The sequence below is a fragment of the Eubalaena glacialis genome, chromosome 9 (assembly GCF_028564815.1).
Source record: "Eubalaena glacialis isolate mEubGla1 chromosome 9, mEubGla1.1.hap2.+ XY, whole genome shotgun sequence".
Lineage (NCBI taxonomy): Eukaryota > Metazoa > Chordata > Mammalia > Artiodactyla > Balaenidae > Eubalaena > Eubalaena glacialis.
The window spans coordinates 8,441,594-8,564,123 of record NC_083724.1 but is presented as its reverse complement, the minus strand read 5'-3'; the positions used below and the strand labels follow the sequence as shown (position 1 = coordinate 8,564,123).

At 54.4% G+C, this 122,530-nt stretch overlaps 6 protein-coding genes across 20 annotated transcripts; 4 read left to right on the top strand and 2 right to left on the bottom strand.

Moving 5' to 3' along the window:
* The first annotated feature begins 7,648 nt into the window (after nucleotides 1–7,648).
* On the top strand, nucleotides 7,649–11,521 carry LCN2 (lipocalin 2). 2 transcript variants are annotated; one of them, XM_061200944.1, is made up of 7 exons: nucleotides 7,649–7,831; nucleotides 8,357–8,493; nucleotides 9,727–9,806; nucleotides 10,004–10,123; nucleotides 10,359–10,460; nucleotides 11,206–11,235; nucleotides 11,340–11,521. In XM_061200944.1, the coding sequence occupies exons 1-6, from the start codon at nucleotides 7,694–7,696 to the stop codon at nucleotides 11,226–11,228; spliced, it is 600 nt and encodes a 199-aa protein (XP_061056927.1). In that variant the 5' UTR covers nucleotides 7,649–7,693; the 3' UTR covers nucleotides 11,229–11,235; nucleotides 11,340–11,521. The 2 variants fall into 2 exon arrangements, with proteins under 2 accessions (XP_061056927.1, XP_061056928.1); XM_061200945.1 differs by having other exon boundaries at nucleotides 11,303–11,521.
* A 3,468-nt stretch (nucleotides 11,522–14,989) lies between these two features.
* Nucleotides 14,990–18,918, top strand: BBLN (bublin coiled coil protein). The gene is made up of 2 exons (XM_061200942.1): nucleotides 14,990–15,179; nucleotides 18,033–18,918. The coding sequence occupies exons 1-2, from the start codon at nucleotides 15,101–15,103 to the stop codon at nucleotides 18,203–18,205; spliced, it is 252 nt and encodes an 83-aa protein (XP_061056925.1). The 5' UTR covers nucleotides 14,990–15,100; the 3' UTR covers nucleotides 18,206–18,918.
* Nucleotides 18,919–19,972: 1,054 nt separating this feature from the next.
* On the bottom strand, nucleotides 19,973–36,909 carry CIZ1 (CDKN1A interacting zinc finger protein 1). 2 transcript variants are annotated; one of them, XM_061199856.1, is made up of 17 exons: nucleotides 36,637–36,909; nucleotides 35,957–36,077; nucleotides 35,597–35,712; nucleotides 34,010–34,081; nucleotides 31,922–32,148; nucleotides 29,436–29,529; nucleotides 29,147–29,255; nucleotides 28,019–28,647; nucleotides 27,637–27,758; nucleotides 26,799–26,996; nucleotides 25,912–26,036; nucleotides 23,477–23,564; nucleotides 22,914–23,027; nucleotides 22,566–22,715; nucleotides 21,028–21,097; nucleotides 20,686–20,807; nucleotides 19,973–20,316 (listed from the first exon to the last, which is right to left on the bottom strand). In XM_061199856.1, the coding sequence occupies exons 2-17, from the start codon at nucleotides 36,070–36,072 to the stop codon at nucleotides 20,101–20,103; spliced, it is 2,568 nt and encodes an 855-aa protein (XP_061055839.1). In that variant the 5' UTR covers nucleotides 36,073–36,077; nucleotides 36,637–36,909; the 3' UTR covers nucleotides 19,973–20,100. The 2 variants fall into 2 exon arrangements, with proteins under 2 accessions (XP_061055839.1, XP_061055840.1); XM_061199857.1 differs by having other exon boundaries at nucleotides 29,436–29,514.
* An 8,607-nt stretch (nucleotides 36,910–45,516) lies between these two features.
* On the top strand, nucleotides 45,517–90,262 carry DNM1 (dynamin 1). Of its 7 annotated transcripts, none has more exons than XM_061199853.1 (22): nucleotides 45,517–45,677; nucleotides 60,753–60,826; nucleotides 61,049–61,198; nucleotides 61,571–61,774; nucleotides 62,062–62,160; nucleotides 62,264–62,424; nucleotides 63,445–63,587; nucleotides 63,721–63,856; nucleotides 64,049–64,116; nucleotides 67,038–67,176; nucleotides 72,718–72,804; nucleotides 75,302–75,372; nucleotides 75,545–75,596; nucleotides 75,802–75,813; nucleotides 78,518–78,631; nucleotides 82,427–82,536; nucleotides 83,275–83,386; nucleotides 83,851–83,862; nucleotides 84,235–84,405; nucleotides 85,498–85,739; nucleotides 86,109–86,324; nucleotides 90,202–90,262. In XM_061199853.1, the coding sequence occupies exons 1-22, from the start codon at nucleotides 45,517–45,519 to the stop codon at nucleotides 90,260–90,262; spliced, it is 2,595 nt and encodes an 864-aa protein (XP_061055836.1). The 7 variants fall into 7 exon arrangements, with proteins under 7 accessions (XP_061055836.1, XP_061055834.1, XP_061055832.1 ...); XM_061199851.1 differs by lacking the exon at nucleotides 67,038–67,176 and adding an exon at nucleotides 65,246–65,384; XM_061199849.1 differs by lacking the exons at nucleotides 67,038–67,176; nucleotides 90,202–90,262 and adding exons at nucleotides 65,246–65,384; nucleotides 89,540–89,609.
* Nucleotides 90,263–91,434: 1,172 nt separating this feature from the next.
* GOLGA2 (golgin A2) lies at nucleotides 91,435–107,809 on the bottom strand. Of its 7 annotated transcripts, none has more exons than XM_061199841.1 (27): nucleotides 107,675–107,809; nucleotides 106,246–106,368; nucleotides 105,217–105,297; nucleotides 102,236–102,352; nucleotides 101,917–101,960; nucleotides 101,752–101,815; nucleotides 101,277–101,336; nucleotides 100,992–101,072; nucleotides 100,147–100,185; nucleotides 99,810–99,872; nucleotides 99,630–99,723; nucleotides 99,424–99,530; nucleotides 98,053–98,111; nucleotides 97,609–97,750; nucleotides 96,770–96,856; nucleotides 96,555–96,662; nucleotides 96,252–96,339; nucleotides 95,418–95,755; nucleotides 95,002–95,115; nucleotides 94,043–94,267; nucleotides 93,885–93,960; nucleotides 93,584–93,675; nucleotides 93,105–93,323; nucleotides 92,912–93,014; nucleotides 92,710–92,816; nucleotides 92,486–92,636; nucleotides 91,435–92,392 (listed from the first exon to the last, which is right to left on the bottom strand). In XM_061199841.1, the coding sequence occupies exons 1-27, from the start codon at nucleotides 107,753–107,755 to the stop codon at nucleotides 92,175–92,177; spliced, it is 3,081 nt and encodes a 1,026-aa protein (XP_061055824.1). In that variant the 5' UTR covers nucleotides 107,756–107,809; the 3' UTR covers nucleotides 91,435–92,174. The 7 variants fall into 7 exon arrangements, with proteins under 7 accessions (XP_061055824.1, XP_061055825.1, XP_061055826.1 ...); XM_061199842.1 differs by having other exon boundaries at nucleotides 93,584–93,672; XM_061199843.1 differs by lacking the exon at nucleotides 100,992–101,072.
* An 88-nt stretch (nucleotides 107,810–107,897) lies between these two features.
* On the top strand, nucleotides 107,898–113,384 carry SWI5 (SWI5 homologous recombination repair protein). Its single transcript, XM_061199165.1, is given in 7 exon segments — nucleotides 107,898–107,923; nucleotides 108,079–108,096; nucleotides 108,098–108,190; nucleotides 108,517–108,565; nucleotides 110,312–110,433; nucleotides 111,240–111,334; nucleotides 113,052–113,384. Coding segments are annotated over 7 exon segments (468 nt in total). The 3' UTR covers nucleotides 113,117–113,384.
* The last annotated feature ends 9,146 nt before the right edge of the window (nucleotides 113,385–122,530 follow it).

Here is a 122,530-nt window from a genome sequence, read left to right as displayed (position 1 = left end):
TGGCAACTGTGCATCAAGCAAGTCTGTAGGCATTTTCCAATAGCATTTGCTTACTTCATGTCTCTGTCACATTTTGGTAATTTTCGAAAATATTTCAAACCCTCCACCAACAAAAAGTTTGTGACCTACTGAAGAGTCAGATGATGGTTAGTATATATATATATATATATATATATATATATATATATATATATATTTTAGCAATAAAGTGTTTTTTAAACTTAAAAAAAAAAACAAAGGACTTCCCTGGTGGCGCAGTGGTTAAGAATCCGCCTGTCAGTGCAGGGGACACAGGTTCGAGCCCTGGTCCGGGAAGATCCCACATGCCAAGGAGCACTAAGCCCATGCGCCACAACTACTGAGCCTGCGTGCCACAACTACTGAAGCCCACGTGCCTAGAGTCCATGCTCCGCAACAAGAGAAGCCACTGCAACGAGAAGCCTGCACACCGCAGTGAAGAGTAGCCCCCGCTCACCACAACTAGAGAAAGCCTGGGCACAGCAAACAAGACCCAACGCAGCCAAATAAATAAATAAATAAAAAGATGAGGCAGAGGGAGATTATGCACAAAGGAGAAGGCGTTGTGAAGATAAGCAGAGACTGGAGTGGTGGGGCCACCAGCCGGCGAGTGCCGGCAGCCATCAGAAGCTGGAAGAGGCAAGCAATGGTCCCCTGGAGGCTCCAGAGGGCATGCGGCCTGCCCACACCTTGATCTCGGCACAGTGAATTTCTGATTTTGGACTTCTGGCCTTTGGAATGTGTTATTTTAAGCCAACAAATGGTCATTTGTTTTTGTTTTTTGGCTGTGCTGCGTGGCTTGTGGGATCTCAGTTCCCCGACCAGGGATTGAACCCAGGCTGCAGCAGTGAAAGCCCACAATCCTAACCTCTAGGCCACCAGGGAACTCTCAACGGTCATTTGTTACAGAAATTTGATGATTTGGGAAATTCTCAGCCTGTCTAGACTGCAGAAAATACTAAAACTATGAAATTCACTGTTAGGAAAGCATGCTCTGGAGAGAAGGCCCAGGGTGTGTCTGGGCAGGAGACCTCTGATGTGGGGAAGAGGTGGCCCACGACTGGAAGACCCAGCAGTGTGGGCAGGTGGCTGAATCAGTCCCTTTGGGCTGTTGTAACAGAATACCATAAACTACATGGCTTATAAACAACAGAAAATTTTGTTTTGTTTTGTTTTTATTATTTACTTATTTATTTATTTATTTTTGGCTGCGTTGGGTCGCGTTGCTGTGCGCGGGCTTTCTCTAGTTGCAGCGAGTGGGGGCTACTCTTCGTTGCGGTGTGCAGGCTTCTCATTGCGGTGGCTTCTCTTGTTGTGGAGCACAGGCTCTAGGCACGCGGGCTGCAGCAGTTGTGACACACGGGCTCAGTAGCTGTGGCGCACGGGCTTAGTTGCTCCGCGGCACGTGGGATCTTCCCGGACCAGGGCTCGAACCCATGTCCCCTGCATTGGCAGGCGGATTCTTTTTTTTTTTTTTTTTTTTTTTTTTTTTTTTTAAACATCTTTATTGAAGTATAATTGCTTCACAATGGTGTGCTAGCTTCTGCTTTACAACAAAGTGAATCAGTTACACATATACATATGTTGCCATATCTCTTCCCTCTTGCATCTCCCTCCCTCCCACCCTCCCTATCCCACCCCTCTAGGTGGTCACAAAGCACCGAGCTGATCTCCCTGTGCTATGCGGCTGCTTCCCACTAGCTATCTATTTTACATTTGGTAGTGTATATATGTCCATGACACTCTCTCACCCTGTCACATCTCACCCCTCCCCCTCCCCATATCCTCAAGTCCATTCTCTAGTAGGTCTGTGTCTTTATTCCCATCTTGCCACTAGGTTCTTCATGACCTCTTTTTTTTTTTTTTCCCTTAGATTCCATATATATGTGTTAGCATACTGTATTTGTTTTTCTCTTTCTGACTTACTTCACTCTGTATGACAGACTGTAACTCCATCCACCTCATTACAAACACCTCCATTTCATTTCTTTTTATGGCTGAGTAATATTCCATTGTATATATGTGCCACATCTTCTTTATCCATTCATCCGATGATGGACACCTAGGTTGCTTCCATGTCCTGGCTATTGTAAACAGAGCTGCAATGAATATTTTGGTACATGACTCTTTCTGAATTATGGTTTTCTCAGGGTATATGCCCAGTAGTGGGATTGCTGGGTCATATGGTAGTTCTATTTTTAGTTTTTTAAGGAACCTCCATACTGTTCTCCATAGTGGCTGTATCAATTTACATTCCCACCAACAGTGCAAGAGTGTTCCCTTTTCTCCACACCCTCTCCAGCATTTATTGTTTCTAGATTTTTTGATGATGGCCATTCTGACTGGTGTGAGATGATACCTCATTGTAGTTTTGATTTGCATTTCTCTAATGATTAATGATGTTGAGCATTCTTTCATGTGTCTGTTGGCAATCTGTATCTCTTCTTTGGAGAAATGTCTATTTAGGTCTTCTGCCCATTTTTGGATTGGGTTGTTTGTTTTTTTGTTATTGAGCTGCATGAGCTGCTTGTAAATCTTGGAGATTAATCCTTTGTCCGTTGCTTCATTTGCAAATATTTTCTCCCATTCTGAGGGTTGTCTTTTGGTCTTGTTTATGGTTTCCTTTGCTGTGCAAAAGCTTTTAAGTTTCATTAGGTCCCATTTGTTTATTTGTGTTTTTATTTCCATTTCTCTAGGACCTGGGTCAAAAAGGATCTTGCTGTGACTTATGTCATACAGTGTTCTGCCTATGTTTTCCTCTAAGAGTTTGATAGTGTCTGGCCTTACACTTAGGTCTTTAATCCATTTTGAGTTTATTTTTGTGTATGGTGTTAGGGAGTGTTCTAATTTCATACTTTTACATGTACCTGTCCAGTTTTCCCAGCACCACTTATTGAAGAGGCTGTCTTTTCTCCACTGTATATGCTTGCCTCCTTTATCAAAGATAAGGTGACCATATGTGCGTGGGCTTATCTCTGGGCTTTCTATCCTGTTCCATTGATCTATATTTCTGTTTTTGTGCCAGTACCAAACTGTCTTGATTACTGTAGCTTTGTAATATAGTCTGAAGTCAGGGAGCCTGATTCCTCCAGCTCCATTTTTCGTTCTCAAGATTGCTTTGGCTATTCGGGGTCTTTTGCGTTTCCATACCGGATTCTTAACTACTGTGCCACCAGGGAAGTCCGCGGCTGCCTTTCTAAGCTTTGCCACAGGTAGGCTTTCTGGTAGGTGGAAAGGGCAGGAACCAGGAGATCCTCGAGTGACCCCTGGCTGAGAGCTGAGCGATGGGGGTTGAAAAGCTGCTTCTGGAAACTTGAGACTCAAAAGCCAAATCTCTGGAGGAGCAGGCACCTCACACTGAACAGTCCTTCCTTCTTCTGGGCGTTTGGACCCGCAGTGGCCAAGGAGGGCCAAGAGTTGCTGTCGCCACAACTGGCCTCCTGGGGGCATCTTGCCTGTAGCCTGCTCCCAGGTGTCGCCCTGGCTCCCAGGTGTCGCCCTGGCTCCCAGGAGTCGCCCTGGCTCCCAGGAGCCTAGTTGCCCCTGCCCCGGGGACCTCCTGCTCAGCCCTTCAAGCAGGGGAGAGAGGGGTGCTTTTGCCCCAAACATCCCAGGCTGGGCTGAACACTGCTCCCAAGCTTCCAGAAACAAGTCCAGGGGGTTAGAGTGGATTCCTGAGATACAAAAACTGTCAGAGAGCATTTGACTGCCTTCCTGATTGGATTAGACCAGGGATGAGGCCTGGGTCCTTCCATGGGAGGTCAGGCCACTGCAGTCCCTGGGGAGCTTCTCCTCTGGGGCCTGTGGAGGGGGAGAGCACCTGCCAGAACAGATTCAGAGCAGCCACAGTTCTCCTGGCTTCTTGCCACAGAGAGAGCCACGTGTGGATGGTTTTTAAGTTCCTGCCGTTGCTAAAGAGACCCAGAGCAGGACTTGGAAGGTCCAGCCCTGGCTTCTCCCAAGAGGGGCCTGGCCCCAAGACTCCTGTGTGGCTTGTTGCAGCCTGTGGCTTGTTGTGGCCTCACTCAGGACATCTGCAGCTCCTAGAGAGACAGTGGAGAAAGCCGGCAGGGGTGGCCTGTAAGACCAGCCCAGGGGCCACAGTGGAAACAAAGAGAGGGACCAAGGGGAGTCAAACAAGCACCTGGGGTGCCCCACATGGTGCCACGAGCGCAGTGCAGAACTTTCTGAAGCCCTGGAGTCCAGGAACTGCTCCCAGCTCTGGGCAGTGTGAACCTGTGAGTGCCTTGCTTGGCCGGGGGCCCAGGCCCAGTGGGAGGGGGCTGGGCGAGGAACGAGGCCTCCAGGGTCCTGTCCTTGGAGTCGGCCCAAGTCTAAACAGGAGGTCTACACCACGGTCCTCACCCAACCCTCCTAGTACCTAGTTCTGCAGCTTGTGCGAGGTGGGTGTGCGTGTAGAGCTGACCCTTCCCCGAAGCCCAGCTGGACTCTGAAGAGGGTGGGCAGAGCTTTTCACCTTTATCCCCAGCCCACCCTGCAGGACCCTTCCCTTCCTAAGGCAGACAGCAGCAAGCACCCTCGGCTGATCCCCTGCCGCCCAGCCCCACACAGCCCCAAACCCACCTCTTGTTGGCCGGGATTGGCCTGACCTCTGCTCCAGCCAAGGCCAGAACCATCCTTGGACCCCCCCGAGGTATGGCTGGGACACGGCACACTGCTGAGACTCAAATCCCTGGACAGGCCTCGTCCCCTTCACTCCTCTCTCGGCTCCTGGACCAGACCAATCTCCAGGGCTGGGCCAGGAGAGAAAGCAGAAGGCAGTCAGGTGAGGAAGGGGTGATGAGATGGCTGTCACCGGGTGTGTCAGCTGAGGCCAAGACCACACGGAGATAAGGACAGAGAGATAGACAAGGCCAGTGGGTCTGAGACAGGCCTGGAGCCAGCACAGAGAGAATGGGCCCTGCGTGGGTGTGATCAGAAACTCAGAGGTGACTTCCTGTAGAGACCCCCCTGTGTGTGCACCAGCTGCATGGCCTCGCAGGGTCTGCCCGCAGCGCTCTTTACAGACGGGGAGACTGACGGAGTGTGTGTGTGGGGTGGACAGAGATTTGCAAGCACCCGGAGGCATCAGGGCTCCGACAGGGGCCCCTGAGCTGGGTAGCTGGGCCGTCTCCCCTCCTGCACCTGGCCCTGGTTTTCACGTGCTGCAGGCCCGGCCCAAACGCCCCTCCCCAATTCATACCAGGGGAGCACTGGCCACTCTGACTTTATTTTATTTTATTTTATTATTTTATTTTATATTATTTTTGGCCACACTGAGCAGCTTGCGGGATCTTACTTCCCGGACCAGGAATCGAACCTGGGCCCACAGCAGTGAAAGCGCCAAGTCTTAACCACTGGACCGCCAGGGAATTCCCTCACCCTGACTTTTTATTTTTTTTGAGATCGCTCAATGTGAGCAAAAATGTGAACAGGTCTTCATATTTATTGCTCATCAACATCAATGGGAAATCTTAAAAGACGGAAGAGAGCAGGCCACTCCTCCTATCTCATTCAGTTAGTGTTTTTCTTAGGACCCATTCCTTTTTGTTTTTCAGAGTAACCCTGACTTTTTTTTTTTTTTTTTGGCTGCATTGGGTCTTCGTTGCTGTGCACAGGCTTTCTCTAGTTGCAGCGAGCAGGGGCTACTCTTTGTTGCCGTGTGCGGGTTTCTCATTGCGGTGGCTTCTCTTGTTGCGGAGCACGGGCTCTAGACGCGTGGGCTTCACTAGTTGTGGCACGTGGGCTCAGTAGTTGTGGCTCGCGGGCTCTAGAGTGCAGGCTCAGTAGTTGTGGCGCACGGGCTTAGTTGCTCCGCGGCATGTGGGATCTTCCCGGACCAGGGCTCGAACCCGTGCCCCCTGCCTTGGCAGGCGGATTCTTAACCACTGTGCCACCAGGGAAGTCCCAACCCTGACTTTTAGAATCTAGAATATTCCCTGCAGTGGCTCCTTGGTGATCCAGGGTACTGTCCCTCTCCTACTTAAAATTCTTTGAGCCTCCATCCATGAGTTTCCCCGACGTCTAGGAGTCACCACAGACTCGAGGGTACCTTTTAAGGTCAAAGAGAATAGCAGGGGTAGAGGCCCTGGGGCTGCAAGCAGGGATGAAAGGGGTGGGGTGGGGGTGGCCACGGGCGCCTGCAGAGGGCACAGCCTTCGGTGGCAACATCCCCGAAGAGGCTTTGCTCATCTCTACTTCCTGTGCTTTCATCACCCGGACAGGCCGGCAGGGCAGGGCCTGAGAGGGCAGGGGTCCTGTGGGGGCCTCTCTGCCTCAGTAGGATGTGTCCTACCCACCAGCTCAAGACCCCTCCAAAGCCCCTCCCCTCAGGGCTCGGCACCCCAGAGCCTAGGCTGGGGAAGCTGATTCCCAAGCAGCAGGCAGGCAGAGCCAGTGAGGTCCCTGTCAGTCTCATGCGAGGCCAGCAGATCCTCAGTTCAGCCGCAGATCAGGCATCCAGACAGCCTTGGCCCTCATGGTAAGCTATCCGGGAGACACTGCCCAGGGCCTGGGACCCACCATTGCCTCCCAAGGACGGCCAGGCTCCCAGTGAGGAAACCGCATCCCTCCAAGTACAAAGCTGGGATCAGCCATGGCAGGGACACTTCTGGGGTCCCAGGCCCAGGGCACTGGGCTCCAAGGCTGTGGCCAGAGACAGCAGATGGCCTCAAGGACCTCTCAAAGACAAGGCCAAGTCCCTGCATTCCCTGTGCCCCAAAGCACTTGGTGTCCAGAGCAGCTGGGTGGATAGCCCACCTTCAGGCCCCAGCCCCCAGCGCCCCTCACCCGGCACAGATGCATGCCCCGCGCTGCCCCCCACCAGCATGGCGCTGGGACCGCAACACCTGCTCTCTGCTTTGCCAAGTGTCCACGCGTGGGGCTCTAGTGCCCAGCGTGGGGTCTCATCCCCTGGGCCCACAGCAGGGACCAAGTCCTTTAGGGGTTGGCTAAGGTCCGAGGCATGGAGGAGGGGAGGGGCCCACTCAAGGAAGGAGCTCTTCCTTCAGCCTCTGGCCTGGTGTGCGGCCCCTGGGAGGGCCAGGATCTGGGCTCCGAGAGCTCAGGGCACACACCACACTCTGTCCTTCCTGGTCAGAAATGTTCACTCTCAGCTGCCCCACCCTCCCCTGTCCCTTCTGAGAACCAGGCCACAGCACAGAGGCTGCCAGGGTGAGCAATTGTCTGTGTTCCTCGGATGTGGGAAGGGAGTCTCACCACACATTCCCACCCTGGGCTGGGGCTGCGCAGGGGCTCCTGAAAGCCAGAGATGACAGCTTGTCCTGATCGGGGACCACCGACCATATACAGAGCCAACCAGAATGAAGGGAAGGGGCACAGAGAGAGTGGAGGGAGCCCTTGTGCCTGCCAGACGTGCAGAGCTCTGGGCAATGTCCCCTCCCCACCTTCTGTCCCTGGTCTTCTGCCAGGGGCCTTCTGACCCGGTCTTGCACAATCCTGACCAGTGGGGAAAGGGGCAGAAACCTTGCCAGGTGTTTCAGCAGGAGTGCTGGCATTTGCCTCACCCTTCCTGGATTTGGCAAAATATGAATCACTCCGCCCTGGGATGGGCCATGAGTCAGGTGGACCATAAATAGGGTTGCCTATGCAGCCTCCTCACTCACCTCCTCCTTCAGCTGCTGTAGGGAGCACCAGCCTCCTCAGCCCTGAAACCATGCCCCTAGGTCTCCTGTGGCTGGGCCTCAGCCTGCTGGGGCCCCTGCACACCCAAGCCCAGGATTCCACCCCCAACCTGATCCCGGCCCCACCTCTGTTCAGGGTCCCGCTGCAGCCCAACTTCCAGGCTGACCAGGTAAGGGAGAGCTGCAGGGGGTGCCCAGGGAAGAGTGCGAGCAGAGGGGAAGAGAGGTGAAGGGTCCTAGCAAACTTGTAAAGGCAGGACACCCAGGCTTCAGCTTAGCCTGCCCTGGGTCCCCCGATGGAAGCCACGCTCCATTGTCCCACACCGACCCCGACCTTGCTGGCAAGAGAATCACCTGGGCAGACCTTCCCAGGTCCAGTCTCTCTCCCATAATTGCTGTAGTCCATGCGTGGTGGGAACACCTTCAGTCCCTCTGCATGAGGAGGAAACTGAGGCACAGGGAGGCCAGCTGGCCACCCTGCCCAGGGTCGCCCCTTCCTTGCCATCCTCAGGGCTCCCTCCTGGCCTGGCTGCCTCCAGCTCCCACTGGCTTCATCAGTGCAGGAAATGAATGCCCAGTCCCAGGCTCTGCTGCTTAGTTACAGGGGCTCCTGGTTCAGGGCCTGCAGGGACAGAGCAGTGGGGGGGGGGGCCCAAGGGTCGTTTGTGGGCTCTGCCTATTAGAGCCCCCTGTAGTTCCAGGGGAAGTGGTACATCGTAGGCTTGGCAGGGAATGCACTTAAGAAGGAAGAACAAGGCCAGCTTAAGATGTACGCCACCACCTACGAGCTGAAAGAAGATCGCAGCTACAACATCACCTCCACCCTGCTCAGGTGAGAGCTGCCACCTCCTTGGGGAAAGTGGGGGAGACCTGAGGGGCTGCTTGAGGGTCTAGCAGCAGACTGACGTCACAGTCAAGGGCTGACCGAAGGTGACAGTCACTCATTCCTCTGCTCAGCACTGGATTCAGATACTTGTTCATTTCTTCCTTCATTAGATCAGCATTTATTGGTCACTTCAGAGCAGACACACAGAGAGTGCTGGGGATGGACACAGTCATCAGAAAACAAGACAGAGAGAGCAGGGGTGTCCTGGATGGGGAGGAGGGTCCCTGAATCCAGCCTGGAACCCTCCCCCAGGGTTGCATCAAGGGCTTACAGGGAGGTAACCTCTGGAACTGGGCCTTGAACGAGCCACCCTGCCTCAGAAGGAGTCACGAGGCGTCCACGGCAGGGGCTGGTGACTCTTGAGTCAGAGAGAAACACTCCTTCAGGAAGCAGCCATCGTACAGCTGCCCTGAGCAGCAGCTGATGAGTGGCTTGGCAGGGGGGCAGCCCTCACACTGCCAGGGGCCTCAGACACCAGCACAGAAGCGATCTGGTGAGGAGTGGGTCTGAACAGGGTCCCTCTGGGGGGTGGCGGAGAGAGAAATGGTAGGGTGCCAAGGATCGCCCAGCCCCTATGAGTTTCTGGCTCTGGCACCCAGGGGGATTGAGGCTGGAGCATCTGTGGAGCAAGAAGCAGAAGAAGGATGGGTTTGGGGAGATCAGCTCTGGAATACCAGGAGACAGGGTGGGACTCAGGTCAGGGTTGGCCCAGGAGCTAGAGCAGTCCTTGGCAGGGAGCAGACTGGAAGCTAGGAGGGTGAATCCCCCAGGAGAGGCTACAGACAGGGAAGCAGCAGAGGGTAGATAGGAGCAGGGGCTAAATGCCTGGGGTTGGGGGTAGGGGGACAGTGTGCAGGGAAGCCCACCGAGGGGAGACAGCCCTGAAAAGGAAGGGACCGTGGGTGCTGGAGGGAGGGTCTGAGCAGGGTCAGATGTCCCAGGGCAGACCAGGCAGGGACAGACAGGGGTAGGCTCAGAGGGGAAGACCCAGGCCCATCTCAGCTGGGTGGGGTAGGGACCGCCTGCTGTGGTGGGGATGGACTGTCTTGGGCTGGGCCAGGCCAGGGGCATCAGAATCCCACCCCCTCCAGCTACAGCCCTGGCCCCCACCTCATCCAGCCCAAGGAGTCCAAGCCTGTGTCCCCTCCGGTCTCACTCACCCATCTCTCCCTCCCACAGGGACAAGCGCTGTGACCACTGGATCAGAACTTTTGTCCCAAGTTCCCAGCCCGGCCAGTTCACCCTGGGCAATATTAAGGGTGAGTCCTGAATGAGGTGGGCCCTGGGGTTGGGCTTCTGGGGGGGGCAGGGTCCTCCAGGAAGGGGCGCAGACCTCCCTGCCCCTCCACACAGATGCTGTTCTGTGGGAGAAGCCCCCTGCAGATGGGCCGGGGAGAAAGGAACGGCTCCCTCCTCCCAGCCTGGGCAGGCTGACCCCTCGCCGTCCTCCCCACAGGCTTCCCCGGGGTGCAGAGCTATACCGTGCGAGTGGCGACTACCAACTACAACCAGTTTGCCATAGTGTACTTCAAGAAGGTTTACAAGAACCAGGAGTACTTCAAGACCACCCTTTACGGTGGGTCTTCCCCACCACCTCGGGGACCCGGCGCCTGGTCACACTGTCGGCGGAGAGGCCCACCCCCCCCCAGCCCCCCAGATCCTCTCCAGTGTCAGTTCTCAGTCCCTGTGGGCGGCCAGGGAGGGAGGTCCTTCTGCAGACCCTCCATGAGGAAGGGATCAGAGGCCTTGTTCACGCATTCAACGATATTTATGGAGTACTTGCCGGCCACTCACTGGCCATCTGGCCACAGGGAGGACCAAGGAGCTGACCCCTCAGCTGAAGGAGAACTTCATCCACTTCGCCAAATCCCTGGGCCTCACCGATGAGTACATCCTCTTCCCTGTCCCAATCGGTAATGGCCAGCTGGGGAGAGGAAAAGGGGATGTGGGGACTATCCAGGCCTGATGCTGCCCCACCAGGGAAAGCGGGGGAGGAGGGGCTCGGTCCTCTACTCCAGTCACTGGAGCCCCTGGGAGCCACTTTGGGTTCAGGAAGACCCTGCCCCACCCAAGGATCCGTGGGGCACCCAGGGATCTGGGCCCCAAGTGTTCCTCCCTGACAGATGAGAATTTCAGGCCCAGGTCCAAATTTCCCCAGTCTCCCTGCCCCAGGCCACTTCCCCTACACCCCAGGCCCTACCATCCTAGACCACTTCCTCTCACACCCCCTTGTCCGGGGCCACTTTCCCCCTCGCCTTGAGGCCTGCTCACCACTGACTTGAAAAGTGCCCTTGTCTTCAGGTGGCCTGGACTGGGCAGGGGGCTCCAGCTAGGCCACTCAGGGAGCCACTGGCTCCCCAAAGCTGAAGGGCTGCCAGGGTCAGCAGGTAAACAGGCAGGAGGCCTGGGTGCCCGAGCAGATGTGTGGCTGGGCCTCACCTGCCTCCTCTGGAGAACGGGAGTCCCCCAGGTCTGCTCGTCCTCAGGCCCTTCTCCCAATCCCCTGCCCCAGCCCCCCAGCCCTGAAGGGAACCCCCAGATATGCCTTTGCTGGGCCAGGCTGGGGCCTGGGGTGCTCAGGGGCAGTGCAGGGGTCCCAGTGGGCAGGGGTCATACACACACACACCTGCCCATTCTGACAGACTCTCTCCCCCACAGACCAGTGCATCGATGACCAGTGAGGGTGCAGTGAGTATGGCTGGGGAGGGGGCTGATGGGAGCCAGGGTGCAGGCCTGCCTTTGCCCCCCCGCCCAGGACTGCTGTTGTCTCTACTTCCCCGTCTCCCTCTCAGGTGCCTCCTGTCTCTCTGCTCCCATCACCCTCCTGTCAGCCTTTGCCCGGCTTGGTGCCCAGCTGTCCCCGCCAGCCCAGACACCAGTGACAGGAGAGAGTCCAGAGACCCTTCTCATGGCACTGCCCACCAGCTGCTCTCCGGAGCCCCACCTTGCCTGCTAAATAAACACATGTCCCGGTCCCCAGTCTGTGCTCCTTGACCCCTGGGCCGCCTGGGAGGAGGACAGGCAAAGGGTGGGCTCACATTAGCATCACTCCTGGACCACCCTGTGGTCCTCAGCAAGTGATGGCGGCCACAGAACCCATGGCCAGCTTTGGCTGGACACTTTCTAGCTCTCCACCCACCCCCACCGCACCCCCCGGCCTGTCCCTGCCTTCGAGGGATGCCTGGTCCAACAGAAACACTGATGGGGCCACACCTCATTCCCACACTCGATCACCTGCAGTAGGTGCCACAGCAGAGGCCCAGCCAGGGCCGGGGAGCTGGACGGGGGCTGCGAGGGCTGAGGTGCTGCCACCCCCAACTCACCAGGACTCCTGTGGATGCTGGAAGACAGCAGCCAGGGCAGGAGGGGTGCACAGTGGGTGGGGCAGAGGCATGCCCAGCTTGAGGGTCGCCAGGGGTGGTCCCCTGCCCCTATGTCAACCGCCCCGCCCAGCCCCCTGTCGGCCCAGGGCTCACTCTCTTGCTCCCACAGTGTCCATGCTGACCCCATCCAGCATCTCGTCCTCACGCACACCTCGCCTCTATGATGACCTCCAGACCACCAGGGGCAGAACCGGGGGTGGCAGGGAGGGGAATACGCTACCAGGAGTTCAGATTCCAGGAGACTCGAGGGCTCCAGACCTGTACCCACCGCTTGGCTGGGCCCAACAAGCCCTTGTTCACCCACAGGCCGCAGCTGGAGCCCCTCCCTGTCTGCACCACACACAGGAACCCCCTCCCTGGCCTCTTCTTCCACTGCAAGGTCAGAGGTCAGAGAGGGTGGGGTTCTGAAGAAACCCAGGCTTCTCCACCCACAAACTTGCACACCTACCCGTTCACCCTTGGCTGGGGGAAGGGGAGATACTGGAGCTGTGATAATCCTGGATAATCTCTCTATCTCAAAGTCTCAATGTAATCGTGTCTGCAAAGGCCCCTTTCCCAAATAAGGTACCATTCACTGGTCCCAAGGACTAGGACCCAGATATCTTTGGAGACTGTTATTCAGCCTTCCACACTGGGCTTGCAGAGGGAGTGATGGCAGGGCTCGTGAGATGAGGAGTGAGAGGTGAACAGGGACGCCAGAGGCAGGGTAGCACCAAAGCACTCCCCCTCCCCCCATCAGGGCTGGCTGGGGTAGTGGCTGTTTTGTCCTGTGGGCTGCTATGTGGACCTTGACCACAGGAGTGGGGTGGGCAGAGTCCAGGTTCGCTTTGGCTCCTTGGAGTAGAGAAGGGGCCAGGCAGGCAGGGGCCTCACCACCCGTGCCACCCAGCTCTCCATCCTCCCACCCTCACTCAGCCACTTGGGGGATGAGGCTTTGGCCGGGCTCTCCTCTCCTCTCCTCCCGCCTGCCTCCCTCTGCCCACACCGCTAGCCCCAGGCCCCGGGCACACGCTCAGGCCCAGGAGAAAGGCCACTCCTTGAATGCTATGGTGGGGTCCTGCTGGGGGCTGTGCAGCATGCTGCAGACCCTGCCCAGTTCTCCGTGGAGTCTGGCTTTCAACAGGACAAGCTAAGTGACTCCCCTGCCTGGTCCCCACAATGGGACGGGCACCGCGGGGTCGGGGAGGGGGTACTCTCTGGGGCTGCGTTGTCTCCTTGGGAAAGAGAGGAGCTGAGCGGGGTCAACACTTGGCAGAGGTGTGAGCAGGGTTGAGAAAGAAGGAGGGCTGGGCACCCGCCTTTGGCTGATCAGTGAGAGGCCCTCCCTGAGACCCTGGCATTTCACTAAGACAGAAGAGCCCTGTGTCCTCTGACGGAAGCAGAAACACCTGTGTCTGTGCAGCACACAAGTGCGCAGAGACATGGCAGAAACACAGGTCACATATGTGGCCATGCTGACACAATCCAAACACGTTTATCCCTACAAGCATAGGACACCCAAAGAAAAGCACAGGCACATGTTTTCTCCCAGTTATGAAATCACACCTGAGATCACAGGACCCCACAGACAAGAGGAGAAACACAAAGACTCCCAGGCACACAGGGACGGGCAACAGACCCTCAGAGAGACATACAGGTTCTCAGAAACATGCCGAGGCACGTACAGATACACACCACACAGACATAGCAGTTGGATTGGAGCGCTCATGCGTGCAGCCTGCATAGGGATGCCTGATACACGTGTCCACCCATCAGAGCGCCCGGCTACACCCAGGCGCACTCCCATCACCCTCCCGAAGCCAAAGACTCATCCCTCTCCAGGAATGGCCCAGGTGCTGTCTGCCACTTGTTCCATCCATGGGCCTAGTACCTTTTTTTTTTTGGCAGAAAATTTCAACTTTATTTGGCCAATGTGTCCAGTTCCAGGTAGTGGGAAGAAATAATAGAAATATTGTGGTAGCCCCAGGTGGTGGGAAGTAAGTGGATGCCTGGCTGGAGGAGGGCAGCTGGGGGGATGGGAGGAAGGGTACCCACCCATTATAGTCAAGGAGGGTCAGCTGACCTGGGTGAGGGGTTTTCACTGCAATTCTTCCTGCACTGGTTCAGCGTGGGCCTCGCCGCCACTCAACCTGCTTCAAGGAGAAGGCGGGGCTGCCGTTATCCAGATGTCAGTGGTGGCTCACGTTCCTCAGTGAAACGGTAAGGCAGCTCCTGGGACAGAGAGGATCCCTTGTCATCATCGGGGAACATAGCACGGTCTGACCGCCACCCAGGGATGGCCTGCTCTCGGGAACTACCAGTGTGAGACCAGCACCAGGCTGCAGCAGCCATGTGGCCTCCTAGCAGCTACAGCTACAGGAGTCCCAGTAAGTGAGCCCCTCTCCCCTGGATATGGGCCTCACTCAGCTGTATCCCTGGCCAAGATCACACCTCTGGTTCCAGCTCAGGAGCGACACTTTCCGGCTAGGTAACTTTGGGCAGGGCCCCCTTTCCCAGCTGGTAAAAAGGGTGGGGTATGATGGCAGCTGGGCCAACTATCCCGAAGCCTTCCTTGACTAACAGCCACAAGCTGCACTCTGCTGACGGTGACTCTCAAGTAGGCTGTGAACGGATATCTTCCCTACACATTGGGGGTCTTAGAAACAACTCGTCTCAGATTTCGCCCATGCAGAGGCGCCGGCTAGCTTACCCGCAGGTCCCCAGCAGCAGGACGGGGCAGAGTGCGGGGGGTCCCAGGCTGCCCTGCCCTTGTGCCGGGTTGCACGACCTGAGGGCCGAGCCCCCGCCGCCTAAGATTCTCAGGGGGTATCCCTTGGTGGTCCAACCCGGCCGCCGGGAGAGGGGCGGGCCCGGGGACCGGCCGAAGTGGGCGGAGCTCGACTGTGAGCCAAGGTGTGGGCGGGGCTCGAGTGTGGGGGCGGAGTCTTGCGGAGAGGCGGGGGCGCGGTTCTGGCGGCGGGGCGGGGCGCGGCGGGGCGGGGCGGAGCTCTGGCCGCCGGGCTCCGCCTTGGGGGCGGGGTCCCAGCCTACGGGGCGCGTTCCGCCGCGGGGTTCCGCCCTTCCGGCCCCGAGTTCCATCCACCGCCTCCCGCTTCCGCCCCGCGCCGGTTGTCGGCGCGACCGTCGCCGCGTTCCGTCGTCGCTCTGCCCTTGCGGCGCCCGAGCCCGCAATGTCGGGCCCCAACGGGGACCTGGGCATGCCGGTGGAGGCGGGCGCGGAAGGCGAGGACGACGGCTTCGGGGAAGCAGGTGACCCAGGGGGGCTGCTGAAACGACTTTGCTTTCTCCGGGGTGCCCTCTTGGGAAGGGGAGTCGGGGCCGGGATAGGGACCGGGAAGGAACCGCAGAGCCCTCCCATCCCCCCGCCCCAGGGTGGTTCCGGAGCAGCAAGCGCCCTCCGGGGGTTTGGGACGAGCACCTGCGAGCGGGTCCCTGGAAACCGCAGCCTTCGAGAACTGTGGGCGACAGGCCCCGTTTTACAGATAGGGAAACTGAGGCCGCTTCAGGTCACTCGCCCTTTGGGATTGGGATTTGCTCTAGACACTTCTTTCAGCCCCTGGGGAGATGGAGACTCCTAAGGGGCCGGGGCCGGGGCCGGGAGTGGACCGTCTTGGCTTGGCAGGAGGGGCTATCTGGGTGGGCGTGCCGCCCTGCTGAGTCAGCAACCCCAGGCACCTTTGCTGGTGTGGCCTGGAGCCCTGGCGAATGTGACTTGCTTACAAAGCAGCCTGTTGCCTACACAGCACTGCAGGGGGTGGGGGTAGGGGGGGAAGGAGAGAGAACCATCAGCTCCCTTCTCCCCTTCTGGAGCCTCAGTTTCCCCATCTGTAAAATAAGAACAATGGTTAGTGTCTCCCGCATTGAGATGTATCAGGATTAAATGACAAAGTGAATGGAAAATAGTAGGCTCCAAGCATGCAAGTTTTCTGTAAGTGGTTATTATTCCCTTTAGTGTAATAAAGATTAGTTTATTAACTTAGAGGGCAGGACTTAGTAAATGTGGGGTAAGTATGGAGTCTGCTTTTGGTTTTGTTTTGGGTAACAGCTTTATTGAGCTATAATTCACACACTGTACAATTTACCCATTTAAACTGTACGATTCAGTGGGTTTTAGGATATTCACAGAGTTGTGCAACCATCACTACAATAGTTTTAGAACACTTCATCACTCAAGGTCTGCATTTAATAAAGAGGTAGAGTAAGTGGGGTAAGTGGTGGGCTGCCCGGTTTGCCTGGGGCACTGCTGGTGAACAGCGGCCAGGTGTGGTAATCACGCTGGCAGCTGTACTGGGGGCATCTGGAAGGGCCTCCCAAGAGTCACACTGAGTGGAAGTTGGCAGATTCACAGGACTTAGGGCATTGAGGAGGAGGGTGTTCCCGATGGAAGGCAAAGACTTGGAACCGGAACCGGGAGGTACCCGTGACACTTGACGCAGACAAAGCCTAGCCCCAGTAGCAGAGAGAGCCGCCTCCCCCATCCTTCTCCCCACTTGTGTCTCTTGACCGGAATGTGAAATGTTGATAATCGCGACCATCTACTAAGTGCTTGCTGTGGCCAGACCCTGAGTTCTTGATATATGTATTTGAATCTTCACAATAACCCAGTTCTTGTTCCCTTTTTCCAGAAAGGCATAGTAACTTGCTGGGATGGGGCAGAGCTGGGACTGAAACCCAAGTGCCCCTGCTCCCCAAGTCTGAATCTTGGCTCTGCCACCAACCAGCTGGAGGACCCTAGGCAGGTCTCTTCCTTCTTGGGCCTCGGTTTCCCCATTTGTACCACAAGGGAGTTGGACTCCAGGATCCAGCAGAGGCTTTCCAGGACTCTGTCCTCTGTGAGTTAGGACAACTCTGGGCAATGGGTACCCTTCCCCCAGAATGCAGACACATTTGTACCCTTATCCCAGACACTCTCCTCTAGCCCTGGTCATTTCCACACACCGCCAGCCGCTTCCCCTTTGTCCCAAGCTGGCAGCTGAGTGTATCTGAGTCATGGGCTGGCTCAGAACTGGGTCCCGCAGTGGGCACAGGCCCAGACCTTGGGTCCTAGGGGACACTGTGTGGCTGAGAGAGGCAGGTCAGGAGTGTCTGTGGAGGAGGGAGTGATGGTTTCTGGTGGAGACCAGGGAAGGATTCTTGGAAGAGGAGGCATTTGGAGCTGGTCCTTGAGCGGCTGAGGCATTCTGGGTGGCAGGGACAGTTGAGGAAAGGCAGAAAGGCTGGAAAGTCAGGCTTCATTCATTCATCCATTCATTCATTCAACAGATGCTTACTGTGTGACACTGAGGGCACTGGGGAAACAGCAGTGAACACAAGACCATTCCACCTCTCACACAGCGCTCACTATAGTCTGGTGGGGAAGACAGACTAGCACACAGTCACAGCAGCCGAGCCGGAGGTGGGGGCCGTGGAGGTGTGAGAGGGCAAGGGGATCAGGAATAGAGGCCCGATCAGGCTGGGGCATGGAAGGGCTCCCTGTGGCAACATCCACGCTGACACTTGAAGGATGAGTGGGGCTCATCCAGGAGGAGAGGAGGGAAGGAAGACAGAAGGAGGACACAGCACATTCCAGGCAGAGGCCACAGCATGTTCAAGGGGCCTGAGGTGGGCAAAGGCAGGTGTGAGAGAGGAAAGGAAAAGGCAGGGGAGGTGGGGCTAGAGAAGGGAGCAGGGCCTTGGAGTCTGCTAGGAGCTAGGGCAGGGGGAGCCAGAAAGGGCTGGAGAGTAGGGCCTGCCTGGGGACAGAGGCCTTGATTGCCTGGCTCAGGAGCATGGGCTCTGGCCTCTAGGCAGCTGATGCAGGAAGTAGAGAGGAGACCTGGCACCTGGCAGGAATTCCCAGGCAGGAGACTGTCTGGCTAACCTCCCTGTGACCAACCTAACCCTAGAAAAAGCTGGTACACTAAGGTACTTCTCCAAAGCCTTTCCTCTTTTGATATCCACCCATTTTCCAGTTGGTGACAGTGAGGCTCAGGAAGGAGTAGGGACTTGCCCAAAGCTCTTTAGAGGCAGGCTGGGGGACAGTGGCGGGGGGTGGTGGGGCGGGGTGTGCCTGTGATCCCTGAGGAGATATGGGACCTTGACTCTCTTTCCCCTTCCTCCCAGAATATGCTGCCATCAACTCCATGTTGGACCAGATCAACTCCTGTCTGGACCACCTGGAGGAGAAGAATGATCACCTCCACGCCCGCCTCCAGGAGCTGCTTGAATCCAACAGGCAGACGCGCCTTGAGTTCCAGCAGCAGCTCGGGGAGGCCCCCAGCGATGCCAGCCCCTAGGCTCTGGGAGCCCCCGGCCAGGCTCTGGCCTGAGCACTCACCACCTGGCTTAGATACCTTCTCAAGGGCTGGCCTACAGATCTTCTGGGGGGCGGGGGGTGGTGTCTGCTGGCCTAGGCCACTCTTCTGGTACTTCCCTTGGCATACCTAGGCCTGCCCCACCTCCCGGCATCCCCTCCTCAGGGCTTCCTCCCCACTGCTGGCCAGGTGTGGGCCAGCGACCCACCCACCTTGCCTGCCTGCCCAACTCCTGGACGCTCCCCACGCTGCCCAGGCCTTGAGCGTCCACATTAAACTGGTCTCCAACACCACTGCGCCTCCTCTCTCCTCTGTATCCTGGGATGAGGACCCCAGTGGCCGCCAGAGGTAAACAGGGCAGTGGAGGCGTCCCAGGCATAGATCACACACTGGCTCATAGGCCTGGTGGTGGGGCTGGGCTTCTTGGCCTTCTTGTATTTCTGAACACAGAGGTGCAGGTGAGGTCAGGGCTTCCTCCCCACCGGGTGTGCTCCTGGCCAGCGGCTGCTTCCCCAGCCCAGCTGAGACAGCATCAGCCATGCTGTGTGACCCTGTGTGATGTGCTCAGCTTCTCTGGGTTCTAGGGCCTTTCACTAAGACAACCAACACCAAGACATGCTGTGCAATATGTACAAAATAGATAACTAATAAGAACCTGCTGTATAAAAAAAATAAAATAAAATGCAAAAAAAAGACATGCTGTGCAACCTTGGGTTCCACCCTCTTTCTCCGGGCCTCAGTCTCTCCAGCTGGCCAATAATAGGGCTGGTCTGGTTATCTTGTCTCTAAGGGTCTTTCCAAATGGGGAAGTGGAACTAAAGAGCCAGCTCAGCCTGGGCCCCATTCACTAATGATTCATCATAAGGTCTCCTGACAAGAAGGGTGGGGTCCCCGCTAATGAACATGAACTTGGAACCAGAGGGCCTGAGCAGCGAGGGCCCCCACTCCTGCACTTCAACTTCTGTAGGGTCCAGCTGGGAGAGGCCAGGACAGGGGTCCAGAGTTCAGGCTCAGGGTCAAATCCTGGCCACTCACCAGATATATGACCTTCAGCAGGCACTTGACCTTGCTAGGCCTCAGTTTCTTCATCTGGGATAATGTGGGGATATTTTGGGGATAACAACAAGACCTACCTCCTAGGGACATTGTGAAGATTAAGTGAGATCTTACTTGAAGGTAGTACTTTCCTAGCCTGGATACATTATTAAGAGAGAAACTTGGACTTCCCTCGTGGCACAGTGGTTAAGAATCCGCCTGCCAAGGCAGGGGACAGGGGTTCAAGCCCTGGTCCGGGAAGATCCCACATGCTGCAAAGCAACGAAGCCCACGAGCCACAACTACTGAGCCTGCAGTCTAGAGCCCATGAGCCACAACCACTGAGCCTGCATACCACAACTACTGAAGCCCGCGCGCCTAGAGCCCCTGCTCCACAAGAGAAGCCACCACAATGAGAAGCCCGCGCACTGCAACGAAGAGTAGCCCCTGCTCACCGCAACTAGAGAAAGCCCGCGCACAGCAATGAAGACCCAACACAGCCAAAAATAAATAAAAATAAATAAATAAATAAAAAGAGGGAAACTGAGGCTCAGGAGGTGAAACATCTTGTAATCCCAGAGTCCCTGGTTAGGGAGCCTGTCTTCAGCTTTCCAGTTCTGCCACCACGCTACCCGCAGGGGCTGGGCGCTGACTGAGAGCTAGCTGGGGGCCCCCTTTCCCTGTTCACCCAGACGGAAGTGCTGGTGGGGACTGTACAGCCAAACTACCTTCTTTTATTGGATTTTGAGTAAAAACACCACCACGTCACAATCTCCACACAGACTCCTAAAAAGCGTAGCAGATCTGGACCCAGACGGGGCAGCTGTGAGCCGCTCCCTCCATCAGGTTTTGAGGCGGCTTGAGCGCCGGGGTAGTGGGTGCTGAGCGGGTTGGGCTGTCACCTTGCTGGGGGTTTTGGCTGTGTCCTGGGTGCTGGGCTGCGTGGGTGTGCGGCCGCCGGAGGTGAACAGAGCAGTCAGGGCGTTCCGGGCGTTGATTGCACACCGGCGGCTCACGGGCCTGGTGGCGGGGCTGGGGTTCTTGGCCTTCTTATATTTCTGGACACAGAGAGTGCAGGTGAGGCCAGGCTTCCTCCCCACCTGGTGTGCTCCTGGCCAGAGGCTGTTTCCCCAGCCCAGTTGAGACAGCGTCAGACATGCTGTGTGACCCTGTGTGATGTGCTCAGCCTCTCTGGGCCAGAGCTCTACAGCTAACAGCCCAGCCCTCAGCACCCACCAGAACAACTGCAGAAAGACATTGGCCCCAACGTGGCTCTGATTCCCTTTGTGGGCAGAGCCTCTCACTGGGGGCTGTACCCAGGGGCTGAGGCCAAGCACAGGAGGGAGGTGGCCACTGGCTGTCCCCGTCAGCTAGGACACAGTCTGACTCCCTGGGCAGGGCAGAGCCAGGCAGGGGGCCTGACTCACCTGCAGGTTCTCAAAGTGGGCCAGGGACTTGCAGTGGGAGAGCTGCGCCCCTGAGTTGCTGTGGTAGAATTTGTGGCAGATGCGGCAGATGTAGCCCATCACGGGCACCAGGAAGTCCACACCTGTGGGACAGCAGGGTCTGTGCACTCACATGCCTCACCAGCCAGGTGTCCCCCCTCCTCTAGGGGCCCATTTGCCCCCCCCCCCCTCCAGATGGGAAAAGAAAAGAGGACAAGGGGACAGGCTGCCTGGCCAGGATGCTGTGGCTGGGGTCTGGGGGGTCGCCTGGAGGCAACCTGAGGGCCGCAGCTCCTGCAGGTGGGGTCAGGGCTGGGGTCTTACCGTATGCCGTGTTGGGGCTGTAGGTCTCCGAGCCTTTCCACTCCTCTATGGATATATCTCTGGATCTCACCTGGAAACACACAGGTGTGGGCCTCCATTGGTTCTGGCTTCCCCTAGCCTCCTCCCAGACGCAGGCGGGGACTGGAACCCCCCCTTGATTTCCAGGAGGTTGTGGGTGGCATGCTCTGAGCCTTTGCACATGCTGATCCTGCCCCCGAGTGCCTTTCCCAATCTATACTTTCCAGGTTCAGCTCAATCAGCCCCCTCCTCCAGGAAGCCCTCCTGCTCCCACACTGGCCATAATCCATGCCAGGTATGCCCAACACATCACACGTGTCATTTCGCTGAATCCTCATAACAACTTTCTATGGTTTGCCCATTTTACATAAGAGGAAACTGAGGCCCAGGCATATTAACTCACTTGCCCAGGGTCATACAGCAGGTTTATGGAGGTGCAGGGTAGTGAGCCCTGGTGAGCCCCCAGCCCTGGTTACACTCTGCCATGAGCCCCCCGCCAGCTCCCTAATGCTGCAGCAACCACAGTCTTAGGGGGTAGGTTTCAAGTGATCAAGGATCCCTTGTCTCACTGGCTGGACATGAGCCCCTTCCAGACAAGGCCATGCCTAGCAGTGCCTTGCAAACAAATCTGGCTTTTTAAGAATAACGACCACCCCCTGGGCTGTGACCCTTCCTTACAGTCTGAGTTGGGACTATCTAAGCAGAGGAACAGGCTTATAGAGGCCAAGGGGCTTGCCCAGGGTCATGCCACTGCTGACCGCTGAGTAGCAAAGCTGGCAACTCCCCCAACCTGCTTAGGGCTGGAGGCCACCCACGCAACCCTCCATCCACAGCCCCGCTGTGCACCACCCCCTTTGGCTGCCCCCTCACCACCCTGGACTGTAACAGACAAGCTCTGTGAGGACAGGGGCCAGGACTTCATCCCCAAGTACCCCTGGTATCCAGCACCAGGGCCTGGCCCAGAATAGATGCTCTGGAAACACCTGTTAAACTGAAAAGCTCCTCCAGCTCCTCGCTCATGGGAAGCAGCAGAGCTGGGGTATTTTGAGCACGGGCTCTGCAGTCTCGCCTCCTGGCATCCAGGTGGGTGAGATTCTGCCAGGCAAGTGCTTGGTACACGCGTGGCATATAGTAAGTGCTCAAAAAATGTTGACTGCTCTCGCCATCATCCTCATCATCATCTTTCACTGACTTTTCCTGTATGCACCACATAGCTCCCCTCTCCATGCCTTTATGATGCTGTTCTCTTGCCCTAGGATGCCCTTTCTCTTCCACAAGTAAAAATTTCAGCCAGGCTTTGAAGACCTTGCATATTTCACCTGCCACCCTATAGGCGTCATGATGTATATTTACATATCGTCATATTGAATAGAGTTCCTATTGATACTAAATCGTGGCAGGCCTTAGTGCCCAAAGATGCCAGCACAGTGCCTCCTGGCCCCTGGGAGGTGGGGTGAGGTCTCTCCTGGGCTGGGAGTCCAGCCTCCAGCCTCCGTTCCACACCACCTCCCCCCAAGCACCTGCTTGCAGAATTCCTCCTCAACCTCGATCTCTTCTTCATCATCATCGTCCTCCTCCTCTTCTTCATCGCCCTCAAAGCAGCCCACGGCGTCCACCGTGATGAAGTGGTCCTCATCTTGGCTGGCAATCTCCTTCTCGAGCATCTTCAGCTTCCCAGGGAGTGGGTGAAGGCTCAAGTCAGCTCTGGGCAGCAAGGGTGCGACATCGCATCCACCCCACACCCCAGAGAACTCCAGTCCCTCCGGACCTGCTATGAATTTGGACTGGAATACACCTCAACTTGCTGTGTGGCCTTGGCCAAGACTCTACTTCTCTGGGCCCATGTCCTCTGAGGGAGCTGGGGTTACCTCCTTGGCTTTGTCCTTATGCCCCTGGGACTTCACATGTTCCACAAACTTGCGGGGGGTCTTGAAGTAGCGGTTGCAAACAGTGCAGAAAGGCCGCAGGGATTGTTTGGCGATCTGGGGACAGGAAGGCAGGCCAAGTGGGCGGCGGGCAGCATCCCCAGGTGCAGCCAGGCAGGGCCCAGCGAGACCTCGCCTCCCACTTGCAGGCCCACCACTTCTGTAATCAGCTGGCTGTGCTTCACAGAACACAGGCAAACACATCCCGTCCCTGTGCTATAACGTAGGATGACAGATGGTAACAGAGACAGGACCGTCGGAAGACAGGGAGAGAGGGCAGGCGCCTGAGGACCCCATGAGCCCCGAGGCTGAATGCAGGGTAAGATGGTGCCTTGCCCACATTGGACAGATGGGGAAACTGAAGCCCAAAGAGGAAACATGACTGACTCGTCATGAGTTACGGCCACGCAGTGACAAAGACTGACGTTTACTTTCTGCTCCCAACCTGGGCTCCCTCCTTCCCAGCCCTGGGCTTGGGCGCCTTCGCAGCAGGTGGGCCCTCGTACCTTGTGGTCCTGCGTCCTCCGGTGCTGGATCAGGTCCCCCATGTAGTAGAGCTGGCAGGTGTTGCACCAGCGCCTGGGTGGAGGCTCTCTGAATGATGACAATCAAAACAAGTACAGTGTGACACCGTATTCTTGTTGGAAAGACAGCAGCTCTTCCAGACGCTCCATAAATGGAATGCAATTCCAACAGAATCGTTTTTTTGGAAACTTAACAAAATGGTCCTGAGGCTCATCTGGAAGAATACTTAAATAGGAATAAGAGAGAAAACTTGGGGGGAAATGAGATTTAGAAGCATCTGGGATACCAGGAGGCCACCAGGACGGTGACAGAACTGAGGATATCTGGCCTTGAGAACACCTCTTATCCTTCAGTTTAGATATCCTCTCTTTCCCAGAGCTGTTCTTGCCCCTCCCCCCATTTCTGGACCTGTCCCAATCCCAGTTAGCCAGGCCCCCCTCTGGGACCCCAAAGTGCCACTGCTACAGCATTTTCCACGATGGATTGGGAGGACCTGATCCCTTCTCTGCCCCCACTGGACTGCGAGCTCTGGGAAGCCAGGACACCACCCCAGCATCCCCGGGGCCTGGCATGGGATCAGCGCAGAGTTTCTGACTGTGTCAGAAGGACACACAGCCTATCGGAAGGACTGCCACATTCTGTACAGGGCCAAGTCAAGATTCAAGGGCAGACGTCATCAGAAGACAGTGTAATCAGAATCCCCTCCACCTGAAGCTTGTTTATAGCTTGGGCTACATTCCTGCAGTTTTCTTCTGTCACAAGATCTTTTCTTTTTTTTAATTAATTAATTAATTAGTTTCTTTAATTTTTTTGGCTGTGTTGGGTCTTCGTTGCTGCATGCGGGCTTTCTCCAGTTGCGGCGAGCGGGGGCTACTCTTCGTTGCAGTGCGCGGGCTTCTCATTGCAGTGGCTTCTCTTGTTGCGAAGCATGGGCTCTAGGGGCGCAGGCTTCAGTAGTTGTGGCACGTGGGCTCAGTAGTTGTGGCGCACGGGCTTAGTTGCTCTGCGGCATGTGGGATCTTCCCAGGCCGGGGTTCAAACCCGTGTTCCTTGCATTGGCAGGCAGATTCTTAACTACTGCACTACCAGGGAAGCCCAAGATCTATTTTTATATTGAATATAATCAAACTCATTCTGCAAATGCTATTTTGGATCCTGTTGTAACTTGACATTGCATCACACAAATGTTTCCACATTATCAGAAATTCCCTAGAATTAGTTCTACCACCAAGAACTAATTCCCTAGAATTAGTTCTACCACCAAGTAGATAAGACTTAAACTGATCTGACTAATCCCCTAGTTTTGGATAGATCATTTCCAACTAAATTTTTTCACCATTGCATTAACTCTGCAAGGAACAACTCTGTGAGTCACCTTTCTCCTGTCTTTATGATGATTTGGCCTAAGTATAACTCCTAGGTCAGCAAGCAAAGGGAGCCTTAAGGCTGGAGAACATCCTACAAAGCCACAGGGAAGCTCTTCTCTTAGTGAGAACTGGCTAACAGAGACACAGAAGCCTTTGGAGAGAGCGCTCCCCGTCACTCAGGAGATGCAAGCTGAGGCTACCCGAGGGCCCTTCCTGTCCCCTCTCCCCATGCAGGGAGCTTCAAGCTGTGACCCTCTATAAATGCTCATGGCACAGTCCCTGACCATTGACCCAAGGCTTATCCAGCCTCTGAAAGGGTCTGATTTGGCCTCCACAGGACTTGTTTCATCTTGTTTTAATTTTGAACTAGCTGTTAACATTTTGAAATTGGGAGATTCACATACAAATCTAGGTTTCTAGATGCCTCTGAAAAACCAGGAGGTCTGGAGCTGAGTGGCAGCTGTCCTGTGAGACACAGCCCATATCCCCCAGGGTGTCCTGAGCCAGCACCATCCTGTTTCTTTCACTGATGATGCCTCCCAGCCCCTGCAGGCCTCAGTGATTGCCCACAGAGCACCCCAAGAGCCAGTCCCAGACTCTGGGGGGGCTGACATTTCTGATGGACCAAGCCCCCACGACAAAGAAAGGGGGTGACCCAGGGAAGCTCTAACCTCAAGCCACAAGATGAGCAGATCCTGACCTTCAGGCCCCTGTGGTTGGGGTCAGCACATATGCCAGGGAAGCAGGGGTCTGGGCCACAACCCACTTCCCTCCCACATAGATGGTCACACTGTCCTGCCTGGATGTAACCTTAAGAGACTGTCTAGCTCATGAGTTCCTGCATTACACACCTCATGAGGCCATTTTACAGATAAGGAAAACTGAGGTCCAAGGCCACACAGTTAGTGGTGTGACGAGGTGTCTCGGGGAGGGCAATGCTTAACCCAAAGGCAGACCTTGTGGATGGTAGATTCAGGGCCCCTCTCTGCCGGGGCTGGCTTGCGAGACCGCCTACCCCCCCTACAGCGGCTCTGAGATCCCCCACTCACTCGTCCTCTCGCTCCAGGACGTCCCGGGGCACAGGCAGCAGGGACAGGAGGCAGGCTTGGCTCATGTGCTGGATCTCTCCGAGCCGCTGCTGGTGCTGGGCCCCCGACATGTGGTCCTGGAACTCCTGCAGCAGGCGGGAGGGAGGAAGGGGCGTGAGGAGTGAGCCCCAGAACGGTGGGCAAGAGTGGGGCCCGGGGAAGAGGTCTCCAACCTTAGCTTCATGGTCACCCCACCTCCGCTGGGAGGCCGTTTCTCTTACAACGCTGTGTGGGCCAGAGAAGGATGGTGAACGGAGGCACGGAGTGAGTACACGCCAGCCAGAGCCTCTGCTCCCCCTGGAGACTGTGAGCGCCTCCAAGGCGAGGAGCAGTCTGATCAAATTCCAGGTCCCCATGACTGTGCTCAGGGGAGGCACAGAGGGACGAAGGTAAAAATAGCGATAGTAATAATCATACCAGTATGATGCTGTTATTAATGCTGCACTCGCTCTGGGCCGGGCCTGGGGCTTATGACTTCAATGTCAAGTCGCTGAATCCCCAGAACCTCTCAGTGAGGTGGGTTCTATTTTTTTTTTCTAGAGGTGGGTTCTAAATGTTTCCTCCTCTGACACATGCGGAAACCGAGGCACAAAGGGTGGAATTCACCTTCCGAAATCCACACGGCCAGTCAGGGCTGATTTGAACCAGCTCCACCCAACTCGAAAATCCTGCCCCCTTGGCTGGTCAGGAAATGTTTTGTGAGCAAATGTACAGCTGCTGGGGGTGGGGCTTGAGGGCCCCAGAGGCCACAAAGGCAGCCATGGGAAGGGCAGGCTAGGCATCACATACAGACCCCAAACCCTCTGCTCGCCCACGTGACCTCCCCACCCACCCGCTGGGGGCGGTACCTGCTGGCTGCTGCAGCCGGCCTTGCAGATGTAGCAGAAGAACTGAAGGGCCTGCTTAGAGGGCGTGCTGGCCGCCGCAGGGGTGGCAGAGGTAGAGTCGCCGGACCAGGGTCCAGGTGTGAGGGGTACGGTGCTAAAGGCCCGGCTGTCACTGCTCTGCAGGATGGTGACCTTCAGGGAGCCCCCGGCACCCCACACCTACACCGGGAGCAGGAGCAGAGCTACCACCAGCTGGGCGCTTACAGTGGGCCAGCCCCATGTTAAACATCTAGGAGCCCTCCTGACAGCCCACTTTACAGGTGGGGAAACTGAGGCTCTGAGCTGTTAGGTGATTGCCCAAGCTCGCTCAGCCAGGAAGCACCACAGTCAGGATTCAAACCCAGGTCCGCCTCACTCTAAAGTCTCCGCACCCCACCCCTCACATGACAGATGGAGATGCATGAAGAAGGGAGGGGGTTTGGCCAGAAGGCAGGGCTGGGCCCCCGAGCCCCAGGCACAGGCTTCCACGCTGTGCTCTCTCCACTGGAGCGACGTTACCTGTGGGGGGCTCTGGGGGCTCTAGTGTCGGGGTGAGCCGGCTGGAAGGGACCCTTATCACTAAAAGTACCTCCAGATCATCACAGCAAAGGCATGTGAAGGCACCACATGAGAGTTTGCTGAACCACTGTCACTGAACCACTGTCAAACCCAGTCTGGTCTGCCCACGAACCCAGGTGGAGGGCTGCTGCCACATTTCACAGCAGGGGAAACCCGAGGGGGCGCTGAGGGGGTCTGAGGCAGAAGGAGGCCCTCCCACCACTGGGTGCACCATGTGGTCCTCATCAGCATCTCTACCCACCCCCAGCATCTCTCTTGCTCTTTTTTCACATTCTCCCACATCCAGGCCACTGGTCAACTCTTCCTGGCTCTCCTCCAGGCCAACCTGGGCGCCCACTGGCTCCGGCGAGGCCTCCTCCAGGCCTGAAATGACAGATGTGCTCTGCTTCCCCAGGGTCCATCTCCCACCTGGGCCCCGAGGGACCCAGGCCCAAGAGCCGCCTTCTCTGCCCACATCCAGGACCTTGAAGCCTCCAGTGCAGACGGCCCCGAACCCTAGATCCAGGCCCAACCCTCAGTCCCAGGCAGCACCCAGTCAGGGTTGGACAGCGCCAGGGTAGGACTGAAGGGTTCAGGCAGAGCTGTCCCATCACCAGGCCGGCTGGGAGCCACTGCTCACTTACCTGCTCCAGCTTCCACCATATCGGGCGGCGTCTCCAGCACTGCAGAGTGAACCGGAACTGGGGCTTTCTCCAGTGCCAGCGCCGACACCTGTGGCTGAGTCTGAGGCTGTCTCTGGTTTGGGTCCAGTGGCTGCACTGGCAACTGCACTGGAGGTTGCTCCAGTGGCAGCTCCAGCGGCTGGACCCTCGGCTGTGCTTCTATCTGGACCTGTGGATACGTCTGCGTCTGTGCCTGCTTCTGCAGCGGTGGCTGCACCTGCCTTGGGGACTGTGAATGTGCCTGTGGCTGCACCTGTTTCTGTGGCTCTGCCTCCTTCTGCAGCTGCAGCTGCTCCTGTTGCGGTACTAAGTGCTCTGGAGAGGTCTGTGTCTGTGCCTGCTTCTGCAGCTTTGGCTGCACCTGGGCCTTCAATGGTAGCATCTGTGGCTGAGTCTGTGGCTGAGTCTGTGGCTGCACCTGGGCTTGGATCTGCAGAACTCGTGGCTGAAATCGTGGCAGCACTCGAGCTTCCAGTGGCTCAGGCAGCAGCTCGGTTGTCTGTGTCTGCTTTGGTGCCATCAACCTGGCCTGTGGCTGGACCTTTGCCTGTAGCTGCCCTGGGGTCCCCTTCTCTGTGGGCTCCTCTGAGCTAGGAAGGATCAAAAGAAGATCAAATTTAATTGGCCCCAGGGGCTCCCAAGAAAGGCCATGACCTAGGCTCCAGTCCTAGCTATGCCACGTACAAAGCTAGGGATTTGGACAAGCCCCCTCGGCTCTCTGGGTCCCAGTTTCACCTAAATAAATTGGATCACTTGCTCCCACCTCCCACAACTTGCTAATATGTATCCGAGGTCCTGTAAGCCTGCCTACCCTCTGCCACTCTCTGAGGTTCCAGAGTCACATCTTCACCCCTCCAAGCTGGCCACCTCACCTGCCTCCAGGTGGTTCAGTCACAGTGAAGATGCCAGAGTCTGTCTGGCTGAGGGCCTTCCCAGGTAAGGTGAAGAATTAGGTCTGACATTCCTCCAAGCCAGAAACCAAGGCCCTTTCCTTGAAGGATCTCACCCCACCTACCCCCTACCCTCTGCCTTTGCAGGAATCAGGGTACAGGGTACCTGGGCCCCGGGCAGGTTTTCAGCATCAGTTACCTCTTTGACCTTTTAGCTGGTGGCTCAGATGCCGCACAAGACTCAGACTCAGGTGCTGCAGTGCGTTTCTCCTTAGTGATGCCATCTGGGCAGTGGGGAGATTCTTGGTCTGGAATGGAGGGCAGGTGAATGACTGCCGTGCCGGATATAGCACGTACGAGCTCCAGGAGATGGGGCCTGGGCTCACCCCCCCACCCACCCTGCAAGATCCCTGCCTCCACGACCACCCCTGCACCCCACTGCCCTAACCCGCGTCCCCTCTGAAGGGCCAGTAACCTCCCTCCCTCACCTTCAGGTGTGTCTGTTCGGGGCTCTGCGGCTTCCTCAGACCCCTCTGGGGGGTCCGACTTGTCCTCCACAGGCATCGTCTGAGAAGAAGAATCCTGCTTCCTTTCAGAAACCATTTATGGTACGTGCCACCCACCCCAGTAAATACTCCCTTGCCCAAGAGCGGCTGCAACACGTCCCCCAGGGGATGACGGGGCCTGGCCCCAGAGAAGATCCTAAACACCCCAGGAATTCTGTCCAGGGGGTTCCATCTAGCTGTCTGCCAGTTAAGGAAATGCAGGTTTGGGGGATGCAATGCCTTCACGTGGTCCACGGTGCTGCCTCCTGATTCCCCACCCCGTTCTCCACAAAGCAGCCAGAAGGATCCTTCTCTCTCTCTTTTTTTTTTTGTTGGTCATGCCACTTGGCTTGCGGGATCTTAGCTCCCGGACCAGGGATCGAACCCAGGCCAAGGCAGTGAGAGCGCAGAGTCCTAACCACTGGACCACCAGGGAATTCCTGAGGGACCCTTCTCAAACCTGATCATGTCTCTCATCTCTGTCAGGCTGCAACCCTCCCGTGATTTCCCGTAGCCCTGGATGACTCCTTCCTTACCCCAAGCCTGAAACTACCCACCCTCCCCACCCCCCTGCACAATCTGGCCCCTACCCCATGCCCACCCCTCCAGCCTCAGCTCTCCCCACGCTCCCCCTCCCCCTCTCTATGTCCACACTGGCCTTCTCTCTGTTTCCCCAAAGCCCCAGGCCTTCTCCCAGAGCCTCAAAGGCACTTCTCGCAGGAAGCCTTCCTAACCCATAGTACAGGCCCCCAGGGGCCCCCGGCTTCCTTTCTGTGGCACTTTTCATAGTCATAATTCATTGGCTGGAGCATTATTTGCATTAAGGTCTCACCACTACCACCACCCCCTCCCCAGCCCAAGATCTCCAGGAGAGCATCTCCAGATGCCTTCTCTGCACCAGTGAGTCCTCCGCAGGACTTAACAGACATTTGTGAAATGAACACACAGCTCCACATGGTTCCAGGGCACCCCAGGAAGCCTCAGGAATCCACATGCAGCTTCCCTCCCTCCTACTAAGCCCGAGGAACCAGGGCTGAGTAGAAACATGCACCACATCAGGACTCCACACCCTTCAGAAACTACCCAGCTCTCACCCTGCACGACATGGGCACTGGCCTGCGAGTCCAGGAGGGCTGGACTCTGGGTCTGTCGTGACAGCTGTGCAGTCCAGGGCAACCTCCACCCCACTGCCTCGGTTTTCCCATATGTAAAATGGGGGCAAGGAGGTAAAAACTAGGCCAGACTGTGTTAGGACAAGCCTGACCGTAAAGTCAGAGGCCGCCTGGACCCCTCTCTGGAGGGAAATGCCTCACCACCGGATGTGGGCTGGCGCCAGAGCAGCCAGAAAAGGAGGGTGTTCCATCCCTCCACCGCCGGATGCTCTCAGGAGTGTGGTGTGTGTGAGGAGCTGCCAGGGCGTTCAGGGACAGGACAGACTCAGGGAGGATATTATTCCCTTTGAAAATCTCTCTGAGTCTTCCTGCTTTTGTCAGGGAAAGGCCTGTAGAGGCTCAGAACCTTCAGCTGGCAACAGTGTAGAGTTTAGGATTTTATACCATTGTTTTACCCCCAATCACTTTTATTTTACTTCTATGTATGGCAGTTAATTTAGCCTTTTTTTTTTTTTTTTTTAATTTCAGACAGTGATATAATGTTTCCTTTTTAACTAAATGTAACAGAGAAGCAGCTACTTCATTTAAAGCTGTGCTATCCCAGACAGTAGCTACTAGCCACATGTGCCTGGCTTTTGAGCCCTGGAAATGCTGGAAGTCGAATTGAGACGTAAGCATAAAATATACACCGGATTTTAAAGACTTAGTACAAAAAAAAAAAAAAAAGGAATGTAAAATGCAGTGTTCATTTTTTATATTGATTACAGGTTGAAATGATAATTTTTTAAATATATTAAGTTGAATAAAATATGCGAGTAAAATTAATTTCACCTGTTTCTTTTTACTTTGTTACTGTGATTACTAGAAAATTTTAAATTACATGTATGGCTCACATTTTATTTCCACTGGGCAGCGCTGATTTAAAGAAAATTGGTAGAATACACCTAAAATGAATACAATGTTATATGTCAGTTACATCTCAGTTTTTTCAAAAAGAGAGAAATATTAGTAAATAATATTAGTAATATTAGTAAATAATATAAATAGTAATTAAAAAGGGAATAAATAATAGTACTGGTGGTGTCTGGATATAGCAAAAATCACATCGGGGTTCAGGAATATTTAAAGTTTGGGAAACACTAAGCAAGTCTAACTCCTGCCCCCTTCCCCATTTTACAGATGAGGAAACTGACGTACAAAGAGGGGTATGACCTGCCCAAAGGCCAATGTGAGCCAGAGAGGGCAGAGCTGGGCTGATCCCCAGATACACCCTCTCCCATTCCCATCCTCGCCTGCTCCAGTCCAGATACCACTCACCTTGCGATTGGGGGTTGTAGAGGAGGTCCGGGCCTGTTTCTGGGTGTTCCTCCCTGAAAGGTTGAGCTGGGAGGGGTTTATGGGGACCCCAACAGGAGGAGGGCCCAGCAGGGACTGCCGAGTGGCCTGCGGAAAGAACTGCTGTAGATTTGGGGTGGCCAGCTGCGGGGATGTGAGGCTGGGAGCTGTCAGGTTTGGGGTTGCCAGGTTGTAGCCACGGAGGTTACCTGTGTGTGAAAAGAGGGGAGAAGAGGGATTACAACTGTGGTTGGGTGGTAGAGGCTAGGGTCAGGGGTCAGTCCCCCAAAGCATCATCACAGTTAACTTCCAAGGGGACCCTCCCCACCCAAGGGCAGCCAGAGGGGAGAGATGAGAGCCGAAGACGCAGTCCCACCTGGAGCACTGGTGGAGAGGGGGCTTTACGGCTAGCGTTTTCTGCTCCAGCTGCAGAGGGAAGGGGGCCTTTTCCCACCCCAAATGCCTCCCTGGTCAGTGGCTTAAGCACCCCCAGCAACTCCGCTCACCCTCAGGCATGCTTTAGTGTACACCTTAAGGTATGTGAAAGATTCAGCACAGGACCCAAAGGGAGGACCAGCAAGATGACTGGTCCCTGGAATAAGACGACACTCTCCTACCAATAGCAGCTACCCTTCATCAAAAGTTTCCTGGGAAGCAGGCACTTGCTAAGCACTTTCTATGCATGGCCTCAGTCACCCCGCCCAGCCACCATCAGAGTAAGTATTATCCTCTCTACTGATGACAAAATAGAGACACAAAGCGAAGGAGTGGCTTGTCCAGGGTCTCTGGGAGTGGCACTGCTGTCCACAGCTGGCTACCGGAGAGGATTCTGGGGGTCTTCCTGACTCCTCCCTCTCTTTACCCTCCCCCATCCAAGCCAACACCAAATTCTATTAACACTGACTCCTACTCCTCTTCTCAGTCTAGCCTGACCCCCCTTCAAATCTCCACTCCTACCACCCCCCTTCCTCCAAAGCCACTTCATCCCCTGTGTGAATTTCAGCCACAGTTTTTGCACTGGAGAGCAGCAAACAGTGATCTTTCTAAAACCACATTCTGACTTCGCCCCTCCCCCTGCCTAAACCCTTCCATAGCTCCCTGATACTCAGGAACGAAGCCCATTCCTCACCGTGCGAGGTCCAGTCCTGCGCTCCTCCCCGACCTCCTTTCTCGCAATTCTCCCCACACGTGTGCCCACTTTATTCCAGCTACATGCTCCCATGCATCCCTCAAACAAGCCTGGTCTCTGCCTGCCTCTGGGCCTTTGCACATGCTGTTTCTTCTGTCTGGACTGTTCTACATCCCAATCATCCTTCATTCCTCCCTTTAGGTGATTCTCCTTTGGGAGGCCTTCCCAGACCCTCTCTGCATCCCCAGAGGCCCCAGCTTCCCTGTTCTAGGACCACCTGCACAATTTCCTTGTCTGCTTCCCATTGCCCACCACCTAACCACCCTGGGAACTCCTTAAGGGCAGGTACCTCATCTGACTCAGAGGTCCAGCACTGGGAAGTGTGTGACCCAATAAAGGACAGTTTAAATCCCTGACCCAGTGCTGGGATGGGAGGCACAGGGGTTAAGGGCATGCATGGGTCAGATGTGCTGGGAGAACTGGTTCAAATGCAGACTCCACAGTACAAGATCTGTGACCTTGAGCAAATCAGTTTCCCCTTCTTAGCCTCAGTTCCCTCATCTGTAAAATGGGGATAGTAATAGTGCTTGACTCACAATGTTTTATGAGGATTCAGTGAGATATACAAGTGTGCCTGGTATTTACTAAGGGTTTAATTAACATTAACTTAAAACAAATACATATACACATATGTGCAGAGAGAACGCTAACCAGGTCTTAAAAACAGTAAGATAAAAGGTGGCACACTCTAAAAGAAAAATAGACAAAGCACATGGACAAGTCACAAAAAGAATTACAAATGTTTAACAGACAAATATAAAATATTCAACCGCACTAGCACTCCAAGAAATATAAACTAAAACATTAATGATATAGCTTTTGCCAAGCAAATTAGTAGATTCGATGTATATATACATATATATATATAAAGAGTATAATACCCAATGTTGCCGTGGACATGGTGAGACCGGCACTGTCATACGTGGCTGGTGGCATTGCAAACTGGTCCAGTCCTTTGGGAAAGCAATTTGGCAATACTTATCAAGAGCCATAAAATATCCATCCCCTCTGACCCAGTCATTCTACTTTTGGGAATCCATTCTAAGAAAATATTCTCAAACATGATATTCATTCCATTATTTAAAGCAAAAAAAAACAAAAAAAGAAAAGAAAAGAAGTAGAAGAAAACAGCTGAGAAAGTTTACGGACACAAGGGCACACACCTCCAGTAGAATATTAAACAGCTGTTCAAAAACAATCTTTACAGAGACTTTCAAATCATTTGGTAAATGATCATACCACTATACTCAGTGAAAAAGAAACAAGATACAGCCTTTCACTTATATCAATAACCACAATCATATACAAGTCCTCAAGTTTGTGCCTAGAAAAAAAGGGGAGGAAATACACCAACACTTTAAAGGGTGTTTTTTTCTTTAGGAGTGAATCTGCATATGACAATTTGGGTTTTCTTATACTCTTTTAAAAATATTTCTTTCACTCTTCTTTGAAGAGTATGACTTTTAAAATGAGTAAGAAAAAGTAAAAAAAAATATATACATTGTGGGTCCCTGTGTGTGGTTTTATCTCTCTACCCATCCATCTATCATTTATAAGCCGCTCTCAGGACCATCCACACCCATGTGGCCCCAGGAGGGCTGAAGAGTGATGACCATCACATCTTCTGACCTGACTGCATACCCTGCTGGGAGGCAGGATAGCCTGGTGTCTCAGAACACAGCTCTGTAGTAAGACCACAAATCAACACCTGGGCCTCAGTTTCTTCATCTGTAAAATGGGATCATGAGTGTATCTCCCCTTAGGGTTGTCAGCAGAGTCAAGGAATTGGGTTTGTCAGGGCCTCAGCACAGTGCCCAGCCCTGAGGAACCAGCCAGCAAGCCACAGCTACCGTGCGGGAGAGGCTGGGTCTGAAGATGAGCTGGCACCACGTCTCTGGACCCCCGGATTACTCCTGCAGGGGCTAATGTATCGGGAGCAGCTTCTTGTAAGGAAGAGATGAAAGACTGCTCTCCACATGGGGAAACTCAGGTAAGGACACAGGCTTAATGCAGAGGGCTAGAGACACCCACTCAGAGACCCAGGGGGTCAGGAGGCCCAGGCCTATGTCTAGCTCAGCCACTGCTGATGCTACGTGAGCCAGGGCAAATGACTTCCCTTCTCTGGACCTCGGCATCCTCAACTGTCAAACAGGATGCAAAGGAGGGTGGTCAAAATAGATCTTGCCATCCATCATATCATCTAATCTGAATGTCAGCAAACTGTGCCGAGTAGCACCCACAGAGCTAACACCATGGCCAAGGGTGCACCTCTGTGATCAGACAGACCTGCATTCAGCTGAGCAACTTAGGGACTTCCACCTCCTGGAGCTTCAGTGTCCTCATCTGTAAACCAGGACGCTGACACAGCTCCCTCTCAGGGTTACTGTGTGGATTTGATGAGATTCAGTGCCGTGGGGCTGCTGGGGAGCTCCCGCTAAGATGGAGCGAGACAGGGCCTGCAGTCATACCTTGTAACTGCTGCAGAAGCAAAGCTCTCTGCAGCACAGAGCCGTTGAGGAGGGAGGCTGAGTTGGTGCCCTGGAGATTCAGGAGCTGCTGCTGTGGCTGCTGCTGGGGGAGCCCCCTGTGTGTTGAGATTGGTGTCAGAGGGCTCTGGGGAGAGTCAAACCCTCCATCTTCCCTGAGACCCCTCACCTCCATTCTCTGCCCCCCTCTACTGCAGACAGAGCATCCCCTTAGGGTGGGAACTGGTGACCTCCAGGACTCAGACAGGGATGCCCCTGAGAGAAAGGGCTGGGAGGAGGTCTCCAAGGCATGGGTCAGAGGGGCAGGTCTAGAGCCGCCCACCCCTCCAGTGGGGAGCTTACCGGCTGACGGCCATGGGCAGTGGGGCCTGCGGTGGGGACTGCTGGAGCAGCTGCTGGAGCTGCAGCAACTGCTGCTGCTGGAGCTGCTGGAGCTGCTGCTGCTGCTGGTTGAACATGGCGGCTGGGGGAAGGGAGGGAGTCAGGCCGGATCCCCGTCGCCCACCCCCAGCCGCGGCCCTCACACGCTGCCGACCGAGCTTCACAGCTACCCTCCCGGTCCTGCCCAGAGCGTGCCACGCGTGCGCCCCATCCTTTCCGTACACCTCCAATTCCACCAGCAGCAGAGTTCAACCACCCTCCCGCCAATTTCCCCCAAATCTGCCCAATAGTCCCTCCTCCAAATGCCCAACCCCGCCCTCCATCCCTCCGACTCCCTCCGCTCCGCAGCTCCAGGACGAGCGTCCGACACAAATACACCTCCCACCCCACCCTTCAGCCTTTCTCTGCGCCAATCACGTAGCGAAGCCAGCCCCTGTCCACTCACACCCCTCTGATACTCCCACCCTGTCCCTTGTGCACATGTTCTGTCAATAACATCAGCGCCGCCCCACCCCCACCTTTCCCTTTCTTCCACGAACAAAGTAGGAGGAAGGCTTCCCTCCACTCTAATCCCCCCCATTCCGCTGACCCCTTCCTCTACAGACAGAGCCAGCATTACACGTCAAAGCCGCTGTCCCCACCTGCCCACGAAGCCCTCGGCCTCCATTCAAGTGGCCCCTAAGGCTTCCGCCGTCCCCCCAGCCGCGCTCGGCCCGCGCACTTCGCCTCCCAGCGCGGCTTTGGCCGCGGGAACCACACAGCCTCCTCCCCGCACCCCCTCCGCAGTCGCGTAGCCCCCACCGGGGGGAGGGGGCGGGCCGCGCGCTCCGGATCGCGGCTCCCGGGGTCCCCGAAGCTCCCGGGGTCCCCACGACTCCGCCACGGCCTGTCCGCTCCGAAGGCCAGTCTGCGGCCGGGGCAGGGCAGCGCCCTCTGGAGGACGGGAGGTCCGGGTGCCCACGGCCGCGCCGCGAGATCCCGCCCCGCGCACCCTTCGCGCTGCAGGGGCGGCACCTGCTCACCCAGCTGCTGGGCGGCGGTGGGAATGGTTCCGAGCTGCTAGGGGACCCTGGGCAGCGCAGACCCTCTGTCCCGCGTCCTCCGCATCGGGAAGGGGCGGCTCCGAGCCCCAGGTCCGTCTGTCGCCCAGAGGGGTCTCTCGTGTGGCAGGGACATCGCGGGCGACTTTGAGGAGGACCATCCCCAGCAGACCTTGCCGCGGCCGCCACTGTCCCGCGATCCAGAGACCCCGCGTGGGGCTGGGGTGGGAGGGGGCGTGCAGCCGCCTGCTGTACATTCGGGGACCGAGACCCAGCGAGAGGACGACCGGCACAACGGGGCAGAAGAATTAGCCCTGGAAGGGGTGGGGAGATCGGTTTGAAAGTGTTTTTTTGTTTGTTTCTCCGGTTTGGCTGGGGAGCGGGTAAGGAGGGCAGAGTTTACTGGTAAAAAACGGCGCTCATCCTGCCCCTGAACGGCCCTGCCCGCAAGGACCCTTTAATTTCGACTCTGTCCCGCGTCCCGGTGCACCTCTCCTCGGTCCCCACACAAGCACTGAGCCAAACAATCCGCAGTTACTAAGAGCAATCCCCTTTGCTTTTTCTGTTGCTCAGAGCCGACCACAGCTGTAACAGCCCTAGGCAATGAGCTCACTTTGCATTAGGCGCCGACTGTGTGCCACACGGCGCACGGTGGCGCTAGGGACGCGCAGACCTAAGGTCTGCCCAGCGGAGACCCTAGTGTCAACCCATCACTGCAGTCATGTGACTGCAGTCATGTGACTTTAGCGCTGCCCTAAAGCTAGGGACCGGCTCTACTACAGCCCCGGGCGGCAGCACAGGTGCCTAACTCTGCCTGGACTTAGAGGCGCGAACGCGGCTTGGCGTGGCGGGAGGGCGGGGCGGGGTCGGGCTCAGGGGACTTTGCGCCTTTGGGTGGAAGGGAAGCCCGGACGATGCGGGCTTTGAAGGCGGGCCTGAAGAGTTGGGCTTTACCCCTGAGGGGCAGGGAGTGCTAGGGAAGAGTGTGACAGCATCATATCCGCCCAGATTAGATCACTCGGCTCTGGTGAGAACCAAGACAGAGGCAATGCGGAAGGAGGGGTGGGTTGAGTCAAGATCGCCTAGGCTTCCAACCAATAGATCTGGGTGCTAGCCTTGGAGAGGTCCGGTGTTGAATTGGGGCTCCACTGCCTTCTGGCTAGGCGACCCCGGCTGATGCAGGAGTCCTCTCTGAGCCTGTTTCTTCGTCTGTAAAATGAGTACCCCCTCACGGGGTTTGTGTGTGTGTGTGTGTCTGTGTGTGTCTGTGTCTGTGTGTCTGTGTCTGTGTCTGTGTCTGTGTATGATATTACATAATGTTTAGCACTGGCACCTGGCACAGGGGAGCTTAGCAAATTGCCAAAGTAAAAAAAAAAAAAAAACTAAAAATAATGCTCATGCTGGTGAAGGTAGGGAAGGCAGCGGTGGCTTCCTGTGTTAATTCATCTTTCTGGAAAGCAATCTGAAAATTCTCTATCAAGACTCTTGAACGTGTTCTGCCCCTTGACCTGGTCCCCACTTGTAGGAATCTAGCCCAAGAAAATAATCAGAAACAAGCCTTTTAAAAGACAGGAGGTTTTGGGGGCTTCCCTGGTGGCGCAGTGGTTGAGAATCTGCCTGCCAATGCAGGGGACACGGGTTCGAGCCCTGGTCTGGGAAGAATCCCACATGCCGCGGAGCAGCTGGGCCCGTGAGCCACAATTACTGAGCCTGCGCGTCTGGAGCCTGTGCTCCGCAACAAGAGAGGCCGCGATAGTGAGAAGCCCGCGCACCGCGATGAAGAGTGGCCCCCGCTTGCCACAACTAGAGAAAGCCCTCGCACAGAAACGAAGACCCAACACAGCCATAAAAATAAAATAAATAAATAAATAAATAAAAGACAGCAGGTTTGGGGCTTCCCTGGTGGCACAGTGGTTAAGAATCCACCTGCCAATGCAGGGGACACAGTGTCGAGCCCTGGTCCGGGAAGATACCACATGCCACGAAGCAACTAAGCCCATGTGCCACAACTACTGAGCCTGTGCTCTAGAGCCCGCAAGCCACAACTACTGAGCCCACGTGCCACAACTACTGAGGCTGCGCACCTAGAGCCCATGCTCCGCGACAGGAGAAGCCACTGCAATGAGAAGCCCGCGCACCGCAACAAAGAGTAGCCCCTGCTTGCCGCAAGTAGAGAAAGCCCGCGCGCAGCAATAAAGACCCAACGCAGCCAAAAATAAATACATTAAATAAATTTATTTTTAAAAAAGACAGCAGGTTTCTGTGATAACCTATATGAGAAAAGCATCTAGAAAAGAATGAATATATGTATATGTATAACTGAATCACTTTGCTGTATACCTGAAACTAACACAACATTATAAATCAACTATACTCCAATAAAATTAAAGTATACTTTTTTTAAAAAGCCAGCAGTTCGCTCACAGAAACATTATTTATAATAGCTGTCTGGAAAATAATCAACTTGGAGAACAGCTAAATAAATCATGGTGTCTGCCTCTCAAGGAATAGCACACAGCCTTCAGAAAGTATGTCTTCAAAGGATATTTAAACACTCATGATATGATATGAATTGAACTCAGTAGGTTACAAAAGTGCATACACATTATGACCCCAGTTTTGGAAAGAATAAATGTGTGTAGCGGGCTCATGGGTTGGGGGCTGGGGGGATTCACTTTCTCTCCTTTTTTACTAATTTGCTGTGACCAGTTGGATGACTTTATCATGGGGGGAGTGGACATTTTTTTTTTTTAATGTATACGACCTTGTGCTGCCTCCTTGAAGACCAGACTAGATTGTGGATGGAAACTCTCTGGGGACACTGTTTGGGGCTAGACTCATGTTAATTGCTTTTAATCAGTCCCTTACAGGCAAAGCCCCCCAGTGAAGTATGTTCAGAGGGAGAAGAGAGGCCCCATCTCTCTGCATCCCAAATGAAGTCTGACGATGTAGCATCACCTGGAGGCCTCATTCCTGCCTCTACTTTGAGATGCACCTTTATCATGAAATAGACTCATACTCATGTGGCTCTATGTCCAGACCTATTTGCTCCAGGAATCCACTTGTTTCTTCCCATGATGATATCACATGGTGTGATTGTTATAGTCTTGGAATATATTTTAATGCCTAACAACACAAGCCCCTGATACTGTTATGTTTTTTTTTAATTTCTTGCCAATTCCCAATCATGTAAATTTTGGGGGGTAAGTTATAGAATGATTTTTGTCAAACCTTCTCCCTTCCGCACCCATGCCAAAATCCCATCAGAACTTCGACTGGTGTTGCATGAAATGTGTTTAAGTTGGAGAAAGACAGCCAACTTTATCCCAAGTTTTTCAGTTTAAGAATGAGGTAAACATCTCCATCTATTCAAGCACTGCGTTATGTTATGGTTTTGCAGGCTTCTTGATCTAGCATCTGCGCAGTTTCTATAGTGGCTATTGTCGTTATTTTCCCAGTACACTTTCTAACCAGCTATTGATTATGGTGTCTTTATCCTGTAACCTGCTACTTCCTCCTCTTATTTCTGCCCTCAGTAATGTCATGTGCCCTTTGACAGTAGAAAGCAGCTGCTGAGTTGTCCCCATGTCCTTGGGACACCAGCTCAGAGCCCTGTACATCATGGTTGCTTGGGGAAGGTTGATTAATGAGCAAACGAATGAACGAATGACTCCAGGATGCAGTTTCCTCCTTCCATCCTCAGGTTGGTAGTCATCACAGCAGCTCTTCCCTTCTTGACATCTATGTCCATCACCGCACAGCAGCAAGTCCCATCAAGGCACCCAGCACAGCACACCAACGCAGGCTCACAGAGTATGCCCACAACCAGACGCCCAGCTCAAAAACCCCAGGAATAGTCCGTGCTTAGCGACAGCTCCCGGTCATACTAGAGCAGAGAAAAATATAAGGCCATATGGTTATCATGTGGCCTCCCCAGTATCTGTCATCCACCTGTGTCTTTACCTATTATTAAGCAGGGTGAGGGGAACAGAGAACAGAGGTGGGAGTGGCACGGTGGGCACAGCCTTGTTGCTGCCCCTACCTTCCAGAGTGACCTGGGGCAGGACCCCTCCCGACTTAGGATCTGAGTTTGGCCATCTCTGCTGGACAGGACTGGCTTGTGTGTAATACGGTCTCCCCACCGCTTACCAGGTTCAGCCACAGTGGCTGCCTTCTGTCCTCAAAGGAACTAAATTTCCCTTACAATGCTCCCCCCTCCTCTCACTCGTTACCAGGCCGATTCCTGTCCAGTCTTCCCAGCTCAATTTAAACATCACCTCTTCAGGAGGCCTTTCCTGATTGCCAGATATACCTTCAAAGCCCTCTGTCCACATGGGGAATAATTGGGTAATCTGGGGCCCCCTGGGGCCTGGGATTTCCAGAAGCTGAGCCATCCAGGGATAGAGCTGACCCCCAATCCACACCTCCAGACCTAGCTCTGTCTCTCCCCCACAAATCCTGGCTCGTTTATGATCCCTTATCCTTCCCACCAAGAGGTGACATGCTTTGCTACCTTCATGAGGCTGAAGTTTCTTCAGACAGTACAACGGTAATAATGATTATAATTATACTAATCATAGCTCTAATGATTCACTGTTTCAGGCACTGTTTTCATGTTTTACCTGAATTATTACATCACTGAATCCTCCTCACACAACCCTATGAGTTAGGTAATAGTCTTATCCCCTTTTTACAGATGCAGAAACTGAGGGCCAGGGAGGTGAACTGACTTGCCCAAGGTCATTGGGTTAGACAGTGGTAGGAGTGGGATTTGAACACCAGGCAATCTAGCTTTGGAGCTGCGCCCTTGATCCTCAGCATACAAGGGATCGAGGCTCATGTTGTTCTTCCAGGCTTATGGGGAGCCCCTCATTGTAAGATGGGGCAGTGCAAGCACAGATGCCTGGACCATCGGTGCCCCAAAGCCCCTGGGAAATCTTGGTGCCCATCCCCCAGCCACACAGAAGAGGGCACTATGTGTGCCCCAGCCTGGCCCAGATGCTTCTTCAGCAGTGACCTTGCCCCAGACATGGCCAGGTGTCTTGGCTTCACGCACCTGGTCTGCTTAGTTTGTCTTCTTCTCCCAGTGGATCCGCATTCTAGCCGGACAAGTCCTGCATCTTATTAACCTCTTCATCCCCCTATGTCTTGCTTGAGGTCTGGCATGAAGTAGCCACTGATTAATACCTGCTGAAGAATAAATGAATGAATGAATCCAAAGGGCCAGACCCTGAGCAGACTTAGTGACTAAATATAATGGCTTGACCCAGGAGCTATAGGGTCAAGGCTGCGCAATAAGGCCATTGCACAATTCAATACAATCAGCATTTATTGAGCACCTGCTGTATGCCCAACAAAAACCCCATCAGAAGGGACTAGTGTTTTATTTCATGTGCATTAAAAGTGTATAGGTTGCAAGAGCTAGTGCAGTATAGGATATAAACATAGAAGCCCTGGGTCTCACCTACCTCCATTCACATCTTCACTCCATCACTTTCTGGCTTTGTGACCTCAGCCACATTCCTCTTTGTGCCTCAGTTGCCTCATCTGTCAAGGGGAACTAATAAGAACTTCTCCCTCCTGAGGGTTGAATCTCTCAGCACACCTGGCCCAGGGGGAAATGCCCAGTGAGTGTTCCTGCTACTGACCTGCAAGCATAGGTGGTGGTTACAGCTTCAGGGGCTCCAGAGAGAATTCTCCCTCGTTAGTGCTCAAAGTAGAGGGTCAAAGCCATTTCTAAGACTCTCATTTAACTCATTGGCGTTCTGGACCCACAACTTCTCAGCACCCGGGAGAACCATCTGCGGTATCCCTCCTTCGGTCCTCACCAAGCCCTGTGGGAACAAAGACAGCGTAGACTTCAGGTTCGTTTCCTTTCTGATTCCATACCTTTGCTTATGCTGATTCCTCTGCCCAGAACATCAGCACTTCTCTATTCACACTCCCCCCAAGTGGCATTTTATCCATCCATTCTTCAAGCCCAGCACAGTCATTTTTAGCAGACCAGGGGACAAAACCAGAGCACTGCCATACAGTGGGAAATTATGCAGCCGTGAACAAGGAATGTGACCAAACTGTTCTTACGCTGAAAGACGTCAAAGACATACTGTTGCTAAAAAAGCAAGTTGCATATAATATGTATTAGAGCTCCAACTTTGATGTGCACCGGAATCTCCAGGGGCCCTTGGTTCTTGTTAAATGCAGGTTGTGATCCAGCAGGTCATGAGTGAAGCCTGAGAGTCTGCATTTCTGACAGACTCGGGGTGATGCCCAGGCTGCTGGTCTGGCATGGGTGATACAGCAGTACAGGATTTATAGTATGATCCTATTTCTATAAAAACAAAATGAAACAAAATGAATATATATGGGATAAGCCAGAGAATAAACTCTAAGCTATAAGTAGTGGTTATTTCTTGGTGGGAGAATGACCAGAAGCTTTCAAACACTGTGTAAAGTCTGATTTTTACAATAACTTTCCCTATTGTAATTAGGAAAAACAACCCAGCCATGATGGTGCTCTTCTAGGCAGACATCTGTAACCTGCACCCTCTTTCCAAATTAATGGCTCCAGTTCAGGCTTCATCTCTGCCCTCTCTGGCTCTCAGAGCATAATAATGGGCTGGTTCGGAGCAGCTGCACAGGATGTGCGTTGTGTGTGACTGATGCTCCAGCTATCTGGAAGGCTGTGATCACCAGCAGCAGTTTAATAAGGGTCTCCTAAGTGCCAGGCCAGGGCCATGCCCTTCGCAGGCATTCCCACGTTGGATAACTGAGGCTCAAAGATGTGGAGGGACCTGGATCACACAGCTCGTCTGAGACCCAGGCCTGGCTCCTGGGATGGGATCCGCTTATTCCCCTCTGCCTGCCTGGAAAATTCCTCCCCTAGATGTCCACATGAGTTGCTCCCTCACTTCCTTCAGGTCTCTGCTCAAATTTTTACCTTACCAGAGTCCTCCTCTGACCACTCTATACAAAATAGCAACACTACCCCCTCCTCCAACTTCCCCGCTTTCTTGCTTTCCAAAGCACTCATCACCATCTGACAGTCATATTTATTGGCTTATTTGTGCTTTGTCCTTCTTTTTCCACTAGACTCTAAGCCACATGTGGGTAAGGGCTTTATCCATTTCGCTCATTGCTTTATCTCTGGGGTCTAGCATAGTTCCTGGCTTAATAAATATGCATTAAATGGGTGAATGCACAACAGTCTCCAATTCACAGGCCACTGATCTCCCAGCAGTGCCCCCACTCTGTTCACAGACAGAGTGACCTGCTGATCCCCAGTAGCACAGGGTAGGCTGGCCTTCCTTTCCAGCCTTGTGGGGAGTCCAAATTAGGTTCCTTAAATGCAGAGGTGGATGGCTAGGCCTGGGGCCCCATGGTCTCTCCATGTGAAAAGGATAAACAGGGTAGGGTTGTAGGAGTCCTGGATTCAGATCCCACTGTTTTACCACCACCCTGATGGTTTGGGGAAAAGACTGTCACTCTCCAGGACAAGAAGTCCCAACTGTCCCAAGAAGGCCCTTCCAAGAGTCAGGGGCTTTGTACTTGCCGTTCATTTGGCCTGGCTGGCTCCTTCTCAACATTTAGGTCTCTTCTCAAATGTCACCTCCTCAGAGAACCCCCCTAACCTCCCAGGCTAAAGAGGACTCTGCACCCACACAGGTACCTCTCTTCACACCCCATGTTTATTTCTCCCATCACTATTAGTATAAACTATTTTCACTTTTACTGTTCCATTTATCTGTTTATTCATTTACTGTCTGTCTCCACTGTAAGATCTATGAGGGAAGATCTTGTTCTTGTTCTTGTTTACTGTTGTATCTCCAACTGTCTGTCTTGTTTACTGTTGTATCTCCAGCGCCTAGAACAGGGTCTGGCTTATAGTAGGTGCTCAGTAAATATTTGTTGAATTAATGTTCTATATCGTCTCCTTCTAGAAACAGGGAAACTGAGGCCCAAAGGCGGGAAGGGAAATGCCGGAGATAAATTAGCCACAACCTAGAGTAGAAGGCAGTGAGGGCAAGTGGAACTGAAGGTCAGGAGACTATGACCTTGGAGGAGGCCCATGTCTCCAAGCCTCAGTTTCCTCATCTGTACGATGGAGTGAGGCAGTCATGACCACTATCCGAGGGGCCTGGTACTAACGGTACCTAGTACCTAGGAGACCGTGACCATTTCCAGGAATGATATCTGCGGTGCAGCATCTGCGCTTCCCCCAGACACGGCTCGAGTGCCCCAAAAGCCGCAGAAGGAGAAAACTACAGTCCCCATAGTGCCACGGGCGGCGCCTGCGCATGGCTGCCGGCCCGGAGGGCTGCGGGCGCCCTCTAGCGGTACTCTGGCGCAGCGCTCCGCTCCGATCCCCGAGGGGCGGGGGGCTCGCGGCTCAGGCAGTCTGAGCGCGCGGCTGCCGCGGCGGAGCCAAAGCCGGGAGCCCAAGCGGCCGCCGGATCGGAGCCCGCGGGGCCAGCCGCAACCATGGGCAACCGTGGCATGGAGGATCTCATCCCGCTGGTCAACCGGCTGCAGGATGCCTTCTCCGCCATCGGCCAGAACGCGGACCTCGACCTGCCGCAGATCGCCGTGGTGGGCGGCCAGAGCGCCGGCAAGAGCTCGGTGCTCGAGAATTTCGTAGGCAGGTAGGAGCGGCGCGCCCCTGAACTCGGACTCCCCCCGCCCAGGTCCTCCGGGCCTCGCCGCCCGGCCCCGACGGCAGCCCCTGGCGCTGCACCGCGGAAGGCGCGCCCCCCGCTTCCAGCCAGAAGGAGGCGGCCCACCCCCGCCACGAGAGCCCCTCAGGGGCGCAGCGCCCCCGGCTTGTCCGCAAACGTCAAGCCAGCGGCCACGGGATCACGCCCCCCTCCTCCGCCCCATCCTTTGGGGAAGACAGCGAGACCCTGGCAAAGGGCTGTACCCCCAACCCCCCTTGGGTACTGAGGGGCCTGCATTACTCAGCTCCTCCCTTCGGTTCTGGGGGTCTCTTGAGGCGGGCAGCATCCCTGGGGCAGTGCCCCCAACCCCAGGCCCTACGGAGGACAGCTCCCTCCTCTCATGGGAATTCCCGGACCGTGGCAGGGGACCCCCCCCCCCCCCATAGCCCCTGGGAGAGGACATAGCCCCGTGGGCATCGGGGATCAGACGCAGCCTCCCCCCGTCATACACACACCTCTGCGGCTCCAGCCGCCATCCGTGCGCAGCGCGGAAGAGGGGGGCGGCGCGGGTTGCAGGATGAGGAAGAGGACGGGGTGGGGGAGAAACCGCTTCTGATCCTCTACTGAGCAGCCGGCCCCTTGCCCCGCCGCCGCCCCTGGGTGGGGGCACCTGTCAGTGTCGTTCTCCCCTTGGCCTGGCAGAGGGATTGTAATGGAGGGAGAAGGCGGCGGAGGGCAGAGATGACTAAGACAGGGAGGCAGGATGGCGGGGAGGGGGGAGCCATTTGCACAACCTAATCCCCCTCCTATCTCTGATCCCTCAAGGCGCTGGGAGGGCCGGGTGGCAAGGAGTCGGGGGCAACCACAAAGACAAAGGGTGTCCTGGGTTTAGGGAGGCAGGCAGGGTCGTGACCCCCACCCCAGGGTCCCCCAAGAAAGGGGAGGCAGAGATGGCTTTTCGAGTGCTGAGAAGGAGAGAGAGAGAGGATGGCGCTCTCAGCCCGGTGCTGGAGACCGAGTGGGGGCTGGGCAGACTGAGGGGGGGGGGGGCGGGAGAATTGACACTGACCGGCCCACTGTGTCATCTCCCTCCCTCGCCTTCTTCAGAAACCCTAGCTTTGTGCCAATGACCTTCATGGCTAAAGAAGCAAACGACATGTGGGAGAGGGAGGCAGGTAGAGGCTTCCGCCCTCAGAGGGACAGCAGTTCCGGGCGAGACATCCTGGGTCCAAGCCAGCTTCTGCTGTGAAACCTCAGGCGAGTCACTGCCCTCTCAGAGCCTCAGTTTCCCCATCTCTAATATGGACAGTTGGACCGGATGCTTGTTCCTGCCCCACAAATGACCTGGGAAGCCCAGTGTCAACCCCAGGGATGAGAGGGAAGGATCCTGCCTGGAGCTATGAATCTGGGGGGGCGGCCAGGCCCATCTGGTCAGCAGAGGGGGACGCCGTCTGTCTCCCAGGGCCGGGCTCCCAAAGAACCCCCCTCCTAGTCATGTGACCCCCCCAGAGCAGCAGAGGCACAGGCAAGAGACACACAGATGGTCCCCGTCCCTACGCCTGGCTGTCAGAGTGAGGGGGTGGGAGGACCCTGGAGACAATAAAGCCCCGGGGTCTTCGTGCTTTATATGGCACTCGTGGACATCCAGCACTCTCCAGTGTACAAACCATAGGCCTGCCTTTCATCCATTGAACATCTGCTGAACGCCTGCTCTGTGCCTGCTGCATGCCTGCTGCATGCTCTGGGCAGGGGGCACAGAGGGGAAGATGACCCCAGGTCCCATCTGCTGGGCCCTTCCCATGTGCCCCATGCCATGCAATATGGGATGGGTCACAACAGCCCCATGAGGCAGGTACCATGATGCCCATCCTGCAGGTGAGGAAACTGAGACACTGAGGTTAGAGGCCATGTCCAAGGTCACAGGGCCAGGAAGGACAGAATCTATTAGACTCCAATCTGGAGCCTGCACAGCCTCTAAGAGCCCAGCTCTGCACTGAGCAAAGGGACGTGCAGGGGCGTGGACCCCCATTTTCCCCATCTGAGTGATGGGCAGACTGACAGCTGCTGCCCTGCCTTCCTGAGACAGTGGCCATGGGGCTCCAGTGAATTCATGGGTGTAAAAGCCCCCTTTTGTAAACACGTGGGAGGGAGGTGTTGATTGTCAGTTAGGTTTGGGGCCTGCATGTGCCAGGACAGACCAGGCCCCTGCCGTTTCGGAGTTCACTGTCCAGCAGAGAGAGGTGCCAGTAAGTAGACAGCACAGCAGGCCAGCCTGGTCACAGCTGATTTCAGCAACTGTTTGCTTGTTGAGTGGTGGAGTGAGATGTGGATTCTGCCCCAGGAGGCCTGGGCCCTCTTGCAACCCAATACCCTTTGACTGTGGCCCTGCAGGAGGATGCATGGGGTGTACAGGGGCAGAGCAGGGGCCACTGGGCCTGAGGCGGAGGAGTGAGCAGGGAAGCATTACTTGATCCTCATGAAAGCTAGTGAGGAGGCCGGTGTTGGAGTGCAGTCGGGAAACTGAGGTTCACCGGGGCCCCCAGCCAGCCCTGCCTGCTCCGTCATGGGTCCCAACCTCTCTACCTAGCACTAGGTCCCCAGACCCATAAGCATGGTAACAGTGGCTCTGCCTCCTGGGGCTTCCCGGGAGTCAACCCCCCATGGAGAGGAAGTGGAAAATACAACAGAGGAAGCAGAGATTGCTCCAGGCCAGCCCGGGCTCCCGGGCAACCAGGAGGACCCTGTTGTCAGCTCTGCAATGGAGGTGACCCAAGCAGCTGCCCAGGACCCCGCTAGGACTGGTCTGGGTCTATGCTATTTCTTTGTCCCCCTTTTACAGAAGGGAAAACTGAGGCTCATTCATTGAGTCATTCAGCAGATATATGAAGAAGAAAACTGGGGAATGGGGTCAATGCTGGGAGGGAAAAGGGCCACTTTCCACAGGGAGGTCAGAGAAGGTCTCTAGAAGGTGGTGGCATCTGAGAGGAGAACTGAGGGATGAGAAACCACGTGACTATCTGGGGAGAGCATTCTAGGCGGAGGGAACAGCAAACGCAAAGGCCCTGGGGCAGTAATGAATTTGGTGTGTTTGAAGAACAGAAAGGAAGCACTGGGGCTGGTGTTTTGTGAGCAAGGCGGACACAGCATCGGGGAGTAGGCTGGGGCTAGATCTACAAGGCCCTCAGATTATGCTGAGGAGCTGGGTTTGTTTTCATTATTATCAGAAGCTTTTAAGTAATGGAGTGACTTGAGCTGATTCCAGCAAGTATGTGACTTGGGAAGGGGGGCAGGAGACAGATGAGGAGGTTGCTGCGGTGGGCAGAGGTGGCAGGGCCTGGACCAGGGCTTTAGCAGAGAGAGGAGGAGACCTGTGGGGTTCAGGATGTATTTTGGAGGAAAGTCCCACAAAACCTGCTGGTGGATGGGATGTGGAAGGCGAGGAAAGAAGAATCCAAGATGACTTCCGCACCTTTGACCCCAGGTGGTTGTTGGCGCCATTAACAGAGTAGGGAGGAGCCAGTTGCGGGGCTGGGGGTAAGATCAGGAGTTTGGTTTTGAACTCTTTGAGTCTGAGATGTCAGGTGGGCAGTGTGGTGATGCAAGTCGGAAGCTCAGGGGGAAGGCTGGCTGGAAATATAAATTTGGAAGAGATGGGATGTAAACCCGTGAGCATAGATGAGATCATCTTGGGGGTAAGTGCAGACAGAGGAGTGTGCGTGGGCCCCAGGACACCCCAGCATTTTGTGAGCAGATGTCTGGTGCCCTAGGTTTCCCTTTGTCTGCCCCCAGCTGCGTGCCCCCTCCCCACAATACCCATCCGGCGTCAAGTCTGGTGTCCTGGGATAGACTTCCAGCCTCCGACGCCCCTGGCCTTGCTCACCCAGGCATGCTGACATTTGGGCAGTGCCCACCTTCCCTCCCGTTTGGCCCCTGGGGAGGCCAAGGCCAGTGGGAGTGTGGCAGAGGGGCTGAGCGCTCAGGCTCTGGAATCAGACCTGGGTTTGTAGCTTACCTCTGCCACTTACAAGCTGGGCAACATTGGGCATGTTTCTTAAACCCTGCTCGGCTGCTACTTCCTCATCTGTAAAATGGGGATAATAATAGCACCTCCCTCATGGGATTGTGGCGAGTGTTGATGTCATACCCGTGAAGCACTCGGGGTAAGGTCTGGCACAGAGGATGCACCCATTCTGTTCCTGCCTGGGCATAGGTACCAGCTGGGAGGAGGGCCAGGGTGAGGGTGGAGGTGGGAGAATCTCCTCTAGCCAGGGTAGCGAAGGGAGCCTGGGGAGTGAGCCTCTGCCCAGAGCCCACGGGGCAGCCTGGGGGTAGTGTTTTGGGTTTCCCTGGTGACTCTGCCTACCCCTGCTCAGGCTCCCTGCCTCCTACCAATCCCCTTGCCCCTTCCTCTGCATTCGCATCCCAGCACAGACTTGTGCTGGTCTCTGGCGTCAGAGAGCCCAGCCCCTCTCTTGTTCAGCCCCAGCTCCTGCCATGGGGGACAGCCCACTCCCCACTACTAAGATCTGTCGCTTCCTCTGAACACTTCGGGCTACATCTTAGTGGTCCCATTTCCCAGGTTTGGAGACTGAGGCCAAAGATGATTAGGGGATAATTGAGACATCAAAAGTAGAAAGTCACTGACTGGAGGGGGCAGAGAGAACTGACATCTCCTTGGCACTTGCAGCGTGCCAGGCCCTAAGGATACAGCTCTGAAGAAGCCAGACCCACCCCTATTCTGGGGGAGGGGGGGCTGCGGGGGAGGGGGCTCACAGCTGAGCAGGACAGACAGACGCTACATCACACAAAGAGCTCTTTTGTTGTGTGTTGGAAAAAGGGTACCAGGAGCCTCGATTTTGAAGGGAGGGGAGTCGTCAGGGGGCCAGGGAAGGCATTTGAGCATTTAAGTCTGGGCCTGAGCAAAAATAGGACTTGGTCAGGCAAAGGAGTGAACACACTCCATGTGCAGGGTCCCACCTGAGCAAAGGCCCGAGGTGGGAGGGAGCCCAGTGGGTCTGAGAACCCGGACGAAGGGCAGTGAGGAGCAGAGGTCACAGTGAGACCAGGAGGGTCGGGGAGGCGCTGCCGGCCCTTCAGCCATCCCCACCCAGAGAGCCCGCGATGCTGCCGGGCAGCCACACCCTGCTCCCCCTCTCCCTGCTCAGAGCACGCACCTGCCACGCGCCCACAGCCAGACCCGCCAGAGGACGTCTTCCCCAAACCCCCGCCCCACCCAGTGGCCCCAAGGAGCTGGGAATGAAAGGTGACTCTGGCAGACGGCAGCTGATCCCGGCGCCAGAAGAATCGAGTTTCCCAGGCCTTGGCTGGGGTCGGAGGGTCGGAACCTGGCGGGCGGGTGAGGAGGGGCCGGGCGGGAGCTGGAGGCAGCCAGTCACGGACGTGGTGTTATCAGCCCTGGAACAAGAGCAGAAGTGGAGCCCACGTGCCGTATGTCTAAATATTCCTGTTATAAATCAAGCTAAGGAATTGCTAAATACAATACATTCTGCCCTCCCACCTTGACAAACACACCTTCAAAGCAACCTGGCAGGCTGGTGTTGAATATAGAATTTCAGACTCCTCCGAGTTCTGTGATGGGATGGGAAGCGTCTCTCTCCAGGCTGCCCTCATATTCCAGCTCCATCCCCGCCCCCAGAAAGGATCCCCCTTAGCCCCCGGGGTTGCCTCCCCGAAGCGAGGGCCGCCCCCAGTCGGGGCAGAAGCTAGAGGTAGGCTTGAGACCCCTAGGAGGGGTGCACAGGCTCCAGTTGGGCACCTTCCCTTGGTCCTTGGGAACCCCATGCTTCATGGGGAAGGTGAGGCCGGCGATCTCAACTGGGATGGGGTGCAAGGTCAGGGCCCCGATTCCCCAGGTCCAAGGGCAGCGCTGATTATTGTCTTCTTGGAACCAACAACCTGTCAGTAGGAGGAGCATCATCCCAAGTTTTCAGATGGTGAAATGGCACAGAGAGGGTAGGGGACCTGCCTGAAGTCACACAGCGGTGGAATCAGAGGCAGGACAGGAAGCAGCACAGGTCTCCTGCCTCCATGTGAATGCCCACCATCTTCACCCCAACCCATGCGCCTACATCTCCATACACCTCAGCTTCTCCTCCTCTGCTCTCTCTGGTTGTCTCTCGGGCACACTTACCCCCTCCCTGGACTGAAATCTGGCTAGGGAATATGAACTGTTTGCAGCAGTCAGCTCTAGCAACTTGGAATTACTACAGGCAACAGGAAAAAGAGGAATATTGGCCTTGGAAGGTGTTTGAGACAGTCACCTAAATGGCATCTTCCCAGTGCCCTGGCCAGAGGCCCCGGGATCAGCTCCCCCCTCCTCTCTCGTCCTCTCCATCCATTCAGTCTACAAACCCTGTGTATTCTGCCCGAGTCCACCCCCCTCTCTCTACCTTGGCCACCACCACCTTTGTCTTAGCACCTGGGGCAGCCACCTCTCTTGCCATTCTCCGTCTGACAGCACAGAACTCTCTATGGCTTCCCAATCTGATCCCCTCTGCTTGAAGCCCTCCTTAGCCCCCCTGCCCTCCAACCAGAGCCCTAGCTCCTGAGTTGGGACCCTGAGGCCTGCCTTACCCAGCCTGGCTTCCCCTCCAGCCGCTCCCTCCTGGGCCACCTGGGTATCTTGCAGTTCATGGGAAAATGGGCCATCCCTCTCTCTCACTCTCCTGAGTGCCGTTGCGTGTGCTGTTCTCTCTGCCGGTAAGGCTCTTCACCACACCTCCGTCTTCTTCCTCCACTGGCTCAACCTCCAAGTCTCACATCAGCCAACACCTTCTCCAGGATGCCTTCCCTGATCACCCTCCAGCCCATGACCTCCGTGTGTATGGTAGAGCTCAGTTTTTCCAGAATGAGGGACCACAGAGGGAGAAAGAGGCCCATGGCCTTGGGCTGAGAGCTCCCGGCAGAGGAGTTCCAACCAAGGTTACTATGAACATTTTACCTGTTTATTACTGCGTCACTCTTTTTTTTTTTTTTAAACTGTGGGTTTATTTATTTATTTATTTATTTATGGCTGTGTTGGGTCTTCGTTTCTGTGCAAGGGCTTTCTCTAGTTGCGGCAAGTGGGGGCCACTCTTCATCGCCGTGCGCGGGCCTCTCATTATTGCGGCCTCTCTTGTTGCAGAGCACAGGCTCCAGACGCGCAGGCTCAGTAATTGCGGCTCACGGGCCTAGTTACTCCGCGGCATGTGGGATCTTCCCAGACCAGGGCTCGAACCCGTGTCCCCTGCATTGGCAGGCCGGTTCTCAACCACTGCGCCACCAGGGAAGCCCCTGCGTCACTCTTTCATCACTGGTCTTAGCACAGGGAAACAAGGCCACCAAGCAGGATGGGGAGAAACATCTCAGCAGGTGAATGCAATGCTGTCTAGCACACACAGGCACCTAGCACATGACAGGCACTCAGGTGGCTCATGGCATCACCAATGGGCACTCTGTTAGATCCTTCTACAGCCAGGATCTCAAGGCATCCCCTCAACAATCCTAGGAGGGAGTTGCTGGATTGTGTCCCATTTCACTGATGAGGAAACTGAGGTTAGGAGCAGGGAAATAATTTACTGGTGGAGCTGAGATTCCTTCACAGCAAGCTGCTGGTGATAAGAAATAAGGATCCAGATGTAGCTCTGTATTGAGCGACTTGGGAAAAGTTTGTGCTGAGCTGTTAGGCAAGCAGAGCCACTACCCAAGTGTGGCTCAGAGCCCCGGGCACAAGTGGGCATGTGAGGGGCACCTGACTTCATCTCTCTGAGCCTCGGTTTCTTCCCCTTTAAGTTGGGGAAACTGGACATGCCAACCTCCCACAGCCATTCGAGAATCAAACGAGAGGATGCAGATTTCTTAAACAGCTTTATCAAGGTATAATTTACATACCATAAAATTCACCCATTTTTAGTGCACACTTCAATGATTTTTAGCATATTTACAGACTTGTGCAACCATCATCACTATCTAATTTTAGAACACTTCCATCACCCCCAAAAGAAACCTCGTGATGATGCAGATTTTAAAGCCCCCCGCAGAGTCCTTGGCCAGCAGTCAACAATGCATCAGTGTTTGCCATGACTATTATTATAAATGATAAAATGTTTACAGCGGTGAGCCCCAGGTGTTGCAGTGTTGGTTGCTTTCTATTTTTTCAACATTTTATTTATTTATTTATTTTTCTGACTCAATGGTTTGGAACAGCAATTTCTTTTTTTTTTGAATTTTTGAATTTTATTTTATTTATTTTTTATACAGCAGGTTCTTATTAGTTATCCATTTTATGCATATTAGTGTATATATGTCAATCCCAATCCCCCAATTCATCCCACCACCACCACCACCCACCCCCGCCGCTTTCCCCCCTTGGTGTCCATACGTTTGTTCTCTACATCTGTGTCTCTATTTCTGCCCTGCAAACCGGTTCATCTGTACCATTTTTCTAGGTTCCACATATATGTGTTAATTTATGATATTTGTTTTTCTCTTTCTGCCTTACTTCACTCTGTATGACAGTCTCCAGATCCATCCACGTCTCTACAAATGACCCAGTTTCGTTCCTTTTTATGGCTGAGTAATATTCCATTGTGTATATGTGCCACATCTTCTTTATCCATTCGTCTGTCGATGGGCATTTAGGTTGCTTCCATGACCTGGCTATTGTAAATAGTGCTGCTGTGAACATTGGGGTGCATGTGTCTTTTTGAATTATGGTTTTCTCAGGATATATGCCCAGTAGTGGGATTGCTGGGTCGTATGGTAGTTCTATTTTTAGTTTTTTAAGGAACCTCCATACTGTTCTCCATAGTGACTGTATCAATTTACATTCCCACCAACAGTGCAGGAGGGTTCCCTTTTCTCCACACCCTCTCCAGCATCTGTTGTTTGTAGATTTTCTGATGATGCCCATTCTAACTGGTGTGAGGTGATACCTCATTGTAGTTTTGATTTGCATTTCTCTAGTAATTAGTGATGTTGAGCAGCTTTTCATGTGCTTCTTGGCCATCTCAACATTTTATTTTGTGAAAAACATTTTTTCAATCTTATTTTAATTTTTTATTTTTAAAATTAATTTTTATTGGAGTATAGTTGATTTACAATGTTGTGTTAGTTTCTGCTGTACAGCAAAGTGAGTCAGTTATACATATACATGTATCCACTCTTTTTTTAGATTCTATTCCCATATAGGTCATTATAGAGTACTGAGTAAAGTTCCCTGTGCTATACAGTAGGTTCTTATTAGTTATCTATTTTATATATAGTAGTCGAAAGTTTTTTTAAAGGGAGAACATATGATTTTTTAAGGTATGGGCAAAAGAGAAATTGATTTTCATTTTGAAAGTATAAAGTCATCAACACTTGAAGGAAAGGAAAGAGGAAGGAAGGGAGGGAGGCAGGAAGGAAAGAAGCAAAGAAGAAAGGTAGGAAGGATGGAAGGATAAGGTGGAAGGAAAGATCACAGATTTTCTTTTTTTTAAATTAATTAATTAATTATTAACATTTTAAAATTATTTATTTATTTATTTATTTTGGCTGCGTTGGGTCTTTGTTGCCGCGCGCGGGCTTTCTCTAGTTGCGGTGAGCGGGGGCTACTCTTCGTTGTGGTGCGCGGGCTTTTCATTGCGGTGGCTTCTCTTGTTGCAGAGCATGGGCTGTAGGTGCCCGGGCTTCAGGAGTTGTGGCTCAAGGGCTCTGGAGCGCAGGCTCAGTAGTTGTGGCGCACAGGTTTAGTTGCTCCACGGCATGTGGGATCTTACTGGACCAGTGCTCGAACCCGTGTCCCCTGCATTGGCAGGCAGATTCTTAACCACTGTGCCACGAGGGAAGCCCCACAGATTTTCTTTAATGAAGAAAATGGATGTTGTGGAGAGAGCACCGGGCTTGGAGTCCAGAGCCCTGGGCACCAGTCCTACCCTGTCGCCAACTTGCACTGTGAACTTGGGCAACACTCTTCCCCTTTTTATGCCTCGGTTTCCACATCTGTGCAATGAGGGTGATGGTGGGAAAACTGTAGGAGCTTCATCAAATCATTCTTTCGGTCGACAGGGGTGTCCCGAGTGCCCGCTCAGTGCCAGGCTCCGAGATGGTGCTGGGAATACGGTGGTAAACAGGACCAACCCAGCCCCTGCTCTCAGGACATCAGAATATCAGGGGAAGCTAAGGCCAGGGCTGCCCTATAATGTTCAAACCTCAGCTGGAAATTCATGGGCTGTTCAACGAAGTGGGCCGGCCAGGGGCCTCCTGGGGCAGCAGGAACAGAGAGGGACTTGTTGCCTGGCCTCACCTCCTCCCCACTGTGTTTCTTGGCCCATCCACTCCCTCACCTCCACCCTGGATCCCTGCTTCAGAGGGCATCTTACAGCCTGCCTGGCCCCCTTGCCTTCCACTTCCAAGGCAAGGTTTGGCAGGAAATATCCTGGCCTCCGCCCACTCTTCTGGCCAGCCCCCAGGAGACCCACCTTCCAACTCCCTCCCTGCTGCATCAATTGGTGACATGGTTGTGGGAGCCCAGCCTGTGTTCTCAGATTGCTCAACAAGTTATATTTATAATCATTGCTACCATTTATTCAGGCATTAATTTATATAAGCCTCACAGAAACCCATTTTACTGATAAGGAAACTGAGGCTCAGAGAGGCCTGGTCATTTGTCCATAGCCACACAGCTCCTAAGTGGCAGCTCTGACATCCAACGCCTGGCCTGTGTGACATCAGAGCCCAGGAAACAAGAGACTTATAAGGATGACTGCCGCTGGGTACATGCCAGACCAAGCATGCTACTTTCTGCTGTTGTTTACATTCAGCAGGACCTGGAAACCAGGGTTCCAGAGCAATAGTCCCAGATCTCAGATACCAGAGTAGGGGTGGGGTCACTTCGGCCCTTTGGTGTAATTTCTCCAGGCCCCTCTGGGGTGACAGTGCCAATTCAGACAGGGAGTATGTGGTGCCTGGAGGTCGTGAGACATGTTTATTTCATCCTCCCTGTGCTTCGGGTTTGAAGGTACTTCTGCAGATGGCAAGGCAAGGCCTCCCCGGGAAACCACCATCTGTCCAGAATGAGTGGGAGGAGCTGGCCTGTCACCATCCACCCCTCCCACACGTCAATCGAGGCTGGTGGGCCCGGCACACTTTTCTCTGGGCACCTGTTCTGTCCTCCCTCAGGCTAACCAGGAGCTGGGTGGGAGGTGCAGGGGGGCTCTGGCTGGAGGCCAGATCAGGCCCGAATCCCCAGTGGGGAGGCACCAAGGTACACTTTAACAGAGGGCGTGGGGCAGTCTTTCCGGTTGAAAGGCAGGAGCTGTGGAGCCGCTCAGCCGTGCTCGCTCCTCCCAGGGTTGCCTGAGCCCCTACTGTAGCCCAGCCTGTGCCCAGCGTGGGAATCCAACAGGGAGCAAGGCGCTCAGTCTGGACATGGGAACCAGTCTGTGCTTGTCACTGCCTGTCCAGGCATGGGGCTGGAAAGCCGGCCTCCCGGTCCTGGTCCCATCTCGGCCACCTCTCCCACCTCTCCCATTGCTGTGTGGCCTCACAGCTCCCTGGCCTTCTGTGGGCCTCTGTTCCACCCTCTGGACAATGACAGGGGAGTGAGATGTTCTCTGAAAACTGCACCTCCTTGATGTCCATCGTTTCCACCCAACATTCTGTGGTCAGAATCCCAAGATCCAATTCAGTGCCTGAAGTAGGTGAGGCAGAGGGCTCTTCAGGATCTTGGATTCCTTGCTGAAATTTGGGGACCCTCCGAGGGAAGAGACTGAGGACAGGAGGACCTCCTTGACAGGTCCCTCCGGCTGCTGAGCGCCTACTATGTACCAGGCATGGGCTAAGCTCTTTCGGTGAAAGGGCTCCAAGGATCCTCCCGCAGCCGTGCGTGGTAGTATGTGATGCCCGGTTTAGATCATGTGGTTTACAGCTGAGGACCCTGAGGCCCAGAGCGTGAAGCAACTTGCCCCGGGGGCACCAGGCCGGGGAATGGCCAAGGCAGGATTCGAACCCAGGGCCTCTGCCTGGCACTGGCTCCTCATCACTGAGCCAGTGATCCTTAAACTTGACAGGAACATGAAAATCATATGGGGATCGTGTTTAAAATCCAGATTCCCTCCTCCCCTCCCCTGCCCCCCGAGATTCTAACCCAGCCTGTCTGAGGAATGTGCATTTGAACAAGCTGCCTGGGGAACTCTGACACAGACTGTGTGAGGGCCTCCCTTTGAGAACCTGGGCCAGGGCCAAGATGGGACCCCTCCCCACCTGGGCACCCTATCCCCACCCCGGCCCTGGGAGATCCTGGTCTGAGGAGGCTCTCTGCTCCCACACATGGCCCTGTGCTCTAATCTCGGCTTCCCATAAGCTGCTTGTCCTTTAAGTAGCCCTGGGAGGCAGCAACTCGGAGCAGGCTGGCACAGACCCTTGACCACCCCTCCAGCTGGGCCCTGGGCTCCCCACACCCTCTATGTGGCACCTCAGGGACCTCCGCCCCTCAGGCCTGCCAGGGCCAGGTGGGCCCATCTGTGTGAGGGGCGGAGGGGTGCTCTCAGGGAAGAGCTCCAGGGAAGGTTCATGTCTCTGCATGGGGAGGGGGCTCTCTGTGGGGAGTCCCATCCTTCCCAGCCCCTCCTGCAGTTTCCATGGCAACTACTGTTGCCATGGTACTGCTGGGTGAGGAGCTGGTGGGGAAGAAGGTAGACACCAGGCCCCCAGGCCCACCCCAGCCTCTGTGAGAACAGATGTCCTACCTCCACAGCCCTGAGGGATCCCAAGTACTAGGGGCTCACCCCTGCAAAGGCATCAGCGAATAAAGGATGGGAGAGACAGAGACAGGAAGCTCCCTCCCTGCTCGCCTCCCCCCCAGTTAATCACCTCCCTCTCTGTGCTGCCTGGTGCACCTCCATTCCAGCACATGTCACACTGCATTGCATTATCTGTTTACTTCTGTCTCTCCCACCATGCTGTGAGCTCCTCGGGGTGGGAACTGTCTGACTCATCTCCTCCGATCCCCAGGGCCCAGCACAGAGCCTGGCACAGAGCAGCTGCTCCCAAATATGTTCTAGACTGAATTTAATTGAATTACATAAAAAACCAAGTCTGGCTCCTCAGGTTTTGGGGGCAGCAGAGTTTGATGGGAAAGTTCACAGGCTCTGGAGTTCAACAGCACCAGGATTGAATCCCAGCTCTGCCATTCCTCATTGGGTGAACTTGGCCAAGTCACTTCACCTTTCTGAGCCTCAGTTGCCTCATCTGTAAAATGATCATTTCCATATGAGAGCACTTTTTGAGGACTTGGGAATTCAGTGCCCATTTATTAAGGACGTCTTGTGTGCTAAGCCTTGTGCTGAGCCATGGGATACAGCGACAGACAGAAAGATGCAAGCCCACCCTTCTGAAGCTCACAGTCTTGCACAAATGAAAAGCATTTGCCTGGCACCTAGAAATGATGGATAAATGCAGGATTTATCATTCTCCTTCCCCATAAGGTGGCTGACTCCTCCCCATTAGCCTCTGCTCTCCCCAGAGGTGGGGCAAGGTGAGAACAGGGGATGGAAGAGGCCTCCCCAGGGCCCCCAGATGAGGCCTTGAACCCAGAAACCTGGGCCTACTCTGTTGTCCTCAAACTCTCTGCCCCAAACCTGCTTTGTGAGTCCGGGTCAGGCTCTGGGCTGGGGGCAGGGGACCCATGTTCATGATCTGGCTGTGTCCCAGCCCTATAGGATCTTTTTTTTTTTTTTTTTTTTTTTTATTTTTGGCTGTGTTGGGTCTTCGTTGCTGCACGCGGGCTTTCTCTAGTTGCAGCAAGCGGGGGCTACTCTTCGTTGCGGTGCGCGGGCTTCTCATTGCAGTGGCTTCTCTTGTTGCGGAGCACGGGCTCTAGGCGCACGGGCTTCAGTAGTTGTGGCTCACGGGCTCAGTAGTTGTGGCTCGCGGGCTCTAGAGCACAGGCTCAGCAGTTGTGGCACACGGGCTTAGTTGCTCCGTGGCATGTGAGATCTTCCTGGGCCAGGGCTCGGACCCGTGTCCCCTGCATTGGCAGGTGGATTCTTAACCACTGCGCCACCTGGGAAGTCCCCCCTATAGGATCTTGAGTGTATCCTTTCCCCTCCCTGGGCCTCCATGTGCCTCTCCATGAATGAGGTGACTGGCCAGATCTCTGTGGTCCCTCAGGCTCTGGCCTGCTCCCCCCTTTCCTGAGTCCTGGGAATCCCATAACTGTGATCCCAACAGCCTGATCCCTGGAGAGGCCTCCACCCTCCTTCTTGTGCTGGCCTGGGTGGGGCCGTGGGTGGGTGGGTGGGGAGATGAGAAGAGCTGACAGGACAGAGAGAAGTGGCACCCTCAAGAGTTAGCTGAAAGGACTGCTGAGGTTGACAGTGACACAGCAGATGTCTGAGGAATAGACATCAGGTCTAGGGGCATGAGGTGACTTTGGGACGCCTCAGTCCAGTCCTTCAAAGGGAGCTGGGTCTTCAGGGAGTTGAAGGGCAGAAAGCTTTCACCAGAGAGTCAAACAGATCTGTGCCCAGGGTCTGGTAGATACTGGCTGGGCTACCTGAATGTCTCTGAGCCTCAGTTTCCTCGTCTGTAAAATGGGGATAATAACAGTGTCTTCCTCATGAGGCTATTGTGTGGAGTCCAGGAGATATTGCCCACGAAGAGCCTGGCATGCAGTAGGTAATTAAGGAGCATGAGTTCTTTTCCTTGCCTCCTCCTTCCCCCCATCCCCCTCATCCTCAACCCCAGCCAGATGGGGCCCAGGGAAGGGGAAGTGAGATGCTGCCTTTCCCCACAGCGGAAGGGGGGGGGAGGAGGTGCAACTCTGTTTCCTTGGCATCCACTCTGTGGCCACTGGACGCTTGGGCACGTGGGGTGGGGCACCTCATGCCTCCGTTTCTCCTGAGTTGAATGGCAGTGGCTGGGTTGGGGCAGGGACTTCCTGTTGGCTCAGAATTAACACAGGGCAGACCTGAGAGAGGTCTGGGGGTCAGTTTTGAGGCTCCCAGTGGCAGGACAAGTGCCCCTGGGACAGAGGGAGCCTCCTCAGACCTTGCCCCTCTTCTCACCCCCAACTCACTGCAGGGACTTCCTGCCCCGAGGATCTGGCATTGTCACCCGACGCCCCCTGGTCCTGCAGCTGGTCAATGCTACCACAGGTATGGGCTTCCCCTCTTTGGGCCTCATTCCCCGTCCGAGAACAGCGGGGATAAAAATGCGTAACAGAGAGGTGGCTTTGCGTGGGGGGAGGGAGAAGAAGGCAAATGTTTTGTGTGTGTGTATGGTGTGGGCGGGTGTCTTTTCCCAGCAGAAGATGGGACCCAGGTGGGTTCCGGCTATTATGATGCTTACTCCCCCTTGCCCCCCTCCTTCTGGGGCAGAATATGCCGAGTTCCTGCACTGCAAGGGCAAGAAATTCACCGACTTCGAGGAGGTGCGCCAGGAGATTGAGGCTGAGACCGACCGGGTGACTGGCACTAACAAGGGCATCTCTCCGGTGCCCATCAACCTCCGCGTCTACTCGCCGCACGGTGAGAAGACCTGGCCCTGGCCCCGCCCCCAGCCTCTCGGCTTCGTCTCTGAGCCCCGCCCCTTGGGAACCATCTTCTTGGCCCCGCCCCTTAGCTGGCACCTCCTCAAGGGCTTCACTCCTCCTGCAGACTCCGCCCCCACAGCGACTCCTCCTCTGCGTATCCTACCCCTAGTCCCACACTGCCACGGCTCCGCCCACCCCTGGCCACGCCTCCAACGGGCCTCCGTTTAGCCCTTCGCGTTTCCCTAACCCCACCCACCTACGGCCACACTCCCTAACAGATTCTCTCTAAGCCCGGCCCTGTTCCTTAATCCGCCCGCCCCCGGCCACGCCCCTCGCCTTGAGCCCGCCCTCTCGCCGCCCTGTCCAGTGCTGAACCTGACCTTAGTGGACCTGCCCGGAATGACCAAGGTCCCAGTGGGGGACCAACCTCCCGACATCGAGTTCCAGATCCGGGACATGCTTATGCAGTTCGTCACCAAGGAGAATTGCCTCATCTTGGCCGTGTCCCCAGCCAACTCCGACCTGGCCAACTCCGATGCCCTCAAGGTCGCCAAGGAGGTGGACCCCCAGGGTAGGTTTTCACAGGTAGCCGATGCGCAAGGCCCTGGGGGTCTATTCACAGCGTAAGGGGGAGCCGCTGGAGGGTCTAAGCGAATAGGGCTGGGATCAGATTTATGCCTTTAAAAATCATTTTGGCTACTGTGGAGAATGAATGAGGCGGGGAGAGCAGAGGCAGGCAGTGGGTAAGGGAGGGAGTGGGCTGGGAGATGGGGGGGGAGTGGGGTGGGATTGGGAGTGCCTGGGGCGCCTGTGTGAGGGCAAGTGCAGATGTAGACAACCCTCTCCTGCCACCCCCAGGTCAGCGCACCATCGGGGTCATCACTAAGCTGGACCTGATGGACGAGGGCACAGATGCCCGTGATGTTCTGGAGAACAAGCTGCTCCCGCTGCGCAGAGGTCGGCAGGCCACACACCTGACCCACCCCACTGCCCCTCCTCGTAACACTGCCCCCCCACCCCCCGCAAGGCTGGTTGCCCCTGACCCCCACCCCATCCACAGGCTACATTGGAGTGGTGAACCGGAGCCAGAAGGACATCGATGGTAAGAAAGATATCACGGCTGCCTTGGCTGCTGAACGCAAGTTCTTCCTCTCCCACCCTTCCTACCGCCACTTGGCTGACCGCATGGGCACGCCCTACCTGCAGAAGGTCCTTAACCAGGTAGGGGCTCAGGCCAGGATGAGGCCTGGGGAAACCAGCATGAGAACAGAATCATTTAAGCGTATTTTGTGAGGGTTGCCCACTGTCCCACAGTGAGGTAGCGCCAGAGCTTTGCTGACCGTTCGCTGTCTGGGGCCAGGAAGGGGAGCCCTAGGAACGCCCCAGAATGGAGAGAAGTCCAAGACCTTGTGTGGAGGGTGGCATTGACAAGGGCTTGGGCTTGGGGACTAGGATTGGAGTATGGTTGGCTAAAGACCTTTGTTCCTTCTGAAATGGGGAGAGGCTGATCTGCGGAGGGGGTGATCCCAGGGGCTTCCCTAGGATGTTTCTCCATCTGGAATGGGGCTTCCAGAATTACTGAGGGGGGTGTGTGTGTATATGTGTTGACAGTAGGAAGGCAGTGTGGCATGGGACAAAACTGGGGTCTCTGGAGGCCACATACCTGGGTTCCAGTCTCAGCTTTGTCACTCACCCACCAAGACTCTCCAGCTCTCTGAGCCTCTATTTCTGCATCTGTAAAACGGTGATAATGGTGATGAGACCTGTTTCTTAGGGTCATTCTGCAGTTCAGGGAGATACTGTGTGTGGGGACCTAACCAGAGTGAGCCTCAGAACTTGAGAATTACCTTAAGGGAGGCCTTAAACCCAAAGGGCACAAGGGGGCAGTCTTCCAGCCATCACTGCCCCTGATTCATTTCATCTGGCTCTTGTGGTGTCTAAAACTATTAAATAAGTCAAAAACAGGTAATTTCAAATAAAAATCTAGATTTCTGGCTTCTACTGAAAATGGAGTTATTGACTCATTAATTCAATTAATACACCTCTGTGAGCACCTACTGTGTGCCAGTCCCTGCCCTCAGGCAGCTTTCATTCTGGTGGGCAGGACAGCAGTGGGCAGGGCTGTGGCTCTGCACCTCACCACGTCCACATGGGCCCCAGACATCCTGGCCCCTGCCTGGTCCTGTGGGCATTCTGGGTCTGTGACCATGGCCTTAACCCTTTCCTCGCCCCCACCGCCAGCAACTGACAAACCACATCCGGGACACGCTGCCAGGGCTGCGGAACAAGCTTCAGAGCCAGCTGCTGTCCATTGAGAAGGAGGTGGAGGAGTACAAGAACTTCCGCCCTGATGACCCAGCGCGCAAGACCAAGGCTCTGCTGCAGTGAGGCCCTCCCCAACCCCTGACTCCCCATTATGGGGCTGCCCCTCCCCCCAGCCTCTCAGCACAGGGCTCTCCCAGGGCTCCCTGCACTGGGTTGCTGCTGCCCCCTCAGGTCATACCACTGTCTCCCCAGGATGGTCCAGCAATTTGCTGTAGACTTTGAGAAGCGCATTGAGGGCTCAGGGGACCAGATCGACACCTATGAACTGTCGGGGGGAGCTCGCATCAACCGGATCTTCCATGAGCGCTTCCCCTTTGAGCTGGTCAAGGTAGGCAGACCCCCCAGGGGCAGGAGGGCTCAGGACTATCCTCCCACCCACCTACCTAAGACTCTCTCATGCGTACGTGTGCTGACCCCACAAGAGGCCCTGATGCCCAGCTCTGGGAGTGAGGTGGACCCTGTTTGACCTCCCAGGTAGCAGAACAGGCCCTGACCAGCCATCTCTTTGTCTCCTACATAGATGGAGTTTGACGAGAAGGAACTCCGAAGGGAGATCAGCTATGCCATCAAGAATATACATGGCATTAGGCACGTATTGGGACCGGGGAGGGGAGCTGAACCCTGGAAGGCAGGAGGGGTCTAGTGCAGAGACAGAGGGAGTGATGGAGTGAGCCTCCCTCAGGAAGGACCAAGAGCCCTACCTAGTCCCCAGTCTCCTCAACCCCGACTTTCTGGCTCCCAGCTTGGACAGGCTCTGGATAGGGGAGGTGGATGGGAGACCCAGGCCACCCCCCTACCTGCAGCCTGCTACCCTCCTTTGCTTGTCCCTGGGAGCGGCCCGGAGGCTAGACCAGTGGGGTAGAGCCCGAGACACAGGTGGCTGGGGAAGCACCCTTCGGGCTTGGGCCCCCTGCCCATCCCCAGGGTAGGACAGCTCCCCCCGGTGCTATCCAGCGCAAAGCTGCCCAAACCACTGGGTGAGGCCTGGGGCGGAGCATCAGGTGTTAGTCTGTGAACCTTTTATGATGGGATGAGGCCTCTCAACCCTCCAGACCCGCCCACAGTCCCATTAGCCCCAAGTTGGCCCCATTCCACCCCACTTCCCTCCTCCTAGCCAACCCCAAGGCCTGTGGAGCCGGGACAAAGACTGGAAAATAGACTGTTCCTTAAAAAGCTTAGCCCTGCTCCAGGGACCCAGATCTACACTGTCCATTCAACAAGAAAATTTAAAGCACCTGCTATGTGCCAGGCAGTGAACAAGACTAAAATGTCACTGCTTTCATGCAGGTTCAATTCCAAGGTTTGGCATGGAATTTACAGACTGCATTGGCTAAGGCACAAAAAAGAAAAAAAATCTGTTTCCTAGTCTTAAAATAAAATGCTTTATTCCCAGAAAGGCTCTTAAAGAAAACCCAGTTTGACAGTTTTCAAACCATTTCTAGCCATAGAACATTTTGTATGAGCAGAATCTGAAGACAAAGCAGGACAAATGCAACAGTTATAAGCAGACCTTGTCTTGTCCTAAAGAGCTTCGATTGAAAGGCCTTCATCAGAATCCCTCCTGCCCATTTTACAGATGGGGACACTGAAGTCCAGAGAGGGGTAGTGGGAAGACCCCGAGGGCAGAGCTCAGGGGGGCGGGGCGGGGCCCTGGCCTGGTGCTCCTGGCAGGAGCCGGTCTGTGACACCATGCCCTTCTTCCGCTCCGGGCGTTCAGAACGGGGCTCTTTACCCCAGACATGGCCTTTGAGACCATTGTGAAAAAGCAGGTGAAGAAGATCCGAGAACCGTGTCTCAAGTGTGTGGACATGGTTATCTCGGAGCTAATCAGCACCGTTAGACAGTGCACCAAGAAGGTAACCAGCTGCCCGGCCAGCCCCTGCCTCTGCCCCGCCCTGCTCTGCTGCCAGGCGCTCCTTCCCCACCTCCCCCAGTGCCTCCTGGTAGCATGTACAGACCTCAGCGGGGTGGGGGAGGCAGGCCACCACAGTCCAGGAGAGGGGGACTCTCTGAGGGGGCCTCACCCAGCCCCGTCCCCCAGACCAGGGGAACCAAGGGATTAGACATTGGAAAGACAGGTATGATGGTGGTAATTTGCCCTGAGAGCCCACCAAGAGCTCCCCCAGCTCAGGAAGAAGAGGGGACCCTGAGCCCCCTCCCTGCTCTCAGAGGTGGGGTCATCTTTGGGGGCTCCAGGGAGGGGTCTTGGGGAAGTCTTGTCCCTGGAGACAGATGAAGTACAGGACCTTCTTGGGTGCTGCCCTAGGGGCCTGGACAGCCAGAGGGATTCAGAGGACCCAGGTCAAGCAGGTACCCTGACTCCCCACTGTCCTTCATCTTCCCCATCTCACGCCATCCTCACTCAGGACCCTCACTCAGGACCCTCACTCAGGACCTTCCCCGTCCCTTCCATCCACATCCAGCCTTCCAGGGACAGAGCCCCCTCTGCTATGTCATTTGAGCCTCACAGAGCCACTCAAGGAGGGCACGGCAGGGCAGGGAGGATGGCACCCATTTCACAGCAGGAAAACTGAGGCTCGGGAGATCAAGTGACTTGCCCGAGGTCATATGAGCTAGGAGGTGGCAGAGCTGTTACTTGGAGCCAAGGCTTTGGACTCCAAGTCCAGTGCTCGTTTGATTCCACCCCCAGACTCCCTTCCTTTCCCCTCCCCACTGCTGCCCTGGCCCCTCTCTATCACCATCTCCACTCTTTCTGTCTTTCCTCTTCTCTCTCTCTGTCTTTCCAAACTGAGCTCCTCCAGACTCCTTAGGAGGAGAGGCAAAGGATGCCCCTTGAGGAGAAAGGGAAGGGCAGGAGTAGAGCAGGGAGCTGGAGAATGGCGATCAGGCAGCTACACAGCAACTCCAGGAGGCATCATCTGCCCCATAGTCTATGGAAATGGAGCCCCCTGGAGTTGTGCAGTGCACAGCCTGGGCAGCTGAATGCAACAACCTTGGTGGAGAATAGGGAATGGTGCTGGGCTTTGGAGTCGGGATGAAGCGAATACAGGAGGTTCTGGGAAACCTAGAATTGAACAGAATGTGGGTGAGTGGGGTCCTGGCCTGGGTCAGCTCCTCAGCAGGACGGCATAGGAAAAGGACAAAGACGGCATAGGAAAAGAGAGAGAGGGCAGGCTCAGTGTAGCTGAAGAGTGGGGGAGAGGAGGGAGGCAAGCCCTGGGGAGAGAATATGAACTCAGTAAGTGCCCTTGGATGGGGCAGGAGCTTGGTCCCTCAGACCCCTCCCACGCCCTCAGAGCCCTGGGGGTTGCTTGGCAGCACCTGGGAGGTGCCAATCCAGGTGGCGGCAGGAGGGTCAGGTCCCACGCTCACATTGTCTTCTCTTCTCTCTCTCTTTCTCTGTGTCGGTGTCTCTCTCTCTTCCCTCGTGTCCGTGCCATCCTCCACCCCGGACCCTGGCCCTGCTTGGCTTTCACTCCCCTCCTTCTCCTCGCCCGCCCACCCCCGGCTGCTCCTCCTCCTGTTCCCCTCCTCCTCCCCGGGTGCAGGACAGGCCTCTTCACACCTGACCTCGCTTTTGAAGCCACAGTGAAAAAGCAGGTGCAGAAGCTTAAAGAGCCCAGTATCAAGTGTGTGGATATGGTAGTCAGTGAGCTCACGGCCACCATCAGAAAGTGTAGCGAAAAGGTATGATGGCCGCCCGGGAGGGGCTGGGCCTGGCCACCCCTTCCTCATGGCCAGGGCCTCCCGTGGGCAAGAACCAACTGCTGAGCAAGCCCGGAAGCCTCTCAGCCACCCAGGTGGACCCAGACGCCCAGGCCGGCCGGGGTGATTCCTGGCCCCAAGGTCTCATGCCGGCTTCTAACCCTGGGTCTACTGTACTCATGATTCCTTCAGGCCCCCACCTCTGCCAGAAGACTTTGCTCTAACCCAAGCATCCTCAATGGCCGCTTTGATGGTGATGATGATAAGGAGGTGGCCGCTGTTTATTGAGCACCTACTGTGTGCCAAGCACTAGGCTAAGTGCCTGCCCTTGTTATCTGACTTAATCCTTTTAACAACCCTAAGCAGTGAGTAGTCTTATCCCCATTTTACAGATGACAAAACTGAGTCTCAGAAAAGGAACAGCAGAGTGGGATTCAGATTTAGGGAGGCTGAGGGAAGAGATCTGGGATCAGGGCCTCCTGGGGCAGGGGAGCTATCCCAGTCCCTCAAAACCAATTTGCCTAAAAGCATATTGGGTTACTCACTTTACTGTAATCCATACATGTTTGACAGGGTCAGCCTCTTTTGAGTCATCCGTGACCTTTTAGATGGCTTTTTCCTATTTGTCTACTTTGGGGCATTTTGGGGACTTTTCGCCAGATCGTCTAAAGCAGTTCTTCCCAGGGGCCTGCATGAGCCCAGCCTCACTTGTATTTGAAAAAGCTCCCTACACTGGGAGGTGGGGGAACGTCTGCCTTAACTTCATGTTTTAAATAAGTATCGCGGTTTTCGTGGCTCATATATAATTAGTCCTGTGCGCCCCTTACACAATCCTATCTCACTTTTGCTCACTTCTGTGCCAAATGGGGATAGATTAAGCAAATTAGCATCCACTCAGTGCCTGATCCAGGTGGAATCAAATCTGGGCTGGACTCTCCATTGCATAGTATATATCATGACATCTAAATCACGGTCCCACTGCATCATGAATACTAAGCAACGCAATCTTAACTTTTGCTAAACTAAAAAACACCGAGTTTATTTTAAGCTGCCTCAAATCTCTTTACAAAAGAACACAAAATATTTCTAAATTTTTTAAAACTTTGGGTTTTCATTGTGAAAGGAATACATTCTCAATTAGAGAAAATTTGGAAAATGCCCAAGAGTGAAAAGGAGGCAACAACACTCCCTTTCCAAGAGCCACACTGAGATTTTTGTACATTTCCTGCAAATACACTCCTTTTTTAAAAAAAGGAAATTATCGGTATTGATTTTGTTCTGATCATACATGATTGTTATCAAAATATTCAAACTGCACAGAGAAAGCAAAAGTCCCTATAAGCTCACAGCCCTAGAGATAAGGACTAGGGTGTGCTAGCAGCACACCCTTCCTAACTAATTACAAATATACACCGGTTTTAACCTAAAAGGGATCCCACTGACCACACTGATCCGTGAACTCTTCTTTTTTACTCAGCAATGCAGAGTGGAATCCTTGTAGTAGCTACGTAAAGATCATGCCCTTGAACAGCTGAATTGTATTCCACTGTAGAAATATGACATGATTTATATATTCAATATCCTATTGACAGACATTTAGGTTGTTTCCACCTTTTTTTTGTTTTTCTTTTACAAACAGTGCTGCAGTGAATAGCCTTATAAATATATTTGTAGTACTTATCCTGTCATTTCTTTAGAGCAAATTTCTAGTATAGAATTCCCTAGTCAATGGATGTGAGCATTCACAGTTTTGGTAACTTCTGCAAGATTTGCTCTCCAAAGAGTTTTCACCAATTTATTCCTCCAAACTGTTTTTTTCTATACATAGGTTTATTTACTTTGTTAGGTATTTACACTGTGAATATATTAGTATTCTGCTTTTTCTCTTAATAACATACATTTTGGTGGGTGTTATTACATAGGTGTCTATGTGAACCTTTTTTTTAATAAATTTATTTATTTATTTATTTATTTATTTAATTTTTGGCTGCGTTGGGTCTTCGTTGCTGTGCGCAGGCTTTCTCTAGTTGCGGCGAGCAGAGGCTACTCTTCGTTGCGGTGCGCGGGCTTCTCATTGCAGTGGCTTCTCTTGTTGCGGAGCACGGGCTCTAGGCGCGCACCCTTCAGTAGTTGCAGTGTGTGGGCTCAGTAGTTGTGGCTCACCGGCTCTACAGCGCAGGCTCAGTAGTTGTGGCGCATGGGCTTAGTTGCTCCGCGGCATGTGGGATCTTCCGGGACCAGGGCTCAAACCTGTGTCCCCTGCATTGGCAGGTGGATTCTTAACCACTGCCCCACCAGGGAAGTCCCTATGTGAACAGTTTTAATGATTGCATAATATTCTATTGAATAGATTTATCACGGTTTACTTAACCATTTTCCTGTTGGTGAACACTGAAACAGTCTCTAGTTTTTCAATATTATAAATACCCTGGCAATGAACATCTTTGTGTATAAAGAATTTTATTTTTCTTTCTCTAGGATTATTTCCTTAGGATAGATTCCTAGAAGACTGATTACTAGATATAAACATTTAAAAACTGTGGAACACTTTGCTGAATTGCCTTCCAAAAAAGCACTAATTAGGGTAAATGGTAATATTTTGGAAACAACCCAGATGTCCATCAAGAGGGGATTGACTATGGTATCACACAGACAATGAAAGACTATAGTTGTTAAAAGGGCAAGGGATATTTATTTCCATTCACGTGTCCTTCCACAATGTACCGTGGGGGGAAAAGCAGGTTTCAGAGACGAACGTATAGAATTTGGGGGGGAAAGTAATATATATAAATGATAAATATATAAAATATATAATATAATAATCTACATAAGTGATAAAATTCCAAAGGCATAGTTACTAACCATTATTTTAAGAAGGCAAAGAACACAGGAATTTTTTCATTTCTACTTCACAAACTTTAGTCATATTCAGATTTCTTACAGTGAGTCGGTAAATTTTTGTAAGGAGAAAAATTGATCAACCAAAACTTTAGAAAGGAAAGCTTATAAATTATTTCTAAAAAAAATTGCCTTTTAATTGATTTAATGCATAGTAGTTTTTTGTTTACATAGCAAAATTCACCCATCTTCCTCTTTTTTTTTCCTCCCCAAATCTTCTAAATTTAGCAATCAGCACTCCTGCTGATTATTCCTAGCCCTGCTGGGATTAGAGTTTCATCTCTGGATGAAATCTGGGGTTTAATGTCCAGCACAGGGTGTGCTGCTCAGTCCTCTCAACAACCCTAAGAGGGAAGGTGCCATTATTACCTCATTTCACACATGGAGAAACTGAGGCTCAGAGGGCTCCAAGCACTTTTCCAAGGAAAGTCAGCAGGGTAGGGGGCTGGCTTTGAACCCAGAGCCACGGTGGCTCCAGGGCCTGCATTCCTGACCACTAAACAGTGGGCTCCAGGCTGACTGCCCCACTTAGCCAAGACCTGAGAGAGAAAAGTTCCATTTTAAAAACTGGCTGAAAGTTCTGGAAATGCGCAGAGGCAGCCAGAATGGAAAAAGATGCTCAAAGGGAACAGAACTTCCCAAAGGGGCTGAGGCTGCCCTGTCATTTGTGACACATGGAAAACTTGACAAATGTAATATCCAGGCCGTTAGTGGGAGAACTGGTCACGCTCTTTGGCAAATTGCTCCCTCCTCCTCCCTCCTTGCCCCTCCCGCAATGCCACCCAGGGAGGGAGCACTTGGGACCATCTCAGAGGAGGCTTTTCTGGTGGCCGTGACTCGGTCCCAAATCCGCCCCAACTCGGGGACTGTGAGAAGGAGTGATGGCCCATCCCTGAGCCTCTCAGGGCAGCAGGGTCCACTGGGCCCCTCCAGCCAGTGCTGTTTTTAAGCCCCGGCTCTCAGGCTGCCTCTCTTCCAGGTCCCCTGAGCTTGGCCACATGAGCCACACCCTTGGCAGAGCCACGGAACAGTCAGGGGGGAGTGGGGAGGATGTGGCATCTCTCAAGTCTGCCTCTCCTGGGCTGGCATCCAGGGCGCTGCTTTCTCCCCCACCCTCCTGCCTCTCCTGATGCCCCCCACCCCACCCCCGCCCCATCCCCTTGGCCTCCATCTTGCCCTCAGAATCACTACCTGTGACCCAGGCACGCTAACCTCCAGCTCTCTTCCCACATAGGGGGATCCACCTGCGGGGCCTGACCCAGGATGGAAAGAGGGACAAGGTGTGGGTCTAGCTTTGCCCAGCCTGGGCTCCTCCATGGCAGAGGAGGAGGTCCCCTTGGGTAGACTCCCACCATCAGCAGCTCAGCGAGTCCCCCCTCTCCAAGGAGCTGCCGGTTCATGAGCCAGAGGGCAGAGGAGCCCATGTCTGCTCACCCTGGCAAGGAGGGCAAAGACTTCCATCCTTCATTCATTCCCTCATTCTTTCAACATGCCCTCTTTGGGCACTGGCAGTGTGCCCAGCCCTGGGCCCTACCTTCAGGGCAATTACAGTCCAGTCTGGGGAGGGAAGTGGGGTGGAGAGGGATGGGGCACATGGAGGTGGTCACAGTAGGCTTTCTGGAAGACACGATATTCAACAGAGTCCTGAAGGAGGAGTCAACCCGGGTTTTGTCCAGAGCCTGGCTGAGCTGAAGGCAGAGTTCACAGGCAGGGGGGAAGGGTTTGGAGCAACTTCCCCTTTGGCCTCAGTTGATAAAAACTGAGGGGGAGGTGGGTGGGTAGAAGGGTGCTACTGAGCTTCTACCCCCAAAGGAGTGGGGTAGAGACAGGCTGGCCGGCCAGCTCTGAGCCAGGCAAATGTGTCGGGGTAGTGGTGCCAGGACAGGGCATGCAAAGGGAGGCAAAGCTGGGTGGACGCTACCAAGAGGGCCCCCGCAGGGTACTGCTCATGCCGCTGGCACTCCCACTCCGCATGCCCACCCCACCCCCCAACGCCCTCGCATGCCTGTGCCTCCTGCATGTCCGTTGTGTGACTGCTGGTTTTCCCCTGCTCCCCTCCCCCAGCTCTGACAAGGAGCATTGCCTGTCCCCAGCCTGACTCAGGAGGCCACCTGGCACCTCGGGCCCTGCCCTCCCCAGATTCTCCCTGGATCGTAAACTGCAGGCTGTTACCTGCCTGATTCCCCACCTGACTGTGCCTCCAAGCCTTTGAGGAGGCAAGGGGTAGCCCTGAGGATCAGTGAAAGTTTGGGGCGCTAACAGCGCCCCAAACAAAGGCCTCAATCGAATAGGTCTGTTTCCAAGATGGCTGCCACCAAGATGGCGGCCGAGGAGCAGGCTGATTCCCAAGGCATTTGTGCTCATGGGAACTGCCGGGCCCATGAAGTTGCCCAGGTAGGCTAGTGAAGAGGGCCCGGGACTGGGAAGACCCTTGACTTGCCATTTGGAACCCACAATTGGGGGAAAGGGGTGGCTGTGGCTTGGTGCCATCAGCTTCCTGGGCCCCCAGGTGTGGGGCATTCTGCGTGGCCCTCCCACCCCACGCCCCTGGATTCTGGTGGGGTTTGGGTGCCCCCTACCCGTGCCCCCAGTGTACGTGGCTCTCTCCCCTCCCCCCCTCCCCAGCTCCAGCAGTACCCCCGGCTGCGGGAGGAGATGGAGCGCATCGTGACCACCCACATCCGGGAGCGCGAGGGTCGCACCAAGGAGCAGGTGAGCCCACGCACCGCCCGCTCTTCCCTCACCTTTCACTCCTGTCCTTGGGCTCACTTCCTTCTTCCCACTTTGTCTTTTCTGTCTCAGTCTCTCTTATACTTTCTCTCCTTGTATTAACTTTCTGCTTCTCTCTTGCTCTTTTTTGTTGTGAGAAAATATATACATAACATAAATTTTACTGTTTTAACCACTTTAAATTGTGCAGTTCAGTGGTATTATGTACATTCAGATTGCTGTGCAACCATCACCACCATCCATCTTCAGAACTTTTCATCTTCCTAAAATGAAACTCTGTCCCCCTTCAACAGTGACTCCTAGGGACTTCCCTGGTGGTCCAGTGGTTAAGACTCCACGATCCCAATGCAGGGGGTTGCAGGTTCAATCCCTGGTTGGGGAACGAAGATCCCACATGTCACACAGTGCGGCCAAAAACAAACAAAAAAATGACTCCCATTCCCCCTTCCTCCCAGCCCCTGGCAACCACCATTCTCCTTTTCTGTTTCTATGAAGTTGATGACTCTAGGTACCTCATATAAGTGGAAGCATGCAACATTTGTCCTTCTGTTTCTGGCTAACTTCACTTAGCATAATGTTTGCAAGCTTCATCCATGTTGTAGCACGTGTCAGAATATCTTTCCTTTTTAAGGCTGAATAATATTCCATTGTATGAATAGACCACATTTTGTTTATCTGTTTGTTTCCACTTTTTGGCTATTGTGAATAATGCTGCTACGAACACAGGTGCACAAATATCTCTTTGAGAGCTTGCTTTTGAATCTTTAGGGTATATTTCCAGAAATGGAATTGCTGGATCATATGGTAATTCTATGTTTAATTTTTGAGGACCTGCCATACAGTTTTCTAGAGAAGCTGCTCCATTTTACAATCCCACCATCTGCTTCTCAACTATCTATACTCTGGTCATCTCACTTTGGGCCTTTCTCTCTCTCTTTGCTGTTTCTCTGGGTCACCATACACCCCTCATAGGTGCCCTCCCTTCCTTTTATGTAGTCATGTATCAAATATTCATTCATTCGTTCATTCATTCATTCAATAAGAAGCATATTCCCTGAATGCTCCTCTGAGCTGGGAGGAGCAGAGGTGAGCAGGCTCCCTCATGGCTCTCACAAAGCTCACAGGCGAGTCCTTTTTCCTTGGCCATCTCCCTGTCATCTTCTGTCTATACCCACCTCTGGCTCCCCATTCCCAGCTTCCATCCTCATACACCCCTTCTCCACAATGGTGCTGTCCCTAATCACTCACATTTTTGTTGCCGATGTTGTGTTTCTAAATCCTCACTGGTCTCTTTTTAATGACAAAATGATAAATACTCAATAAAATACTCAATCAGTATAGAAGTCATTAAATTACGAGTAAGTGTTCCTCCATTCACTCTTCCCCGCCCCCAGTCTCCCATAAAACAACCATTATTAAAAGTTTGGTGTGTCTCCTTCCAAACATTTTCCCTAGGCACATACAGATTCCAGATTTCCTCTTACTCTTAAAGAATCACAATCCTGCGGTGTGTCTTGCCTTTTTTTCTCTGAAGATAATTGTAGCTAACATCTGTTGAGCACCTATTACAGGTCAGACCCATGACCTTCCTCCTCTCACTGTGTCTTCACCACTCCTGTGAGGCTGAAACCCTTCATTTGTGGAATTTGAAGCTCGGTGAGGACAAACTCACAGGAAGCAGCAGGGCCTGGGTCTGAACCCGGCAGTGAGCATCAGGAATGTCACCCCCATCACAATTTGGTTACAAATCCCATCACTCTTAATTATTTGCAAAGGGGATTTTCCCATGCCAGAATGTAGAAGTTATCCTCATTCTTCTGAACAGCTGTAGAGTGCCTTTTAGTTTCGAGGATACCATAATCTATTTCACCTTCTGATAGCCGTTGGCTTGTTCCCAGTTTTTCTCTGCTACAAACCACACCAGACTGAACACCCTGGTACATGTATCTGCTCACTCAAGGAGCTTATCTGTGAGATATAGTTCTAGAAGTGAATATATGCATTTTAATGTTGTCAAATATTGCCAAACTGCCCTCCAAGAAGGTAATACTAATTTACAGTTCCACCAATGGTATGTGAGAGAATCTGTCTTCCCACAGTTGTGCCCACACTGGTCATTATCAATATTTATTATTAATTTGATAGGTTAAAAAGGGGTCTCATTTTAACTTACATTTCTTTATTAATGAGAGGGAGCATTTTTTACATATCCTTATTGGTTGTATGCATTTCTTCTATGGGTTACCCATTCATGTTCTTTGACTATTTTGACTTGTGTTTCTTGTCTTCCACTTATTGATTTATAGGAACTCTTTGCTTATTATGGATACTATTATGGATACATTTATTTATTGTGGATTATAGATTGATTTATTATGGACTCTATACATGCTGCAAGTATGCTTCTCCCAGCTTTTCATGCATTTTAAAACTCTGTGGTATCTTTTCCACTTTACTGCTGACCTGTGTATCCTTGAAGGTCATGCTCCTCATCGATATTGAACTGGCTTACATGAATACCAACCATGAGGACTTCATAGGCTTTGCCAAGTGAGTGCTCCCTGGTCAGAGAAGGTGACACCTCGTGTGACTGTGTGTGTATGTGTGTGTAGGACCCAGGCCTGTTGGGTTAAGCCTCTGGGTCTGGTGCCCACTGAGCAGTAGCAATGAAGCCGGGCCTCTTGAGAGAAGTTTCTGGGACTCTTCTTTCTCTCCTCATTAGTGCTCAGCAGAGGAGCAACCAGATGAACAAGAAGAAGGCTTCAGGGAACCAGGTGAGTGAACTCCAGTGCCCCAGCCGGAGGGATGGAGGGTGCCGGATGGACGCCAAGCTCTGAGATCCCCCTCCCCCGAGGGGAAGGGTCCCACAGGGGCCAGAGAGCCTGTCAGATGCCAGCCACAAGCCTCCCACTCTGCATCAGTAACCCTCTCTCCTCTCTCCCGGTGCTTCTCGTGGTTGCTATGGTTACCTCTTTGCAGGATGAGATTCTGGTGAGTACCAGGACTGGGGCTCTTGGTTTGTGTAGTGAGGGGGAGGAGGGGACCCATTTGTAGTGGGGATATGCAGGGGTCAAGAGGGCACCCTTTGGCTTGAGCTGCTTGCACACACCAGCACATGGGTGTCCACATATGCACTCAGGCCAGAGGCAGGGTCTAGCCACACACAGAGTCCCACCAATCTGTCCATCATTGCGCATGAACTAAGCATCTACTTCAGCCAGAGGTAGACCATGTGGGCTGGGGTGGGTGAAAATGCCTGGCAGGGGCCTGGCACTGAGTAGGAGCTCTTTAAATATCTGTTGGATGGATGGATGGATGGATAGATGGACGGATGGATGAGAGAGAACGTTGGGGGTTTTTTTGTTTTTGTTTTTAATTAATTAATTTATTTATTTATTTTTGGCTGTGTTGGGTCTTCGTTTCTGTGCGAGGGCTTTCTCCAGTTGCGGCGAGCGGGGGCCACTCTTCATCGCGATGCGTGGGCCTCTTACTGTCGCGGCCTCTCCCGTTGCGGAGGGCAGGCTCCAGATGCGCAGGCTCAGCAGTTGTGGCTCACGGGCTTAGTTGCTCCACGGCATGTGGGATCTTCCCAGACCAGGGCACGAACCCGTGTCCCCTGCATTGGCAGGCAGATTCTTAACCACTGCGCCACCAGGGAAGCCCGAGAGAATGTTTTTAAGCTGACATCTCTACCAGAGAGCTGAGTAAAGAGCTGAATGAAATGTCAAGAGACCAGTGCCTCCTTACCTATTCTGTCCTTCAGATCTCTGCTGAAACATCACTTCTCAGCCCTGGTTGTACCACCAGCCACAGAGTTTGAGCTCTTCCAGAGGCTGTAGTTTCTTTGTGATAATCTACGTGTTTGTGTGATTACTGGCATCATATCATTTCCCTCTTGAACCCTATAAGGGGAAGGGCTGGGTCTGTCTTGTTCACCAGTAAATCCTCAGCCCCCAGTGCAGTGCCTGGCACACAGTAGGTGCTAAATAGAATGAAGGAGCTAATGAATGCAATATCCCAGGGCAATTTGGTTCAGCAAACACTCACTGGTGCCTGTACTGTGCTGGCCCCTGGACAGGAGTCAGACTCTGGCCCTGCCCCTTGGAAGCCTGGGCTTGTAGTCAAGCCCCAGGCATGGTGGGAGTGGGGGGAACAGGAGGTCCCTGGTGCTGGGGCTCTGGAAGGGCGTTTTGGGTGAGCAGGGAGGAGGGCAGAGCTGGGGGTGGCCGAGGGAGGACAAAGGCTGCGAGTCAGGGCAGGAGCAGGGTGGAGAGGTCTGTTGGTCAGATTGGGGAGATGGAGGGCCAGGGTGTGGCATTCAGACTCAATTCCAAAGACAGTGACAAGATGCTGAGGGGATCCTCTCCAGACCGGGAGAGTGGGAGAGTGGTCATGAGGCACTTGGCTACCACATCCCTGTTAATGACTAAGGCGGCTACTAGCTGTGATCCGCTGTGTGACTTGGGTTCTCCGCAAGGTTCTCGGGGAAGCCAGAGAGGTTTAAGGAGGGCTGGGAGTGGGGGCGGGGGGGGTGCTTTGAGGGCCTTAGAAGCAGGCTTGACCCCAGAGGGCTTTCCTGCCAGCCCCAGGCTGCTCAGTCTTCTCCGGATGCTCAGGGCAGAAGCCAGGGAGGCCAGGGCTGGGGGAGGGAGCAGAAGTAGCTCCCTTGTCCCCTCAGTCTGTCCCGCCACCAGGGTCTGGTCAGTGGCCCTGCCCTTGGAGCAGAATCCACGGGCCCTAATCTGCGTCAGTGGCTCAGGACAGTCCCAGGGACAGCTGCTTCCTGCTGTGAAAAGAGACCTTTGCCTGTTACTCTGGGCTTCTCTGGGGAAGAGGAGTCTGGGCAATTTGTGCTCAGCCCCTCCCCCCCCCAACCGCGTCCGTGCTCTACCACCCCACCCCTGTCTGGGGCTTGGAGGCAAAGACTCTTAGAACCTTACTATCATAGCATTCATGTATTCATGCCACAAATATTTATTGATCACTTACTGTTTGCCTAGCACTCTGCCAAGTGCTGGGATACACCAGCGAGGGAGAGAGTTCACAATTTAGCAAGACAGACTGACATCAACAGATAATCACACACATACACACACGCACACAAATTCAAAATTCCAGTCATCGTCATAGAAGAAAGCTTAAGGGAGTGATGAAAGATTACAATAGGGGTCCTGGCTTATATGGGGGGCCGGGGAGAGCCTGCCTGAGAATGTGACTTCTGAGCTCATACCCAGAGGATGCGTAGGATTTGCCAGACAAGCAGGAGGAAGTGCTTTCTAGGCAGAGTCAACAGAAGCACGTGCAAAGTCCCTGAGGTCAGAAAAAGTCTCTGAATAAACTGACTGTTAACCTGAAAAGATACTCAGAGTTATCTTGCCCAATCAGCCACCTAAACTCTGCTTGCACACTTTTTAGCAGTGGGGAGCTTGTCCCCTACCAAGGCCACCAGTCCCCTACTCAGATGGCTCTGTCAGAAGGCTCTTTATCCTGAGCTGACCTCTGCCTTCCTCTGTCTTCCCCTCTGTTCACTTGTGGTTCAAACCAGGGCAGGTCTGGCCCCCACCCTCTCTGACCAGCCAGGCCTTGAAGAGCTGGGGGAGGGGTGAGCTTTTGAGGGTCTCTCTTTGCCTACCCCATCCTCCATGGGGAATCCTGGCCTCTGTCCACTGACTTCCTGCCCCCCCCAACCCTCCAGGTCATCCGGAAGGGCTGGCTGACCATCAACAACATCGGTATCATGAAGGGGGGCTCCAAGGAGTATTGGTTTGTGCTGACAGCCGAGAATCTGTCCTGGTACAAGGATGACGAGGTAAGTAAAGGGCCACTGGTCATCAAGGGGTTTGGCTGGTGGCCAGAGGCAGGCTGAGACCCTACCACAGGCTTGGAGTGGACTGAACCACCCAAAAGGGGTATTTAAAAATCCCATCAAAGACCTCGGGGTGGAGGTGGGAGGTCAGGACCAGAGGCAGGCAATCCTGGGGGCTTATCCAGGCTGGATGGAGAAGATGGCTTGGCAGGACTGGGGAGCTTGGGGCTGAGTGCCCTGGGGTGGGCAGGGGTGCTGGGCATCCCTCCCTGACCCCACCAGCCCCGCAGCCTTCCTGTTTTCTTGCTCCAGGGCGTGCCTCCTACTCCGTGGCCTCCACAGGCCCATGACACACACGAGTCCAGCTGCCAGACATGCTGTTAACCCCTGCACCCCAGCCCCCCAGCCCCCAGCAGTCCAAGGGGGATGCCCAGGGTGCCTCCAGCTAGAGGGGCGAGGAGCGATGGGGCCCCACAGAGGCACCACCCCAAGCCCCTCCCTGCCCACTGGGCACAGAGAAGCCCAGCCACCCCCCTTCCCTGCTGCTGGTCTCCTTTAAGAACAAGTCTCTTTGGCTTCCACATCTGGATTCCAGAGGTGACCAGAGAGAGCAGGGAGGGCTGGGGGGGGAGGGGGCTTGTGGTAATGAACTCCAGCTGGCCAAAGAGTGGGGGGGATGGACCCCCTTTTTCCTGAGGGGTCTGTTGAAGGCGAAGGTGCTCTCCATGGGGGAGCAGAGCCTGGGGCGGTGGCCTCTGATTTTGCTCTCCAAGCCCCCCTCCTTGATCCCTGCCCCCTCCAAGTCTCCCCAGGCAGGGCCCCCCTCCTCACTTTGGGCGGGGCCCTCTGTCGTCACCGGCGGGGGCGCCAAGCCATCTGGACCTCATTACCCCAACCCTGGCCTCTCCCAGAGCATGGGGCCCCTCGAAGGGGTGGAGTGTGAGGCGGTGCGGGGCACGGGTGTGGGGACCGCTTCCTGCTCTACCGCCCGGGCAGCCTCCCTAGACGTGCCCGTGCCCCACCACTCCTTGGGCTCCTGTGTTGAGGTTCCTTGCACAGGGCCAGGGGACAGTGTGACCTGGGGCTGGGGGCCAGCGACGGGCTACACTGGGGGGGAGGAGGGAGTATATCTGAGCGGGTCCCCCGTCCTTGTATGTGTGTGTGTGTGTGTGTCGGGGGGCTGGTCTCTGTGGAACTTCGTGTGTACATTTGAGTTGAGTCGTGTGTGACCCCGGCGTTGAGTGTACGTGTGGGTGGGGGAGGGCTGGGCAGTGAGTGCTGGGAGGTGAGGGTATATGTGAGGCTTGTGGACGTGGGGTGTGGGAATTTGACTGGAGAGTGTCTGGGGTATAAGCGTCGGGGCGTGTTCGGTGTATGAGGGTTTGCATGTGTGTTTGGGGGCAGACCATGTGTGCCTGAGGCGTGTATGCCCGTGCCCGGTGTGTAAGCGTCTGTGTGTATGTGTGGCGAGTGGGCTTGAGGAGGGAGGGCGTGCGTGTGGCACGTCTGAGGATGTGTATTGTATGTATTGGGGATGTAAGGATGGGGGAGGGCTGGTGTTCCATTGTGAGTGGGTGTGTGCGTCTGTGCGCGCATGTGTGTGCATGCACTTGTGTGTGCTTGGGACACGGATGTGTGATTTAAAATTCGAGTGTGGGAATGTATGTTTCCGAGTTGTAGGTGTGTTCGTGCCGAGGTAAGTTTGCGTGTGTGTGTTGCGTTGTGAGTGGATCTTTTTGCCCTAAAACAGCTGGGGACACGGAGGTGGTCCGGGCTGGGCGGAGGGTGATCTGTCCCCCTTCTCCACCCAGCCACCAGCCGTCTGGTCTTTGGGACTTGGGTGATCCTCTGGGCAGACAGGCGGCCGCCCACATCCCCAGCCCTCACTGACCCCCCATCTTCTCACTCTTCCTCCGCCACCCATCAGCAGCCCCACCCCGTCCCACAGCATGGTGGCGCCCCCACCCCTGTTGCCTCCTCCCAGCTCACCCAGTGCCCCCCAAGCCCCCTGCCCCAGCTCCAGGCTCCGGTTCTGGGATGGCGCGCGGGGGTCGGTCCAGCTCTCCAGCGGCGGTGCCGAGGGTCTAACCCAGCCCAGCCTAACCAATGTGCAGACTACTGTACAATTTGGGAGTCCTGAACAGATAGTCTAAACACTGGGTAGACGGAGTGGAGGTGTCCTCTGATCCATCCAGGCTGCAATGTCTGTCCGTCGGGTGAGAGCTTCGGCCCCATGTCCTGGAGATGCAAGGTCCCCAGCCCAGCCCAGCCAGCCCGGGGTCCCCTCTCTGCTCTGACTCCCCTTCTGCCTCCTTTGACGTGGCAGGGGTGAGCGGGAGCTCTGGCTGGGGAGGAGGGGCCTGGGGACGGGCCGGCCTGCGGGAAGGAGGCTGCTCCTACCTAGTGTCCAACCCCAGAGCAGAGCGCAGGGCGGGTGGCGGCGGGGCCTCCCTCGAATGCTTCCAGATGTTCCCTGGCCGCGTGTGCAACTTCCTCCTCTCCTCCCCCAGCCGCCCTCTGGGGCTCCCGGCCACCCGCCTGGCATAAAGAGGGCTTTATGTGGCTGGACGGGCCAGGGGGGTGCGGGGGGCAGAGGGAGGTGGGCAGGATGACGCCAGGACGGGGAGCGGGGTCCTCCGAAACCCAGCCCCCGACCCGAGATCCGAGGCGAGGCTCATGCCCAAGCCCCGAGTCCTCCAAACCCACACAGTCACCCCCCACCGCGCCCCCGGGCGTGGGCCCTGTGGTGTTGGGTTGGCTAGTGGGGTACAGGCAGCAGAAACCCCTCCCCTCCTCCCAGAGCCCCATCCTGGGGTACCTCCTCCGAAGATCCCTGAGCTCCTCCCCTCTGTCTGTAGGACAGAGAAGCCTACAGTCACGTGTCAGCCCCCACCAGACGTACACACATGTGCACACAGGCCTGGCACCCACATGCCATCCACAGATAAGCATAACTCCTCCCAGACGATACAGATAAACCAAACAGATTCAGCCCATTACGAAAACTTTATGCACGTAAGTATGTGCACCCACAGCGCATGTCCTGCAGGTACATTCATGCAGACACATGGACATTTACAGTTGCCACACCTACGAAACTGTGCACACGTACAAACATGCTCACACGCACACACGGCCGGGCTGGCACCTCCTCAGGCAACCTCGTGCACACACAGGGACACATGGGCACACACACAGTGGTAAGAGGACACGTGCTCAGACGTGCACATGTTTGCACAGGCATACAACCACACACGTTGCACACACAGACTCACCATCTCCAGGCTTGTGCTGTGTGCCTGATTGCTAACACATGGGCAGCTGTGGGGAGTGGGCTGAGCCAGCCCTTTGAAGCTGCCGGGCCTGGTGGCCGCCCCCCTTCCCCGTCTCTCCAGTCAGGAAATGAAGTCAGAGGCTTATCCAAAGCAGGCCCCATCGGCCAGGCTGGGGGCAAGAGAGGCCAAGTGCGGGGTCCCTGGCTGGGGCGGGCCTGGCTTGCGTCCAGGGCTTGCTTGGGGCGGGATGTGGGAGCCAAGCTCAGCCTCGCCACCCCAGGCTCTTGAGCTCTGGCATGGATGCGGAGGTGGTGGGAAGGTCTTGAATGCCGTGGGGAGCCGAGGTGCCCAGCAGACCCAGGGCTCCGTGGCCAGGCTTTCATCAGACAGCACCCGTGCAGTGCAAGGGGGCTAGTGGTCTACAGTCCCAGGTCCCCCCGCCCTGCAACATGGAGCATCCTTAGGGAGTGAGGCGTAGCAGAGACAGCACCAACCTCACCCGTCACTCCTCCCTCTCCCCCAGGAGAAAGAGAAGAAATACATGCTGTCCGTGGACAACCTGAAGCTGCGGGACGTGGAGAAGGGCTTCATGTCCAGCAAGCACATCTTTGCCCTCTTCAACACGGAGCAGAGGTGCCTGCCTGCCCCCACGGGGCCCTGGGGAGTAAAGACGGGCCCACAGATCCAGAAGAGAGAGAGATCTGCCCCAGGCTCCCCAGCAAGTCATTCACTTGACAAATATTTGTTGAGTTTCTGATCTGTGCTAGACTCATGTCAAGATCTCGTTCCTGGCCTCCCTCCCGCCACCCCTTCCTTTCTCCTTCCTGCCTTTCCTCCCTCCCTCTCCGTCTCTCTCTCTCTCCCTCCCTCCCTCCTTCCTCCCTTCCTGTCCTTCTGCAATCACTTGGTTAGTACCTGCCCTGCATAAGATACTGGCAGTACTAGGCCTCTCCCCTCCCAACCCAGGGCTGACTCTAGTGGACTTTCTCCTACTCAGAGATGAGGGTTCAATACAGCTGCCAAGAGGGGAAAGCCTGGGAGGGGGCCAATGGGGGTTGAGATCTAAGCCAGGGGCTGCACTGTCATGGGTGCCCCTTTTATGAGAGCTCAGTCCCTTTCTAATAGAGTATTTTACTGCTCATTTCACTAAATCCTCTCAATGACCCTAAAAGGCAAGAATTGTTATTATTAACCCATCTTCCAGACGAGAAAACTAAGGCTGGGAGAGAAGAAGGGACTTGCCACAGCTGGGAAGTAAGAAAGCCAGGATTGGCCCACAGGCACGATGACCCCAGTCCACGCACACCCTTAACCACCAAGGTGAATGGGCTTTGCCCCCCATCTCCCCTCACCACCTGCCCTATCTTGCAGGAACGTCTACAAGGATTATCGGCAGCTGGAACTGGCCTGCGAGACACAGGAGGAGGTGGATAGCTGGAAGGCCTCCTTCTTGAGGGCTGGCGTGTACCCCGAGCGTGTTGGGGTGAGTGGCAGGGGAGGTAGGGGAGGGGCAAGCTGCTTAAAATAAGGGGCTCCGGGGGGAGCCATCCACAGTGATGCCAAGCCATGCCATATTTTCGAGCTCTTCTTGGGCTCAGAAATAGCAGGGATCCTCCCCCTACCTGCTCTGGGGTGGGATCAGAGTTAACCCTTCCTCCCATCCTTCTCCAGTGCAGTTTTACACGACCCTTTCTCTGACACAGATGGCATTTCCGGCATCCCTTTCATATGATCATGCTTTCTTGTGACTGCCTTCACTTTTCTACCCTCTTTCACTGTGACAATGTCTAGAGTTGCCTTACAGTTGGCGTGCAGTGCCCTGGGTTTACTCAGTCCCTCCTCTTTTCCTCTCTGTGTGTGTCTGCTACGGCTGTGCTCGCTGGTGGCGGCGGCGATGATGGCAATGCTGGTGTGGTGACCTCTATGGCTTTGGTGTGGGCCTCCCAGGACAAAGAGAAAGTGAGTGTGTCCCTCTCTCACCTTCTGCCAGGCGTCTCTAGCCTGGCGACAGATCTCGCCAGGCCTTTAGAATCAGGAAGGGTCCTTGGAGATGTCCTTTCCTAATTTATGGACTGGGAAAGTAAGGCAAATTCTAGGTACTAGAGTCAGAGCCAAGATAAGGCTGAATGAGGGTCTGGGGTCCTGAGAGGCACTGGGGTGGGCAGAGCCCAGAGACCCAGGGCTACGGGGGAGCCGTTGTCTTTGTATACAGAGATAGCTTCTCTCTGTACCTCAGCGTTCCAGGCATCCTTGAAGGGGCTGGGACCCTGGGGATGCCTGGAACCTGGCTTTGAGGGCCCAGCCATCCTGATGCCCTGTCCTCAATGGCAGGCCAGTGAGACGGAGGAGAATGGCTCAGACAACTTCATGCACTCCATGGACCCACAGCTGGAGCGGCAGGTGGAGACCATCCGGAACTTGGTGGACTCATACATGGCCATCGTCAACAAGACCGTCCGGGACCTCATGCCTAAGACCATCATGCACCTCATGATCAACAATGTGGGTGCACCACCGCGTGGGGGGCGGGTGCTCTCGTGGGACCAGGGAGGCAGGTGGCCAGGTTGGCCTGGGGTAGGCACGGGCTAGTCACGTGGGACCAAGTCTGGGGAGGGAGGCATGGGTCCACGCCAGAGCTATCCAATAGAAATATAATGTGAGCTTCGTATATTATTTTGTAGATTCACACAACCAAGTTGTTCCAAGCATGCTTAAATGCTTTCCAGGAGGGGCTGGGAATCTGCATCTTTTGAGAACTCCCAGACCATGTTTTGAGATCTCCCACACCATGTTTTGAGATACACACCCCCCGGAACCACTTCCACCCATGGCTTAGTGAAAAAGCATGGCCCGAGGGGAATTAGAACTGTGTTGGAATCCTGGCTTTGCCGCAAATTCCCTGTGTGACTTTGAGCAAACGAACTACCCTCTCTGAGCCTCTGTTTTCTTATATGTAAAATATGGATAATGATAGAGTTGAGGATTAAATGAATATAAAGTGCATAACAACACAGTGCCTGGCATGTAGTAGGTGCTCAACATAAATTTAGATAACGAATAAATGAGACACAGGCCTACGGCATAAAAAACCTCAGTATCTCTCCACAAATGTTCCAGAGCCTGGGCCAGGTAACATCTGGGAATTTTTAAGGAGAACATTAACCCATGCCCTACACACAGAGACTCACATTTCACCCAGTCCAGGCACACATTCACACCTGTTACTCAAGGGCTCAGAAAATTTTAAACTGTCGTCTTCCTTATTTTGGTCCAGTGGAGCATACAAGTCTTTGGAAAGGGCGTAACTACCCCATTTTACAGATGAGGAAACTGAGGCTGAAATAAGCTGAGTAACCAGGTGTCCTGGTGCATAATAGGCCCTGAGTGTTCTCCTAGATCTATGACCTTGAACAGTTCACTTTTCTTCTCTGGACCATCTGAGAAAAAGGGCAAGCGGGGCGCCGGGGAAGCAAGGGAGATCTCTGAGTTTAGGCAGTGGCAGAACCGCATCCCCGAGCTAGTAGGGTCCGGCGGGGAGGGCAAATTGGTACAGGCGTCAGGTCCCAGCCCTCTCCTCTCTTTGCCCGCCCGCAGACCAAGGAATTCATCTTCTCGGAGCTGCTGGCCAACCTGTACTCGTGCGGGGACCAGAACACACTGATGGAGGAGTCGGCCGAGCAGGCGCAGCGGCGCGACGAGATGCTGCGCATGTACCACGCACTGAAAGAGGCGCTCAGCATCATCGGCGACATCAACACGACCACTGTCAGCACGCCCATGCCCCCGCCCGTGGACGACTCCTGGCTGCAGGTGCAGAGCGTACCGGCTGGACGCAGGTACCAGGGCCGGCTCCCACGGCCCCAAAGCCCCCCAGCCCGGGGCCCGTTGGAAGAGGGCCGGGATCGGGCAGTGGCGCGCCGGCGTCACCGGGATGGCTCCCACCTGGAGCGAGGGGCGGGGCTTAGAGATGGGCGGGGCTTATCGCGGGGCGGGGCTTGCCTGGAGAGCTGGCTGCCGGGAGGGGTGGAGCTGGAACATTGGAGCCTCTGGGGGCGGGCTTAAACTCCGGCGAAAACCTAAGGCGCGGAGGGGCGGGGCTTGCGCGCATGGGCGTGGCCGGCACCCAGCTGGGGGCGGGGCCTCACGGTGGGGCGGAGCCGCTCATCTCTCTCCCCTCCTTGTCCTTCGGTCCCTGTCGCCCGCAGGTCACCCACGTCCAGCCCCACACCGCAGCGCCGAGCCCCCGCGGTGCCCCCAGCCCGGCCCGGGTCGCGGGGCCCTGCTCCTGGGCCTCCGCCTGCTGGGTCCGCCCTAGGGGGGGCGCCCCCCGTGCCCTCCAGGCCGGGGGCTTCCCCTGACCCCTTCGGTCCTCCCCCCCAGGTGCCCTCGCGCCCCAACCGCGCCCCGCCCGGGGTCCCCAGGTGAGTAGGGGCTGAAAGCGGCGGCAGAGACCGCCGGGCGGGCGTGGCCGGGGGGGGGGCGGGGAGGTGGGGCCGGATTCCGGAGCATCGGCCCAGGTCGCCAGAGCCGGCCCTCTCCGTCCAGGTCACTCGGACCGTAGGTGCCAGAGCCACCGGGGGTGTGGCCGAGGGCTGGCGGAGCCTGCCCCCAGGGAGCGCTGAGTTCCGCAGGTGGTCGTTTCTGGGGAGGGGGCCGTGGGGCTCATCCCACCTCCCCTCTTCTTTCCAGCACTTGCATGGCGCTTCCCTCCTTTTTCACTCTCTCTCTCTCTCCCACGCGTTGCCTCCCTTCTCCTTTCCCCTTCTAGCCGCTCTCCTCCGTTCTCCGTTCCGTCCTCTACTTCTGTCTCCCAGCTCCTAGTGAGCCTACCTCAGGTCTGAGGATCTGAACCCAAATCCTCTCTGGATGGGTAGATTTTATTCACTTACACTCAGGGCTACCCTGGTGCCCGCACTTCCCAGTCCTGACTCTTCGGACCTGTCCCCGAGGGTTGTGACTGTGTGACCAGCAAGGTGTGTGATGTGTGTGTGGGCGTGCACACGGATGTGAGAGTGTAAGAATGGCACCCAGGCATGCGGTAGGACATGGAGCAGCTGGGAAAGGGGCCTGGGAGCCATGGGACAGCCTGATGGCTTTCTTCCTTCCCCTTGCCTCCGGCCCTACCTGGCCTGGACCAACGTGGTGTGTGTGGCGGCAGGAGTGGGTGGAGGCTGCCCCATTCCCAGAAATCTCCAGGGAAAATGGTTCTACTTCATCCCTTGCCTTTGCCTTCTTGATCCATGACCTTCTTTCAAGGAAGCTCACTCTGATATTTAACTCAGTCTGCCCTGTTTCCACTGGCCATGTTCTCTGAGGAAGAACACATCAGACCAATAATATCCATTTATGTTTCCAGATGGCTGGAGGGTAGGGCCATGGGTCTAACCTCCATGAACCTACAGTGAAGCAGAGGTGGGGCTTGCTCTATGGTGACCTAACGGCCAAGGCAGATGGGGTAAAGCAGGCAGCATGGTGTTGGTCAGGGGCACTGGACTGGAGTGGGCCTTTAGGCGAGTCACTTTCCCTTCCAGGGCCTCAGTTTCCCTTCTACCAAATGATATTTAACATTCTGCCTTTCTCCCAGGTTGGTGTGGGGATCAGGGGAGACAGTGGCTATAGGGATGCCACATTAACTGCAGAAGTGGCTATAGGAACTATTTGCTAACTTCCAGTGTGAGTTCAGATTCTTAAGGGTATTTGACATGCCCAGGCCTGTGCTGAGGTGTGACATGAGAACTGTAAGATTTGGCGCCTGCTCTGACTCTAGTCTGGCTGACACATGGGAAGTCACAGCCTCAGAGGAGAGAGCAGTCTGGGGAGCTTCAAGGCAGCTTGACTTCAGTGAGATCCCAGGGCTGATGGAGATAAGGCTCAGGTGGTGAGGAGTCAGGAGGGCGTTTGGGTAAGGAGCAGCAAGTGGGCAAAGGTTTAGTGTGGAATGCATTGAGAGCTGCTGGCCAGAGCAGAGTGCAGGTAGAATGAGGAAGAATAAGAAAACGTTGCCCTGGAGACTTCCCTGGAGGTTTCAGTGGTTAAGATTCTGCACTTCCACTGCCGGGGGCACAGGTTCGATCCCTAGTCAGGGAGCTAAGATCCTGCATGCCGCGCAGCACGGCCAAAAAAAAGAAAAAAAAGTTTGCCCTGGGTAAGGTGGGGCAGGTTGGAGAACCTTCAAAGTCCACAGAAGAGGTTGACTTGTTGGGACTCAGTGCTGTGAGCAGTAGGGAGCCATGGAAGGCTCTTGGGTGGAGACATGACAGCTGGACCCTAAGAAAGCAAGACCTGTCTCTTCTGGAGCAATGCAGGTGGCCCTCTGAGCACACCAGGCACGAGTGTGCAGGGAGCTGGTGCAAATGCCTCCTGTGTGCGGGCGAGCTTCTGTGTTGTGACTCCGCCCCCGCGTGTGCTTCAGTGTGCCAAGTGGCTGCATGCCCCAGATCCATGCTGCACGTGCCAGCCAGCGAGGTTGCTGGGCATTGGGGGGTGGGGTGTATGCGTGTTGTTTGTGGGCATGTGTGTCAGCGTGTGCATGCGGGGCCGTGGGGCCTCACCGCATGTGTGTGCACGCCCGGGCGTGTGCGTGTGCGTGTCCCCCCACCCCCAGGCCTGCCCCGTCCGTGAACGTGAACTGCCACGTTGATTTCGTGCTGTCTTTCAGAATCACTATCAGTGACCCCTGAGGAGCGTCAGCCACGGTAGGTACAGGCCTCTCCGCCTGCTGCATGAACCGGTGTGTCTGCCCCCTGCTGCACCAGCTCCACACTGCAGGGCGAACCTGGGACCTCAGAGGCAGGCCCCCTCCCTCTCCCTTCTGCAGCTCCAGACTTATTCTTTCCTCTTTCTGTCCTCGCTGCCAGCTGGCTCTCTCACCTCCCTTCTCAGCGAGCCTCGGGACTCAGTGCCACTGCCCAAGACCTCCATGGCTGAGCCTGGGGAGGTCTTGGGACAGGCTCCGCACCCAAGCTGGCAAACCTGGGTGCTCTCTGGAGGCGTCAGAAAGAGCGCAGAGCTCATGGTTCATGGTGTTAGGGGCAGGGAGCTTGGCGGGGGGTGTGTGTAGGGCTGGACTCAGGCATCCAGAGGCCTTGGCATCTCACCCTGGGGTGCCACACTCATTCCCCGATCTGAGCCCTGCTGCTGGGGCAGGGCAGCCAGCTCCCAGCCTGGGAGCTCTGGAAACCGAATCCACGATAGGGCAGAGGAAGTCAAAGTCCCACCTCCTTTATCGAGCCAGCAAGCGAGCAGCAGCTGGGGGTGAAGGCTCTGGTTATTTGATGATTTGGGAAAGCCTGAGTGTCCCCCCCACCATCAGCCCAGAGCACAGTTCACAGGCCAGGCAGGTCACACAGCCCCTTCCCCTGCCTCCACGGTACTGTCACTCCTGCTGGTGCAGTTTTGAAGGCAGCGTCCTCAGCCCCAGGTAGAGCACCGTAGCCAGCCCGCAGGCCCATCCACCTGGGCCTGTTGCTCCTAGGGGTGACCTCCACTTTTCCGCTAAGGGGATGACAGTGTCTGCGGACCTGGGCAAGCCAGCTTCTCTGAGTTCCGCCCCAGCTGGGCCCCCAAACTCGCCCAGCGAACCTGCCTGCCACTCTGCACCTGCGCTGACTCTTGCTCTTCTGCTTTTCCCCAGCAGGAAGGGCCCAGCCTCACCTACACGACCTGCGGTCCCCCGACCAGCTGAGGCTCCCCTCTTAGACTTATAAGCCTGTGGCCACTGGCATCCGGCCGCCTGCCCTCCCTGCCTCCCCAGGGTCCCTTTAGAGGACTCGTGGGCTTTCTGCCCACCCGGAGGGGCCTCTAGTGCTCCCTCCAGCCATTCTGTTAGCTTTGACCTCCTGGTTCAAACAGTGTTCTTTCTCCTCTCTTTCTCCATCAGGCCTGGTGGCTGTCACGTGGGGCTCACGGCCCCATACTCCCTGAGGCTAGGGATGGCCCTGCGCCAGTGGGTTGAAAGACAGGGGGCCAGAGAAGAGGGAAGCCAGAGGGGGCCGAGCACGTGTCTGGAGCTGTGGGTGCACTGCCTGGTGGTGTGTGAGAGACCAGCGTGTGTGGAGGGGTGGGCGCTGCCCCAGCCTTTACCCCAGACCCCCGTGAGGCTCTGGCCCCTGCCCATCTCCTGCCCTTCTACCTTCCCTTTCTCGTCTCTCTTCTCTATTCCAGAACCCTTGCCCACACCTGGGTCTTCTGCCCCTGCCCTCCTCTCCCCCGACTGCCGGGCTAGGCTGCCCTTGCCTTACCAGCTCTCTCCCCCTTTTCTCTCTCCCGTTCTCTCTTTGCTTTCTCTCCAACTGCCAGCCGATCGGGTCAGGCAAGTCCATCCCGACCTGAGAGCCCCAGGCCCCCCTTCGACCTCTAACCAGATCCCTCCTATTCCTCGGAGACCTCCCTTTCCAAGCCTGCCTGGACGGCTGTTCTGTGACTTGACAGTGGCTACCCAGCCCCGGAGCTTCCCCTTCATCTGTGACTTAGTCTGTTGTAGTGGTGAGCTGACACATCCAGGCGTAACGTTGGTGAAACTTGTGCCCCTCTGCGGTCTTGCTCCTGCCCAGTTCTATAAATATCTATAAATACTCATATATATATATGTACACACATATATGGCCAAGCCTCACCTCTAGTGTCGGGAATCAATCACCATGCTGTCCTTGAGGAGTCTTGTGGCCCAACTACACGGGAACGCTGTCACCCTGACATCCCCCTCCAAAGCGTGCCACTTCCGATGAGGCCCCCTGTCATACCCAGCCTGTGGACAGCCAGCCCCCCTCTGCCGCCCTCCCGTCCCTACCCCCCCTCGAACACGGGGGTGCTGTACTGGCAGCTGTGTGGTTCTCTGACCACTACCAGTCTTGCTGTCTCTTGGCTGAGAATAAAACCCATTTCTGGATGATGGGGAACAGCGTGTCCTCTGTGCCCTGTGTTCTCTGTGGCGCTCAGGGACAGGTAAAGGTTTAAACATTGGGGTGAGGGATGGGGAAGGGCCCAGCTATTGCTAGGGTGCTGTAAGATGTGGAGAAAAAAGCCCCATCCTTTCCGAGGCCTACTGGGAAAGCACCTGGAGTCAGTGGATCCTCGTCCTGTGAAACCTGCTCTGGCCACTAGGGGGCCCGGAGGGAGGACTGTGAGGTGCTGGCCAGGCAGGCACTGTGGAAGGACAGGTAGAACAGGCCAGCAGAGGGGCAGGGTGATGGAATGGAAAACACCTGGACCAGAAGTGAGCACTCAGGGTGCTGTGGCACCCTGCTTTCCCTCCCTGGGATTAGATCTGACTCCTGAGTCTCTCCGCCATTAAGGCAAGACTGCCCCCTGAGAGCCCCGCGGCAGTCCCCCTGGGAACCCCCAGTCTTCACCAGGCAGCATGCAAGTGACAGGCCTTGGAAGATCTCTAACAGCCTGGTTGGATGTGCTCAGACACACTGGGGACCAGCACAACCAGAAGCTTGCCCTCTGCTGGCAGGAGCCGCTCCCTGTTCAGTGCTCACGGCACAGGACCCAGTGACGGAAGAAAAAGGAACACGCAAGGACAAGCAGTATGGCTAAATTCATTTATTCTGAAATAAAAAGTGAAACAAGTGAAACAGGAGTCGAATCACCCGGGCACAAACCCGTCCCCGCCTCCACCTTCTCTCTCCGTCCTACACTATCAATAAATAATTTTCCCCAGCCCCAAATATTTAATAGAAGGTCCTCCCCATTTACCAGCGCCAACCTCCACTGTGATACAGGGGGCTTCCCTACCTCCAGAATATACAAAATGTTACACAGTTACAGTATAAACACTGGGAAGGAGCCCACCCCGCCACCAGCTTATGTCCTTGCCTGGCCTCAGTTTGCCCAACCTGCCCAAGGCCTGTGAGAGTGCTGCCCAGTTGTCTGGCTGGGCGAGGGGGCGGGGGGGCACTTGTGCCCCAAAGTGCCTCTGAATAGAGGATGCATGAGCCCCTCTGAATGGAGGACTGCTTGGTGGGGGTGAGGAGACGAGCAGGGAGCCCCTGCTCCCCAAGAACGGCAGCCTCTTAAATAAACGACCTTTATTGAGCCTCCGGCTCTTTGTTTTTCTGGAACTATTAATAGCCCAGAGATCAAGACACAGCCCTGGCCAAGATGGCAAGGGGTCTGCACCTATTTGTCTCCCCCCATTAGACAGGGAGCTATACCCCTTTTCAGGGGTTTTTTTAGGGATGAAGGGGTGCCAGGAAGGAGGGACGGGGCGGCAGGTACAGAGCGCCCCGGCCCCAGGTCTCTGGTCTTTGCCCGCTAGTGTCGGGCAGTTAGACCACCATGATCTTCACTTCATCGTTGTCGTCAGCCTGGTAGAAGAAGGGGATGCAGGGGTTGCTGCCCAAGGCTGGGCGCTCCTGGGGGTTCTGGATCTCGCGCAGCAGTTGCATGATCTGCTGCGCAGTGGGGTTCTCAGGGGTTGTCTGGCCCCGCAGGGCTTCCCCCTGGGTGGGGTCCACGTTGTCCTCGAGGCTCACCTCACGGAGACCTTTGTAGACAGAGAGAGAGGCAGGGCTCGGAGTGGTGTGCCAGCTCTCCCCTGCCCGCCCGCCCGCCGGTCCTCCCCGAGGGCGCTACTCACCACCCTTGTCGGCAGCACCAGGCTCCTGGGGGGCTGGGGGCGCTGTAGTGGGCTCACCAGCAGGGTTCTGGGCAGCCAGGAACTTGCCATACCATTCATTTCGCTCGCCCACCAGGCGTAATACCAGTTCCCGGAGCTCCAGCAGCTTCACCTGGAGGGAGAGGCGCTCAGCACCCGCACCCCACCCCACCCCCGCCCGCAGAGATGGTCACAAGGACCCCTACCTTCATTTCCTCCTTGTCCTGAGCCAGGCGGCTGATGTACTCCTCCTTCTCCCGGTGCCGTGCCTTCAGCACCGCCCTCTGACTCTGATAAAGGGCGATGTACTCTCCTGCGGGGAGCGGGGAGGGCGAACAGGGCTCAGGTGCGGGGCTGCCCTGATCCAGCCCACGGCCCCCCGCCCTGGGCCCTAGCCTCTCCGCTCACCAATAGTGTCTGTCTCTCCAGACAGCTGGATACAGCGATGCTCCAGCTCCTCTACCCGCTCCTTCAGATCCACTTTCTCCTGCATGAGCGCTGTAAAACGGCCCTGAAGCCCGAACAGCAGGGTCAGGGCTCGGCAGCGACATGACCGCAGGCCCCCACCCTTCCTGGACCCCACTGGGGGCAACTCACTCACCTGCAGCTTGTCCATGGCCACCTGGAGGGCCTGGTGGGTCTCCGCAGGCACACTGTCCCCCCCGATCCCGGAGGCTGGGGCCTCCTTCTCCGCCCCGTCCTGGGCCGCGGCTGCCAGGTGAGCCAGGCGCCGGCAGCGCAGCTTTTCCTCCTTCAGCTGCCCGCGCAGCCGGGCCTGCTCTTCCTCAGCACTGGCTAAGGCTGAGTTAAAAAATGCCACCTGCAGGCAAGAGGTGTGCGCGTGCTTTTGTGCGGGATACTCAGGACCAGCGAGGGGCGGGGGGCAGAGAGATGCTCCCCGTCTCGGGGTCTTAGTGGGCAGGCCTGTGGTTCAAGGATGACATGGCATCTGACTATGGCTCCCAGGCGAGCTTGGGGGTCCAGAGAAGTCAGAAGGAGGGAAACCTCAAAGAGCGTCTGAGCGGAACCACAGAGGGAGGTGGGAAGCAAGACAGGCAAGGAGCGGGGAGGTCGGCTCACCAGCAGCTCTCGGCTGTCGAGCTCCTCCGGCACGCTCAGCTTCGGCCGGGGAGCCTCCTCCTCCTTCTCCTCACCGTCCAGTCCGTCTCCTGCTGGGGACAGATGGAGGGTCCTGAGACAACCCGACAAGGCAGGTGGAGCAGGCCGGGAAGAGAGCTCGCAGCCCAGCTCTGCCCCGCACCTCACTCGCTGCAGGAAGAGGATTCGCTGTCCTGAAGGTCTCTCCTAACTCAATTCCACGCTGCTGAAAGTCCCCCTGCTCCCCGGGCTGGGTGTTCTCCCTCCGGGCTGTCCTACTTACCTTCCCCAGGCACAGCCATGAGGTTCAGCTGGGCTTGTAGCTGCCGGTTCTGCTGGTTGGCTGCTTCCAGGCGCTCCTAAAGGGCCAGGAAAGAAAGTGAGGAGGGACACAGGTTGCAGGCTTTCCCCGTCAGGGGCCCAGCACTCCGACGCCCTCACCTGGGTCTCCTGTAACTCCTGGTGGGCCACCTGGACCGCCACCTTGCCCTGGACTTCCTCGTGCTGCAGCTGGTCCATGAGCTGGGTCTGCAGCAGCGCCTGCTTCTGCAGCACCTCCTTCTCAGAGGCCAGCTGCTGATAGGCAGCCACGTACTGCTGCAGGTGGCTCAGGTACTGGTCCCGCTGCCGCTGCAGATCCTGAGCCTCCTGGCTCTTCACCTCCACCTGCGGGAAGACCCTGGGGGTGAGGGCAGGCGGTGGCTCGCTTCCGCAGTCTGAGCCCATAGACTGGGGAGGTTGGGCACAGACCCCTCTGCCTGAGGCAGGCACCGCGAGGCTCTGCTGGCTGCCCAGAGCCCCATGCTGCCTTCACCCAGCCCTCATAACAAGCTTCTTTCTATCTTAACTTGAGGCCGCAGACGGGTGGAAAAGCAGAGCTCCAGCCAACATCTGTGAGGTGTACACTGAATGCCTAAGGCTTTACATGCATGATTCTCTCATCTCCAACACCTCTAGGAGGAAAATGATAACCTTTTTTTTTTTTTTTCTATTTTTTTGGCAGCTCCACACCATCATGCAGGATCTTAGTTCCCCGACCAGGGATCTAACCCGCACCACCTGCAGTGGAGTCTCAACCACTGGACCGCCAGGGAAGTCCCGCTAACCTCCTTTTAAGATAAGGAAACTGAGGCTTAGAGATGCGAGGGCTGAATCCAGGGCTGAACCCAAGGAGCTGGCCACCGTACACCCTCTCTTCCCCTCTAATTAGGGGCTCGATGCCTCTAGCGGGGACAATGACCTATGGCCCAGGGCTACTCAACTCTGAAAGTCAGAGGCCAGGGGGCAACAAGCAGTCACAGGCTCTGAAGGACTCTGGGGTCACCTGTCCCGGCCCCAGGTCCCTCGCTCCCCAGAGGCTGGTGCCTGTCTCCCAGCCCTTCCACTGGGGCAGCGGTTACCGTCTCCTTCAGCTCTCCCAGCTCCTCCTGCTGCTGGTCCAGCTTCTTGGCCAGTTCCTTCTTGATGTGCTGCTCCGACTGCAGCGTGCTGGTTATCTCCATGTTCTCATTGGACTGCGCAGAGAGAAGCCATCAGCGGCCACCCAATGCAGCTGGAGACCCCAGAACTTGGTGTCCGCCTCCCACAGCTCAGGGAAGGGTGGAGGCAGGTAGGAAAGTCTGCCCCTTCCCCCCACAACCCTCCGAGCAGGGCTCTCCGGCTCACAGCGGGCCTTCGTGGGTACCATTTCACAAAAGGTCCCTATCACCCATTTTACAGGTGGGAAAACCAAGGCCCCAGACGGGTTAAGTGCCTCGCCCCGCCCCAAAGGACTTGGCCAGGGAGGAGGGCGGGCTGGCCGGGTAGGGCTGCGCACCAGCCTGACGAATCCGTTCTGCAGTTCAGCCAGCTGCTCCTTGAGCTCGCGGTTCTGGGAGAGCGCACGGCTGATGGTGGTGCGGTCGCTCTGCATGCTCTCCAGAATCTGCTTGCGCTCCTCTGCCTGCTCCCCCCAGCACCTGGCTGCCCGCTCCAGCTCCAGCAGCCGCTGCTCCTGCTCCTGGTTCAGGCGACTCAGACTTTCGTTGTCCTTCACCTGCGCCTGCAGCTGCTGTGCCAGGCTCTGCAGTTCCTTCTGTAGCTGTTCGGCCTCCGCCTGCAGCCGTTGCTCTACCTCCGAGGGCCCGGCTGGGGGCTCCTGAGGCGGAGGCACAGCTGAGAAAGGGAGCACACCGTCAGGGCCTCTCGCCTCTGCAGTCTCCAAAAACCGGTTGTTTTTTTTTTGGCCGCACCAGTGCGACATGAGGGATCTTATTTCCCCAACCAGGGATCGAACCCGTGCCCCCATGCAGCGGAAGCACAGAGCCTCAACCACTGGACCGCCAGGGAAGTCCCTCCAAAACACCCTCTTCTTGGTCCACAGCTCCTGATTCAGCCTCCTTGCCCCAAATCTTGGCTTCCTGGCTCAATCTTTCAAGACACGTTCAAACAGAGTTCCTTACATCTTTATGCTCAAGACGACAGTGGGCACTTCACCCCTTTTTTGCAGATGGGGACCCTGAGGCTCAGGGAAATTGCAAGACTTGCCAACTCCTGGGACAGACCTCTTTCCCTTGGCCACGGTGCCCTTGCACCCACTCACCTCCATTCTCAGCCGCCCTCACCAGCCCCGACACCAAACCTGCTCCCGGATCCCCTGGCCCCGGCTTACCGATCTCGGTCCTCAGTTTGGCCAAACTGGTCTCCAGCTCCTGCACCTGACTCATGCTGCACTCCTTTTCTTCCCTCAACTTGCCCATCTGCCCAAAGCATGGGTGGGGGGGGTGGGGGGAGAGCACAAAGAGGGAGGTGGAGGGGGTCAAGGCCGGGCGACCACCTCCCTCTCCACCCCCGCCCTCTAGATACACACTTCCACCTCTGGCTGCACACAGCGAGTGACGTGATTCCTATTTCACAGATGCCCCGGAAGACCAAGTGACCTGTCTAAGGAGGGGGGTGGAAGGTCACCTCTCACCTGCTCCAGCATCTGCTGCATCTTCTGCTGCCAAACGGCGTTCTCTTCTTTCATGTTCACCACATACTGGTCTCTCTCGGCCTGCAGCTGCTTCAGAGAATCCTTCAGCTGCGAGAGTGGGCACAGAAGTCACCACGGGCTGTCATGGGGCCTCGCCTGCTCCCGGTCACCTGGGGTCATCCTCCTCCCGCACCCCCCTCTCTGCACAATCTCACCTGCTCCACGTGGGTCTCCAGCTGTGCCTGCTCTTCCAGGGCCTGCTGTAACTGCTGGCTGCTGTCAGGGGTAGGCTGACTAGAAAACTGGATGGTGAAAAATGAGGTTGGATCTGGGAAGCCCAGGCTGTTCCACGCAATGCCCCCCAAAAGGTCAACGTACAACTCAGGGTTGTCCTCATGTTATTAGAACCAGGTCCACAGGCTTTATTTTTACTAAATACTCATTGCTCCCCAACCACCCCAATGCAGTGTGTATCCTTCTGGACCCTTTTCCACACATGTGCAAACATGTTTAATTAATGCACGGTGCAGTTGTGCCGTCACGGGGTGGTATCATATACGGTTCTGCAACTTAATGTCACTTTGCTGCAAACAAGATATACTTAATTTTTGTAGTGGTTACACAGTAGTCCAATATATGAACATGGCATACTTTAACCACACCCTTACGGATGGCAGGAAGGCAGAGAATCACTGTGCACGCAGGACAACTAAAGAGGAGGCTCTCTGAGCCTTGAGCACCCTGTCTACCTGGAGGCTTGGCCCCGAGAGGAAGGGAGCGGACTCACGGGCTAGCCTTATAACTGTCATCCATAAAACAATGGTTTTCAACCAGGATGCTTTAAAAATAAAAATTAACAAGGCCCGTCCCTGAGATTCTGATCCCAGAGGTCTGGGCAAGGCCCCAATTTTTCTCCTATCTCTAGAGGAGTCTATGGCAGGACCAGAACAAGGATCCAAATTTTCTGGCTCCTGGCCGGAGGCCACCCACAATGACCCTAAGAGGCCCTGGCCCCGCCAGGTGGGGCCCGCACTCCCTGGGGCTCCAGCCCCACCTGCTGCAGCAGCAGCTCGGACATCTCCATCTTCTTCTGCAGCTCCTCCATCCCCAGCTGCATGGCCGCCTTCTCTCTCGCCATGACCCGCAGCTTCTCCTCCAGCTCCGAGGTCTGCTGCTTCAGGTCTTCGTTGCTTTTGCTGTGACCGGCGGTAGTGGAGGGAGACGTGAGTAAAGAACAGAAAGGGTCGCTCCGGTGACCAACCCACTACCTTTGCCGCAGAACCACAGAACAGTCTCTTTGGAAGGGACCCCAGGATCAAGAGTCACAAGTGGCAGGCCACAGAGAGGACATGAGTTGCCTGAGGCCACAGCAGGAGTCGGTGGCACAGCTGGGACAGCAGAGCCTGGCTCTGCACGCATGCAAACCTGTACCAGCTCCTCGCCCCGCTCCCTTGGCTCCCCTCCACCTCCCAGCCCTCCCCCACTATCCCCATCCTACTTGTTCTTGTATAACTCCAGTCTGAGGGCATCTCGCTCTTTGGTTAATTCTTTGTTGTACTGCAAACACAGAGAGGCGAGGTCAGGAGAAGGGAGGTGGAAGATGCAGACAGACAGCAGCAACAGGAACGACTCCCAGCAACACGTCCTCACCTGGTGTCAGGCTTTATATTTTTTCAAAGCACTTCCAAGCTCGTGTTCTCATTTGGTTTTAATAAGAACTCGGGAAGGGTGGAAAAGGCAGGTGGAGAGCTCTACCTCATGGCTGGCTCACAGGCCCGGGGACAGCAGATAACACTGCCATCATTCTCACTGTTATCAGCCCCACGTCTGAACCTTTCCTGAACACTCTCTCAGCCAACAGTCCCGTTTCAAACTCACAATCACCCTGGGAGGCAGTTACTATTACTATCTCCATTTTACGGGTGAACAACACGGAGCATTAGAGGTTAAGTGGCTCGCCTAACATCACTTAGAGCTGGGATTCTTTTTTTTTTTTTTTTTTTTTTTTAAATTTATTTTATTTATTTATGGCTGTGTTGGGTCTTCGTTTCTGTGCGAGGGCTTTCTCTAGTTGTGGCAAGCGGGGGCCACTCCTCATCGCGGTGCGCGGGCCTCTCACTATCGCGGCCTCTCTTGTTGCGGAGCACAGGCTCCAGACGCGCGGGCTCAGTAATTGCGGCTCACGGGCCCAGTTGCTCCGCGGCATGTGGGATCTTCCCAGACCAGGGCACGAACCCGTGTCTCCTGCATTGGCAGGCAGATTCTCAACCACTGCGCCACCAGGGAAGCCCAGAGCTGGGATTCTTGAACCACGTTCTCTCCCCGGGGTGCGAGCACAGATGTGATGGGGGGATTAAATTGTACTGTAATCTCTTGTTCATTTTTTGAATGGATGATACACTCACATAGCCCCTAACTCAGAAGGTACCAAAGTGACATTTCTCTCAGCCATCCTGTTCCTCTCCCCTGGGTTTTTATGAATCCTTTCCGACCTGTCTTATATATATTTCACACACGTACTTCTCTCTCTTAGTGCGGTAACAGACTAAAAATACTGTTCTGAACCTTCACAGCCCGAACACCTAGCACTTGGGCCAGAGCCCACAGCCAGTAAAGGGCAAGGCTGGCGCTCTGGCTCTGGGCTCTGCATCCAGCGCTCGCTCTAGACAGCACTCCCCCCTCCCCCAACAACTCGCCATGGCAACCAACTCACGCCCGGGTTGCTTCTCACAATCACACAACTTTAAAGCAGCAAGAAACGGCCAGTGCTGCCTTCTGGGCAGCAAGTCACTCCATCCTGCCAAAGGGACCTTTAGGCTCACCCCACACACACACCACCTCCAGCGGATGGGCAGACTGCTGGGCTCACCCTATCGGCCTGCTTCTGCTGCGTGGAGACAGCAGACAGCGTCCGTTCCAGCTCTCCCACACGCTGCCTGGACGACTGCAGGCGATTAGCAAGGTCCTCCGACTCTCCTGAAATGACAGCATGAGAAGGGAAGCCCAAAGAAGGAATCCCGCTGAAGGCCAGCCAGTGTGCCCGGCCGAGGGGTGAAAGGGTGCCTAGATTCCCACCTGCTCTCTGCCTGGCTGCCTGTTGGGTGTGAGCCAGAGCTGTCTGTAATTCCGTCTTCTCAGACACCAGAATCCCTATGGTCTGAATGTGGACCTTTGGGAGAAAGGCCAAACAAGTGCTAAAACCAGAAAAGCAATGTTTCCTGGGGGCCATGAGGGACCCTGGTTCAGCCCACTCACCTGCAGCTGTTCTCTCAGAGCCCCTTGTTCCTTCACGAACTTCTTCTCAAATTCCTTCTTCTCCTGCAGGAAAAGAGAAGAAACAGCTCTTACTGGTAGGCAGAGGTGAAACAGCAAAGGATATAGCCCCCGGAATGTCATCACTGGCCCAGGACAGGCCCACCGATGAGAACAGATAATCAGCCACCCCAGGAGTAGGGGACGGGCGGGAAGGGGCAGGGGGTAGGCCCCCTCTTTCTCCAGGCTGCCAGCAGGCAAGAGGAGAATGAGCCTCTACATCTGAATCCTCCCCCAAACCCATCAGCCATGGAAGGAGCAGACAAAGAAATCGCGTTACTTTTTCCAGTCGATCCAAAGTTTCCTGGTTCTCTTGTTTCTGTGGGGAGAGTCATAGGAAGGTGACTGAGATTGTCCCCCGTTCCCACGATCCTCAGACCAAGGAGCAGGGATGGTCAGGGGCCAGGAATGGGTTAGAAAGGGAGAGTTCATGGGGACATGAACGGACGAACGCTTCTCAAGTTAAGAGACTTTGGGTCTTGGGAAGTTTTGCTCATGGCTACAGTAGCGAGAGTCTGGATCTGATTCCCTTGAAGGGACAATGACATAAACCTCTAGAAATGGAGTCTGAGAAGGTCAGACCACCCTCTACCAGCTCACGATCTGGAAGGGGGCATTCACTCAAGGAATGTTTCCTGAGCACACACTGCAGGCCAGGTTCTGTTCTTAAGAGCACAGATATGGGAACGAAAAGGACCTTTAAATCTTTGATTTTTTGAGCTTAAAGGGACCTTGGACAACCTCTAATTCTACCTCCTCAGGAAACTAAAGCCCAGAGAGGACAGTTGACTTGTCCAAGGTCAAAGTCGGAACAAATCAGGGGCTGAGTCAGGGCTGGGACACACCAGTCAAGCTAGTGCTCCCCCTACAGGCAACAGACCCAGGGCAAGCGTGGGGAGGACTCAAGCAGGGGTCTCTGGAGAACAGAGTAGGCAAAGAGGGCAGCCACAGAGAGAGCCATGCTGCATGCCGTGCTCCGGGGTCCCTCCAGCTGAGACCTAGGCCCCCCGGCACCCCATTCTCCCATGGCACCAGGGGTCCCCAGCCCCTTTCTTCAGAGCCCCAAGGTGAGACTGGGGCCCCAGATTGGCAGCGTGGAATCTGGGGACAACACTGGACTCTTACCAATTGCTCTATCTTGCTACTGAGTTGTTTGTTTGTTAGATTGCTGGAGTCCAGGGCTACTGATAGTTCTTGGTACCGGCTCTGAGGCGCATGCAGAGAGGAGGAGGAGGAGGAGTTGGAGGAGGGGCGGGGAGAGAGGTAGAGAGAGCAATCATTAGGGTTGGGGGGTGTCTGGGCTGTCTCAGCTGGCGGTGGGGCACCCAGCCCCCGCTGTGGGAGGAGGGAGGTGGGGGCAGGTGGTGGCTGGCTTGCAGGGTCACTGGGCCATGGTGCAGGCCCCCTTACCTCCAGATTCTTTATGTCAGTACAGGATGCTAGATCCTCCCCGTTGATGTAAGATGGAGACTAGGAGAGATGAAAGGGTTCACATGGAAACGTGATCTATCCCCCTCAAGGCCTAAGCCCTCCAACATCTTCCCCATCAACTGGCAACATTTCCTCTTCTGCCTAACTTGCCACACCCCCTTAACCCCTCCCTGTGCCAATTTCTGTTCATTCTTAATTTCCCCTTGTCCCCCACCTCCCAAGCAGCTCTCATCTGCAGGATAAAATGATGTAACCAATCTCATGGTCCAACCCCTTCATTTGGACAGCGTCAAAGAGGAGACTCAGAGAAGTAATGACTAGCTAAACATTATCCAGCCAAGCTGCCTGGTCCCAGGACCTCCCCTTCCTCTTGGGAAACTCTGCCTCGGTTTCTTTCCGTCATATTTTCCTTCCCTCTCTAGCCCACTCCGGGCTCCAATTTTGGGGGTGGTACCTCGGACACAAGACCGTTGAGCTGCTGAGATAGCTGTCGCAGGCTCTCGGTGGATGAGAAAGATCTGGGGATGAACACAGCAGTCAGGGGTGCAGGAGGCTCGATGGGAAAGAGGGGGTCATGGGCAGTGGCCTAGGGACCGCTGGCCCCGTGGGAGACACTCACGTGCTTTCATCAATGGGACTAGGATCATGGTCAGCATCACGGTTCTGTTTGGAAAGAAACGTATGAATCGGTCATTCAGTTTCCAGTAAGAACCACCCACAGGCGCCAAGCTCATTCCAACCGCTTTCCGTCCGCCCGCACCGTAAGGAGAACCTGCTTTTGGCCTCCCCCACCCCAGTCCTCAGGAAGGGCGCCTCGCTCTAGGAGCCAAGCTACCTGAAGAAAGGGGAAGAGGCTCCACGGTAGGTCCATTCCTCCAGGAAGGAGGAGGGGGTGAGCATAGAGTGGGGCAGCAGGCCAAGGGGGAAGAGGCACGAACCTGAGTTGATGCCATGCTAGTGACACGGGGGGGACTAGCACAGGGGGAAGGGACACCGCCAGGTGACACGGTGTCATCAGCAGACGGTGTAACAGGAGCGGCGCGGTCTTTGGGCGCCTGTCACAGAACAGAGCAGGGGGTTAGGGGGCCAGGCAGGGCAAAAGTCGCCTCACTGCCATGAATGCAGGGGTGCAGAGCGGGTAGGACAGGTGTTGCTGCAGTCAGAGTGACAGTCACACATGCTGGGAGCCACTCTGGGGGGTGGCTACGGCTTGCCCAGACCTCGGGCCAGTCTGCAGCCTTCCGGGACTGCACAGCCTCCTTCGAGAACACGAGGGCCTTGTTCTCCCTGGAGCTCAGCTCCCTGGCTGACCTACGGCAGCTACAGCAGGTGGAAGGAAGGTGTGCCAAGTCAGGGAGAAGCAGGCCCTGCTCTTCCAGAAAGCCAGTCTGTGCCCAGAGGGCCCCTCTCCCGGGGCCCCACGCTGGGCAGAGGGTGGCAGTGATGAATGAGCAGAGCGATCTGCCTCTTTCTTCTTGTTCTCCCTTCCTTCCTTCCCTCCTTCCTGCAACTACTGGTGTGTCTCCATGACTCAGGCCTTTTCTGGGAAAGAAGCTGCCCAACGAGAAGGCCCTCCCTGCTCTTAGAGGTAAAAAGAAAACCATGGCCACTACCCATCCCAACCTCCTGGCTCCAAAACACCTACCCAACCAAGAAACAGCTGAGAAACCAGAGGTAAGACATCTACCCTTTGACTCTTGTCATCCTGGAGAACAATCGTGGGATTGAGGGCCAGGAGCCATGGAGAAGTTCTCTCTTGGCCCAAGTGGATCCACTTGCTTGACCAGAGCCCCACTCGGCCTCTCTCCAGGCTCAGGCCTGACACTTAGTCCAAGCCTCTGGCTCGAGGGATCTAATGTTCAATAGGTGAGATGGGGAAGAGGGCCGATAAGCCAAAGCTTGACGAGGGAAGAGCACCGGGGAGCCAAGGCCTGGCCAACGAAGCTGAGTCTGGAAGGAAGAGGCTGCACCTCTCTTGGGGGAAAGGGCTGCCTGCTCTCTGGAGCCTCAGCCCTGGCCTCTGAAAACCCAAATCTACTGCTCTCCTTAGAGCAAGCACCGCAGAGCCTGGGGAGCTAAAGATGAATCAAGCTGTTTGCTTGGTGACTGTCCCCACTGTGACCTTTGATGCCAGAACCTGGTGTTGCCTTGTCAACCTGGACTACTGAATCTAATAGGTAAGAGCAGGGGTTCAGCAGCTGGCTAGGCATGAGACTTTGGGGGAGGGGAGCACACTCTTAGCCACGGGCCCTGGCGAGCCCTGGGTCCCTCCTGGCCTCTTGGGTGCCCACGGATCCCTAGCATTAGAAACAAGAAAGCTCAGAAGGGGAAAAAAGTCTTTTTCTGAGGACTTAAATATACTTAATATGACTATCTTGTGAGCAACCAAGTTACTTCATAATTTTGAGTCATATAGCTAAGTATGGAATTTTAAAAACATTGTCCACTCCCCTCCAATGTCCCATTCCATTAAAAAAAACCTTTCTTTTCTATCCATTAGTCCTCAGTTCTGGAAATGCCATCAGCTCTGCCCAGGATACTGCAATCACAGGCCTGCACTACTAGAGCAGAAAACTTAAGTGAGAAACAGTTATTGATATACAGAGGATTTTAGAACGACACGAAGGGAATATGGGGATCTGGGTCTTCATTTCCAGGACAGCAGAAGGATGCGGGCCCAGGGCCTTAGAACAAGAGTACAGATGCACAGCTTCGGGACTCCTGTAGGCCTGCACTCCACTCCCCGCGCCACCCAGCATCTCCTCTGAGCCAACAAGGTGAGTCACAGCACCTGGACAGACCCGAACGACTGGGCATGAGCAGTCCTAATGATTGAAAGACTCTCTAACCCCAGCCAACAGTTCCCTGTCCCAGGCCCTCTCCGCCTGCCCATCTCCAGCAGGACCTGGCCCCCTTCCAGCCCTACTCCTCTAGCCTGGCAGATGTCCCCCGAGGAAGTTAATTAAGGAGGAAGTGCCAACATCATGTCCGGAGGAGGTCATCTCCTAGTCCAGGGGCACCCCAGGCTCCCCGCCTTTCTAGAAAGTTCTCTGTGAGCTCATAACCCTGGCTGTTACCTGTATTACACCCTCTGTCTGGGACTCCCATTTCCCTTACTCTCAATGTGGATGACTGCTACCCACCTCTAATCTTCAAACCGGCCTCAAATGCCACCCCCTCCAGCCTCGAGTCCGTTTAGAACCAACCTCTGCCTTGTCGAGCATTTGGAATGTTGCCATATTCCAAATGTTTCTTTCATCTGTTTTCTACAGCCCCTACAACATGCCTCTGCTCTCAAGGGCCCACTGAACACGGTTAAACGTCCAGTTAATTTTTAAAAGAGAAGAGGGGCAGAATGTCCTGATCACTCATGTGTCTGGTTAACCTCACATCCCTTACAGACAGTTTCATTGAAAAAAATAACCTCAGTCCTTGTGACTATAATGCAAACTCCTTTTCTCTCAACCCTACATTCCCTACTGCCAAACCAAAATGAATTGATCAACTCAAAAAAAAATCACAAACTACTTTGTGGTCTATTGGTCTTTTGGGGTCAGATGCCCAGGGGCCAAGACTTGAAGGTTTGGTTTTATTTAACCTCTCCTAGTTTGATAGCACCACGGACATTCAAACTGGAGGCTCAAAGAGCCCAAATCCCACACACCTGCTCTGGAAGCTATTCCCAAGTTACCTTTAACCTCCAAGGAGCATCTCACCTTCTCCAAGACGATAAAAGATGGGGGGTCGGGGGGAAACCCAATCAACCAAGCAGGTGAAAAAGCAGACATGAACAGGCCCGGGGTTAATGACAGCAACATAAAATAAGCCAGAGGCAAAGTATCCCCCAAACCAGAGAAGCCTCAGGGCATGCAGAGCTGGGAGGGAGCAAGCCAGAGAGGGGGTCTCGGCACTGCCTCACCTTCCACTTGTCCAATGGGGGGATCGCTACCCCATTGGAGCGGTTAAGGTCGGACACCAGCACCTTCAGAATGTCCTGAATCTATAGGAGGCGAAAAGGGAAAAACAAGGGCAGGGAGAGAAAGAGAAAAGTGGCTTAGAGAGGCAAGAGAGTCAGGGAAGGAAGAAGAGATGGGTTCAGGGCAATGGAATGCTGGAGAAGAGAGAAAGGGATCAATACCACAGCCTGTGCCATTTTCCAAACAGCCACTTGCTGCCTTGCCAGAGGCAGAAATCAAGGTAAACAGATGGAAAAGTCCCCGGAACAATGCAGTCACATAGCTCCTTAGGCGAACAATGCAGCTCTTAACAGCTTCTTAGACCCTCAGGCCCAGACTTTTAAAAACCAGACTTCAGAACAAGGGTCCACTCGAACAAAGCGGGCTACAGCTAAAAAATAAGTCTGAAAGACAATGATCTGATCCAACAGTGTCATCTTACAGATGAGGAAACTGAGGCCCAGGGGACGAAGTGATTTTCTTGACATCACCCAGCAAGCTGGTGGCAAAGATGGCCTTGAAACTCAGATGATCTCCTAATCCAAGGGCCTGGGACTCTCCTCACCACACCCTGGGGTTCTGTTGGTGCCTCTAAATGGAGAGCCTGAGGACAAGAGGCTGTTCTCACTGCCTGGTTTCCCACTGAGGCTGGGGCTGAGGAAGATCACCAGAGCAGTAAGTCAAATAGCAACTACTCTTTACTGAATGTTTACCCTGCACCAGGCCCTGTATTAGGGGATTGTTATAAAAACAACAACAATCTCATTTAAACTTCATAAGTGTAAAACAGTATTACCCCAGTTTTACCAGTGTGGAACCAGAGACCCAACGAGCTTAAACAATTTGCCCAAAACCATATCCCCAACAGAGGGAGAGGTAGAATTCAAACCCAAACTTCTTAGCCAATATCTGACATTTCTTCCACAATCTTAACCACTACCCTCTCCTGCTGTCCCTTGAGCACCCCATCCCCGGAAGGTGGCAATACTCACATCCTCAGGCGAGGGACAACCACCAGAAGTGGTTGTCTCCGGGCTACTGCCATTCTTGATCTTTCTTTTTTTCTTAGCTCCTGCAGGAACACCAGGGCTGTTCTTCTGCTGATACTCCCTTAACTGCAAAAAGGAAAAGCAGTGAGGCTCATGAGAACTATAAGCCCCCTATATTCACATCCTACTTTACAGTTTACAAGAAGCAGAGGTGGAAAAGTAAACATTTAATCAGACATCAGGGTCCTTTCTTACACCTCTGTTAGAGCTGCACACCACTGCTTCTCAAACTTTTACATCAGTGTATCCTAATGGCAGAAGGCAGTGAAGGCACACAACCCTAGTGAATCTGGGGACGTAACAGAAAAAGGACAACCCAAACACCATTTCGGAGAGAAGTCTATTATAATCTTACAAATCTATGCAAATGTCATCCCTAAGCACGTTAATATAAAAGGCTTTTTCTCTCTCAAGAGAATCAAGCAAAACTGATGCTCCAGTCCCATGTTTATCCTGTGGCACTCAGGGCACCCCATGTTGAGATGATGATTTGGGAAAGATTCCCAGCTGTGAAGTTCAGTTTCACGCGATCTGTTCCACAGAGGATAAGCAGATCTCACTCCAAAGGAGCACTGAATGACGGGCACTCTGGTCTCAGAATCATAGCGAATTAGAGTGTAAGGTAGAAGATTCAGATTAAAACTGTGAAAGTCTCTCTGGATAGAAACCTGGGAGAAAACCAAACTAAGCAAAGCACATCCTCCCCACTGCCACCCAGAGATATTGTCAATGTTTCGAGATCACTGGTGAAGTGTAGGCTTTTTACGCTATCAACACCAAAGGATGGGGTACAGTCTAGAGTGAGGGAGCCTGAAACCCAGGTGGGACCTAGGTCCCATAGTCCCGAGTCCCCTTCAAGCTGGAAATTTGTGCTGCGACCAGAGAAACCGGAAAGGATGTGAAAACACAGGGGGACTGGGTCGTAAGATCAAACACCGGGTTCGTGGCGGTAATGACAGTTCAGAGAGGGATTATGACGTAACTCCATTCCACTCCTCCCTACCGATGCTCGAGTCGCCGTTTCGCGGTGGGGGAGGGGAACGCAAGGCCAGGACCGAGGTCCTTGGAGACCGGGACCCTAGGGAGCCCAGGGAGCCCAAGAGGTCCGGTTCTGGGCGGCAGGAGGCGAGGGCCAAGCCTGGTGCGGGAAGCCCCCGGGGTCACCGGCCCAAAGTCACCCAGGAGTGACGAGCGAGGGCGGGGGCTGGGCTGCCGGGGGGCGGGACTGGCTGAGAATACTTTTTGGGGGGGCGCCAAGGGGCGCCGAGAGGCTCGCCCCGTGTGCCTCGGAGGCAGCACAGACTCTGGCCATGACCCGGCCGTCGGAGGGGTCTCGGGCTGGGTCAGGGAGCCGCGACCCCGCACGTTTTACCTTTTTCTTGGCCGCAGCCAATTTGCTCTGTCGGGTTTCTTCCGACATCCCGGGACGGGGCGGGGGAAGGGGGGGCCACATCAGCACGATCCCGGCAACCACTGCGGAATTGCTTCCGGCAGCCACCGCGCCGCTGTGAGACGAAGCCGTAAAAGGAGGGACCAGGGCGGTCCTAGGCCGCAGTGATGTGAGCGTAGCCTCAAATCCCTAATCCCATTAGTCGATGGGAAAGTTGAAAGGGGAAGGGGCGTGACTAAACCACCACTAGCCAGGAGGGACGGGGGAAGGCCTAATAAAGACTGCGTGCGCAGCCGCTCTCCTTGCCTACCTGGGCGGGGAAAGGCGGGGCCCGATCTCGTAGCGTGCTTACGTAGCTAGCTCTGTGACGCTTCGGTGTGCGTCAGAGAATTGCGGATACCGGGCGGACCTGAGGGGCCGCTTTCCCGCACCCGCCCTGGACCCTCCGGCATTGCAGAGCTCCCCGAGTCGGGGGCCCCGGACCCCAGGGCTGAGGAGGTGGGCGAGGAGCGGACAGCAGGGGGAAAGCACATCTCTTCCCAGTCACTTTCCTGACTCCCCGTAGCTCTGCCCCAGACTTTCTCTCCCCAGAGATCGCCTCCAGAGACCACCCCCCCCCCTTCCACTGCTCCACATCAGAATCTCTCCTTCCTCCAGGATCCCTACCCCGATCCCGGGAGCATTATCTACCCTCTTCCCAACCGGATCCAGTCCCGGTCTCTGTACTTCACAGCAGTTCCTCCTCTCACACCCTCACAGTACCCCTTTCCTCCCAAAGCGGCCTCTAGGTCCAATCAGCCTTTTTCCCTCGGATTCCTCTACAGGACTCAACCAGGACTTTCCAAAAGTTGCCGCGGGGCTTTCCGATCCCCTGTGAGTATGCTTGTGCCCCCTTCCTTGCCCTCCACCCTGTACCCCACTGCTGCTCTAAGTCCTCCTCTCCGTCCCCAGCAGCAGCTGACCCACCCCCAGTCCTCTTCAAGGTCTTCCCCCAGCTGACCTCATTCTGCTGAGAAACTCTAGGTCATTTCTCAGTCCTTCCCCATCTTTTCCTCCTGCCCACCAAGCTTCAAAGAAACAGCGTCCTGTACTTTGTCAGTGGTACCCCAGGCTCTCCAAATGGGCTCTGTCTCTCATCCTTCCTGACAGCACCACAAGTGGCTGGTTGGTTTTGTTCTTTTCACACCACTCTCCCTCCCTCACCCATTCCACCCACATGGAAACTACTCCCTTTCCCTCAAAGGCATGTACTCTCTCCTGCCTTAGGGCATTTGGATACACCGTCTGGAATACTTTTTCTTCCAGCTTTTTGCCAAACTGATGCCTACTTATCCTTTAAAGTTGAGCTTCCTCAGAGAAGTCTTAGCCCCACTTCGGGCTCAGGCCAATAGCTTTGTTAGCCACTCCCCTAGCACACTGTACTTCAACTTAAAAGCACTTTTCAGACTGGTAATTAGTTGATTGGTTATTTGTCATTCACTCATTCATTTGACAAATTCATTCGAAACAGTGCTTACTATGTGCCAGGTACTGTTGTAGACACAGGGCAATCAGCAGTGAATAAAACAGAGTCCCTGCCGTCATGGTGTTTACACTCCAGTGGTATAAGGCCGTCAGTGAAAATAATATTAATGAAATATACAATATGTCAGGTGATGATAGATGTTAGAAAACATCAGGACAAAAGGATAGTGACTGAGGTGTGGCCATTTAAATGGGGTGGTCAGGAAAGGACTTTCTGATGACGTGTGACCTGTGAGCAGAGCTTTAAATGGAAATTTCTGGAGGAAGAGCATGACTGTTGGGGGTTCTACGTCTGGGACTAGGCTATACGTTCCATGAAGGCAGGGGGTCAGGCTTGATGTCTTATCCATTGCTGAACCCCTGGAGCCTTTGCCAGTGCCTGGCAGCTAGTGTTTACTCACGATGTGTTGACTGACTGGTTAAAATCCCCTGTCCTAAGAATGGGAACCACGTCTTCCTCAGTCTCTTGTATTACAGTTGCTCCAACAAACATTTCCTGAAAATTAGCAGTGTACCAGGCACCGGCCTTCACAGCTTTTAGACGCAGAAAGGACAAAGATGAACTGTAGCCCCAGGGATGGGTTTTGCTACCCAATGCGATTATAAAGCCAGTGACATCATAGACTTGACAGGAGAATCCAAGAGGTAGACCTGAAGTAGATTCTCTGGGGTCAGATTGGGAACCAGGATGGGTCCTTTAGTTAAAGTTGGGTTTGGCTGGGAGTGAAAGAAAACCCCAAATAATGGTGGCTTGAACAGTCATCAGGGACCCATGCCTCTATCATCCAAGACACCGTTCAACTCCAGCATCCCTCCAGCTGGTAGGAAAGAGGAAGGCTAGAGAATGGCATGCCCTCTCCCTGGAAGGACAGTTCCCAGACATCGCATATGCTATTTCTAATTAAGTTCCACTTGCCAGAACTTAGTTATAGGGCCACATCTAATTCCAAGGGAAGCTGGGAAATGTAGTCTTATTCTGGGGTGGAGGGTGTCTATTACCAACCAGAAGCAGGGAGTGGATATTGGGCGATAATGTGTAGGTTCTGAATTGTAGATAATTGGTCAGTCTGGCTTACGACTCTTTGTGCCACGCAGCGGCCATCTCCCAAGTCTGGCCAGGCTGATGGGGCCGGCGAGGATTCTCTGCACCTTGACATTCAGAAGCTGAAGGAGAAGAAGGACATGCTGGACAAGGAAATCTCCCAATTAATATCTGAGTAAGTCTCTTTGGGTTCCTCAGTGTGCTTAAGATAACTTTTTTTTTTGGCCGTGCCGTGCCATGCAGCTTGCAGGATCTCAGTTCCCCGACCAGGGATTGAACCTGGGCCACGGCAGTGAAAGCACCGAGTCCTAACCACTGGACTGCCAGGGAATCTCTAGATAACATTTAACTAGTGCCCAGTAACTGCAACCTAGCTTAGCATAAAAACAGGACTGTGCCGGGAGTTCCCAGGAGAATAAGGGGAACTAGGAACTGGAAAGCCATGGCTCTCCCAGTCTCTTCTGGGGCCCACGGTCTCTGCCTCTGCTTCTGTCTGCACATGGGCTCTGTCCTCCCTCTGCAGGTGGGGTTTTCAGTGCCCAGGGGAAGCTGGCTCTTCCACAACTCCTGGGCTTTCCCATGCCCTTTGCTCCAGCCACATGGCACAGACTGAGCAGCCTTGAACGTGCATGTCACACTTGAGGGGATCTGATTAGCCACTCACGTGCCCATCTGTGAATCCCTTGGCTGTGACCAGGCTTACGTAGTACCAGCGTGGCTGAGGATGCCTCCCTAAGAGTACAGGGAGAATTTGCCAGGAGTGAGGGGGTGGGCAGATCTCCTGCCCTACCTTAAGCTTCATGAGGGCAGGGTCTGTCTTGGCATCACTATCCTGGTTCCCAATGCCAAGCACCCAGTAGGCCCTTAGTGAACATTTGTTAAATAGATGCCTCGTTACTCTCTGAACCTTGGAGCCTCATCGGCTTTCTCAACGATATTCTCTCTCTCTCTCTCTCTCTCTCTCTCCATTTCTCACCCCAGAGGCTACAGTGTAGATGAACTGGAGGACCACATCTCCCAGCTCCATGAGTATAATGACATCAAGGATGTAGGCCAGATGCTGCTAGGCAAACTAGGTGAGGGAGTCCCCATGCCCCAGGGGTGGTGGGATTTTGCTCCTGGGCCTTCTAAACTTACCCAACCCCCCTACCATTCTCAGCTGCCACGCTCCCTGAATGCCCCTCCCCTTCCTGGCCACCTAACGAAGCAACTGTACAGCTCTTACCTGAGTGCTTGCGGTTTTTCCCTCGGGTATAGAGCCTGCTTTGGAGCTACAGGCAGGTTTGAGCCTGGGCTCACCCGCCTGCCTGAGGACTAGGGTTCCCAGTCCCCCGGGGCCTACTCAGACCAATGGAGACCCCAGCCTCGCCTCAAGTGGCCGACATGCTACAGAGGCAGAAAGTGCAAGGGGAACTCTGGGGCTTAAAGGGGTGTTTTGTTCCTCCTTGAACACAGTCTCACTATCTAGAGGGCTGAGCCGAGACACAGGCACCTGTGTGTCTGAGCTGGCTGGGACAGCCCACCTTGGAGGTGAGGAAATGTGTAGGTGGCCTTGGTTCCATCACCTGGCTTGGATCGGTGGGCACTCTGATGTTCAACCAGCAGGGACCCTTTGGGACAGCGCTCAGAGCTGGGCTGTCGGCCCGCTGGCTGCCTGAGTTGCAGCTCTCATCGCAGAATTGCCCATCAGCATCCGGGATTCCACGGCAGGAAGGGCTTCTCCGTGTGTCAATGGGGAATGGGTCTCAAAGGAGGGGAGGGAGAAAACAGAGGGAGGTGGAGGATGATCAGGGCCCAAGAAGAAAGGAATGTGAGGGGACTGTAGCCTAGAGGCCAAGGGGAATAAGCTCTTGTGAGAACCCAGTTTGAGACCTGTCCTTCCAGGTCGTAGGACCTGGAGCAGGCGGAGTGTCCTCTTTCATTCATCCAGTGAGTATTTCCTGAGCACCTACTCTGTGCTACTCAACAGGGTATGGGGACATTTTGGTGAACCGGACACTTTTTTTTTTTTTTTAATGTTTATTTATTTATTTATTTGGTTGCACCAGGTCTTAGTTGCGGCAGGCGGGCTCCTTAGTTGTGGCATGTGAACTCTTAGTTGCAGCATGCATGTGGGATCTAGTTCCCTGACCAGGGATTGAACCCCGGCCCCCTGCATTGGGAGCGCGGAGTCTTATCCACTGAGCCACCAGGGAAGTCCAAACCGGACACTTGAATGTCTCCATTCTCATGTGACTTATGTTTTGGTGTTGGGGTGGGGGAGGGGAATGGTCAAGAAGTAAAGGAACACAAATAAATGAATTATAAAATGTGTTAAGTGCAGTGAAGGAAACAAAAGACAGAGATGGAAAATATTGAGGTATGAACAGGGTGGCAGGGGGGGATGAGCCAGGGTGGTCAGGGCAGGCCTCTGAGGAGACCCCTTCCCTTGGGAGGAGAGAAGAGTCTGTGAGGAGGCATGAGGAAGGGCATCACCAAATGGCAAGGGCACGCACATGGGCCAGGGTTTGCAGCTGGCCACTGATACAATGTAAGTGTAAACTTACATTTTCAGCACATGACTCTTGCTGCTGCTTCATGTGGGTGAGGGTTAAGTGAGTCTAGTTTGGAGGGACCAGACAAGGCCCACAGTGGAGGAGCCTGGAAGGAGTAGCAGGAGGGTTATGTGGGCCAACTTAGGGGAGCAGGAAGAAAGTGCTGGAGAGGGTCCTGGGTAGGCCAGGGCTTTGACCATTTCCCTCCCACTTCTCCCACTGGACATTCTTCCTTCCTTCCTTCCTTCCTTCCTTTCAGCCGTGATCCGAGGTGTCACCACCAAAGAGTTGTATCCAGAATTTGACCTGGACATGAATGACTGAGCTCACAGCCCCTTGTCCACGGCCCACTGGGACAGGCCGATGTGGACATGAGAAGCAGTGAAAGCCCAACCAGAGCACCTACAGGCTTTCCAGTGAGAAAGTGTCAGAAGCCCTTTTCTAGAGAGCCCAAGCCGAGTCAGGAGGGAGCCCAGAGAAGAAGGGGGGCAGAAAGAAGGGGTGTTCCCAGCTCTGAGGTTCCTGAAATGTTCCAGTGATACCTGTGTATGTGTATATGTATCCTGTTTGTAAATAAACATATGAGCGATTTTGGTGCAAATCTGTATGCTGATTCCCTCTCCTCTGATAGCCCCCTGATCCTACCCTGGAAAAAGAGAGCCTGCCTTGGATTATAACAAACTTCCATGTGCCAGGCACTGTACTAAATGTCTTATATCCATTATCTCTAATGCTTCAATCCATCCTATGAGGAATTAGTGTTACTATCCCCATTTTACAGATGAGGAAATTGAGGCTCCGAGAGGCACAGTGACTTGCCTGAGGTCACACAGCCAGTAAGTGGCAGAGCAGGGATATGAGCCCAAGTCTTCACTCTGAAGCTTCTGGTGTGCAACACTGCCTTTCTGGGCTGGGAAACAAGTGGGTAAGAGCTGAGAGTGAAATAGTGACATTGGGAGGAATTCTTCCCTGATCTATAGAATCAGGGTTCCACTCCCCAATTGTAATTCTCTGCCAAGCATGGGTGAGCTGTTGTCATTTCTTCACCGCGTGTTGTTCATCCTGAACAACCATGGGTGAGCTGTTGTCATTTTTTCACCGCGTGTTGTTCATCCTGAACAACCATCACTGGCAGAAGTGCAACTTGAGTGTTGTAACTGCTGAGTGCAATCCAGAATGGCAGGATTTCACGTCGGACTTGCCAAGTATTCTGACTGTTCCCGCTGCCCCTCTGCCCTGTCCCTGCTGGACATTCTCATAAGATTTCAGAAGTTATAGCAGTGTCTGGGGACAGGCTTTCATGAGGTGAAGTAAGTTTAGTTTCTAAAAACCAGCCATGCAAGTCAGGCCTGGGTTTGAGTTCCAGCTCTGCCGGCTTACAAGCTGTGTGACCGCGGGCAGCTGGCTTGGCCTTGATAAGTAGAAATGATAGTAGTGCTGTATGCGTCAGGGCAATTAGCATTAGTTGCCTCAACAACCCCCAAACCTCCTTGGCTGAATGCAGTAAAGGTGCCTTTGTTTCACAAAGTCTGATGAGGATCTGGTAGCCCTCCTCCGTTTTGGAGCTTCACCGCTGGAACCCACAGTCGGAGGAAAGAGGTGGAGAAGACACGTCAGCTCTGAACTGACTCACCCCCAAATGGGCAGACGTCACTTCTGCTCACAGACAATGGTCCAGAACTAGTCATGTGGCCTAAACTGCTCTGGGTGAGCACCCAGGTATTTCATGGGGACCAGCTGCTGTCTCAGCCACAAGTACCTACCTCCAAAGAGTGCTTCAGGGATTTGATGGGACCCAGCACCTGGGAACGTCAGTCCAGCTCCCCTTTATTGCTGGACAGCAACCCATCCTGCTCAGGGGATGGCGTGACCCAGGCCCATGCTCTGGTCCTGTTGCAGATTGCAGACGGTTGGCTTGTCTTGCCTCTGTCCGCAGAAAGAGAAGCTCTGGGAGCTACGGTGTCTGGGTCTCTGCCACACAGTGCTTCTCTGCCAGCAGTAAGTAAGAAGCAGTGACAGTGCAACATGATAAAGGCTGTCATGGGGTTACAGGAGCACATTTAAGCGGCACCTAACCAATTTGGGACATTGGGGAAATGCTGGGAGAAGACACATCGAAGCCTGTGCAGTAAAAGGAGTCAGCCAGACAAGAACGTGGGAGAGTAGTATTCCAGGGGGGAAACTATTTACAAAGGCCCAGAGGCCGAGAACTTAGTGGAGCCAGGACTCCAAGGGACTCTGGTTGCAGAGTGATTAGGAATGAAGCCTCTCCCAAACACAATTGTAACCCAACTCTGCATTTTGGGCCAATCTTTTTTTTTTTTGAGATGGGTGTGGTTTTTACTTTCCACAACTTACATGTTTCATAATTTAACTCTTTTTTTAAATAAATTTATTTATATTTATTTTTGGCTGCGTTGGGTCTTCGTTGCTGCATGCAGGCTTTCTCTAGTTGCAGTGAGTGGGGGCTACTCTTTGTTGCAGTGCGCGGGCTTCTCATTGCGGTGGCTTCTCTTGTTGCAGAGCACAGGCTCTAGGCGCGCGGGCTTCAGTAGTTGTGGCACGCGGGCTCAGTAGTTGTGGCTCACAGGCTCTAGAGCGCAGGCTTAGTAGTTGTGGTGCACGGGCTTAGTTGCTCCGCGGCCTGTGGAATCCTGCTGGACCAGGGCTCGAACCCGTGTCCCCTGCATTGGCAGGCGGATTCTTAACCGCTTTGCCACCAGGGAAGTCCCTATAATTTAACTCTTATGATTTGAAAAAAATCCAATAAAGACATTAGAAGCAGACATGTAGGAAACAAAAACAAAGGGAATGAACCATGATAATGCTTATTTAAGACAGTAGGATTATTGGTGGGTTTCCCCTTTTTTTCCCACTTCTCTATACAGCATGCAATGTTATTATACTGTCGTCAGTAGCACAGTTGTAGGACCACGTCTCCACACCTCCACCACTTCTTACTTGCTTAGTTCTCAATCTAGCTAGTTAATGTTGACCTTCCTATAATTAATTCATCCTTTCTTTTATTTTCTTTATTTCTCCCACCTCGTTTTGGTAGCTAATTTCAAATCTTATAGCAAGAGGGCTTCCCTGGTGGTGCAGTGGTTAAGAATCCACCTGCCAATGCAGGGGACACAGGTTCAATCCATGATCCGGGAAGATCCCACATACCATGGAGCAACTAAGCCCGTGCACCACAACTACTGAGCCTGCACTCTAGAGCCCACGAGCCACAACTACTGAAGCCTGCACACCCCAGAGCCCACATGCCGCAACTACTGAGCCTGTGCTCTAGAGCCCATGAGCCACAACTACTGAGCCCACGTGCCACAACTACTGAGCCCACGCACCTAGAGCCCATGCTCTGCAACAAGAGAAGCCACCGCAATGAGAAGCCTGCGCACCACAACAAAGAGTAGCCCCTGCTCGCCGCAGCTAGAGAAAGCCCGCACGCAGCAACAAAGACCCAACGCAGCCAAAGATAAATATAAATAAATTTATATTAAAAAAAACTTATAGCAAGATATCTTTCCCTCTTTAACTCTATACTAATCATTTTGCTTAACTCTAACCTTATCCTCAACCCTAATTCCAGCCGTAATTCCAAATGTTACTAGAAAGCAAGGACACTTCTCACTAGTTCCCTAAAATCCCTGCCTCTTTACGGTTTTTTGTTTTTTCCGCCTTGCCATGCGGCTTGTGGGATCCTAGTTTCCCAACCAGGGATCGAACCCGGGCCCTCGGCAGTGAGAGCACAGAGCCCTAACCACTGGACCGTCAGGGAGATCCCCCTGCCTCTTTACAAATTACAGACCTCCTGTGGCTATGTGCTTGTTTTCTGATGATCGCCCAGAGTTGCATTCTTCTGGAAGGCAACAAAAGGCACTAAGGTAGATTCCAGGTTCTCGAGTTAAGAATGAATACACTGCCAGTGCTCCAAAGACTTTTGCATTTGGGGCCAATTTTAAGGCACCCCTGGAGGATGCTTGGAAAGCATCATCTGGGTCCATTTCCCTCTGTGTGAGGTCAGCTCTCCCAGGTGTGATGGCAAGCAGAGGCCTCAAGGGGGCAGTGTCTGCTCAGAGATGCACCCAGCTGCCGGGGAAGCTGCCCCTGGGAGGGCCCTGCCTGGGAAGGTCTGGTCCTGCCAAGCCACTGGCCACAGACAAGATCCTCAGAATGCCCCACATAGAAGAGGGGGTTCTCTATGGCAGCACCACTCCCAGAGTCTGAAGTGACCCCAACCGCCACCCTGGGCAGTAAGGAGCCAACTGGTTGTGAGATGTGCATAGTGACGCATGCCATTGGTCAGGGCGTGCCCTGATGGTGCTAGGAAACAGGCTACCAAGGGCAACTGACACTGTGAGTGCAGGAACATTGTTTGATCACATCCAGTGTAAACCTTACTCCAAAACATTCATCATTTGGTACATATTGGAGTTCAAAACACTAATGAAATACAGCCTGTATTCTCATCCCTGAGGGCAGAAAGAGGTCGTTTCCGGGCAGCCTGACCTCATCGAGGCAGTGTCACCAAATAACACCCTGCTTTAGCTTTGCTCAGAAGAAGAGGACAATTTGCAGATGGGAGGAAGGCCAGATCGGGGGCCGTCTGTTATGGAAGAGTGGTGCCTGAGGGGCCCGCAACCTTGACGCCTGGAGGCTCTGTGATGAAAGCTCTGGGTACTGCAAGTCAGGTGTTGTCACCAGGTGAAAGGTGACGACCACCATTCAAACCAGTCACAAGCCGAAGGTTTCCCCAGAGAAGGGTTGATGGAGATAACTAACATTTCTGAAACCCTGTGGGTCAGCAGGGAGATGAGTGCTTCATGGGCAGTATCTCACCGGCACCTCCCAAACAGAGTGTGGGTAGGTGGAGTATCCCCATTTCCAAACTGAGGTCTGAGGGGTGGAGTAACTTGCTCAAGGTCACAGTTCCAAGAAGCAGCTGAGCCGTCTGGCTCCAGAGCCTGGCTGACAGTGAGCTGTCCTCCTCCCAGCCGAGGCTCAGCCTCTCTTGAGTCTCACCCAAGGTCATACATTAATAAAAGAAGTCAGAACTTGAATCCAGAACTCTGAGCCTTTAAGCCCAAGGTCTTAGCCACAAATCTTCACTGTGCTTCTTCGAAGTTGTACCTGCCCAAGGCCCTGACCTAGAGGCCTCTACCTTGAGTTTGGCCTTGGCCCCTCTCTCCTAATTCCTCTGAGCAGGAGACTTCGCTCCCTTCCCAGGGAGCCTCTCATCCCCAACATTAGGAACTCTGAACAGGGGGAGATCCTCTCCTAGCCTTTAGCTCCCTCAGCCTCTTGTGTTCACTCCAGAATCCCAGAGGATCTCAGTGGCAATGACAATCATAGCAGCCAACACTGGGAGCACATACTCTGTGCCAGGCCCCAAGCCTAGAGCTCAGCATGACTACAACAAGTATTTCCAATGGCAGCCCTAAGAGGTACATCATTAGCCCCATTTTCCAGATGAGGCAAATGAAGCTCAGAGAGGTTAAGTCACTTTCCCAAGGAAACAAAGCTAAGTGGCCAACTCCGAGGTTGAAGTTTCCACAATCATTCTCTCTTTTTATTTTTGTTAATATTTATTTATTTATTTATTTAGGCTGCACCGAGTCTTAGTTGCGGCATGCATGAGGGGTCTAGTTCCCCAACCAGGGATTGAACCCGGACTCCCTGCATTGGGAGCGCGGAGTCTTACCCACTGGACCACCAGGGAAGTCCCCACAGTCATTCTCTTTAAAGACCAGGTAATAATTTCCAAACCTCTGAGTGTCACAATCACCCTGGCACCAGCAGACCTGCCCAGCTGCTTTGCCCGGAAGGAGACTGGCGTGTTTTGCCATTTTAGGGCTCTTCTCGCTTCTGATTTACTAGGGGCTCAGGAAGTACCTGTAGGGTTGGGGGCGGGGACTACTTGGAGAAGATTGCTGGGCAGGGGGTCGCAGGCTGCTTTGCAGACCACAAGGGGGCTGGAAGGCCCCGGGACAGCCCACCACCCCACCCATCACACCCGGCCACCCACCTGATGCTTGTCTCTCTTGGTCAACGTCCACTGCCCCGACAGCATCCCGATCCAAGTCTCACCAAGAGGGAAACTTCTTGGAGTAACTAATGTCTGTCCCTCTGGTTACCCAGCCCACCTCCAGATGAGTCCCACGCCTCCTGCTGAAGTGCTCGAAGGAGGGGGTTAGTCAGGGTCTGACTGGATATTGCAGAAGAAATCAGATGATGATACAGTGGTGGGAATGGGGTTTTGTTTGTTTTTATTCTGTGGCCAAACAGAGCTAAAGCTCAGCAGGCCATGCCATGTATAGACAGATGCAGGAGGCTGGGCTGGTGGTGGCTGGACCTCCCCAGACCTCAGTTTCTTCATCTATAAAGTAGGTAAAATAATACCTGCAGTGGCCACTTCACAAATGATCATAGATATAAAAGCTGGATTAATGACTATAATGAAATAGGCAAATGTCAGCTCATTGTTATAATGATATATTTGTGTGTTCTAAGCATATTCCTGGCTCCCCTGGGAATGCAAGGTCCTTACAACTCAAAGTGGGGCCTTAATGAGCTAACATTCTTGGTGCAATAGGGTGGGGTGGGGGGAGTGAGCTGGGGAATGTAAGAAGAGAAAATTCGTTACCTTGAAAACTGTGGTTATCTGGGTATTGATATTCATTCATCTAAGGTGGGGGAGACAGACAATAAAGCAAATAAAAAATAAATCATTCTTCAGATCGTGGTAAGTGCTGGCACTTATGAAAAAGGGTTGGGACCCAGGGACTTCCCTGGCGGTCCAGTGGTTAAGACTCCATGCTTCCACGGCAGGGGGCACGGGTTTGATCCCTGGTTGGGGAACTAAGATCCTGCATGCCACGAAGCCAAAAAGGGTTGGGACCTGAAGCTCATAAAATTTGGGCCTCCCTCCCCTCCCTGCCAAATACATATATGTTTTTTTAATTTTATAAATAGCATTTTTTTAACTGAAGTATAGTTGATTTACAATGTTTCAGGTGTATAGCAAAATGAGGGGGTAAAAGGGTGGACGCAGGTGAATGGTCAGATTCTGGGACTTCCCTGGCAGTCCAGTGGTTGAGACTCCACGCTTCCACTGCAGGGGGCACGGGTTCGATCCCAGATGGGGAACTAAAGAAAGAGAGGGAGGTAGGGAGGGAGGGAGGAAGGAAGGGGTCAGATTCTGGAAACAACAGTATTTTGACGGTAGAGCCAGCAGGATTTGCTGATGGGTTAAATATGAGGTGTGAGGAAAAGGGGGCTTTTAGGATTTTGGCCTGAGTGAGTGGAAGGGTGGAACTGTGAGTTACTGGAGTGAGGAATCCTGGGGCAGAGCGGGGTGCAGGGGAAGATAAGGAGTCAGTCTGGGGATCTGTTAGGTTTGAGATGCCAGCTCAACATGGAAGTGGAAATGTTAAAGAACAGATATTTAGGAATGGAGTTCATGGGAAAGGTCCGGTGAGAGGTAACATAAATGTGGGCACCAGCAGCATGACAGATTGATGGGATTCAAGCCATGTGATTTCAGACTGACATCCTCAAGGAGCGGGTGTGGGCCGAGAGAAGAGCTGCCTGGAGCTTGTGGGCACCGTGGAGGAGAGCAGGGGAGGAGGGGCTCCAGCAGAGAGGCTGAGAAGGAGCCAGGGAGGGAGAAGGAGACTGTTCCAGGAGGAGGCAGTGACCGGCTGTGGCAGACCCTGCTGAGAAGGAGCCGCTGGATTTAAAGAGGAGGAGGTCGTCCTTGACCTTGGCAAGAGCGGTTTCTGGAAAGCAGTGGAGAGTGAATGTCTGATTAGAGTGGGTTCCAGGGAGCATGGGGTGAGAACTGGGGGCAGCGACTAGAGACAATCTTTCCAGGAGCTTTACTCTTTTTTAAAAAAATTTATTTATTTATTTATTTATTTAATTTTGGCTGCATTGGGTCTTCGTTGCTGCGCGCAGGCTTTCTCTAGTTGCAGAGAGCGGGGGCCACTCTTTGTTGCGGTGCGTGGGCATCTCACTGTGGTGGCCTCTCCTGTTGTGGAGCACGGGCTCTAGGCACGTGGGCTTCTGTAGTTGCAGCCCGCGGGCTCAGTAGTTGTGGCTTGTGGGCTCTAGAGCGCAGTGTCAGTAGTTGTGGCACACGGGCTCAGCTGCTCCACAGCACGTGGGACCTTCCCGGACCAGGACTTGAACCCGTGTCCCCTGCATTGGCAGATGGATTCTCAACCACTGCACAACCAGGAAGCCCGGAGTTTTACTTTTAAAGGAGGCAAAGAAATGCAGTAACTGGAGAGAGATGGAAGGTCAAGAAAGAGTATGCTTGTTTTTCTGTTTGGAGCTTTTTTGGGGGTAAAATATACATAAAATACACATAAAATTTACCATTTTAAGCATCATTAAGTGTACAATTTGGTGGCATTAAGTACATTCACATTGTTGTGCAACCATCGCCACTATCTATCTCTATATCTCTTTCTGCCTTGCAAAACTGAAATTCTGTACACATTAAACATTAACTCCCCACTCCCCAGCCCCTGGTGACCACCATTCTATTTTCCGTCCCAGTGAATTTGACTACTCTAAGTACCTCATATAAATGGAATCACACAGTATTTGTCTTCCTGTGACTGGCTTATTTCACTTAGCATAATGTCTTTAACGTTCAACCATGTTGTAGTAGGTGTCAGGAACTCCTTCCTTTTTAGTGTTTGAATAATATTCTGTTGTGTGGATAGACCATATTTTGCTCATCCATTCATCTATCGATGGACACTTGGATTATTTCCACCTTTTGGCTACTGTGAATAATGCTGCTCTGAACATGGGTACACAAACATCTGTTTGAGTCTCCTTTCATTTCCTTTGGGTATATACCCAGAAGTGGAATCGCTGCATCGTATGGTAATTCTATGTTTAATTTTTTGAGGACCTGCCATGCTGCTTTCTGTTTGTTTGCTTTTAAGATAGGAGATTAAATAGCATGTTTGTATTCTGGTGGAAATGATCAAATAAAAAGGAGGAAACTGATGAAGCAAAAGAGAAGAGAGAATTGCTGGGGTAATGACCTTGGGTCAGGAAAGAAGGTGGGATCTCATGTACAAGTGGAGGCTTGGCCGTGGGTAGCAGCCCCAAGTTTATCCTTAGTTACAGATTTTATGGACCAGGATGCGGTAGAGAGAGCTTATGCAAGTCTTCTTCCAATTGCTTTGATATTCTCAGTGAAACTAGGAGGAACAATATATATCAAAGAAGAAAGCGCTATCCAGCTTTATTCACAATCTCTAAATACAGCCAAGAAGCTCTTCAACTAGTAAAAGGATAAACAAAGTGTGGTATATCCACGCAGTGGAATGCTACACAGGATCAAAAAGGAATGAACTACTGAGGTATCCAACGTGGATGAGTCTCAGATGCACGATGCTGAAAGAAGCCAGTCTCAAAAGTTTACATACTGTCTCATTCCATTCATATGAAATTCTGGAAATGAAAAATGATAGGAACAACAGACATTGCCAGGGGTTGGGGAGGGGGGAGGGGTCAACGGCAAAGGGGTAGCATGAGGGACTTTTGGGGGTGATGGACCTGACTGTATCCTGATTGTGGTAGCAGTGGTTAGGCAGCTGCATGCACTTGTCTAGAACTAGGTGCCAAAAACAGTGAACTTGAAAGTATCAATAGTATTCCAGGTGTGTGATCTCAATTAAAAGACTATTGGTTCAAGTCCCAATCTGAATT

What these genes read in the sequence shown, in the direction of transcription:
- LCN2 (XM_061200944.1), top strand. Translation starts at nt 7,694, where the DNA reads ATGCCCCTAGGTCTCCTGTGGCTGGGCCTCAGCCTGCTGGGGCCCCTG. An exon ending in CACCCTGGGCAATATTAAGG is followed by an intron (nt 9,807 to 10,003) that starts GTGAGTCCTGAA and finishes TCCTCCCCACAG; the next exon opens with GCTTCCCCGGGGTGCAGAGC. An exon ending in CTTCAAGACCACCCTTTACG is followed by an intron (nt 10,124 to 10,358) that starts GTGGGTCTTCCC and finishes ATCTGGCCACAG; the next exon opens with GGAGGACCAAGGAGCTGACC.
- BBLN (XM_061200942.1), top strand. Translation starts at nt 15,101, where the DNA reads ATGTCGGGCCCCAACGGGGACCTGGGCATGCCGGTGGAGGCGGGCGCG. An exon ending in CGACGGCTTCGGGGAAGCAG is followed by an intron (nt 15,180 to 18,032) that starts GTGACCCAGGGG and finishes CCTTCCTCCCAG; the next exon opens with AATATGCTGCCATCAACTCC.
- DNM1 (XM_061199849.1), top strand. Translation starts at nt 45,517, where the DNA reads ATGGGCAACCGTGGCATGGAGGATCTCATCCCGCTGGTCAACCGGCTG. An exon ending in CAAGGAGGTGGACCCCCAGG is followed by an intron (nt 61,775 to 62,061) that starts GTAGGTTTTCAC and finishes TGCCACCCCCAG; the next exon opens with GTCAGCGCACCATCGGGGTC. An exon ending in AGGGTCGCACCAAGGAGCAG is followed by an intron (nt 72,805 to 75,301) that starts GTGAGCCCACGC and finishes GTATCCTTGAAG; the next exon opens with GTCATGCTCCTCATCGATAT.
- GOLGA2 (XM_061199841.1), bottom strand. Translation starts at nt 107,755, where the DNA reads ATGTGGCCCCCCCTTCCCCCGCCCCGTCCCGGGATGTCGGAAGAAACC. An exon ending in CTCTGAGAGAACAGCTGCAG is followed by an intron (nt 99,724 to 99,809) that starts GTGAGTGGGCTG and finishes TTTCTCCCAAAG; the next exon opens with GTCCACATTCAGACCATAGG. An exon ending in AGGACAAGGAGGAAATGAAG is followed by an intron (nt 92,637 to 92,709) that starts GTAGGGGTCCTT and finishes CTCTCCCTCCAG; the next exon opens with GTGAAGCTGCTGGAGCTCCG.
- CIZ1 (XM_061199856.1), bottom strand. Translation starts at nt 36,072, where the DNA reads ATGTTCAACCAGCAGCAGCAGCAGCTCCAGCAGCTCCAGCAGCAGCAG. An exon ending in CTGCCCATGGCCGTCAGCCG is followed by an intron (nt 35,713 to 35,956) that starts GTAAGCTCCCCA and finishes CTCAACACACAG; the next exon opens with GGGGCTCCCCCAGCAGCAGC. An exon ending in GGAGGACGCAGGACCACAAG is followed by an intron (nt 23,028 to 23,476) that starts GTACGAGGGCCC and finishes TCCTGTCCCCAG; the next exon opens with ATCGCCAAACAATCCCTGCG.